Raw genomic sequence first — 142,932 nt, forward strand, 5'->3', positions numbered from 1 at the left:
TGGGCTGGCAAGGGGAGCCCTGCGCTGTGACTCCACCTCCTGGAGAGGCAATGATGGGGGTTCTCTGCCTGTGGGCATTGCTCATCTTCCAAGACTCCCAACCCTGGATGAGTACGTGGAGGCTCAGAGAGATGAAGCCAGAGCCCAAGGACACACTTGCATGTGGGGCTGGGACTTGAACCCTACCTGCCTGAGTCCAAATCTCCTCCTTGCTTCTTCACACCACATTCAGCAGCGAGATGCATCATCCTTCTTCAAAGAAACGGAGGTCCAGAGAGGGTGTGTGGTCAGCTCAAGGGCACAGAGCAAGGAGGGAGCAGAACCCCGTCTTTGATCCTGAGCCCACGGCTATCGAGCCCCAGAGCCTGCCAGGCAGCCCCCCAGAGAAGCTGAAGACCATACACCATCCCCCACATTTGTGTCTACACCAGTCACCACCCATCCTGCCTTCTCCCTTCCCAGCACACTCTCAGCTCCAGTACCTACGGGAAGGCCTCCCAGGGATTTTGCCATCGTCTGAATTTCTCAGGCATCTTTGACAGCCCTTCCTTAATGCCCTAAGGTCCATCTCCTGGATACCTGTCCTCACAGGTGAGGGTGGGCATCTTTAACATCGGCCCATTTTGCAGCTGGGGAAACTGAGGCTCGGAGATAGTGATGATCAGAGTCAGGATTTGGACCCAGGAATTCTGGCTCCAGGGACTTCACTCTAGGAACTAATGCCCAGGGGTACATCTCCTCATCAAATCCCTCCCCTGCTCTAATCCCTTCTGTGGCTCCACATCACTCAGGGTTCTAAAAAGGGCTGCACATCAGATGGCCCCTGGCGGCTGGTTAAGCACGCCAGTTCCTGGGTCCTCCACCCTGGGCCTATTGAGTCAGGGTTGCAGGGTGGGGCCTGGAGAAATGTACTTTCATTCATCCTTCCCATTGGCAGGCCCAATCCCTGACTCAGCCTCGGTGCATGAGGTGGCTTGTAGGTGCCTAGGGAGCTGGCGAGTAGGGGTCTCCTCTGGAGTGGGGTCTGGAAGGAATTGGCGAAGATAAGGCAGGCCAGAAATTAAGTAGCACTTTTCTCCTTTCTCGGGGGCTGGGCTGGGCAGGGCAGTGGTTAAGATGATGAGTGTCATTAGCACAACATTGTAAATCAAATATATTACAATAAAAAAAAGGTGGTGGGGGGAGATGAACAGTGTCAGAGTCAGATGGGCTGGCTGGACTCTCCTGGGACCTTGGGCCAATGGCTTCCCCTTGGAGAGAGAGACTTGGCTCCTTGAGGGTAAGACAGGGAGTTATGACAGAGCTGACCTTCCTGGTCATCGTGATGACTGTACGGATTCGTATACATCAGTGCCTTGCAAACAATAAGTGCTCAATAAATGGCAGGTGATAGCTTTCCCTCCTCCCCCCTCAACAAATGTCTTAAAAATACTGGTGGTACCCAGTGCTGGTGAGGATGCAGAGCAGCTGCGACTCTCAGACCGCTGGTGGGTGTGCCAGTGCAGAGGCACTGGGAGAGCCCCGGCGGCTCCTAGGAAAACTCTCCATGCGATGCGCTGCTGGGACCCAGCAATCCCAGTCTCCTGGCTGTCCACCCAAGGGAAGTGGACAATAAACACATGTCCACAAAAGCACTCAACACAAAGGTTCAGAGCAGCTTTATTCTAATAGCCAACAACTGGAAGGCCTGGGTGCCTCTAGACAAGAGAATGGATAAGCAAACTGGATGTGTTCACACAGTGGAGTAGCATAGAGCAAAGAACAAATCATTGCCTTGCACAACGTGAATGAATTGCAGGGACATGGGGTGTGAAGGGGCCATGCACAAAAGAGTGCACATGTGCAATTCCATTTACAGGACCCTCAAGAGCGGACCAAGCTCATCCATTGTGTTAGAGTCAGGACTGAGGGACAGAAGGGGGCTTCTGGAGTAAAAGAATTTTGTAAAAATTCATCAAGCTGTACACTTAGGATCTGGGCTTTATATTTCAATAAAAGGTTTATTTTTTTTAAAAAGTGGTGTGGTTGAGTAACCCGGCTCAGTGTCTAAAGTCATAGGCTAAACACTGTATGGTTAGGGGTTCAGAGGTTATGAGGTGAATCAGGCAAATACCATCCCTCCTTCCATCTCACCAGGCAGGGCCTCAGGGCCCCATGCAGGAGGCAGATCCACGAGTACCCAGAAACACGGTTACAGCCTTGCATGTCACAGATTCTGACAGAGGGGATCCCAGGAGGCTGTGGGATCACAGCCAGCTTGGGAGTCAGGAAGGCTTCCTGAAGGAGGGGATGCCTAGCTAGGACCTGCTGAAGAATTGTAGACAAAAGCCAAAGTCTCTAAGTCCATATGGTAACCTGCAGGGCCCCGTCACCTCCTCCGCTCCCTGGTCCCCACACCCCTTGAACCGCACAGGCCTCCTGGTGTTCCTGGAACATCACCTCAGGGCCTTTGAACTTGCCCTTCCCTCCATCTGGCAGGCTCTTCTTCAGGTAACCACCTGGCCCACTCCTTCTCCTCCTGCAGGTCAAAAGTCACACCTGCTCCAATGTAAGGCCTCCCCCCGACCACCATACTGAAAACTACACCCCCTCCCCTGCTTTATTTTTGTCATCAGCCCCTGACTTACTGCATCACATGCTTAGCTGGTCCCTCCAGAGATGCACTGGCCAACATGATGGCCAACAGTCATACAAAGAGTCTGAGCACTTGAAATGTGAGAGTCCAATTTTGGTGTCCAGATTTAGTATAAGAAAAAGAGTGTAGGGTACCTATTAAGAATTTTATATTGATTGAATGTTTGGATATATTGAGTTAAATAAACTATACTATTTTTAAAAGTTTTTTTCCATTTTAAAAATAAATTTGTTTATTTATTTATCTTTGGCTGCATTGGGTCTTCATTGCTGCATGCGGGTTTTCTCTAGGTGTGGAGAGCAGGGGCTACTCTTTGTTGTGGTGCGCGGGCTTCTCATTGCGGTGGCTTCTCTTGCTGCGGAGCACGGGCTTCAGTAGTTGTGGCATGCGGGCTCAGTAGTTGTGGCTCACAGGCTCTAGAGCGCAGACTCAGTAGTTGTGGCGCTCAGGCTTAGTTGCTCTATGGCATGTGGGATCTTCCCGGATCAGGGCTCGAACCCATGTCCCCTGCATTGGCAGGCGGATTCTTAACCACTGCGCCACCAGGGAAGTCCTTTTTCCATTATTTGTATTTGAAAATGTTCAAATCCACAGAGGAGTTGAAAGTATAGCAACAGTAAACAGCCATATACTCTTCACGTACAATTTAAACTATACTATTAAAATTAATTCATTTCACAGGGAGAACAGCTTGGTGTTTTGTGACCACCTAGAGGGGTGGGATAGGGAGGGTGGGAGGGAGACGCAAGTGGGAGAAGATATGGGGATATATGTATACATATAGCTGATTCACTTTGTTATAAAGCAGAAACTAACACACCATTGTAAAGCAATTATACTCCAATTAAGATGTTAAAAAAATTAATTCATTTGTTTCTTTTTCACCTTTTAAGAAATGTGGCTACTAGAAAACTTTTTAATTGCATTATATTTCTACTGGTCATCTCCTTCAGGGCAGGTGGTTTGTTTCTTTTGTTTACAGGTGTATCCCCAGCACCTAGCAAACAGTAGGTGCTCCACAAACGCCTGCTGAAGAACGAATGAATGAATGGATGGATGAATGAATGAATTTCTCTCTACCGTCATCTTCAGACTCAGGAAGGGAAAAAAGCAGCCTGCTCTGGAACCCTGGTGGGAGACACTGGGTCTTGGGAGGTGGGGGTGGAGTTGGTGCCCCTCCCCCATGCTGGCCCAGAGTTCCTCTCTCCAGGCCCCATGGGCATCTCCATGTCAGGCCTGTGATGGGGGGAGTGGCAGAGGGACAGAATACCCAGCAGCCTTAAGCTCCTTCCTTCTTTCCCTGGGCCTCAGTTGGGGTAGGTGGGGAAGCAGGGCGGATTCTGTGCCATCGGGGTGTGACCCTCGGAGAACCCTGGAGGGAGACCCCATATATGGGCTGAATGCCCTACCCCACCCCAAGTTCTGGGGGGGAGGTGGCTGCCTTTGCAGTCCCCGTGCTTTCATTCCCACCCTGGGGCACTGACCCCAGCCAGTCCCCCCTTTTACTCTCCCCCCAGAAGGAAGGCTTAGCCCAGACCCACAGGGAAAACCACAATTTGCTTCTGACAGGACACACTAACGGGTTTCTGGCGGCTTTATGTCCGCCAGAGCCATTGTGGGCATATAAGAGCTGCCCACAGGCCTGAGAGGGTGGAGGAACCGATAGGAGGCTGGCAACGCCCACCCACTCCTCGTGGAGCTGCAGGAGCGGGTAAGGCAGCCTGCGGGAGCCCTGGCTTTATCCAGATACTCAATCGTTGATCCTGCGACCATCCTGCTGTCCCATCTGAATGATGGGCACTGAAATAATTCTCCCTAGGAGAACACTGGGAGTACCTGGAGGGTGATGGGAGAAAAAGCCCATTTTGCAGATGGGAAAACTGGGGCTCAGAGAGGGTCAAAAGCAGGGATGTGTGGACTGAGGACAGAATTGTCCTAGGCTCAAGGCGGGGGGGGGGTTCCATTTTTCTCTAAGCCATGGATTCTGACTGGTTTCTCATTGTGGTAATATTTCCTTCTATAAGAGATTCAAGGTTACAGGGAACCCCTCTGGGACCAGTCCTGCTGAGATGGCTGCTAGTCCATACAGAGCCCATATGTACCTCTGTGCAAATGAGGAAAAGGTGTCCTCTTGGATAGACACAGCCTGCACCAGGGTAAACTATTGGCGAGTGAAGTAGGGCTGGATTTCCATCCACTCTTGCCCCCTTAGCAGGCCCCCCCTCCAGCACACAACAGTGCATGGAGGCCCTAGACACAGTCCCTGCCCTCACAGAGCTCACAGACATGGCTCATGAGGACACAAGCACAATGCATGATCACAAATTGCCTTAAAGTAAATATTCTGGATGATGTTTAGTGACAGATGGGCTTCTGTGGACAAAGTAAAGGATGGAGGGCTTTCCAAGCAGTTGACATTTATTCAGAACCTGAAAGATGAGGAGATAGTCATGCAAAGAACCAGAGGAAGAGCCTCCCTAACAGAAAGAACAGCATGTGCAAAGGCCCTGAGGTGGAAGGAGCTTGTCGTGGTAAAGACTAAGAAGGTCAAAGAGGCAGGCAGGGCCCTTGTGAGTAACAGTAAGGAGCCTGAGTTTTATCCCGAGGGCAGTGGGGGACTGCTGAAGGGTTTAAGCAGGGGTCACATGAGGGGATAGATGGGTATGTGACTGGGTTGGCAGATATGGAACTTCATACAGAAAAATCCCATTCTATGAAACTAGTAAGTTAGCCCTGCTCTTTTTTTTTTTTTTTTTTTTTTTTTTTTGATTTGATTTTTTTTTTTTTATTAGTTTCTGCTTTATAACAAAGTGAATCAGTCATACATATACATCTCTTGCCTCTTATCTCATTCCTTTCAACATCACTCCAGGATAGAGGCAGGGGAGGAGGAGAGAAACGGGACATGCTAAATCTAACTGCTGAATGTCTCCAATTAGCCACACCTTCTGGAATGGCCTCTTGAGCCAATGGGAAAGCAGTCCAGGAAACAGAGCTCCCATCCTGCTGTCCCAGAAAGGAAGGCCCCTCTGTGGCTCTCCCTCAGAGACAGGTCCAGGGCCACTGGGGCCGCAGAGGACTAAGACTTTTAAGTCAAATGTGTTAGCCGCTGCTTGAATTGGATGGAGAGGGCTTTCCAGGGAGTGAAGCTGGGCTTGAGTTGTGCCAGGTGGGCAGGAGGACCCCGGGTTGGTGAAGGGGCAGAGAGAGGATAACGTCTGGGCAAAAGGATGGCCTTAGGGCTCCTGCTTCCGCCCCCAGTAGGTGTGATGCCGACGACGTTGGGCGTGTGGTCTCTGCTTCTCCTCTGAGGTCTGGTGACTCTGTGCCAGGGGCTGCTTGAGACGGTGGGCATGCTTGCTCAATTGACAAGGATGAACTCGGCAAAGGTGAGCCCAAGGTGGGCAGGGTGTAAGGGGTCCAGCTGCAGAGTAAACCGCCCCAAAGATAGGCTCACGTGCTTATGCCTCAGGAACAGATGAGAACAGGTTTTGATTCCCAACTGCATAGGGAGTTCAGGGGGTTAAAGGTTTGCTTGCAGGTTCCAGTGGGCAATTAGTTCACTCTCTTCTGAGAGGTGAACCGGGTGGGAGGGGCATGCGGGGCCTGTGTCTCCCTCAGGGATGGGGGCGAGGGCGGTTGAGGAGGTCCAGGGGAGGGTGCTGGCTGAGCCAACGTCTCTGCCCCACGTTTCTGGGGTGGGGGAACTCCACTGGGCATTTGCTGCTCCAGGGCTCAACGGCCCAGGGTGACCATAGTTGTGAATAGCAAATGCTTCACGGAGGCTACCCTGGCCTGCTGCAACCTCCACGAGGCAGTCCCTTCCATCTTGCCCTTCTCACAATCCGCACAGAGTCAGACCAAGGGTGCCCAGGAGAAGCAGAGGTCGCCTCCTCCCTCTTGATCGCTCCCTGGTGGCTGCGTGCTCCCTCCTTTACTTCTGCCCCAACTTTCAGTGCTACCAGGTGACTCAGGGTCAGGAGCCCTAGTCATACTCTTGGTCCCAAACCCAACTTGCTGTGTGACTTTGGACAAATCTCTGCCCCTCTCTGGGCCCTAGCTTCCTCATCTGTAAAATGAACATTCCTCCCCACCACCCTGTTTGCAGCCATCCAGAACTCTCTGGTCAGGGGGCCCATTTTGCAGAACATGCTGGGGACTGTCACATCTGTGAACCAGGGCCTCCTGGGCTCAGGGGGCCTGCTTGGAGGAGGTGGTCTGCTGAGCTACAGAGGTGTTCTTGGCGTTGTCAAGGAGGTTTCTGGGTGAGTCCTTACCGTGTGGCCGCTTGACCACCTACCTACTGTGTGCCCTACAGGAAGTCTGATCTTTTCTTTGCTTCAGGGAATAGAGAAGATGTTGACTCTTTTTAATTTGTTGGCAGGCAGTGGGAATTTCATGGGGAGCCTGGACAGGGAGTCCCAAGAACCAGAGTCAGAAAATAAAGAGTCTACTGCATGCCGGGCAGCATGCCCCTGTGGTTGAGGGTTCCAGCTCTGGGGTCAATTTCAATTACTCACTGTGTGACCTGGGGCAAGTTGCTCAGTCTCTCTGGGCTAATCCAAGTTGCTCTCTCTGGGTTAATCCAGGTATCTGCATGGCTCCCTCCCTCCTCCTCTTCAGGTGTCTGCTCCAAAGACCCCTGCCCTGAGCAGCCTCTCCTTGTCCCCTTGCCTGCCTTCATGTTCTATAGGGAATGAATCACCCCCCGTACACCATATATTTCACTTTTTTTTTTCTTATCTCCCTTGCTAGATTATAAACCCCAGGAGGGCTAGGACCTTTGGCTGGCTTGTTCACTGCTGTGTCCCCAGTATCATAAATAGTGCTTGACATATAACAGATGCTCAAAAAATATTTTTGAATGAATGAATGAAATCACTTAGGAGCTAATATTTATAACTTAATGACCACTTAGACAGGTTTTCTGGGTGCCTGGCACTGTGCTAAGCATTGTGAGTAAATTATCCAATGAATCTAGAGGTAGGAATGTTATCAACTGCACTTAACAGGTGAGACGATCGACGTCCCCACAGGCAGTGAAGGGACTTGCCTGAACTCACCCAGCTAGGGAGTGCAGTAGCGGGGCAGGGCGGGGGCGGTGTCTGGGTGTTTGATCACCGCCATACTGCCTGCCCCAGGTAGACAGGAATGAGTCCACAGCTGGTGGTGGATCAGCGGATGGCCAAACAACAGGCCTCAAGAAAGACTGAAGGCCAGGAGAGGGGTATGGGGAAGTGTCACTCTACAGGAGGAAATGGAGTGCTGGGAGCAGGAGAATGGATGCCCACCACCCAAAACAGTAAACAGATGTATGGAAAGGGGGCTGGTAAGGACTGACTGCTCAAGGATCACTAAGTGCCCATCTGTGGTAGGTATTGTCATTATCCCTATTTTACACACAGGGAAACTGAGGCACGGAGCAGCAATGTGATTTGCCCAAGGTCACCCAGTCAATTAGTGGTAGAGCTGGGATTTGAACCATCTGGCTTTTACTGGCTGCACCATGTGCAACTACTCATGGGGTTGTTGCCAGGACAGTGAATCTGTATCAGGCTGAAACAGAGCCTGGCACATAATAAATGCTTCATAAATATTAACTATTATTATTATCATTATTAGTAGATCTAGTCCCCCTTCCACTGTAGAATCCCCTCTACTTGGTGAGGCTGGGGCTTCAGACCTGAACCACTGTCCTAGCTTCAGAGAGCCCCCAGTATGAGGTCGGACCCAGCAGTCATGATCCTGTAAGCTCAGGGCAGTGATAGAAGCAGTCCAGGCAGGGTGTGGGGGCTGCTCAGAGGAGCGTATTTGCCTGAGTCAGAGAAGCAGTAAGGAGGGCTTCCTGGAGGAGGAGGTACCCTAGCTGAAATCAGGAGAGCTGGAGGAGTCACCTAGCTGACAGTGGATGCAGAGTGGCAGGAAAATTAAGGAAAGGGTATTCCAGACTGAGGGAACAGCCTGGGCAAAGGCCCAGTGGACAGAGAAAATAATGAACCGTGGGGTGTTTGAGAACCCCCTTGGGTTGTGTGTGTGAGAGCCTAGGAGATGGGAGTGGAAGGACAACGACCCAGGACAGAGACTGAACCAGGGCTGAGGCCATTGGGATGGGGTGGAGGGAGCACTTTAGCTCATTGAGCCTCCAGTGAGGATGATGATATTACACTTCCAGAGCATATGCTTTACCAGCTGTGCACCTACATTATCTCATTTGTCTCTGCAACATCCCTATGAAGTGGGAACTTGTATAACTCCACTTTACAGATGCAGAAACTGAGGTCCAGAGAGGTGAAGTAACTGGCTCAAGGGCGCACAGTTGGGTTTATGGGTTAGAAGTGGGACAGGGGACACACCCAAGAGAGGCTCCAGGCTCTGCCCGGTCTGGGATGGTCCAGGCACTGAGGGACTGGCCCTGGGGCGGGGGGCGGGTGGGGGGTTGTCTGGTGGTCAGTGGCCCTCTCCTCCATGCAGGCTGAAGACTGAGGAAATCACACTGCCGAAGGTGTCTCTGAAGCTGCTGCCGGGGTTTGGAGTGCAGCTGAGCCTGCACACCAAGGTGGGCCTGCATGGCTCCGGGTGAGTGTGCCCCTGGGGACCCCCTACCTTATTGTCTCTACACACCCACCCCCTGCCCCCCTATTTCCTCCTTCCTTCCTTCCCAAGAGACTCCCACTTTCCTATTCCCTCCCTGGATCCCACCCCACTACCCCTCCCCAGGGATCTCCATCCCACTGACGTCCAGAGACTTCCATCTCTCTCTCTGGAGACCCCTACCCCACTGCCTGGAGCTCACTGGTGGGGGTGAGGGAGGGGGCGCAGGGACATGCAAATGGGCAGGGAGCCAGGAGGTTAGAGGAGGGAACGGGGCTAACCCACCCGCCGCTCGTCAGAGCCCTGGTCAGCGGCCCCGGGGTGGGCGCGGCTAAGGCGGCCCTGGTGGGTGGCGCCTGGCCGCCTGGCCACGCCCCCAGCATCTGGTCTCGCAGCCCCCTGGGGGGCCTCTTGCAGCTGGCAGCGGAGGTGAACGTGTTGTCGCGGGTGGCGCTGGGCGTGAGCGCGCGGGGTACGCCCATCCTCATCCTCAAGCGCTGCAGCACGCTCCTGGGCCACATCAGCCTGCTCTCAGGGTGAGTCCGCGGTCCTGAGCCGGTGCTGGGCGGCTCCCCGCGCCTGGACCTCCTCGGGCTCATCGCGCGTGCGCGCACCGGGCGGAAGTCTCCTGAGTCTCCAGGGGGCGGCCGGCTGGGCGGAGCCTGTCTCATCAGATCAAGCCTTGGCGCAGACCTGCAGACTGGCAGAGACAGGGACGCTGGCCTAAACCGCAGCTTGCAACGTCCACTCCTGAGCGTCCCCCTTCTCCAGCCCCTGAGATCCTGCCTCCCTTCTTCCAGGTAGAACAAGGGCCCTCTGTGGTCCCTTGACCTGTAGGCATTTCAGTCCCTGCTCTTGGCATATACGAGACCCAGCTCAGCCCCTGACTTGCTGTGTGACCCTCCAGGGGAACCCCTTCCCCTGTCTGGGCTTCAGCGTCCCCGTCTGTATAATGAGGACCTAAATTTAATGATCTGGAAGGCTCTGGCACTTTTATATCCATCTCTTCCCCCAACTGTCAGGACATAGTGATCCTTCTTCCATGGGACAGCTGAGGCCCACAGAGGGCAAGGGACTTGCCCAAGGTCACACACACAGCTTGAGGCAAGCACGGAGATGGGCTGGTCTCTGGACTCAGGTCCAAGGCTTTCTCACAGCACTCTGCATCCCCTCCGCCCCAGCGACACCTCCCGCCTCCCCTGCCTCACACGTTGAGTCAACCCCTGTTAGTTAGTCCCTCTGTTCCAGGCTAAATCCCACACCCACACCCCACCTTTGCTGGGTGGCCCTGACCAGTGGTGGGTTATTGGACAGCTCTGTGTTAGCTCCCAGGAACAGGGTGAACCGGGGTTGGCCCTGTCTGCAGAAGGGTCTTAGTAAGGGGTTTCCAGGCAGGGTCTTGGGCTCCTTAAACCCCAGTGGCTCCATCCTGTTCCTCTGGGCTAGAGGGGGCTTGGAGGGGGTGGAGCTCAGGAGTGCTGTCCTGTGGTTGTGGTTCTGTGATTGTCACCCCTCCCTCTGTACCCCCATACTCTCCAAACAGACCTAAGCCCATCTATCGATACATGCACATCCTCAGGCCACCCAGTCAGGCATTCATTCATTTGACAAATACTCATTTATTCAACAAATACTTATTGAACCCTCACTCTAAGCCAGGTGCTGTTTTAGGCCCAAATGTCACTCATCTACACATATTGGAGAAGACGAAGGGAACAGACATTTACTGAGCACCAGACATGTATACACTCCCATTTGATCTCAGCAGCAACAGCTCTCTCTAAGGCAGGCACTGTACGGATGGGAAAACTGAAATCCTCCTCTGAGTCCCATGGTGAGGCAAAGCCAAGATTTAAACCCAGCTGCCCAAAGCCCCAGCCGAGCCCACAAGGAGAGGAGATGGGTGATGTCCAGAACGGCCAGTGCCCACCCTGCTCCGTCATCTGGGTTGGCGCTGTCCCTGCGTGGTGGCCACACCTTCACGCATCTCACTCTGCCCAGGCGGCTGCCCGCACCGCTCTTTGGGGTCGTGGAACAGACACACTTCAAGGTGCTGCCAGAATTCGTGAGTGCAGGCCAGGTGCACCCTGGACTGTGCCCCTCCTCCCCTGGCTTTGAGTTAATCTGGGCGCCAGGCAGGATTAGGCTCTTCTTTCCTTCCACGCCCATCAGGTAATCCCATCCTGGCCTCCCCATGGCCCTCCCAGGTGCCGCCTGCGAGTCTGTAGGCGGGCTGGCACGATCTGTCCCCAGACCTCTGAATCCAGGTGACCTGAGTCCCCTGCTCCCAAACCAAGTAAGTCCCTTTCTTACCCCCTGCTCTGTCTTTACCTCCTGTATTATTATTATTGACTTTATACTTTTCTTTAAACTAGGTTTGAATTAAAAAATTGGATCACTCAGTGATTTTAAATGAAGCCCTGTGCTTGGCAAACATGTCTAGAAGATCATATACATGTACATGTTAAACACATTATGATTCAACTGCTCCAGGATGCTTGTCCATGGCCTGCCCCCGTCGTCCCTTGAACCACACTTAAGAAAAGCTGGTCTGGCCAAAGCCCCAATTCACTGAGAACAGAGAGGGGAGGGCTTGTTGGGGTCACACAGCCAGCAAAGAGCAGTCAGGCCTCCTGATCCGCAGTCCTGGCAGGACCTGTGCTGTGAGTCTTTGTTAAGAACACCCATGGAGATGGCAAGGCTGTGGGAGACTGAGGTTGGCAAAACTGCCCTGGGCTTGAAGAATCCAATCAGAAAAGAAGCTCAGGGGGCGAAGGAGAGCTCCCAGCAGCAGGAACCCCAGCCCAGGCCCATCTCAGGTAGATTTCAGCAAGGGGGTCTGGGTACATTTAAATTGTGGCCCATAACTGGGGTCTCTGGACCATTAGCTGCAAGACAGGATTCATGTGACTCAACGAGGTTTTAAAAATAAGAGTTAATTACCAGCGCTTAGAGATTGGAGATTTCTCTAAACAATCCCGTTTCTGGCTTCTCTTATGCAATCAGCCACCCCAGCTGCACGGACCTCCTTCCTGCAGGCCGCACGTGGCTGGCACCCAGGAGGCTCCTCCCCCCACCCATCACAGCCCCTCTGGTCTCCTCTCATTTCCGAGACGTGCCTGACCCCAGAAGCCCTGGAGTTTGGGGCTCCAAGTTTAAATGAAAAGGCAACCCTCTCTTGTCTCTCTGAGCACAGCTGTGACCTTGGACAGGTCACTTCTCTTCTCCGGCCCCGGCTGTAGAATGAAGGGACTGGGCTGGACCGCCTCTGGGACTCCTGCTCTGGCGGACTCAGATTCTGTGATTCCCAGACTTGGGATTCTGGAAGCCGAACCACTTGTTCCCTGATGTCACAGCCCAGGGGGTTTTTAGGAAACCCGGGGTGGTGTGCACAGTGGATGCCCCGGGCCAGCCCTGATTCCAGGTGGAGGGGAGGAGGCGCCCCTCTGTGGGATCTGGATTGTAGGTCTCCCAGTGGCCACGTGGATGGCAGGAGGGACCTGAGACCTTGTTTCCTTGGGGGAGGGCCTTGTCCCTACACCCAGCCAGCCTCTGGAATGTGTCTTCTTGTCCCCCCAGCATCCTCCAAGGTTTTCTGAAGGGACTCATGTAACTGGCCTTCTGCACCACCCACTCCACCCTCTGACGCTTCAAGCTCCAGCCCCACCCCTGCCTCCCATCTGTGTGTCTCACCATCCATCTCCATCGTCTGCCTTACCTCGGTCCCTGGGACCACATGGCAAATCACTTAAAGAAAATGAAGCTGTTCCCCGTGCCAGGCTGGGGCCCGCTGTTACTCTCCTGTGACTCCGGACACAGCTGTGTCCTGTGGTGGACAGCGTGCTGGGCGTGGTGAATGAGCTCCTGGGGGCTGTGCTGTGTAAGTTGGGGCCCACCCTCCTCCTCTCTGCACCTGCTCTTACGTCTCCCCCACCACTACCCCAGCGGGTGGGGTACCAGGGAAGAGGACGGGGCAGGATTCTGGGACCTCTCATGCCTTCCTCAGACTGACGAGGCCGCCACATTGAGGAGGTCTAATGGTGGTGTTCTGGGCTGAGGTCAGTTCCGCAGGGTAAGGAGACCTGGAGCCATCCAAGTCTCCATTTGCCGGGGGCTTCAGGCCACGTACTGAGCACCGGCGGTGTGTCTGGCACTGTCAGAAGCATGAGGCAGATACTGTTATTATCCGGACAGACAAGATGACTGAGGCCCAGAGCTTACGTAAGGAACCCAAGGCCCCGCGGCCACAGTGGCCCCCAGCCTCTCTGAGCCTTGTGGAGACATGGATGCCTTTTGTATTCAAAAAGGGCCTTGAATAGTATAAAAATGCATAACTAGGATAAGGATAAACAACTTGGGGGCGGATATGTCTCTGAATGTGGTATTATATGAGAGAGACAGGGCAACAACGTGGTTAGTGGCACCAGCTCTGGAAAACCGGAACCCTGGCTTTGCTACTCTGTGGCTTGTGTGGGCTGGGGCTGGTGACTTCCTCTGTTGGAGCCTCAGTTTCCATATCTGTAGAATGGGGATGACAGTAGTGCCCTGGTGAATGCTTAGTGGAGTTTTAGGCATTCAGCAGGCACTCAATAAATAGAAGTAGAGCCTGTTATTACTGGGGCCTGGGCTCATGGGGTCTTTCTCCTTCCTCCCCTCCTCATGCAGGCCTGGTGCCCCTTGGGGCTCTTGGGTCCGTGGAATTCACTCTGGCCACATTGCCTCTCATCTCCACCCAGTACATAGAGCTGGACATCAATGTGAGTGCCACCGAGGCCCCACCCACAGCTGGGGGTGGGTGGGGTACAAGTGGAGGCCAGGCAGGGGATGCTAAGTCAAAGCCAGGTGAGTGAGCTGCCCTGAGACCCTGCCACGCGTTGTCTCCTGCCCCTGCAGCCCATTGTGAAGAGCGTAGCAGGTGACATCATCGACTTCCCCAAGCCCCCCAACCCCATCAAGGTGCCACCCAAGGAGGACCACACATCCTGTGACTGTGCCTCTCTACCTCTTTAACACCGTGTTTGGGTTCCTGCAGACCACTGGTGCCCTTGACTTGGACATCACCCTTGAGCTGGTGAGTAGGGCACCCTGCCCTGCTGGACCTTGGCAATGCTAGCGGTGACCTAGTCACATCATCACTGATCAGCTTTGACGAGCCCTCTTCTTATAATAGGAGAGATTTGGACAGGTTTATAACGTGCACGTGCCCACTCTTGTCCTTCAGGCAGACATTGCTAATTGATAATGACCTCTACTTGGCTAAACCTGAATGGGATTTCCAAATCCTTCTCAACATGACACTCAGGATGTTACTTTGTATTGGTCAAAACTGGCATATGAAATGTAGCCAACTTCCCATCCCTGCACCAGATGAGCCCTTCTAGAGTCAAAGCCCAATTTTACACTAAACTGTGAATGGCTAACATACCCACTGCTTTCTCAAGAGCATATTTGAGTTGGAGAGAAGAAGTCTAGGGTTGGACTATACCAAAGGTCACTTGGACATTTGTTTTGAAGCTTCTGAGACCTCTCTGTTTCCGTTCTGGCCCCTCTCACACCCTCACAGATGTCTGGAAGCCCCAGCCCCCGGAAGCCTTAGCCAGAGACATTTTCTTGGTCTCAGCCCTGTCCAAAGGCAGGGAGCTCTGGGCTACCTGGGCTCCTACATGCAGCTCAGCCCAAGAGAGCAGGGATTGACTACTCACTTCCTGCAGGTGGGGTCCAGAGAGCACACTGAAGGCCTATGGGGTGGTTGGAACAGGGTCCTGAGCTGGGAGGCAGGTGTGACCAGATTTTCCAATTTTTTAGCTAGAAACTGCAAATTTATATGAAATGTCCTGATGTGTAAATAGTGGAAACAAATTTATAGTATTTGAAAATATTTTCGGGGTAAAAGGCAAAAATGCCTGGGGTCAGATCCCTGGGCCTTCAGATTATGTGCTCTGGCAGGGCAGTTTAGAAGTTCTAGAATTAGCCTGCCTGGGTCAAAGCCTGGTGCCACCATTTACCAGCTTATGACCCTGGACAGGAGCCTCAGGTTTCCCATCTGTAAAATGGGAATAATCGTAGCACCCACCTCCTCGAGCAGTTATAAAGATGAAATGAGCAAAGGCACACAAAACCCTTAGCATGTGTCTGGCATGTAGTAAGTACTCATCATTGGTCAATAGAAGGAACATGAGTGTCTGCAGAGAGGTATGTATAAAATTGGGTAGGGGGAAACTACTTTGTGTGTGCTGAGGGATCCCTATCTGGCTCTGTGTTTACCCCCCCGATCCCATTTGGTCTCGGGTCCAGGTTTCCAGCTATGTTCCACTGACAACTACAGAGCTGGCGGCTTTGGTCCCTGAGGTGAGTGACCCTTTTGTGGGCTTTGTTCACTGTAGCTCTTTCCTGATGACCCTGAGTGGACTCCAGAATATTTCTCAGTACAGCTCTCCAGACAGCTGCAATAGAATGTTGAGTCCAAATTCATACTGAAGTGTGATTGACTAACACCTTATCCTTTCCTGATAGCAGATTTTGCTTAGAGAAGAAAGGACCAGCGTCTAACTGCCCCAGAAGTCAACTGGGCATTTGTCCTGGGGCTGTTGCTCCTACGTCAAGCAGATTCTTTCCGAGTGATTGAGCCCCCTCCCTCCAACTGCCTTGCTTCATCTTTCTTGGCATTGGTGAGGGTCTATAGGTGGGGGTGGAAAGGAGGCAGGATGAGTCATAGGCCATGTGACTGAGCTGGCCCCAGTCTGGACTCTGCCCTAATAAGCCAGAGTGGGCAAACATCCAGGCAGGTGTGTGTGTGTTGGGTGGGGGAACGGTGCGGACATGCATATGCACGTATAATGTAGTCACTGTCTTAGGAAAGTGAATCTCATGATCTTCCGAAGTCTTGGAACCTCACAAAGTTGTAAATGTGTAGAACCTCACTAGGGTTCAGAATTCTGGAATTTCACACAGTAATAAGGTTCCTAAACTCAGAAAGTTCTAACATTTCAGAGGCCCACAGAGCCCTTAGTTTCCTGCTTCTCAGAGGCCTGATGTTCTAGAATTTCACGATGGTCTCAGGTTCTAGGTCATTTTAAGTGTTTCTAAACTCACAGGAATCTAAGATCAGACCACACAGAGTTACTGGCGCTGGGCACATTTCCTCCGTCTTTCTCAAGACACAGGCCCCACAGACCCTTCCTCCAGGAGAACAGCTTTTCCAAGCTCATGGGGCCCAGGGTGAACCCTGCCTAAATCACAGAATCCCCTTTGGGGTCACTGGTGGACAGCCCACCCCAGCGGGCCCTGTGCCCACCAGGAGCTATGTCCTCAGGCATGGGGGTGGGGAGGCTGGGGCAGTTGGACCTCTGGATTTTTCTCCCTGAGGAAGGGTTGCACAGCTCCCTGCAAAGCCACACCTCCCAGCCCTCTGTGTGCTCTGTTGCAGGCTTCCCGTTTAGAAGAATGGCTCAGTGATGTGGTCCGGGTAGCTTACATGCCAAAGCTCAATGGTAAGGGCAGCCTTCACTGTCTTCTTGGACACATGGAGTGTCTGAACTCAGGATTGCCAAATCCATTTCCTCTCTCCATTGTTATTTACAAAAAAAATTTTTTATTGAAGTACAGTTAATTTACAATGTTGTGTTAGTTTCAAGTGTATAGCAAAGTGATTCGGTTATTATCCATTGTTCTTAATAGAGACACTGAGGCTGGAGAGCGGTTGATCCCCATTTCTTTTTTTTTTTTTTTTTTTTGATCCCCATTTCTAAGATGCAGAAACCAAGATTGTTTCCATTCAGACAACATTGATTAGCTCCTACATCATGCCAGACTCTGGGCCTCAAGAGCTTGTGTTCAAGCTCACAATCCAGAGTGAAATAGTCATGTAAACAAATGAGTAGAATATAGATGACCCAGAGTGTGCAAGGGACTGACAGAACCTCAAGGAGGTTCTATTGAAGGGACCCCTTAAGACGATACAGAAAAGGGACATTTTCATTTGGGTTTAGTAGGATGAGTAGGAGTCTGCTAGTATGGGAACCTGAGTCTCCAAGAAGAGAACTGCCTAGCTCAAAGAAAGTTGTGGAATAGGGTCAGCAGGTCCCACCTTGGCTCCCCACATATCTTTGCTTTCAACCACACCCCTTCACAGTGAACCTGGATGTTGGAATCCCTCTGCCTAAGGTTCTCAATGTCAATTTTGCCATTGTGGCCCTCGTGATCATAGAGGTGAGTTTCCCATGCGGGTGTGACCTAGATGGGCCTTAAGCTTGTCTCTGGAGAGCCCTGCTTGAAACTCATGAGGGGACTGCTCTGCCTCATCAGCTGGTCTGTCCCTGCACCATCTTCTAAGTTGCTCAGGGATTATAAATTACCTAACTTGGGAAAGGCAAATATATGACTGTGTGCTATCCCTCCTTCCTTACTTGCCCGTGGCAGACATTGTCAAGCAGTCGCAGAGTTCCTTCCTGCTCAGTTCAGACACAGGACTGGCCGATAGGATGGAACCTTAGGTTTACTCACAGAATCACAGTTCCCCTGGTCCAAGGGTAGCAAGTACACATTCTGTCTCTCCCTTCTGCTGTGCCCACAGCAGGCATGGCTAATGGATCATGACATTTTTTCTTACTGAATATTGACGTGGCCTCACAATCCTTTTCAATCCAGCACAGCTTTGAGTCTCGGTACAGCTCTGGGAGGTGGGCAGATCAGGGAATTCTGCGCCCATTTCTCAGATGAGGACCAAGGCCGAAGGAGGCCAGATTTCTGGCCCAAGGTCACACAATAAATTAGCAGGAGAAATGGCACTTGAACTTATGTCTCTTAAGTCCTAAAGTCAGTGACCTCTCCCACACTGAATGTCATTTATTCATCATTCATTCACTTGTTCATTCATTCACTTAATAAGTGCCAGCTGTGTCCCAAGTGCAGTGCTAACCCCAGGGCATGGGGTGGGGGGCACACAGAGATGGCTGCAGGGATGGGGGTGTGTGGTGGCAGTGTTGGGCACGAGGACTCAGAGGGCCTAACCTTGAGCCACTGCCGCTTGCAGAATCCCGTTGTGCTGATCGTGGCATCCTGAGGCTGACAGATGGCCACCATCCCTCCCTGCTGACTGCCAGCGTCCTGTCCATCTGCCCGCTCTGCCTCAGTTTCCCTCCCAGGCTCCAGCCTGTGTCGGTGACAGTATAAGTGTCCTTTATCCACGCAGGCTCACCCAGGTGCTCTGGCCCTGCAGCTCTGCCCCCAGTCTGGGGTGGGGACTGCGGGGTTAGCCACAGCACTCTGCTTTGGAGAAAGCTCTGGGGCCTCCTTGGCAAGTCCTGAGCTCTCAGTAAATGACTCCTCTATCTCAGCACCTCCCGGCTGGTTTTTTCTCCAGTCACACAGGGGCTGCCTTGGCCTCTGCCTCTGGTGCCCTCCCCAGCTCCAGGCAGGGCTCGGGAGGCGAGGGGACTTGGGGCCTAGTCGTTGTAGCTTCACATGCCCAACTTTGCTGGTTGGCCCGGGCGGCCTCTGTGTCTCGTCCTGCCTTCCTCTGCCTCTGCCTCCAGCTCCCTGTGTCCCTCTCCCCTCCCCCCCTTTCCCTCTCCTCTCTCTATCTGTCTAAATACCTCCATCTTTCACTCTGTCTCTCTGAGTCTGAGTCTGTGTCTGTCTGTCTCTGTCTCTCTGACTTTGGGACATATCTCAGAAGTGATGTCTGAGCTGAATTTTGAAGGCTAAGAGTTTTACAGGGAGAAAAGGAGCCAGCATTCCAGGAAGCAAAGATGAGTGAGACTCAGTGTTGCCCGGGAGGGATCACTACGGGCTACACATCTGCTGTTGACACACCTCAGGATAGACCTCAGGACAAAGCTACACTGAAAAAAGCTACACTGTGCAGGCAGGGAAACTGACACCAGAGAGGAGCCTGGCTGGCCCAAGGCCTCACAGTAGCAGAGCTGGGATGGGAAACTGGGGGTCCTGCCTCTCTCTCCTGGGCTCCTCTCTGCTGCTCAGGATGGGCCTCCTTGGTTCTGGGGAATGGCCCCAAGTTGGTACTTATGAGTGGGCCTGAGTGAAAAGGTGCCAGTTAAGTTTTGGGAACTGGATCGGAGGATTTGAGGTGGGTGCAGAGGAGAGTTGGAACCCATCTAGAGGTTTACCCACCAGTAGGAATGACCATCCTCCCATCCATCCATCCATCCATCCATCCATTCACCCACCCACCCACCCATTCATCCTTCCATCTACCCATCCATCCACCCACCCACGCATCTACCCATCCATCCATTCACATACCCATTCATCCTTCCATCCATTCATCCATCCATCCATCCATCCATTCATCCTTCCATCCATCCATCCATCCACCCACCCACCCATTCATCTTTCCATCTACCCATCCATCCACCCACCCACCCATCTACCCATCCATCCATTCACATACCCATTCATCCTTCCATCCATTCATCCTTCCATCCATCCATCCATCCATCCACCTTCTACCCTTTCTTCCTACCCCTGTCCTTTCTTTCCTCCTTCCCTCGCATCCACCCACCTACAATTACTGGCATCTACGACATGCCAGGCCTAGTGCTCAGTGACATGTTGGGATTTATCTTTGACTCCTTTCTCATCTCTAGTGTCTCCTGACTCCCATCCAGAACAATGCAGTGATTAAATGAGTAGCTTGTGTTAGCTGCCTATGTTCAGATCCCATCCCAGCTGCCATGTGGCCTCAGGAAAGTCATTTAATCTCGCTGACTTTCGATTTCTTCATCAGTGACTTGGGGATGATAGTCATATGGTTTTGAGGGTTAACCAGCACTCAGGATGGTGACTCACCCATCAGAAGCCCTCAGTGCCTTTCGCTCGTGTTACTGCTGCATTATTCTCCCTCCTCATCCTGCCTTCACCTGTTCCTGCCTCTCCACCCAAACCCCAGCACACCCTCCTCCTCTCTCACGAGGACCACACCTGCCCTCCCTGTCCTCACACAATCCTCTCTTCCATCGTGTCCTCCTTCAGCTCATTCTTGACCTCATCTGACTATCTGTCAGCTCAGCCGACAGACCTTCCATGGCTGGATTCTCACGGCCAACAGGAAATCATCCAAACTCCCAGGTTTGGCATTCAAGGCTGTCTAGACGTGGCCTCAGCTGATCCTCTTGGAGCATGAAGAGGGAGCAGAGCTATCTCTGTGCCTCAGGCTCCTCATCTGAGAAATGGGAATCCCGCAGGACTCACTCATAGGTCGTTTGAGGGTGAAATGAGACAGTCCTTGTAGAGTACTGAGAAGAGTGCCTCCAGCCTCACGTGCCCTAGGCAGGGTCTATTATTGTGTTCACACTGGATTGTCACTGCCTCACCCTGTTTCCCACTTGACCAAGAGCACCTCAAGGTCAGGGAGGGTCTTTGTCGTGGCGAGTCTTGTGGCTGCACACAGTAGCAGTGAGAGCAGCTAACCTCTACTGAGCACTTACTGTATACCGGACATTGTGTTAGATGCTTAACATCCCTTTGCTCAGTTTATTTTCATAGTGACCATAAGCAGTGGGTATTATCACCCTATATTACGTATGAGGAAACAGGCTCAGAGAAATGGAATTGGACAGCTTCTAAGTGGCAGAACCAGGATTTGAACCAGGTCCTTCTTACCCTTACTCCAAAGCCTGGGCTTTTCACGGCTATGCTATAAAAGTAATACTTGCTGTGTTTATTTTATGCTTACTAAGAGCCAGAAACTGTTCTAAGGGCTTTAGATACATATGTCATCAACTCCTTGAATCAACCCTTCTTTCTAGGAACTGTTTTTACGTTCATTCTAGAGTTGAGGAAACCTGAGGCACAGAGAGGTTAAGAGACTTGCTCAAGGCCACACAGCTAGGAAGTAATGAGGTTAGAACCTGAACCCAGGCCCCTGACTCCAGAGCCCAGGCTCTGAACCTCCGCACTTAGGGTGGGCAGTGAAACCAGACGTGCAGGAAGCCCCCCGTTCGGCAGCCCCCCTGCAGGCCTGGCGAGCTGACGGTTCATGAGGGGGACCAGTGCTGAGAGGAGGGGTTGGTAGTGGGGCTGGTTCTGTTTCCTGGTCTCCACAGCCTCCTGCATGGATCCCCCACATGGCCCCCTGCAGGCTGAGTCACCTTCAGGGTGAGTTACCTCCCAGGGCCTGGTCCCACCAGCTCCAGACAAAGGTGCCTTTTGAACGCTAAGCCCAGGTGATCTCCCTGGTGCCGGAGCTACACTAATCCTCTTGGGGCCCGAGGGGGCAGGCTGGCCTCATGGCCACCAGGACCTGGCTGGTCTCAGGACTGAGGACAGACACAGAGCCTCTGATGACTGACCTTCATGTGTGCACCGCCCTCTACAGTTTACAGTGGGCGTTGATCCCTGCTCTCTGGTGGGAGGGATGAGGAGGTGGAGAAAGGCACAGTTGCCCTCTTCGCATTGTATTTCAATTTTATTTTATTTTATTTTTTAAAAATAGATTTTATTTATTTATTTATTTATTGGCTGTGTTGCGTCTTCCGTGGCTGTGCACGGGCTTTATCTAGTTGCCGAGGGCTTCTCATTGCGGTGGCTTCTCTTGTTGCAGAGCACAGGCTCCAGGCACGCAGGCTTCAGCAGTTGTGGCATGCGGGCTCAGTAGTTGTGGCGCACGGGCCCAGTTGCTCCACGGCATGCAGGATCCTCCCGGACCAGGGCTGGAACCCGTGTCCCCTGCATTGGCAGGTGGACGCTCAACCACTGCGCCACCAGGGAAGCCCCTGTATTTCAATTTTAAAAGGCAATATTTTTGTTTAACAAGCAGTTTTGTCACACTAAGTGCCAGGAATGGGGAGTCAAAACAGGGTTTACTGAGCCCCCATGAAGCTCCAGGCATATTCCAGACATTTCCTCTTTAATCCTCAAAACCCTGCTGGGAAAGTGTGATTATGCCCATTTCTCAGATGGCCAGACTGAGGCCCCAGAGAAGAAGTGATTGTCCAGAGCTGAGAAGTCATATGGGATATAAGAACACAGGCACATGTGGTTCTTAGGGTCCCTACCCTGGAGCCTGTCTAGCTCCTACAGATGATAAGATGGTCCAGGGCCCGGGCTCAAGCACCCCCCTCACACCCCTCATGGTTTTCACTGACTTGCTGCCTTGTGGTGCCAGCAGGGACCCGGAATGATGGGAATAAAAATGCCACCTACTGAGCACCTACTGTGTGCTGTGCCCTGTTCTCAGCACTTTGCATGATTAAGTCACCTGACCTTTACAACATCCTTTTGAGGCCAGGCCATTCTGGTCACCATCTCAACACCAAAGAAACAGGCTTGGAGAGAACTGGCAGCAGAATTTGAACCCAACATCTGGCTCCAAAGCCTGTCCCATTAATGCACCCACTGCAGATAGGGAAACTGAGTCCCAGAGAGGGGCTGGCCCAGGGGCCAGTGGTGACATTGGTGAGCTTGGCAGGACTTAACATCACCCATGCCTGCCTTCAGAGCCCCCACTGCCCCCAGGGAGTAGGGAGGAAGCATCTCCCTGCAGAGTTCGGCAGAACTCACATTTATTCTCAGCCTCGGTGGGGAGAGACAAATGCCCCCTCACCCTAGAGAGGTTCTCAGGTAGGCCTGGTGGGGGAGGGAGGAAGTGGCATCAATTAAACATGGAGGTAGGACCTAGGCTGGGACTGGGGGTAAGAGGCAAGGAGGACTCAGATTTCTCCCCAACTGGTATGGAGAGAGTAAGAGCATTCGTTCATTCGTTCATTCATTTCCTACACTGGTATCTGCACCTGTGTTGGGCTGAGAGTGGGGCACAGGCTTGGTTTCCCCAGAGCAACGCCATCTCAGTGGGTTGACATTGCAGAGGGCCTTGTGGGGGGGGCGTCCAGAGGAAGGGTCAGAGGTGGGGATTGTCACAGAAAGCTTTCTAGAGCAGCTGGCATTTCAGCAATAGTGTGACTAATGGAATCTGGAGAAGGGTATTCTATGGCAGAGATTGCACATGCAAAGGCCCGGAGGCAGGGAGGCTGGAGGTGGTGGTGGTGAAAGGAGTGAGCAGCACTGTGTGAGTGGAGGAGCAGCACTGGTGTGGAAGGCAGACCCTCCTGAATGCCAAGGAAGAGGTTGGGGCTGTGTCCCAGCAGGGTTTGGGGGGGGGCAGTGGCTGCCACTGAGGGGTGGGAGCAGGTACTGACTGGGAAAGAACAGGAGGAAATATTCCGGGGTGATGAAAATGCTCTATATTAAGATAAGGGTGCAGACTACATACTATATAACATGTCAATATTCAACAAATAAACATAACATTTGTGCATTTCACTGTATGTAAATTTTACATCGATAGAAAAGAATCATAATGGTATGCACGTTGCAATGTTTAGAGGGAAATATACTGCTAACTGCAACTTTCTTTGAAATGCATTTTTTAAAAAAAAGATGGATTAATGGATGAATAGATATGCAATAAAGCAAGTATAACAAAGTGTTAATGGTAGATGTAGCTGGTGGGTGTAAGATGACAAGCGTATGGGTGTTCGCTGTATACTTCTTTCAACTTCGCTCTATGTATAGACATTTCCTAATGAAATATTGGGAGAAAATCTTCTGCAGGTCAGCAGAAGCCTATCTGCTTATTCTCTTCGCACCTGCCCCAAGTTTGAAGAGCAGATCCACATCCATCTCCCTGAATCCTCAAATCAGTCCTGTGAGGCAGGTATTATAACTCACTTAGCAGATGGAAATATGTAATGAGAGGCACAGAGCAGGGAAGTGGCCGGCCCAAGGTCAACCAGTGAGTTCAGGGTTGAACGAGGTCTGAACCAAGGTCAGCCTGATGCTGAGTCTGGGCACAGCTGTCTGCCCAGGCCATCTGGAGTGGGCAGTGCCTGCTTTAGAGCTGGAAACTAGATGCGTCTGGGGGTGTTTCCACTTCCTCCATCTGGGGGCCTAGCTAGGGTCTCCAGGAATGTGCCCAGACCAGGGGCTGATAAACCCCAGCTCATGTGACACCATCTGGGGCTGAACAAATTCTCAGAATCAGCCACAAACCGCAAACCCTTGTGGTTTTGGGTCTCGATGCCCAATGTGCAGAGCAAATCTGGATTCCGGTCTCTCGTAATTATATGGTGTTTCCCTCCCTGGGTCCAGGATCAGATTCCAGCTGCTATATAAGACTGGCCTGTGATCAGGTTTAGCCAAAGCAGAAGGCCCAGTGAACGGGACCTCTCAAGGCTGAGCTGCAGGGACCTCCTGGGGGTAAGGAGGAGCCTCCTCCCTCTTCAGAGTCCGGGCAGGGGGAGGCTGAAGCCTGGGGAGGCAATGAGGCATGTCCCAGACGGGAGACCTGCCTGGGAGACCCTTTTCTGAACCTCAGTGATCTAGTCTGAAACATGGGCATAGTCAGGAGAACCTCTCAGGGATCAGCAAAAGGGCCTGAGTCCCTTTAATTACATGGGTGAACAGAGCTGCACTCATCTTTCCCAGGGATGCTGGGTACTTGGGACCTTTGCTACCTCCCTGAGACACTGCAGCTGCTTGCTGATGCCAGAAATTCCTCCTCTGATGCCCATCTTTTCTTTTTTTTTTTTTTTGCAGTACGCGGGCCTCTCACTGTTGTGGCCTCTCCCGTTGCGGAGCACAGGCTCCAGACGCACAGGCTCAGCGGCCATGGCTCACGGGCCCAGCCGCTCCACGGCATGTGGGATCTTCCTGGACCGGGGCATGAACCCGTGTCCCCTGCATCGGCAGGCGGACTCTCAACCACTGTGCCACCAGGGAAGCCCCCTGATGCCCATCTTTTTAAACTGAAGGTGGTGATTCCTCTTTGAACACAGAACTCTCTGGGCAGTGGGGTTAGGATGAGGTGAGGAAGCTGGGGGAAAAAAACCTCTTGAACATATTAGTCCTTAATATTCTAGTATAAATGAGTGCCTCTGATACTCTCCTGGGAGCAATTAGGAATGGGGAAAGAACTTGGGGGCTTTGTGAACTTCAAGGGACGTGGGGGCAGGGAAAAGGGAAGAGCGTGCATAAGTGGGACTGAAGCCAAAAATTTCACAGTCTGGCCCAGATGGGAGGCCATGTCCTGTTCTGATTCTCTGAGGCTGGAGAACGGTTAGACTGGGCTAGTGGAGTGAGAGAAGTGGACTAGACATGGAGGCAGCAAAATAAAGTTTCCTGGAGGTTGACCTGCTCATCCCCAAATGCATGCTTCACCCCTCCAATCTCAGAATACTTCACACCCACTTCTTAGGGGTCTGAAATAATAGTCCCCAAACAATAACTACTGTTTACTGAGTGTCTGCTATGTACCAGATATGATGTGCTGGTGACTAGGAAGCTGTAGTTCAAAAAGGTCAAGTCTCTTGCCTAAGGATTAGAACGCAGATAGCTCTGATCCAGAGCCCTTAATCTTAACTACATGGTGTAGAACTGTCTCCTCCAAAGAGGTAGGAAAAGGTATTTGCTGGCTGGCTGGATGCATGGAAGTGTGGCTAGATGAATGTTTGACAGCTGCATGGGCTGATGGAACGATATATGGATGATGGATGTATGGAAGGAAAGATGGAAGAAAAGAAAGATAAATGGATGGACATATGACTGGCTTGCTGGCTGGTTGGAACATGGATAAATGATGGATAGATGGGAAGGAGGATGGATAGATAGATGGTTGGATGGATGGATGGATGAATAAGAGGGGGAGAATGGATGGTTGATGAGTGGATGAATGGTTGGATGGATGGATGGATGGTTGGATCGATGGATGGATGGTTGGATGAATATATGAGTGAATTTCTCCAGAAATCTCTGGAGAGATTTCCCCAGAGTCTGTCTTCTACTAATTTGCTATTTTGGTTGGAATCCCGGTTACTCTTCTCTCTTCCTGAGGCTCCGTTTGTAAATTTTCATCTCAGGAGATAATAAAACATCTATGTTATGGGACAGTTTGGTTAATGGGTCTGCTTTGAGCCTCCAGATTCATTGCAATTTGAAAAACTCAGAAGGTGGTATCAGGAACTCTGGACCTGCCCCATTCTATGACCTGGGGTCGTTTACCCTGTCTCTGGGCCTCAGGGTCTTGATGTGACTCTTGGCGGGTTGGGGGGTGGTGGTGCTAACTCCACCTGCTGGCCAGTGCGGTGACACCCAGCCATGGCCATATGACCGACCCACTGTCTCCTTAGCAGAGAAGCAGTGCCAGAATGTGGACAGCGTGGTGTGTGGCTACTCTGTCCATGGTGGCTGTGTGTGGCATCCGCCAAGAGACAAACACTGTCCTCAGGGTTACCAAAGACGTGCTGAGCAATGGTGAGTCCAGCCCTGCAGTGGGTGGGGAGTGGCAGGGGGCAGGGAGGGAAGTCCAGCCAAGTCTGAAGTTCCCAAGGACTCTCTTCCTTACTGGCAGATTCTACATCAGATGGATGGGTGGCTTTTCTCTGGGCCTTAGTTTCCTCTTTTTCTTTTGGCTCCCATCTCCTGAGCACCTGCTATGTGCCAGACACCATGTTGGGGACTTTATGCTTGAGGCAGTAGAAAGCAGTGATTAAGAGCTTGGGTCCTAGAGTCAGCCTTCCTGGTGTTCAGATACTGACTGTGTGACCTTAAGCCCATGACTTGAGTTCTCTGAGCCTCAGTTTTCTCTTCTGCAAAGAAGGTGTAATTATGGTCCCCTTCTCAGAGAATTGATTCAAGAATTAAATGAGATGAACTTTGGAAAACTCTGCACAGTTCCTGGTTCATAGAAAGCCCTCAAAAGTGGGAGCTGATATTGATTCTGCCTTCAATTCTTGGGGCCTCACTTTTGTCATCTGGCAAATGAGGACACATTCCCTGCCCTAATTCCTATCCAAGGCTATCATAAGAATAAAAAAATGAGGTCATTTCCTAAGTGTCACAGGCCTCAATTTCTTTATCCATCAAATGGGGACAATAATTCTGGTCTTGACTATTTCCCAGGAATCAGATTGAATAATGCACAAGGAAGTAGGTTTTTTTAAGCTGTAAAGTGTGGAGCACTGGAAGGGAGGATCATGAAGAAAATCTATCCAGGTTTGGCTGAATGCTGTCGAAATCCAGTTAAAGTGTGAGAGGTCAAAGCCAGCAGCTAATGAGTTCCCGGGGGTGTCAGGGCTGGGTTGGTCTGGAGGAGTCTTTCCATTCGACCTCAGTGTTTTACCAGTGGGAAAAGTGGGGCCCAGAGAGCCGAGCAATGCTGGGAGGCAGTGCCTGGGGGCTGGAGGGGGAAGAGCCCCTAACTGAGACCTTTGCTTCTCTGCAGCCATCTCAGGCACCTTGCAGCAAAGTGATGCTCTCCGCTCAGCCCTGAGAGAAGTGCCCATGGATAAAGCTGGTGGTGATGGTGGTGGGCCTCTCCTGGGGGCCTTGCTTGGTGGAGGTGGAGGTGGCCGGGGTGGTGACCTGTTGGGTGGAGTTGGTGGAAGCTTACTGGGTGTCAGTAGCAGCAGTGATGGAGGCCTCCTGGGTGGTAACGGTGGGGGGCTTTTGGGTGGAGGGAGTAGCAGTGGTGGGGGGCTGCTGGGTGACAGTGGTGGTCTCTTGGGTGGTGGTGGTGGTCTTTTGGGTGGTGGCCGACACCATTACGATGACTACGGAGGCGCTGAATTCCCCCGAGGTGTCGGTGGTGTTCCCTACAATGAGTTTCACATCCAAGAACCACCCCCAGAGTATACCAGTGGCAACCAGCTTGGTAGTAATTACAAGTACGGTCACGTTGAGGCCAATGACAACACCGCTCAGCTGGGGGACAAATACCGTTACGGTGAGATCCTTGAGTCTGATGGAAGCATCAGGGACCTCCGGAAGGGCAACTACCGCAACGCTGAGAATGCATATGGCAGCCAGAGGGGCCACAGGCGGTACAGGTCAGCGGAAGTGGCGGCGACCATGGGCAGACTTCACCGGCAAAAGCTGCAGCCTGGAGAGATCCCACCTGGTGTAGCCACTGGGGCGCTGGGCCCAGGTGGTTTGCTGGGCACTGGAGGCATACTGGCAGCCAACGGCATCCTAGCGGGCCAAGGTGGCCTGCTCGGTGGAGGTGGTCTCCTTGGTGATGGAGGACTTCTCGGAGGAGGGGGCGTCCTGGGCGCACTCGGCGAGGGTGGCGTCCTCAGCACCGTGCAGGGCATCACAGGGTAAGGAGGGGCCAGGCTCTCCCTATCAAGCTCCCTGATGAACCTCCAAACAGGAATGATCACCCCCAGAGCCCTGGAGTTGGAAAAGGGATGGTCTTCAGTGCCCTGTACACTTTAGGGCTTGGCCCCAGGACTGGACATCTCAAGTCCCAAGTTGTATGATTTGGGGTCTTGTCATTAGACAGCCCTGAGTTTGAGTCCCAGTTCAACCTTTTATATTAGTGTGTGACTCTGGGCCATTCTTTTCCTCTTTCTGAGTCTCAGTTCCCTCATCTGTAGAATCGTCATAGTAATATAGTCTAGGTGTAACAAACCCAAGGCTCATACATACATATTATAATTTCAACTATACCAGCCTCCTCCTCACATTCACTATTTAATTCAACCAATATTTAGAGGGCCTACTATGTGTGGGGCACTATATTGGTACTAGGGACACAACCTCATGTTGAGCCAAGACAAGACACATCTGTTGTCCTCACAGAGCTTGCAGCTTGGTGGGGTATATGGCATCAATAAAGAAGCCTGGAAACAATCATACAATTACAACAGTGCTAAGAAGTTCATGGAGAAGTGAGGATGTGTATAGTGGAGAGGTCAGGGGAGGCTTCCTGGAGGAAGAGGACCTGGAGCTGAAATCTAAAGAATGTGTAGGAGGGAACCAGGCAAAGAGGGGCAGGGACAGGCAGAAGGAATAGCATCTTTACATGAAAAAAAATTCAAAGGAAATACATGGAAATATAAACGGTGGGTCTCCAGTGGGAGTATGGGTCGTGGTGTTTTTTTGCCTTTAACTTCTCTGTGTTTTCCAAGTTCTATCCACAAACCACAGGTCTTTCTGGAGTCTGGAGGAATGAATGGGGCTCAGAGGAGGAGGGTGTAGGGAGGGCGGTCCCGGGTGAGCAGCGTGGCAGGCAGTGGGGCTGGCCGCCCTCTCACCGCTCTCGGTCCTGTTCAGGCTGCGCATCGTGGAGCTGACTCTCCCTCGGGTGTCTGTGCGGCTCCTGCCGGGTGTGGGCGTCTACCTGAACTTGTACACCCGCGTGGCCATCGACGGGAAAAGGTGTGTGCCCTTGGTCCCGGAGGGGTCCCTGCCCCACTACATCCTAGCTGGGAGATCTTGGGCAGGTCATCTCCCATCTTTGTCCATAATGTGGGGACTAAAAGACCTGAGGTGTCACCAGCACACGCATGGCTTATACCTTTGGGCTCAGGTCATCTCCTGAGCGGCGAGCAGTAAAGGCAGTCTGTGTGGTGGTTAAGATCTGCAAGGCTGGAGTCTGGGGACTGCCTGGGTTTGAATCCTGACTCTCTCTTTTAATCTGTGACCTTAGGCCAGTCCCCCTAATTTCACTGAGCTGTAGTGTCTTCACCTGCTATGGGCATGATAAGACATATCCTTTTCCAGGTGGCTGCAGCCACAGCGAGGGACAGCAAGCAAAAGCCTTGCTGAACAGTGCCTGCCACGTAGGTGGTGTTCATTAGAGAACCTCAGACAGTGGACTTTTGCATCGATTTATCCCCATGGGATGAGGTCATGCCTACAAAGCTGGATGATTGGGTGGTCACCTTGGAAACCAGAATTTACACATAGAGTTCATTTATGGACCTCTATTCCTAGCCTTTGGAGCTCTCATAGGCTAAGGGGAGATAGAATTGTTCACAGATGACTTGAGGGACCAGAGAAGCCTGGTTTGGGACCCCTAGACATGAGCCAGCAGCATAGTAGATGGCGGGGCCAGCCAGAGCAAAAGCCGAGGTGTGAGGTGGTGGTTGGGAGTCGACTCGTTGTCTCCCTGGCCCCATGGTCTCCTCCAGTCTTATTGGCTTCTTGGACATCGCAGTGGAGGTGAACATCACGGCCAAGGTCCAGCTGACCATGGACCGCACGGGTTACCCATGGCTGGTCATGGAGCAATGTGACACCCTCCTGGGGGGTATCAAAGTCAAGCTGCTGCGAGGGTGAGTACCAGCGGGCTGTGGAGTGCCTTGGCAGATGCTGGAGTGGTCTGTCTTTGGCAAACCATATTTAAGAGCAGAGGCTCTGGAAGCAGCCTGGGGTTCACACCTCTTCAGCTTCATTTTCGCTTGCTGTGTAACTTTTGGGCAACTCTGTTGCCCCTCTCTGAGCTCCACTTTCTTTATCTGTGAAATGGGGGTGATTCTTTTCCCCTTTGGAATGAAGATAATGAATGTAAAAAGCTTAGTGAAGAATCTGGCACATTTTAAGAGTTTATGAATATGTCTAACAGAGGTTTTGCATCCATTGGTGCTCCAACTCACAGGGAAATTTCCCAGTTGATTCTGTTCAATGTGACCTTGGTCAGGTGGTGAGTATTTTCTATTACACACTCCCCACAAAGTGGCCAAGTCAGTACCTTCTGTGCAGAGTGGTTTCAAGTGTCTGTGTATTGACCGGTACGCTGCCCCCAGGTGATGGTCTTAGATGAGGGCACATGAGGGCAGCTCAGAGCTGAGTCCCTTTCTCTTCACTCCCCAGCCCTCCTCCTGGGAGATGCTTGTTCTGCTTCTCTCTTTGAGGCCCCCTACTCCTTCCCCTCCTGTCTTATCAATTTCTTGGCCCAATCCCCCCAGCCCTCATCTTATCTAGACTGTGGGATCAGAGAAAATCATTGTGTAACTTGAGCCCTACATTTCCCATTCATGTGGGCTTCTCTGAGTCTTTGTTTCTGCTCCAGAGTAGGTGGAGGCAGAGAAAATCAGCCCCAGGGGTGTTCTGGTGAGAAGAGGAAGGGGAGGGAAACACAAAAACCTCACAGATTTTTAATTCACGTTTTCACGAGGAAATATACCTGGTAGTACATGGTTCAAAATATAAAATGATAAGAAGGCACAGCCCCCTCCCTCCCTGTCTCCCATCTGCCCCCTTCCCATTGACCTCACCATGGTTATTTGTTTCTTGATTCTCCATCCAATTTCTTTGAACAAGTGAAGCAAACGTGAATGTAAATTCTCATTCCCCGCCCTCATTTTAATACAAATGAGCACATACTGTAAACACTGTTTTGCACTTTTCTCTCACCATTTATCTATTGGGAGAATTTTCTGTACGGAACATGATTTCCTTTTGTTTACCTTTTTACAGCTGCGTAATATTCCACTGTCTTGATGAACCATCATTGATTTGCCCTGTCCCCTGGTGTTGAACATTGCAGTTTGTCTAATCTGCTCTGACAAATGAGGTTATAATGAATAGTCTTTTACATACATCTTTTCACACATGGGCCAATGTGTCTGTTGGATAACTTCCCAGGAGAAAGCAGTCTGTGCCCTGAATATACATAGATTAACTTCAAATTATCCCCCCAACACACATGGGCGGGCACACACACACGGATAAACATGCATGTGCATTCTCACAGCCCTTATCATCCAAGGAGAAGTAGAACCAAGACAAGATCCCTTAAGGTGAATTCGCTTCAAAAGGAGACCATAACACATAGTAACCTTGGGGGAAATGATGGAATTAGGACTTTATCTGAAGAAATTCTTTGCTTTGCATAGCATTGGACAATCAGCTACAACCTGGCGGTGGGGAAGGGGCACAGCAGGGCAGAGGGGGACCGACCTAAGGGGTCAGGCTGTCAGTGATACTTCTGTGTTAGGATAGCCATGTTTCCCTCATTTTCTCATCACTGCAGGGCCTCGGGAAACAAATACATTAGAAAGAAACAAACATATTACAAGTCTGTCTGTCCGTCCATCTATGTGTTTTGTCTATGTATCAGTAATCTCTTTCCTCCCTTCACTAACTGGTTAGGAGAGTTAGTTTAGAGCTGGGTGATGCACTTAGAACTTGCTCTGGCTCAATTCTCTGGGCCTTAGTTTCCTTGCCTGTAGAATGGACCATATTTCCCAATCTTTTCAGCACCAAGAACTCATTTTCTCTGGTGGACCAGTATTTCTCCTTCCCTCTCCTCCACAAACATTTATTGAGCACCTACTATGCACCAGATACAGTGCTAGGTGCTTGGGTAAAATAATACACTCATCTTCCCTTTGGGAAGATTATGCAAAGCTGCAGCAAACAGCCCGTTAGAGGGGCAGATGAACAGGAGGGAATGCCATTTGCAGTTAAAAAACAGGAATGTGCCAGCCTAGGCTAGGCCCATAGTAGAGCTCAAGGAACATTTGTTTGTTTCTTGAATGAATGAATAGATGAGTGAATGAATGATGAAAAACCAAACCATTTGCTTGAGCAGCCTGTCCAGCCAGGTCTAGGGTGAGTATACACTGACCTTCTAGCCTTCAGAACAATTTTCCAGCACTCAAGGGCTCTGCTGCTCAGACAGCACCGGGACAGGGGCCCCGAGTGTGGACAGCTTGGTGAGTCTCTCCTCGCCCCACTCCTCTCTCCTCAGGCTTCTTCCCAACCTTGTGGACAACTTAGTAAACCAAGTCCTGGCCAATGTCCTCCCGGACTTGGTAAGAACCCATCCTGGGATGGGGAACGGGGGGCACAGACTTTCTTCAGACCGAGGGGCCACAGTCGTCCAGCCTCCATCCCTGGAGGCCTGCAGGTGACCCAGAGGGATGGAGGGAGCCAGGGGGCTGGGATGTGTCCTTGGGGGTCTGGGAAGGGCCCTGAGGAATGTGGAGGGACAGTTTAGTGGAGGGATAAAGAGGTGAAGCTCGAGACTCACACAGTTCTGGGTTTGAATCACCTCTCTGAGTCTCAGTTTTCCCATCTGTAAAATGGGGATCATGAGAAAGCCTTCCCCACAGGGCTGCGGGGAAGACAGTGCCCCTGCATAGTGCACAGAGAGGCAGTCAGTACACAGTAGCTATTGCCGTTGTTACTGTTCGTGCACCCCCTCCTCCACCCCCTGCGCTGTCACCAGAGCTCCGTGCCCTCTCTACCCTACAGCTCTGCCCCATCGTGGACGTGGTGCTGGGTCTTGTCAACGACCAGCTGGGTCTCGTGGACTGTAAGTCCTTCCTGCTTTGCTTCATTCAACCAACATCCACTAGCGCCTGATCTGGGCCAGCCCTCGGAAGGCCCTGGGGACACAGCAATGTCTGGGAGGAAGGCCCAGTGGGGTGGGGTGCTATGCGGCTGACGCCAGGGGCGAGGGGCTGCCTGGCCTTTCCTCTTGTCCCCAAACATCCCCCCAAGTCCCAGAGGGAGGAGGTTCCCGCTTGGACCCAAGGGTGCTACAGCTCTGGACTGGCTGGGTTCGAGCCCTGGCTCAGCCCGGGCATCGTGTGGATTTGGAGAGACTCTTCCCAATTTCCTCATCTCTAAAATGGGGGAGTTGGCTTCAGCCCCCAGAGAGAGAGACTGGAGTGAATAGCAATAGATTAGAGAGTGACAGACACTGTGGAGACTGTCCAGGTCCTCAGACTCAGGCTCCAGCACTAGCCCTTGATCCAGGATTTCTTTTTTTTTTTTTTTTTTTTTTTTTGGCGGTACACGGGCCTCTCACCGTTGTGGCCTCTCCCGTTGCGGAGCACAGGCCCCGTACGCGCAGGCCCAGCGGCCATGGCTCAGGGGCCCAGCTGCTCCGCGGCATGTGGGATCTTCCCGGACCGGGACATGAACCCGTGTCCCCTGCATCGGCAGGCGGACTCTCAACCACTGCGCCACCAGGGAAGCCCTGATCCAGGATTTCTGAGTGAACATTCGTGAAGGCAAGCCTGCCCCATGTGGTTGTCCAGGTCGTTCACTCCATGATTCCAGGGACCTCCTTCCAGATAGACCACAACATAATGGTAGCATCAGTTATGCAGTGCACAGTCTCTACAGCCGTACAGGGCCAGAAGAGCCCAGAAGGTCGGGCTGTCCATCACAAGCAGTCAGGGAAATGCCAGATTCAATTAAGCACCACGTTGTGGAGCCCTAAAACTTCTTCCCTCGTGTACAGCACTTCACAGCTTACAAAGCTTATCAATATGCAGAATCTCATTGGCTCCTCAATATAGTCCAAGGAATTCTATTAAGCCTATTTTACGGAGGAGGAAATGGAGATTCAGAGAGGTGCAGTGTCTTGACGGAGATCACACAGCAAGGAAGAGGCAGAGCTGGGATTTTTACCCAGAATGCTTGCTCTTTCCGTGGTGTCTGGAGCTGGAACCTCGCTGCCCCGCTCCACTCAGGGCACAAGGAGGGTGTCTGGGTGGGTGAGGGGGACCTTCCTGTGACCCCCACCTTTGTCTGCAGCTCTGATTCCTCTGGGAATATTGGGAAGCATCCAGTACACTTTCTCCAGCCTCCCGCTCGTGACTGGGGAATTCCTGGAGCTGGACCTCAATGTGAGTGCCTGGGCTCGGGCAGGTGAGGTGGCCCTCCCTCTCCCCATAGGCAGAGGTGAGAGTGAGAGCCCCCCAGGGCTGCTGCTGAATGTCTGGGAAGCAGCACTTGAACAGAACCCTTTTCTGCTTAGATGAAGACTTTCTAGGAGCCGTGCTGGGAAACACAATCATAGAGAACACTTACCGAGTGCTTACTGTGTGCCAGGCACATTCCTAGTGTTTTATGTAGATTAACCATATGAGGTAGGCACTCTTATTGAGGAAACTGAGGCACAGAGAGGTTAAGCCACTTGCCAAAGGTCACACAGCTAGTAAATGTGAACCTGGGTTCTGAACCAGGCAATCTGGCTTCTAGCTATGAGAGCTGCTGCTATGGGCTTGGGTTTGCTGGAGGAGTGGATCTGGCTAATCGTGTGCTGGTAAGCATTAACCACTCTTCATGATTTTTTTTTAAAGTCCCTAATTTGCAGTGTTTGATGATTTCCACGGTATAAGTACTCCCTCCCTGGCCTAAACATGGTGTTGGGAAGAGGTGCCTGGAATTGGCTCTCATGAGCTGGTGTGAGCTGGCTCAAGCACACTACTGAATCTGGCCCATAACTTCACAGGCGCACGCGCAGATGTACTTCCCCTGGCCTGCGCAAACCTGAGTGCCTCCCCACTTCGTCCATCAGACGCAGAGCTAGAGCACACACCGTGCCCTCACAGACACAGCACACCTGTGCACACCGAGTATATCCATGAACACATAGTTATTCAAGAGACGTTTATCAGTTACCTGCTGTGTGCCAGGCTCTGGGCTGGGGCTAGAGGTTCAGTGATGAGCACAACAAGATCTCTGACTTGATGGAGCTGACCATCTACTGGAGCGGATAGGCCATCCAAGAATCTCTCAAACAATTAGAGACCATGAAGTCTGTGAAGGAGGGCCCCAGGCTATCAGAGCCTAAAGCAGGGGGTATGATTCACCCAGGGAGGTCACAGAGGGCTTCCTGGAGGACGTGACACTTGAGCTGAGACCAGCCAGATGAGCGGGATGTAACAAAAGAAGAGTGTGGGGGAGGGAACAGCAGGTGGGAAGCGCCATGGTGGAGGTGCTGAGGTGGCGGCAGGGATGGACAAGACCCTGGTGGCTGCCCTGCAGAAGGGTGGGTGAGGGGCAGAGTGGCTCCAGATGGGGCAAACCGCACAATGCCTTGTAGGCTATGGAAAGTAGTCTAGTCTTTAGAGTAGATACTCCAGTGTATATTGTGCAGGTGCATTAACTTGTACCTTGTTAGAGCAAGGCTGGGAGGGTGGGGTGGGGCAGAATCTATGGCATATTTCAAATATATGGCGCTGTACCACGGCTTAATTATAAGTGGTCATAAAGCTGGAACTGCAAGAGATGCTATTCCATCACAAATTGAATTTGTGAGGGTCATAAATGAAAAAGTCACTCCCACCCAGTGGGTTTAACCAAGGAAGGCTTCCTGGACTCAGGTGCAGGGCCTCCCCCCACCCTTCAGCCCGCTTCCTCCACTCTTCTCCCTGCACCTCTCCCTGCTGTGACCCCTTTCCTCTCTGCTTCCCCAGACTCTGGTTGGGGAGGTTGGAGGAGAGCTCATTGACTATCCACTGGGGCGGCCAGCCATGTCTCCCAGGCAGAAGATGCCAGAATTGCCCCCCATGGGTGACAACACCAACTGCCAACTGGCCATTTCTGCCAACTTTCTGGGCTCAGTGCTGACTCTCCTGCAGAAGCAAGGGGCGCTGGATATTGACATCACCGACGGCATGGTGAGTCACAGCCCCCAGGGTGAGGTGGGCTGGGCAGCAAACAGCCCACTGTTGATCCTCTCTAGTCCCCAGGGCCTTGGGGAAATGGCTTTAAAGCAAAAACTGTAGACAGTCCACCCCTTGACTTATCTCCAGTTCAGAATGTGTATCGATTATGTCAATGTTTACCAAAGTGTGGTGCCTGGGAGGGTTTTAGGTGATTCACAGACATGACACTAAACAACATCAAAAAGTTGCTCCCTATCCAATTCTATTTTATTCCCATTCTTTTTTTGAAAAAGCCTGATTTAAATCCATATATCTGTATCTCAATATAAATATTTAGAATCCTTTTACTTGGTAAACATTGATACTATGTAACTAAAAGATACGTAAGAATAAAATACCACCTTTAGGTATGTTCCAGAGTCATTTTCTCTGCAAATCTTTTCTTTCAAAAAAATTCAAGCCTTCATAAAAGCTGCAAAATAGTACAATTAATGCCATAATATCCTTCACCTAGATTCACCAGTTAATATTTTGTCACATTTGCTTCATTTCCAACTATCCATCCATCTGCCCACCCACCTATCTACTCATCCATCCATCCATCCATCTATCTGCTGTTGAACAACTTGAGTGTTTGGAGACATCATGACATGTCACTCCATAAACTTCAGTGTGTATCTCATAAGAACAAGATGTTCTCAAAAAAAAAATCATATACATATGTCAACCTCGATTCTATCAAGAGAAAAGTCTCCATTTGGTGCCAGTATAATGTAACCCTCTCTTAAACTTTAAGTTGTCCTCTTTTAATTGAGAGAGAACAGTATTCCCACCCAAAGTCCCCCAAAGACAACGGTATCCATGCAGAATGTAATGTCATTGTCTTGTTTTTATTGCATTTAGTTTTACACCTGCCATCTCCTTCTGTCAAGTGGTACTGGCTTTCCATTTTTTAGTATTTGATATTTTTAAAAGTAAACTCGTTTAAAGAAGATATTAAGTAAATAATAGTACAGGTAGTTCAGGGATATGGCAGAATCATGCACTTAGTGGACCCTGGGTTTTGCACATGGACATGCTGATGCTCACCTTGTTTTAATAAAGGATCACATTTTTAGAGGAGAAGATTCAGGTCTTGCCTCCTGCCCTGAAAAGTCCTCTCTGTGGTAAGCTTCAGTGGCTCCCCCCATCCACTTAACCACAAAACAGCTACCATGGTCTGCATGGTGGCCACTGTTGGACAGGCAGAGCCTCCCAAGAGGTCTTTAAGGGGGAGGAGATGCCCCCACTGGTTGTCTGAGAGGGTGCACGAGTTTAACACAGTGTGTTAGCAACTCCTATCTGTCCCTTTAGCTTCAGGGACTCCCATAACCCTTCTTCTTTCCCTGAAGTTTGAAGAGCTTCCTCCACTCACCACGTCTACACTGGGAGCCCTGATTCCCAAGGTACGTAAGGCTGGTGCCTACCCTTGTCTCAGCCTCACGCCCCCTCTAGCTGTCCCAGGAGCTGGGTGCGAAGGGAAGACACTCAGTACTAGGGTGAGGTGCTCCACCCCCCCGCCCCCCGGGAGTGCAGTGACAAAAGCTTGGAGGCCAGACCCCTGTGAGGGGGCGCAGCACAGAGGGCTGAGATGGGAAGAACCTGAGCTCTAGCGGTAGACTGGCTTGCCCGGGTCTAATCCCAGCCTGGTCACTTCCTCGCTGTGTGACTTTGGGCAAGAGTCTTAACATCTCTGAGCCTAAGTTTCCTTATCTGTCAAAAAAGGATGCTAATACCTTTTGCACAGTTTCATCCAGGAGGATAAAGGAGGTGAAGGAGATAATGCACATAAAGATGCTGACATGGGGCACATGTAGGTGCACGGAGGCCTAGAGGGAAAGGACCAGATCTTTGGAGCAGATAGACATGAATTTGAATTCCAACTCAGCACTCCCTTAGGCAAGTGACTTCTCTCTGAGCCTCAGTTTCCTCATCTGGAAAACAGGAGCAACAAAGCCCACCTCACAGCGTGGCTGCAGACCTGGGATTTGAACCTAGGCCCAGAGTAGGCGTTTGATAAATGTTATCTATGATCGTTCTTGTTAATAATAACAATATCTTTTTTTAAAAAAAGAGCAAACGGGGCTTCCCTAGTGGCGCAGTGGTTGAGAGTCCGCCTGCTGATTCAGGGGACACGGGTTCGTGCCCCAGTCCGGGAGGATCCCACATGCCGCGGAGCAGCTGGGCCCGTGAGCCATGGCTGCTGAGCCTGTGCGTCCGGAGCCTGTGCTCCGCAACGGGAGAGGCCACAGCAGTGAGAGGCCCGCGTACCGCAAAAAAAAAAAAAAAAAAAAAAAAAGAGCAAATGTACTCTTGTTGGATCAGCCACCGTACACAGTTGGAACAAAGGCCTTTCTGATCCCAGTTCTCATCCCAGCTCTGGTCCCAGGCCTGCTATCCTGCACCTGGCACAAAAGAACTTCTTATGTAGTGTTCTACAGATGCACAGGATTGCGGTACTTTACAGCCATTTTAGACATTTTTCATCTCCTTTCTACCTGTCCCATCTGGTTCTGGGTGGAATTCAAAGGAGGCAGGGAAGGAGATCAAATTCCACAAATGGTCACTATCACCCTCATGTGGTTGAAAGACGAATGGCAGGGCACCATTACTAATGCCATAAATAGTGGCCTCTCCAGGAGGCAAGTGGACCCCTCAGTCAACTGGATCTTATATTGGACCACTTCTTATGTGCACTGCACTTTACGCTTCATGAAAGTTTTTAAGAATCCACTGTTTCATTTGGTTTTAATCATCCCCCCATCCACGGGGCTAGTTTACAGATGGGGAAATAGGCTCAGAGCGGTCACACAATGTGGTCAAAGCAGGGACGCAGGGCTTCATGTGGAGCTGGGTCTGCAGCAGGGAGGCTCAGGCTAGACACAGAGGAATGGAGTCACCTGGAGACGCCTGACCAGAGCTACGAGGGCATCCTTGGTCCCTTACTGCTGCGGGGAGAGAGTTCAAGGTAACCTTTCAGGGTCCCTGTGAAGGCAGTGCTGCTAATTCTTAGAGATTCTGCATGTTGGGGCAGAGGTGGTTGAGACACCAGGCCCCTTTGAGGAAGTATCCTGAAAATCCTTTTGTGAAAAACCAATGCACCAAATCACTGATTTGCTGGAAGCCGATTTGTCAAAAGGTGAGTCCACTGAGTGGTCAATTGGCTGAATTTGATAGATTTGCCATTAGACCAAGAGCTTGTCCAGAAGAGTTTCACCTTGAATGTGTTCAAGAAAATGAATGTCTTCTTAGGACGAGGACCCACACTGCTGCACTGCAAATATAAAAGTTTATGTTTAAATTAGTTTCTTTTTAAAGTAACTTTGTGGTTTTTCCCATATACTTATGCTCATTTAAAATATTCAAGAAAAGTGTTCCTTAAAATAAACTTTTTGGTAAATCAGTTATTTAGCAAATATGGGAAGCTGGTCATTTGATGAATTGTCCCTTTAGCCAATTAGCTTTGGAGGAATCAATGTTGCAGCCAATGGACTCAGATCCCTCCCGCCGTGGGTCTCCGGAGACCCCAGCAAATCCAGGCAGGTGGGGCAGGCTGTGCCTTGCTCTGGGAATTTCATGGTGAGGCACCCCGAATTGTGGACTTTCTCGTTCCAGGTGGGGCGAGAGAGTCAGTGAGAGGGGAGAGAGGTCCTGGGTTTCTGAGTCACACGGACCTGGCCTGGAATCTCAACTCTCCTGTTGGCCTTGGATAATTCGCTTGATGTTTCCCTCTGAGTCTCAGTTTTCTCATCTGTAACATGGAGAAAAAATTCCCCTATGGAGTTGTGAAAGATCAATGAAATCATGAATGCCCAGCACTGGCCTCAGTGCCCATCCCCCCGCCCCATCACCCTAAGGACCAGGTTTTGAACATTTCCGAGGGTCAGGCATTGAGTTCAAAGCTTTGCTGGCATGATCACATTGAACTCTCATGATAACTCTGTGTGAGAGGCTCGGAGAAGTCAGCCCCTGTCCAAACCGCACAGTGGTTGGAGGCTTTGCATGTGGTTTGTAGGACTCGAGCAATATTGTTGGGTCTGAAACTATCCAGTGTGGAACCCTGTGCTGTGTGTTTAGAGGTTGACTGACGACCCCCGAGCCTGCCCATCCCCAAGGGCCCCGCTCACCTCACCCAGTGTCCGCCCACAGGTGTTCCAGCAGTACCCCGAGTCCCGCTCCCTCACCATCAGGATCCAGGTGCCCAACCCACCTTCAGTGATGCTGCAGAAGGACCAGGCACTGGTGAAGGTGTTTGCCACCTCCATGGTCATGGTCTCCCAGCCCAATGATGTCGAGACCAACATCTGCCTCATCGATGTGGTGAGTGGGTCTGAGTGGTCACGTGGTCTCAGGGAGTCTGCAGACACCTACAAATCCCCATGGTCCCCACCACAGTGACTATGAGTCCAGTTTGGGGACCAGATGACCTGGAGGGCAGGGAAGTAAATAGGGATCTTCTTACAACAAGGCTTCTACTTGGAAAGGCGGATGAGTTTGGACCTTTTATGCCCTCTCCTTGGAAGGGCGGGGCAGTTATGATTGACAGTGACAATGCCCAATCCCATCTGCAATGGCTGATCTGAAGCAGGCCTCCTAGGCTGCAGGCCATCCCCACCTCCTCTGAGACAGCTCAGAGAAAGTTGATAAACACCTCGCGTGCCAATCGTCATCTTCCTGTGACAGCTGTCATTCTGAGGAATGTTCCCCAGGCCTTGCCGTGACTTACTTGTGAACAACAGTTAATGCAGGCAATTGATGATTCCCATCTCCTTCCCTCCGGAGGTGGGGAAAATCCATCATATGGTCTGCGTTACTGGGGGTCTCCCAGTGAGCCTCCGGCAAGCAATGACCAGCATGTAACAGCAGTGATGTTCCACTCACCTTCCCTTTCCTCCAGGACACAGAACTCTTGGCCATGTTTTCCGTGGAGAATGACAAGCTCATGATTGACACCAAGCTGGACAAGTAAGGGGGTTTGCTGCCGCGGTCTCCTGCTCCTCAGAAAGGCCTCTTTGGTGCTCTTGTGTCTGGTGCCAATTCACTGAGGGACCAGGGAGGGCTTAGAGGTCTCCGGGCACGGCTGCCAGGGTAAATCCAAGGGGCCACACAGGGGAAAATGGGCCGTGATTGCCAAGATCACTGGCATGAGCCGGGTAGGGTGGGTGGAGCTGTGAGCTTCACGGAAGAACCTACTGCTGACAACAGCATGGACAATAATGATGCTGCTGGTGGTGACGATGTGCTAAGCTCTGCACTGGGTACTTCGATGTCTTATCTGGTTTAGCCCTGCAGAGTCAGGGCTGTTATTCTCCCATTTTAAAGAGGAGAAAACTAGGGCTCAGAGAGGTGGATTTACTTACTCAAGGCTGCACCATGAGAACAGAGAGGGGCAGTGAACCAACCCGGGTCTGTCTGACCTGGAGCTGTGTCAAATGGTTACAAGCACAGGCTGTGGAGCCAGTGGTATGGGTTCAAATCCTCATGTGACCACCGACTGGCTGTGTGATGTAAGGCAAGTGACCTTGCCTCTCTGAAACTCAGTTTTCTCATCTGAAAATGGGCATCTTTGTCTCTATACCTCATAGGACTCATAATAAGAAGAACTATTATTTATTAGATGCTTTCTAAGTGCCAGACATTGAGCTAAGCCTTCAATGTATTCATTTAATTCTTTTTTTTGACCATACCATGCGGCTTGTGGGATCTTAGTTCCCCAACCAGGGACTGAATGCAGGCCCCCAGCAGTGGAAGCGCAGAATCCTAACCACTGGACTGCCAGGGAATTCCCATTCATTTAATTCTTGACATCAGCCTATGGCAGCAAGGGCTATTATTAGTCCCACTTCAAGATAAATGAGAGAGTATGTAGCATTTTCAGCATGTGCCTAGTTCATTGTAAGGTTTTCGTCTTACAACAAATATTTATGAAGCCCAACGGTGAGAGCTACTCATAAGATGATGCTAATCAGAGCCATTCAGGAGTTTCGAAGGAGATCTGAGACTGAGGCCTGGGTGGGGAGAAGTGGGCAGCCAGGTGAAGAGCTGGGGTTTCAGGCAGCATGAGCAGTGCAGGCAAACTCCCGGGGGCAGGAAAGAGCTTGGGCGTCGTGGATGGAGTGGTCGAGGGAGAAGGAGGGATGGGAGTGGAAGTCGGGAAGGAATCCAACATTCCAAAGCAGAGTCTTCTCCCCTGAGAAGCCTCATTTGTTTCTCTCGCTCTGGACGCCAGTGGCTCCAATGTCTCTCTGCCCCGTGGGCGGGTCTGGTCTGGCCTCTTGGGTGGGACTGTCGGTTTGCAGGTGAGATTCAGGTGCAGCGAGACTGAGGCCCTCACGGTGCAGAGAAAAGACCTCAAACCCAGGCCTTGGGCCTCCCTGCTCAGGACAGCACAGCAGCGATGAGTGCAGCTCAGGGTGCGAGACTGGAGCGCCCTCTCCCCAGCTCTGTGGCCCTGGCCAGTTCCCTGGGAGCCTCTGGTTCCTCCTCCACGGGGTTCCTGAAGGATCACATGAGGTAGTAGCGATGCTCACGTGCACGGCACTCACTGGGTACCAGGTGTGATTCTAAAGGCTTTACTTGAATTATCTCATTTAGTCGTTGCAGCCATCCACTCTGCAGAGGAGGAAACTGAGGCACAGGGAAGTTAGGTACTTTGCCAAGGACACACAGCTGTGATGTGAGCCTTATGCATATGGCATCATGTCTGGCACATAGTTAGTGCTCCCCACGTGGAGACCAGCCTTGTTCTTATTACCTCCCCCAGACTGAAAGAGGTCTCTGTGAGGATGTTGGTGGAAGGGCTTCTGGCAGTTTATTGAAATGTGAGCCCCTTATGATTCTCAGGCAATCTCTACTTCTAATGAGCTGTTTTCTTTATCTGCAGGACCAGGCTCAACCTCAGAACCTCAAATGTGGGCAATTTTGATGTAAGTACCAAGCTCAGGCCCCAGAGTGAGATCTAGGAATAGCATCCCTGTGAGGCTGGCTGGGCTTCCCTCGGCCCCTGCCTCACCATAAGCCTTGGACCAGCACTTGCCCCATTCTGGGCCTCCGCTTTCCAACTGTACAGGGAGCAGGCTGACCAGGTGCGCTTCGGGGCTGCCAGCTTGGGGGTTCTGGAATCACAGGGGCTCTGACTGCCCCCTCCCAGGTTGTCCCGGGGCAGCTCTGTGGCTTCCCTTCCGGCCACAGGGAGGCCTCAAGTATCCCTTCGGATCTGAGCGAACCACTGCCCTTTTGTTCTTCCTCTGCAGGTTGGCCTCTTGGAGGTGCCGGTCGGGAAGATTTTTGACCTGGCATTCATGCCGGCGATGAATGGTGAGAGCAGGTGCCTGGGCCTCCCTGGGGGCGTGTGACTTGGGGACTGGGTGGCTACTGGTTTGTTGGGCATATTTGATGCACAGCTGTTCCACCTCAATAGTATTTCTGAGAACTTCACTCTAAGCTTATTTATTTCAGCCTCTGAATGCAAATGTTGCCCCAAGAGTCCATCAACTTCTTTATTTGCCGCTTTTGCTGTATTCTTCCCTCCGCCCTTATTTGGCTGATTTTTCTGATTATCTATGTAAACTTCTGAATATATATGAAAATTATATGCGTATACATTTTAGAGAGTCCAGAAGAGTCTAGGAAAGAAAATCTCACCTCCCAGGGACAATTAATCCCAACATCTGGGTATATTTCCTTCTAAACTGTTCTTTCTCTGTTTTTTAGCATACAGTTCAAGATGTTTCCAGATTTATTTTTTTAAGTGTTTATTTTTCGTTGTAAAATACACATAACATAAAATTTACCTTCTTAGCCATTTTTAAGTTAAGTATATTCACATGGTTGTGTTCCTGACTTATTTTTAATTGTGTATTTATTTTTTCTTTCATAGGGACCACGTGCATACATTATTATTGTAAAAAGTTCAATCAGTACAAAGCTAAAGTTGCTCTTGCGGGGATCCCTAACCTCCTAACCCAGAATCTGCCCCCTAGGCAGTCACATTGTCAGTTAGAGAGTTTTCTTACCCAGATTTATAAATAGAACAGACTGAGCATGGTGCCTCCTCTCTGCGGCTCCTTGTTGGACTCTGGGGCCGCTGGAGGCTGGGACAGCTGCCCCATCAGTAAGCTCAGTCCCCAACCCTCATGCTACTGCACCCCAACCTCTCTCTCCCCACTTCCGCTTCCTGGAAGAGAAGATGAAGAGGGGCTGCATCAGCTGTACCAGCCGGGTTCTTTTGGAGAGCTCTGGATGTCAAACAGACCCTTATTCTGGGAACTGTCACCAGAGGAGGCTGAATCTGAATCACAGGGAAGTGCTGGTCACCAGGCACATGCTCGTTCCCTGGCAGGAGAGGATGCTCTCAGGAGCTGGCCGGGCTGGGCTGACCTGGAAGCCAAGAGATGGAGACACTCGTCCTGGCAGAGGCACTGTGAACCTGGCAGCAAGTCCCTCAATCTCGCTATAATGCGATTTACCATTCTCGAAAGTGAGAGAGTGGGTTAGATTCATGATTCCCAAAGAGGGTTCCATAGAAAACTAGTCCCACAAGATACTCTGCAAAAAGGGTTCCGTGGTCAAGCAAGTTTGGGAAATACTGAATAGGTTCCTCTGGGTAGATTCACAATGTTCTTAGCTCCCTGAAAAATCCTGCTGGAGTCAGGAAGTCTGTTCAACCTCACTCCATCCTATTTCCCCCACCTGCCCTTTCCTGCTCCCTTCCTCATTTCCTTTCTTCCTTCCTTCTTGGAATGTTAATCAGTGGGTCAGCTTAGGCTCTGATGATCTAAACCAAACAGTACCTCCCATGGCGGTCACTTGTTGGGGTCCCATGTGCATCCTTCCACACCTCCATTCAGCAAATATCTGTCTCCTCCTCTGTGCCCGGCCCAGGGCTGGGTGATGCTGGGGACACAGTCCTTGCCTGAAGAAACTCACGATCTGGTGGAGGTGACAGATGTGGAGACAGGGGATTAATATTTTGTGATTTCTGGAATGGAGTTGTCCGGGAAGAGTGGCAGGGGCCCAGAGTTGCTTGGTCTGGGGTGGAGGAAGGGTCACAGAGGTGACATCCAAACAGAGTCTCGGGGAAGGCTCAGAACTCAGCAGGAAGGCAAGGGTGAGGCAGTGTGCTCCTGGCACGAGGACCTGCAAGGACAAAGGCCTAGAGGCATGAAAGACATGGTTAGTCTTCTTGAAAACACTGGTGCCTTCTGAAAGGCTACCGCCATGCTGACTATGCCTGATCATGCTTTTTTCCCTGCAGCCGTGCTGGGCTCTGGCATCCCTCTCCCCAAAATCCTCAACATTGACTTCAGCAATGCAGACATCGACATCCTGGAGGTAAGGGGAGATAGAGCTCTGTTCTGCTTTCCCCTCCACACCTAGGAACTGGGAGGAGAAAGAGGAGGGAAGGGAAGGGCGGGATAACAGGGGCCTCTTCCTTCAAAGAATGGGGCTGAGCGAACAAGAAACAAAGCTGCCAAAGAGCCTTAAATGAAGCTTCTCACATCCATGCTTTCATTTAGTCCTCAAGATAGATGTCATTGCCCCCATCTCACAGATAGGAATACTGAGGCTCAGAGCAGTAAGGGGCTTGTCCAAAGTGGAAGTGTGACATAGTTCATCAGAAAAACTTTTATTGAGCACCTACTGTGTGCCAGACAACTCCCAAGGGGCTGGGGATACAGCAGTGAACAAAAAAACATGCACAATCCTGGCCCTTATAAAGCTTTCCCAACCAGTGGGGAGATGGGCCTTTGGGTAAATATTCCTGAAATAGTCACTAATTATAATCATGGCTGGTGCCATGAAGGGGGTCTACTACCACTACAAAAAACACAAGTGCTCAGTATCTGAAATTTGGAAAATACAGAAAAGATTAATCAAACACGTGTTTACCCTCCTTGATGTATTTGCAACCCAGAAATTACCACTTAGAACATTTTGCCGTTTTTCATTCCAGTCTTTCTGGAGTCTTATTTTTAAACATTACTTGATCAGGGGGTCAGTCAGTAGAGCATAGGAGTTAAAGAATAAGGGTGCTGGTGCCCAATGGCCTGGGTTCAAATCCTGACTCTGTCAGTTTCCAGCTGAGTAACCCTGGGCCTCAGTTTTCTCCTCTATAGAAAGGGGCTAATCATAGTACCTACCTATAGGACTGCATTTAGGTTAAAAGGAGATTCTGCATATAGGTGCCTTATACAGCCCCTGGCACATAGTAAGCATTCTAGAAGTGTCCATCGTTATCAGTGTCATCATTGTAACAAAGAAGGCTCCAGTGTCAATCCTGGTGGACAGAACTGTTTCTGGCCTCGGGATTTACTTCTTTAGAACATACTCCCGGAAGCGGAGTGAATGGGCCTTTGCCCCAGATTGACAATTTCCTTTCCAAAAGGTGGCACCTATTTGCATAGCCACCAACCGTGTGCAGAGAGCCCAGCTCCTCACACTCATGCCAGGCTTGGGCCTTAGCCCAGGGGCAGCCCCCCACCACCTTAGGGGAGCAGTCAAGGGAAGTGGCAGAGACCTTGGGTGGGCAGTGTGGGCAGCGGTCAGATGCAGGCTGTGGGACAGTCCTCGGGTGCCGGTCCTTGTCCCTTCTCTTGAGCTCCTGCATGACCTCAGCACCTCTCTGAGCCTCAGTTTCCTCATCTGAAAATGGGGCAACACTACCCACCTCATGGAATTTATGGTGACAGATTAAATGAGATACAGCATTTTAGTGTTAACTGTTACCATTCACTTTGAAAAATAGGTTAGGAAATATGAACAGGATTGGCACAAATTTATCATCATCAGCAGCAGCACCATCATCATTACTACCATTTACTGAGCATGTGCAGTGCCCCCTGCCCTGTTTTGTATGCATTTGGGCCTTACCAGGGCTCCGGTTGATGTTTGCCCTAACATCATAGGTGAAGGTCCTGAGTATCAGAGAGGGTAGGCCATTTGCCCAAGGTCACTCAGCCAGTGAGAGGTAGGATTTGCACTGAAATAATAGAGGCAGCTCAAACCAGTGGTTCTCAACCAGGGCTGTACTGCAACCCACCTCCCAACCTGAGGGAATTTTTGAAATTAGTGGGGATGAGTCTTTCTCTCCTGAATAATCATGTTTCAATATTTCACATTAAAATACATATTATTTTATTATAAATTACTTACCTCTTATTTCTTCTTTACATTCTGGTGAGTGAATTTATACTAGTTTTTTAAAGAAATGTGTAAGTAGACTGTATAATCTATGAATTTTGTTTCAGAATAATAAAGGAAATAATATGGAGACCTATAATAAAATGTAAAATGGGTGTTAAGTCTGAAAGGTGAAGAACCACTGGTTCAAAGAAACACTGAGAAAAACAAAAGAAAGACTCAGAGGATCTTGAAGGCCCTCTGTAAATGGTAGCTATTCTTCTTATTATTGTAACTATTATATGGGTCTAGCTATTTATTTTAACTTTTTATTTTGAAATAACTTTAGACTTACAGAAAAATTGCAAAAATAGTACAGAGAGTTCCAGAACACTCTTCACCCAGCTTCCTCTAATGTTAGCATCTGCTATAACCTGAGTACCATGATCAAAATCAGGAAATTAACATTGATACAAAGCTATTAACTAATCTACAGGCCTCACCCACCAGGTTTCCCACTAACGTCCTTTGTCTGCTTCAGGGTCCAGGGTACCACTTTGCCTCCAGTCACGTGAGCCTCCTTAGTGTCCTCCAATCTGTGACAGTTCCTCAATTTTCCTTGTGTTTTATGACCTTCACATTTCTGATGAGTCGGGCCCGTTTTTTGTTTGTTTGTTTGTTTCTTTTGGGTTTTTTTTTTGCGGTACGCGGGCCTCTTACTGTTGTGGCCTCTCCCGTTGCGGAGCACAGGCTCCGGACGCGCAGGCTCAGCGGCCATGGCTCACGGGCCTAGCCGCTCCGCGGCATGTGGGATCTTCCCGGACCGGGACACGAACCCGGGTCCCCTGCATCGGCAGGTGGACTCTCAACCACTGTGCCACCAGGGAAGCCCAGTCGGGCCCGTTTTGTGGGATGTCTTTCGATTTGGATTTGACCGATATTTTCTCATGATTAGATTGAGGTTATGTATTTTGGACAAGAACTCCACCAAATGATGCTGTGCACTGTGTCAGGGCACATGATGTCAGCCTCTTATTCCTAGAGATGTTCACTTTGATCTTGTGGTTAAGATGGTTCCTGCTAGGTTTCTCCACTAAGTTACTATGTTTTCCCTTTGCAACTAATAAATATCTCATGGGACTTAAACTTCTTTGACACTACACAAATATCCTGTTTCTCACTATACTTTTCCCACTGATTTGGACATTCCTTAATGGTCCTTGCCTACAACAGTTATTACCGTGCTGTTTGCCCGACTGTGATTTTCTATTTCTGTAATTCCTTTTACACTTATTAATGGAGTTCTGCTGTAAAGAAAAGCCATCCCTTCTCCCCCATTTATTTATTTACTCAATGATTTATATCAGTATGGACGCATGGGTATTCATTTGTTCTATGGATTCTGTCTATTACTTTTATTATTTATTATTGTGTTTTAATTACGAAAACTGGATTTTGGAAGAGTGTGGAAGGGGCTCAGTCCTACTTCTCTTATTTTGGAAAAGAAGGAAATGAGAAACAGGGAGGGGAGGGTCTTGCCCAGGATGCCCTGTACACAGCAAGCTGATGACACGGCCAGGGTGATTCTCAGGACCCTTTGACCCCAGCTGTCTCCTCTGTTCAGAGTTACTGCTGCCGAGAAATGCGACTAGCTCGATCCATAGGCAGGTGACTGTCTGTGGAGGCTGCAGCCAGAAGCTACCTCACCCACTAACTGGGTTCTCTGTTCTGCCCTCCAAGGACCTTCTGGTGCTGAGCACCTGAGTGACAGAGGCAGAGATGCTGCCGCAGCCCCGAAAGAAGCCAGAACCAGCCCAGGAAAGGCTCGTGCTGACACGGTCCCCGGCTCCAAGTCCCTTCAGCCCTTCGACAGTCCCCTCCCCAGCCCTCCAACCCTCTTCTCACCTGCCCCCACCCTGAGAAAGGGCCCAGCCATTGCCCCTATTGACAAACAATCTCATCCATGGTCAGTCCTGCTCCCCACCCCCGCGGGGGGATGGCGGTCGCCTGGAGGACTGAGGCCTCTCGGACTCCAGGCCGCCCCCAGACCCCAAGCCGAGAACTTTACGTTTTCAATAAAAGATTCCACTTTCCCTGCAGTTGGGGTGAGTCTCCACAAAGGACCCTCCCTCAGGGTCTGGGTGTTTCTTTCCTTCAAGTCTTCGCGGGAGGCACCTGGCAGATGTAGCTACAGCCGCACGAAGGGTGGTTCAGTTCATGACTGAAAACTGACAGATGCCTCTGAGGATGCTGCGGATGGGCCGGAGGAGACCTTAATTCAGTTCTCACGGCTTTCTTCAGCCTTCACTTGGCTTATCCCTCATGCCTCAGTCCCCCAACCCCGCAACTCCGCAGCACACGGGGAGGGCCAGGACTCAGAAGCAGCAAGTTCAAAGTCACCAGACTGACTGCACACTGCCAGAGAGACCGCCCTCTAGCCTAACTGCCATGCACCAAGATGACAAGGGTCTCCTCTCCTTTCTCAGCTTTCAGTTGCCCTCTCGCCACCCCCTCCCCTCTATGTTCCCAGCATGTGATTTGCCCAGGTCCAGAAGGGTGGATGGGCACATCTCAGGTCCCAGGGGCAAGATGAAAGAGGCAAAAATAAGATACCCTCCTGCCTCATCTTCCTGAGAGACGTTTATTGACTGCTTGCTACCTGCTGAGCCTAGCACTGAGGCTTTGGGACTTGATCTCATTTAATGTCATAAGAGCACCATAAGAGACCACCAGGATGGTCCCTATTTTGCAGGTGGGGAAACCGAGGCACCAAGAAATGCAGTGACTTGCCCAAGGTCACACAGTTGCAAAGTGACAGAGCTGGGCTTTAAACCTGATGATTTAGCTGCAGGGCCCATGTCCTCTCCACATCACACGTCCTCTGTTGGTAAGCAGCAAGAAGAAGCCCTGGGCTGAATTTGGCCCCAAAGCTGCACAGTCCCCGGAACAAAGAAAGCATAGGGAGTCAAGCATCAGCACTTCCAGGCTTCCACCAGGAAGAGAAGCACGTCACTTCCGCTGACACTTCATTGGCCGAAGCAGGTCACATGATCTTGCCTGACCTCAAGGGGTAGGGAAGTGTGATCAGGAGGAAAGGGAAAACAGGTATATCGCTGAGCACAGTAATGTCTCCCACACTCTCCCGTGTCCTCCTGTGTAGGTGAGGCTGGAGATGTGGCTGAGGGGCAGTGAGGCTCCTGCTGCCATAGAGATTTTGCAGAAATACTAGGCACCTCATGCCTTCAGGTCCAAGCTGGGGAGGCGCGGATGCAGCCCACAAAGTGAGCAAGGAAGCTCCCAAATCAGTTCTTTACAGACAAGCCCTTGGTTTCTAGAAATAAAGCCCAGTGACTATACATCCAGTGAAACCTAGATCTTGGCCGTGTATTGTCTGCTCAAAGCAACTGCTCCCCAAGCCCCACCCCATGGCTCCTGGAAACCCTATCTGCCAGACAGTGAGGGAAACAGCCAATGTCTCCATATTCTATAGAGAGGTTCCCCTGCCACAGGACAGTTTATACATCACCAACCTCAACTCTGGCATCAGGAGGTCATTAAAAAGCAAGAATTTTGGAGTCAGGAGAATGGGGCTCACATTCCATCACTGTCACTTGGTTGACTTGGTGAACCCCTTAGCCTTCTGATGCTCAGTTTTCCCGTCTATAAAATGGATAATAATAATACTCTAAACTGAGTGTGAGGCTATTTAAATGAGATCATTTTTTTTTCTGAGGTGCTTAGCACTGAGGCTGGCCCACAGTAAGTGCTTAATTTGTGCTTGCTGTGGTTAGAGCTAATTTCTAGAGTGTGAGCCTATGGGACCTCTTGCCTCTGTTGACCTAGAACAAATAGACTTGCCAGTTATTTCTTCAGCAAAGATGGGCTTATTCAGGCACAGCAGAAAATTGCAATCTGGGGTCTGCCACCACGGTGAGCCATGTGCAAGTCCCCCTGCAGCAGGGGAAGGAGAACCCTTTTTTTTTTTTTTTTTTTGCGGTACACGGGCCTCACTGTTGTGGCCCCTCCCGTGGCGGAGCACAGGCTCCAGACGCGCAGGCTCAGCGGCCATGGCTCACGGGCCCAGCCGCTCCGTGGCACGTGGGATCTTCCCGGACCGGGGCACGAACCCATGTTCCCTGCATCGGCAGGCAGGCTCTCAACCACTGCGCCACCAGGGAAGCCCAAGGAGAATCCTTTTATAGAGGGGGGAAAGGAAGTTGCTGGGGCTGTAGTGAACAAAGAGTCTGTGGCTTTTCATGGGCCGAGTCCTTATCAGGGAAGAGGAGTCTTTCTTCTTCCTGTTGGGCTCTGCTATTGTTGTGGGATGTGACAGCTCCCCTTTCTGGTCTCCCAACTCTAATTAATTGAGGTTTCTGTTTATTAACTTTTACACCTCTGATCAGAGCTAAACTGAGAACAAGGAGGGGCACTTGGCATGCTGGCAAGAGAATGCCCAAGGGATCTTTCCTAGAGCAAGGCAGGGGCAGATGTCCCAAACAGCCCCATGTCTATGTTTAGAGCCACACAGCACACTTAGAGCAGTTTTAACAGACTTATTTGATCCCAGCTTCTAGCCTTGAAGGGACATATAAATACTGAAGTCCCCTTTACACAAGTAAGATATTTCTTCCAGTGATTTTTAAAAAACCTTTCCCCCCATGTCTTGTTTTTTCTTTCACTTAAATGTTGGGGAGCTAAACTATTTAGTTTATTTGCAACAGTTTATTGTAACCGAATATATTGTGTTTATTCCTGGCTGCATCATTCATTCATTCACTAAGTGGCTACCAACTGTGCCCTCCTGGAGCTTAGATCCTAGTCCACAAGACAGACCTATAATAATAAGGTCTAAGGAAACAAAAACAAGTAAATTAGTAAAAAAAAAAAAAAAAAAGGCTATTTTGAGATCGTCTTGAGGGTTATAAGGGGGATAAACGGGAACACGTATCAGGGAGGGAAGCAGGAGGGGGAGGCACCACTGGGTGGTCAGCGAAGGTCTCTCTGAGGAGGAAGCATCATCAGAGACCCCTCTAGGGGACTTCACAGTCTATCACCCTTCCTTTCCCCAGGATCCAGGGTCTCTTTCTCTCCTGGTCTCCTTGGTAACACCCAAATCCTAGCTCCTGGGAAGGGGGCTCAAAGAGAAGTAGGTCAGGACTTCCTGTCCAGTCTGCCCTGGGAAAGGCTAGATGGGAGGAGGTCCTGCCTCAAGAGGGCGACAGGAACTTGCTTTCCAGGACAGTGGCTAAGGCTGTTCCTACTTCCAATGTTAGAACCCCTCCTCCAAAATCCTTATGAACTCACCCATTTGTTTCTGTTCCTACCTCCACCTTTCTACCCCCTCCCATCATCTTTCCTCTGAACCACTGCTCCGGCCTCCTCACTGGTCTCCCTTCTTCCAGTCTTGCACCTACTATCCTTTCTCCACTCAGCGGCCAGAAGGTTGGGTTTTTATTTTTTATTTTATTTTATTTTTGCAGTATGCGGGCCTCTCACTGTTGTGGCCTCTCCCGTTGCGGAGCACAGGCTCCGGACGCGCAGGCTCAGCGGCCATGGCTCACGGGCCCAGCCGCTCCGCGGCATGTGGGATCTTCCCGGACCGGGGCACGAACCCGTGTCCCCTGGGTCGGCAGGCGGACTCTCAACCACTGTGCCACCAAGGAAGCCCTAGGTTGGGTTTTTAAAACTGCACATCCAGTCATCTCCCTTCTCTGCTTCAAGCTCTTCTATGGACTTTTCATGTCACCCAGAGCAAAATGCAGACCCCTCACCACTGCTCACAGGGCCCTGCAAACCCTGCCCCCACCCCCTTCCTCAGCCCCATCTGTCCGCTGGTCCTGTGCTGGAGGAGGGATGGTGAAGCCCTCCATACGGCCCTCATACCCCTTCCTCAGACATTAAAACACACCCACAGCCTTCAACAAGTTTAAGTTTTTCTGCTGTTGAATTTTTGAAAGAATTGAAACTTTGGGGGGGGTGTACATTTTGGGGTTATAAATAACTCATTTCATTTCCCATCGGCTATGATTTCTCAAAAGTCAAAGGGTATGCTCAGGCTTTCTTTCAAAGTGAGAAAGTGGATTTGGAAGACTAGGGAAGGAGAAAGAGTCGCGGATCAGATTAGAATCTGGGCAGAGTAGCTTGGGGTGGACGATCCAAGTGATAAAGAGTGGTCTGGCACGCTGGGACTTCTGGGGCAGTGCCGGGTATAACCGAGGAGTGAGGCTCGATGAGATGAGTGCCTCTGACTCAAGAGAGTCTTCAACACCTGGCCTGATTGTTCAGGCCTCAGACCACACTGCCCCCTCCTCCTTCGGCTCACGGTGAAATGGACCAAACCATCACTCCATCTTGAGTTGACAATGACAAAACCAAATGAACTGTTAATTTAAATTTAAAAGTGAGAAGAGGCTCTATTAAGCATCTCCACCAGCTTTGGATGATACTGAGTTTCCACGAATAAACCAAGGATGCTCCTCAAAGTTGCAGGGATTCCAGTTCTCTGCATGTGAGCAAGGCTGCTCCTTGAAGCACAGCAGCGCAGCAGATTTCATGGCGGGACATGCAATGAGACTTCTTAGGTAGCTCCACTGATGTCCTATTTCAGTTGTAGCTGATGAATAACAAATGCTAGAAGCCCTCCAAAGAGCTCACTTAGTAAGTGTTTCTGCTACTAATCTTGCATAACAAACCATCTGAAAGCTTAATGGCATAAAGCACAGTTTTAGCTTTTGCACAGATTCTGTGGGTCAGGACGGCTTACCTCTGCTCCAAGACGTCAGGCCTCAGCTGGGAAGAATGGCTGGGGTGACTTGCTGTCTGGGGGATGGAGTCACCTGGGGGGTTCCTCACTCAGCTGGCTGGTGGTTGATGGTGGCTGTCGTCAGAACACCTACACGTGGCCTGTCCATGTGCTGGGTTCAAAGGCTGAGCATCCCAAAGGCACAGCATCCCAAAGGCACAGAATGGAAGCTGAATGGCATTTTTATGATCCATTTTGGAAGTCATGTGGTGTCACATCTGTTATACTCATTTAGTCAAATCATTCGCAAAGGTCCTTCCAGATTCATTGAAACGGCTACTTCATCAGAGTCTTGTCACAATGTCACAAAGTCCTGCGAGTGACCCTACTGCCTCTGAAATTGCTTTCTTTCCTTCCTAACTTCACCACCCTGGCCTTCAATCCCACATCTAAGATGTCAGTTGTAGGTTCACTAGGAGAAAGAGTACTCTTCTAGTCCAATCCTTCCATTTTTCAGATGAATCCAGTGAGGTTGAGAAAGGGCAAGGGCATCCCACAGATTGAAGTAACAGGCACAACGTGGGATGCTGGCATATGTGATAAAATTGCCTTTGAGGCTGCTGATTCCTAGGAAATACTCTGTTTCAGTTATTTATCACTGATCACTAACCCCTCCAAAACCTAGTGGCTTAAAAAGCCCGACAACTTATTATTTATCATGCTTCTGTGGGTTAACTGAGCAGCTCTTCTGTCACATGTGGTGTTGGCTGGGGCACTGGGATGGCTGGAATGTCCAGTGTTGGGCCTAAGGACTTCCCTTCGGTCCGAACAATTGTTTGGCGTCTGTCAAGCATTCAGAGAGAAGGTTGGGTCCTGCCAGTGTCCTTCTGTAGAGCCTGCTTGTCCCAGGCCCTAGGTGGGCCATTCGCATTGGCCTTTGATGCCCCGGCAAGTCCTGCCAGTCCCTGCTTGTGCCCAGGTCCCACCTTGGGGTTGGGCACGAAGACCCTACCACCAACCCCAGAAGCACCTAGAAGCAGCGTGGAGTGGACTGTAGTCCCTACGGGCACCAGACCAGCCCTGGACTCCCAGGCTGAGCCCTTCTAGTTTGTACTGTGGAGCCTTGACCTCTCTCTGACAACTCAAGGAGCTAAGTCCTGGGCTTCCCTGGTGGCACAGTGATTGAGAGTCCGCCTGCTGATGCAGGGGACACGGGTTCGTGCCCTGGTCCGGGAAGATCCCACATGCCGCGGAGTGGCTGGGCCCGTGAGCCATGGCTGCTGAGCCTGCGCGTCCGGAGCCTGTGCTCCACAACAGGAGAGACCACAGCAGTGAGAGGCCCACGTACCGCAAAAAAAAAAAAACAACACTGACTCTGAACCTCAGTTTCTTCTTCTGCAAAATGGGAGTGAGAATAGTGGCTATTTTATAGGATAATCCTGACACAATGCATGAGGAAAGCCTAGATGCAGAGCCTGGGACACTGTCATAAACTGCCTCCACCGGTGGGTGGTCCAAAAACTGCGAGGCAGAGGGAAGAACTGGTGCAAAGATGTGAAGGGAAAATGCAAAGGGCTGTGAGAACACACTGTCAACCCCCCTCCCCGCTTCACTCCTGCTCCCCATAGATGAGCTCCCACAATCACAGGGGCTGGAGACTCCATGAGCTTCAGTCACCCTCCTCTCCACTCCCCCTCTACCCCCCTACCGCCTACCCTCCTGGCCCCGTGAGGAAGGAGTAAGAAGAATCCATGGGGTTGGCCCAGGTTGGGTAATAGGTTGCAGTTCCCATATGATACCACAAGGTGGAGCCATGACCCTGCAAACTCATGTTTCTTACACTGAAGATAATTTGTATAAAGCAGCTTTTTTTTTTTTTTTTTTTTAGTGCCGGGTACTGTGCTGAGCACTTGGCTTTCATGATCTCGTTTAATTTTCAAATCCATCTCTCAAGGTCAGTGTAATTAGCTTCATCTTTTTTTTTTTTTTTTTTTTTTTTTTTTGTGGTACGCGGGCCTCTCACTGTTGTGGCCTCTCCCGCTGCGGAGCACAGGCTCCGGACGTGCAGGCCCAGCAGCCATGGCTCACGGGCCCAGCCGCTCCGCGGCATATGGGATCCTCCCAGACCGGGGCACGAACCCATATCCCCTGCATCGGCAGGCGGACTCTCAACCACTGCGCCACCAGGGAGGCCCTAGCTTCATCTTAAAGATGGGAAACTGAGGCTCAGAGAAGTGATGCTACTAAACGTGTGGGTTGAGAGTCAGAACTCTTGGGCTCAGATCCCAATTCTTCAGTCTACGGAGACGCTTAACCTCAGTCTCCCCATCTGAAAAATAGGGATAATAATAGCAATACCATTACGATAGGTAATAGACCTTAGCTGTTTGTTTATTCTTAGTCTCTGCCCAGCCCTGTGCTGTGCTCCTTACATGGGCCATTCCATGTGGTCCTCACAACCATCCTAGGAAGTAACCCTAACCCTGTTTTACAGATGAGGAAATTGAGGCTCAGAGAGGCTCGCTGCCTAGCTGGAAGGAGGTAGAGTGAATTAGGACCCAGGCCTTCTGGCAGAGCAGGAGGCTGGAAGAGGGAGGGTGTCCAGGGCCTCAGGGAGGAGGGATGCCCTAGGTTCTCGTTCTGGCCCAGCACTACCCTGCCACATCCTTGCTGAGTCCCCCGTGTTGCTCTGGCCTCAGTTTCCCCACTGGTACCACAGGGAATTGGGATTCATGAAGCTGGGCCTCTTCACCACTGCCTGGTCCTACAACTCTATCCTGGGGGTGGGGGGACTCATGGGGTGGCAGCCAAGAGACCACAGGTCGGGCCATTGGGAACCTGCAGTGACGGGAGGGTCCCAAGCCCCCAGGTCTCTCCCCACACCCCACACAAAGCGACCCCAGAGCCCAGTCCTCTCTAGGCCTCCCTCGTGCCCCTTGGGCCCCGGCCAGAAGACACCCTGACTGTGGTGGCTCATGTGCCCTTCTGGCCCAGTGACACATGTGACAGCATTTGTTTTGTCAACCTCCTTTTGCCAGCACCATCTCTGTGAACACCCTGAGGGTTTCCACGGGCCTGGAATGGAGTCACATGGAGCCAGATGCGGGGACAAAGAAGGGAGAGAAGAGGGAATTGGAGTGGCCTTTTGTTCTTTCCCAAGTCTCTGCGGGGCCAGGTGTCCCTGGTCCAGAATCAATGATCCTGGGGCGGGGGGGCGCCTCCAGGCACCAAAGGACCTGCCGTGGGAGACTCTCAGGATACACCACCACCACGACGTTCCTTCCTTCAGGCAGCAAATACATTCAGGTCACATCTATGTGAATCTGATTTATGCAAATCTGAAACAGGGTCTTGCAAAATACAAATGAAGTTTCATGCTGGGAACAGAAAGTTAATTTTCTCATTGTTAAGAATGCACAGCTGGGCTTCCCTGGTGGCGCAGTGGTTGAGAATCTGCCTGCCAATGCAGGGGACACGGGTTCGAGCCCTGGTCTGGGGGGATCCCACATGCTGCAGAGCAACTGGGCCCGTGAGCCACAACTACTGAGCCTGCGCGTCTGGAGCCTGTGCTACGCAACAAGAGAGGCCGCGATAGTGAGAGGCCCGCGCACCGCGATGAAGAGTGGCCCCCGCTCGCCGCAACTAGAGATAGCCCTCACACAGGAACGAAGACCCAACACAGCAAAAATAAATTAATTAATTAATAAACTCCTACCCCCAACATCTGCTTTTTAAAAAAAAAAAAGAATGCACAGCTGAACACGTCTCAGGCTCTCCCTCCTAAGGAAGAATCAAGGTTCCTCTCTTAATGCCACATTCCCTCCAGCTCCCTCCTCCCCTCCTTCACAGCCAGGTTTCGCCAGAGCTGGGCTTCTCAGCCTGGAACAAGTGCAAAACGCCTGGGGCTCTTGTTAAAATGCAGGTTCTGGTGGGTTGGTCTGGGCCAGGGCCTGAGATTCTGCATTTCCTCAAAGCTCCCTGGAGACGCTGATGCTACTGATCCACAGGTCACCCCTTGAGCAGCACACTTGTTTGGGACACGTTTACCCCTCTGCCCACCCAGTTTCACTGGTCACCCTACCAGCTCAGTGCTCACCAGGACGTCAACAATCTCCATGTGGAAGAAACCAGCAGGCCCTTTTCAGCCTCATCTTACTTGATGGCAGCACAGACATCACTTCCTCCTCCTTGAAACCAGTTCTTCCTTGGCCATCCTCCCCTGCCTGTCCTCCTGCCCTGCCCACCATTCCATCTCTGCCGCCTTTGCAGGCATAATGTTTTCATAGTGGCCAATCAGTGTATTCCTTCACCCCAGCCACTGTGATTTGCTCAGAGCTCGGCATGTAACCCCAGACGGACCAATGCAGATCAGCCCTAGACTTTGGAAGAGGTATTAGGAGAGAGATAATGCTCTTTCTGCTAGGGTTGGGGCTTCCCTGGTGGCGCAGTGGTTGAGAGTCCGCCTGCCGATGCAGGGCACATGGGTTCGTGCCCTGGTCTGGGAAGATCCCACATGCCGCGGAGTGCCTAGGCCCGTGAGCCGTGGCCGCTGAGCCTGCGTGTCCGGAGCCTGTGCTCTGCAACGGGAGAGGCCACAACAGTGAGAGGCCCGCATACCGCAAAAAAAAAAAAAAAGAGAGAGAGAGAATGTGAGCCTGGTGTCATCTCTGCTACCCCCTGGGGAGAGTCGGTTTGAAAATGAAGCCAATGAAGAAGGCGGAGCCAAGTCACAGACAGAAACTGTCCTGAAACTTTCCTTTGAGCACTTGGCTTCAGCCATGCCTGAAATCCATTGACCTTTGAGTTAAGGGGAGCCAATGACTCCCTTTTACACTTAAGTCAGTTTGGGTAGTGTTTTCCATTACAAATAACACAAATAATCCTGACAGATGCAATTGACAAACACATTTCAGCTCATTCTGTGTAAACCATCCTGGGAAACAAGAGATGAATCTCAGACAGACCTTGGCCTCTCAGAGTTGACAATCGTGTGTGTGTGTGTGTGTGTGTGTGTGCGCGTGTGTGTGTGTGTGCGCGTGTGTGTGTGTGTGTGTGCGTGTGTGTGTGTGTGTGGAAAAGGAAGAGACCTATTCCAAAACCACAAGGTAGAAAAGTAAGAAGGGCCAGCGGGGTGGATCATGGAGGGTCTCATAGGGGATGTTCCCTGAAGGGTGGGGGAGATTTTTTTTTTAACATCTTTATGGGAGTATAATTGCTTTACAATGTTCTGTTAGTTTCTGCTGTATAATAAAGTGAATCAGCTATATGTATACATATATATCCTCATATCCCCTCCCTCTGGCATCTCCCTCCCTCCCACCCTCCCTGTCCCACCCTTCTAGGTGGTCACAAAGCACAGAGCTGATCTCCCTGTGCTATGCGGCTGTTTCCCACTAGCTATCTATTTTACATTTGGTGGTGTATATATGTCCATGCCTCTCTATCACTTCATCCCAGCATACCCTTCCCTATCCCCGTGTCCTCAAGTGCATTCTCTACGTCTGGGCCTTTATTCCTGTCCTGCCAGATGGGAGAGATTTGCAGGGTGTGACATCGTCAGACCTGGCTCTGGGCAAAGCAGGTCCAGGAAGCCAGAGAGGAGGCCCTGGGGACCGTCCAGAGAGACAAGAAGCCTGAGAATGATAGTGAGAGATACCCCACAAGACATGTGTCCAGTGAGGAAAGGCAAAGAGTTCTGCTATTTTCTCTGCATTTCCTCCCCTTTAATTCAATGGCCACCACGTAAGGCTCCAGGATGTTTTATTCTCCTTTTTATTCAGTGCATCCCCAGTGCCTCCCAGCCAGGATCCGCATCTGATTTTAGAGAGGAGGTTCAGAGAGCTGACTTGCCTAAAATCACCACCTGTAAGAAGTAGGGTCAGGAAAGAGACCCTGTCCTTTTTCTCACCCTTAATCCTTCCCCTGGGCAGAGTTAGCTTTTCTGAGTACTCACCATGTGCCAGACACTGGGCTAACTGCTTCCAGGCTTAAATCTCACCTAATCCTCACACCAACTTTATCAAATGCACTATCGTGAGCTCTACTTTGCAAGTGAGGAATGGAGGCTCAGAGAGCCTATGTAACTTGCCCAAGGTCACACAGCTGGTCAACAGCAGGGTTAGGGTTCCAGCTGAAGTCTGGCTAATTATCGAAAGCCCTGTGAGACAAACACACTCAGAGCTACCCCAAGTTTGGGGATTCTGCCAACATCGGTCTTTTGTATTATCTGTATTATCTCCAGCTACACCATAATGTCATATTGTTTCTTCTTTCACGTCCCAAAGTGCTCAATTCAACCCAATTCAGTGTTTATGAAAGGCCTTCCTCAGGACGAGGCTCTGTGCCAGGGACAGCAGCCAAAGCAGGAAGAGGGAAATTTCTGACCATTTGCATGAAGTTTTCAATGTACAGAACATTTTCAAGAACATTACCTGCTTTGGGGAAAATAGTTGTCAGTATGTATGTTTGCCTCCACCCACTGCTGGTGGGCGCTGAAGGTGGGCACACACGAGTGCTCTTTGGGACCCCAGAGCCTGGCATGGGGCAGGGCCAGAATAGAAGTTCCAAACAAATGTGATGAATGAATGGATGATGGGATGAGTGGATGGATGGAAGGATGGGATGATGGATGGAATTCTGGATTCTTCTTGCTAGATTCTGGGTCTCATCCCCTACATTCATCTATTCAGCCAGTTGGTCAAACTTGATTAAGTTGCTCTTTTCACTTTAATTCAATGTAGTGCTTACTGGGACCTACCACAAGCCAGGCCTTAGCTGGCTCCTGGGGACACAAAGATGGCAGAGCCGTGGTCCCTGACCTGAAGGAGACCCAGTCCAGCAGAGGGGAAAGGGCTAACACACATTCCTTCAACCAAAAAACTTTTATGGAGTGCCCCCTCTGACACAGAGTGATGCTAGGGAAACGGAGATGAATCAGAGTGCTTCCTACCCTTGAAGGGCTCAGACAGTCCAAGAGGGATGTCAGTTATTAAGATGTAAATGACAGTGTGATGTAAGTGGCTCAGAGCACGGACTCTGGGATCGGGTTACCTAGGTTTTAATCCCAGCTCAGCCACTAACTAGGTGAGTGACCCTGAACAATTCACTTTCCCTCTCTGTGCCTCAGTTTCCTTGTCTATAAAATGGGGATAAATATATTAGCTGCCTCTGGTTGTTTGGAGGAGTAAACAATGGGATTACACTTTCCTTCAGTAGTCATGAGCTGATCTCAGTGGCTCATCTACTGCCCTGGAGGGTGGCCCATCTCTGGGACAAGGACCAAGATTCATTCATCTTTGACATAGGACTTGGCCCTCAGGAAGTGCCCAATAAACAGTTATCAAATGGATGAGTGGTCCCAGCACAAAACTATTAACATTTGTTAAATGAATGAATGAAGGGATAGATAGATGGATGAGGGGCCCAGTTCACTTTAGCAGGAAGGATCTGGAAGATGACACAGGGTGAAGACAGACAAGAGGTCAAATTCTGGGAGGTCAGCTAAGACTAGGGAGGGATTCAGAGCTCACTCATGTCAATAGGCTGCTGACCTCATTCTTTTGCCCATTCATTCATTCAGACAGTCAGCCCATGTCAGTTAGCCAAGCTAGGTCCTGTGCTGGTCACTGGGACCTCGGAGATGATGCAATCCCTCACCTCAGAGATCTGATCTGATAGGACATAGCTGACCTCCCTTTCCCAACCCTTCTCTTTCTTCTTCCCTCCTTCCTTTCCTCCCTTCCCCTCTCTTTCCATCCTCTCTCCCTTCTTCCCTCCCACAAACATCATTTGATTCCTACTCTAATCAGATCTTGCTCTGAGGGACCCAAGGTGAAAAAAGACAAGGTGTCTGGACTTCAAGGGACTCGGGGAAGGAGCCAGACCTGCCGAACATTCCCTTCAACTGTGTGCTGAATCTTCTCTGGGAGATTTGGGCAAAGTGTTCAGGGGACATTTCATGGGGCAGGAGGAAGAAGACCTGAACCTGGGAGGGGTGTGGGACGAGCCCGCCTGTCCATCGGTCAGTCCAGGAGAAGTAGTTCTTCATTTTCTAGGGGCCGGCACCTGGGGGAGCTGTTTAACCCAATAGGTGTTCCAGACACAGAGCCCAGGGCTTGGGAAAATGTTTGCAAGCTGAAAAAAACAAAATGTGTCCCCTTCAAAATCAGAAAAATGTCAAAATCTTGAAGTTTAAATTAAAGGTCTTCAGACTGTAACATTATAACAACTTTGTTCATTGTTATATTTAGCAGTCATGAAAATGACAATATGTTTGAAAACAGTTGTTACTTTGATCTTTCCTATTTGGCAAGAATTCCCGAGGAAGCAATTCAAGTCTGAGAAATGCGAGCCTATTATAAGTTGGATGAATTATTCCTGCCTGCCTGATTTCTAAAGCAAAATGACAATTCTTTCAGCTTTTTTTTTTTTTTTTGAAGATGTTGGGGGTAGGAGTTTATTAATTAATTTATTTTTGCTGTGTTGCGTCTTCGTTTCTGTGCGAGGGCTTTCTCTAGTTGCTTTCTCTAGTTGCTGCGAGCGGGGGCCACTCTTCATCGTGGTGCGCGGGCCTCTCACTGTCGCGGTCTCTCTTGTCGCAGAGCACAGGCTCCAGACGCGCAGGCTCAGTAGTTGTGGCTCACGGGCCTAGTTGCTCCGTGACATGTGGGATCCTCCCAGACCAGGGCTCGAACCCATGTCCCCTGAATTAGCAGGCAGATTCTCAACCACTGTGCCACCAGGGAAGCCCCTCTTTCAGCTTTTTTTATAGCAACATGAAGAAATTACATTTGGTGGATGGGACGTGGGTGCCCTTCCACATGTCTGCCATTGTGAGGGAAGTGGTGGGGGAGGGGAGCCTGTGGACGGACCCTGGGAGCTGAGTGGGAGCGCGGAGACTCAGCCAGCCCTGCCCCTGCCTCTGTGCAACCTCAGCCACACCCACGTCCTCTCTGATCTCAGTAGCCTGGATGACCTCCTAGGACCTTTCTCGACTCGGGGCTGAGCTGTGTTTGGAAAGAAATACCAGCTCGGAACTTAAGGGCTGAGTCAGTGGGACCAGGAAGCTGCCGTGGCTGAGGATTAGCAGTCACGCGGTGAGTAGGATGTCCTAGTCCTGGGACGGCTAACCCTTAATGCCTCGCTGAAGATTTTCAATAAGAAATTCATCTCACGACCCTCGTGGCTGGGACCTTTGTCCCTGAAAGACAAATACCTTCGGTGCAAGGAGCTGTCATCACTTCTCTTTCCGGGGTGACCTGGACCAGCCTGTCTGGACCTCAGATGTCCTCAGAGGGGACCAACCTCCCTACCCACCGCCAGCGCCCTTTGTGTGCCCCCCCCATACCCAGGCCCTGCAGGGTTTGGAGAGGGTTTGGGTGGGAAGGGGCACTCATGCACCCCGAATTGTGCCCACCCGACTGTCATCCTCTTGTTGCACGTCACAGACGCCTGGAGAAGCATTCAGCCTGGCATTAGCGGCCAGAGCAGAGAAACAACAGGCTCAGAGGGGCCCACAGCTGAGGGGAGAAGCCCCCGGCCAGCCAAGCCCATGCTCTCAGCCACTACACAGACCTGGGGTCACCATAACATGGAGGGGCCTGAGAGAAAGGAGCAATAGGTAGTAATGCAGCAAACGTGCCAAGTGTTTGGGGAGAGGCAGATGTGCAAGCAAAGAACTTGAAAACAGAGCAACCATGGCTCTCCCTCAGGAAGTCACCCGTGGACAAGGTCCCTGATCTGTGTATTATAATAATAACAACAACAACAATGACAAGTCAGGGAACATGTATTCAACAGCTACTATTACAGGACATTGTTATGGCACTGGGGACACATCAGGAAACAAAACAGACAAAATCCCTGCCTCATGGGGCCCCTTCTCCAGTGGAAGAGCAAGAGGAGCACATCTTTAGAGATTGTGTCCAGGTTTATACATGTTAACTTGTGTACCCTTCAGACTGGTTCAGTGAGGTAGGTAGACCCATTGTGCCCACTTTACAGGTGAGTAAGCTGAGTCTCTGAGAGGGAAAGGTCACAAAGCTAGTAAGTGGCAGAGTCAGGATTTGAACCCAGGCCTAGCATGCTTTTGAGAACTGCACACACTGCCCATTGTCACCCTCCTATTTTCCTGGGCTCCTAAATGCTGTGATAGGTCACCACTCAGTACTATTTATCGTAGTAATAGTAATGATGATGATCGCAATTATTCATGGAGCACTTTCTGCAGCCAGGGCTGGGCTGGGCTCTCTACTGACATTTCCTCATTTAGTTCCCCCAGCAGCTCTTCTAAGGTAGAGGACATTCTAGTTCTCATTTTATGGTTAAAAACCCCAGACCTCAGAGAGGTTAGGGTACTTGCCTGCTGTCACACAGCCAACAAGGGAAAAGTCCGGGATGCACAGGCAAGGCTAACACTAAGAGCAAGCTTATTGTGCTGTTATAAATAAAATGCATGAATGTTTAAATGTGTATATTTTAATTGATCAGCAATAAAGAAAAATGTTTCTGCAGACTGTAATAAATATTTATTGAACATCTACTGTGTGTCAGGCCCTGGGGATGATGCCCTGTGGTCCTGGTCCTCATGGCCTCAGAGCAGGGACGATTATCACTGTGCCCTAGGAGCTGGTGGGATTCCTGCTCAGAGCAAGAGTGTGAAGTGCTCCAGCTGGTGGGAATGTAGCAAGTAGCCCCCAGATGTTCCTGATCACCTCTCAGAGTCCTGAGAGCTCAGCTGTCTAGCAGGGAACCTCTGCTCATTTTGTAGTAGAGGAAACGGAGACCCTAGGAGGAAATGAGTGTCTTGCTCCAGGTCACAAAGCAGGTTATTAACAGAGCCAAGACTGGAACCCAGATCGGGGTCTCCTCCTCCATACCCCAGCACCAGGCAGGTCCCAGAGTCCCACCCTCCATGAACATGTGGTGTCAATGTGCCCATCACCAGCTGGAGAGACGTTTAGAGATGACCTGGTCCCGCACTGCCAAATGTTCGGTTGCTCCACTCTCCCCTCCTGAACTGGTGGCAGACATTACTAATCAATGATGCCCTCTCAGCCCAGAAGCTGCCTGGGAGGGCTTCTCAGCAGAACGCTCCATCCAGTCCCTACAATCAATCAAACTTGTAATTGAGAACATAGTTCTTAGAGTTCCCTTACTTGGCCCCGGAAGGGAAACTGAGGCTCAGTGAGGAATGACACCTGCCAAGGGCTATACACCAGCACCTAAGGGACTCAGAATTTCCAGACACAGGTATACTGGAGGCCTGAGACCATTTTAGCTCATCTGGTCTTTACTGCACACAAAAAGAAGAAATGCTGTTGCTGTTGATTAAGCATTAAGCATACTGGATGCTTAATCTTCTCCATAACCCTGTGGGGCGGGGCCACATACAGATGGGAGAGCTGAGTTGGAGGGGAGTGAAGTGACCAGAAACCAGCAATAATTATAATCATCATCATCATTGTTGTCACCATGTATCGGGGGCCTACCACACATTATCCCACCGCATCCTCACAATATGCCTGGGAGAAAGGCCCATCATTAGTCCCATTTCACAGGTAGGGGAACCTGAGGCTCAGGGTGATGAAGCCCCTTGTCCAGGCAGCACAGCCAGCAACAGGCAACGAGAGAGGATTCGATCCCAGCCTGCCCAGCTCCAGAGCCGGGATCTGAATACCGCCCCCTCGGTACCCTTTTAATTTCCATTTTGCAACCTGGATCCAGGCACGGGGGTTGTTTACCCATTTTACGATGACACAGCTAAGGCCTGGGGTGAACACCAGGTCTGAGGTCACTACATCACACTTGGCCCCCTGGGTTGCGTTCCTGAGGCGGGAAAAACTCTCTTCACAAGATTTCAGCACAGCCCTCAGCTCTGTGCCTACAACCAGGGCAAGAGGGATCTCATGTGTTTGCAGAAGTGGGCACAGACAGCCAGGGAGGGGCATCTGCTGATCGGCCCAAGGCTCTGCTGGACGGCATCTTCCACGTCCCAGGCCCAGGCTTGGGCACCTGGGCTACCACCTTCTCCCTGCTCTGTGCTCTGATGGTGGGACCACAGTCAGCGTGAGAAAAACTAGCTCCTGAAGCCTCCAGCCCTACCCCTACTTTGCTCTGGACGTGTTCATGTGGAGGACGGGCTTACAGGTCCCTACGGAGCTGCAGGTGAGCGACTGGAGGAGATGGACACTGGGTGACCTGGAGCTCTCTGCTAGTGCTCCCAGCCTGATGCTGGGCATCTCATGGTTTTGGGCTTTCTCATTCTGTGATTTCAGGGTCAGGATGAAGGTTCTCTGGTGCCTAAAGCCACTTTTCCAAGGAATAAGACTTGTCTTCTCTGAAAATAGCTGAGTATATATAGTCTGAATGCCCTCAGGAGAGAGGAAACCAGAATTCACAATACATAGGTGGCTCCACACATGAAGTTCTGGAGTCCAGCAGTTCTGGGTTCAAATTCTGACTGTATATAAAAGAGAATGAAATAATGCCACTTGCAGCAACATGGATGGACCTAGAGATGAACATACTAAGTGAAGTAAGTCAGAGAAAGGCAAATGTCATATGATATCACTTATATGTGGAATCTAAAATATGACAGAAATGAACTTATTTACAAAACAGAAACAGACTCACCGACATCGAAAACAAACTTATGGTTACCAAAGGGGAAAGCACTGTGGGGGGATAAATTAGGAGTTTGGGATTAACATATACACACTACTATATATAAAATAAATAACCCACAAGGACCTACTGCATAGCATAGGGAACTATACTCAATATTTTGTAATTACCTATAAGGGGAAAGAATCTGAAATAAAATATATATCTCTATCTACCTCTATCTCTATATCTATATCTGAATCACTTTGTGGTACACCTGAAACTAAGACAACATTGTAAAGCAACTATACTTCAATTAAAAAAAACAACAACAACAAATTCTGGCTCTGACACATATTTACCCTTTGTGTCTTGGGGGAAACCACATTTGTCTGAATCTCAGTATGCCACGCCATCCAATGGAGAGATTCAAACCTCTGAACGGGGCTTTCATGAAGACCAAAGCAGGCAAGGTCAGTGAGGCTCATATGCGCATCACGATGCTGGCATAGAGAAGTGCCCAGCAATGGCTGTCATGAGGAGTGACAAGGGTGAACTGTGGTTTTGGCACAGGTTGAAAATCAGTAAAGTCCACAACCTGGATACCAAATTCGAAGTGACTCCTGATGGCAAAGGCGCTAGCCTGAGTATCCCCATCACCACTAACATCACCCTGACCCTATGAGTAGGCATTAGAATCTGAGGTTTGGGAGAGGCAGTGCAGCATGGCTGATGGATCTCCAATCTGGAATCAGATACAGAGACAGGAAAATGAGGATGTGTAGAAGAGTCTTTATAAATTAACTGCACTATGATTTCATCATTCATTACCTATGAGGTCTTGGGATAGTTACTTAACTTCTCTATACGAGTACCAGTACCAATAATAGTACTTTTCCCTCATGGTATTGGTGTAATGATTCAATGGATCAATCCATGTAAAATAGTTTTTTTGAAACACCTAACACAGAATTTGTGCTCAATAAATGTTAACTATTACTTTTATTTTAATTATCAGTGCGATACTGTATAGAAATATCACATGAACCAAACACATGTGGCCAGGTGAATAAACTCCTAATGTAAAAAAGTAGATTCCATAAAGAAAATAGACCATATTGACATTATCCATAGACATCCCATATAATGTCCACACAGATGGATGAGCTCAAGTGGACAATGTGAATGGACTTCTAGACCTCTGTTCACTGTGAATCTTATTTCCTGCAGGCCTCTGTTGGGTGAGCTTGTCGACCTGGGTCTCAACTTGGACCTCCAGACTAGTGTCAGCATTGAAACTGATGCCAAGACTGGTGTCTCCACAGTGATCGTGGAATAATGCACCAACGACCCAGCCAACATCTCACTCACATTACTGGACAGGTCAGGCCCACCCATCTCAGCAGAGCAGGGCTCCCAGAGGAGTTGGGACCCCTAATTTCAACCCTATTCCTGTACATGGGAGGGAGCATAGTATGGTGAAAAGGAGTTCAGACTCTTGTGTCAAGTTTGCTTTGCTACTAACTTGTGACTTTGTAACCAATTTAGCCTCTCTAAGCTTCAGTTTTCACATCTGTAAACTGAGGATGATAATAATACCTAATTTATAGGTACTGTGCTGACCAAATGAGAAAATGCAAGTGTTTAGCATTCAGCCTGGTACATACTAAGCTCTCAGTAATAATAATATCCATGTTGACTTTCTGTCTCTTTGTTCTTCCCATTACTGAGACACGAGTGTTGACCTCTCCAAACATAACTGTGAATTTGCCTATTTCACCTTTCAGCTTTATCCGTTTTTGCTTTATGCTTTTTGAAGCTCTGTTGTTAGGTGCATGCACATTTAGCATTGCTATATCTTCTTGAAAAACTGACCCTTTTGTTATTATATAATGTCCCTTAATAATAATAATAATAATAATAATAACAATAATAATAATAAACTGTGTTTACCTTCTTGTCTCCAGTTAGGAGGGAGAAAGAGGAGTAAATACCTACCATGGGCTCTAATCTCAGATTTCCCCAAATCTTTTAGGTCATCCAGTTTGTTAACATATAGTTGTTCATAGCAGCCTCTTATGATTCTTTGAATTTCCATGGAATCAGTTGTAATATTTCCTTTTTTGTTTATAATTTTGTTCATTTGGTTCCCTTCTCTTTTTTCCTTGGTTAGTCTAGCTAAAAGTTTGTCAATTTCATTTACCTTTTCAAAGAACCAACTATTACTTTGGTTAATAATTTCTATTATTTTTCTGTTCTCTATTTCATTTACTCCTGCTCTAATCTTTATTATGTTCTTTCTTCTGCTAACTCTGGGCTTAGTTTGTTCTTCTTTCCTTAGTTCCTTAAGGTATAGAGATAGGTTGTTTATTTGGGATTTTTCTTGCTTCTTAATGTAGGCATTTATTGCTATGAACTTCCCTCTTAGAACTGATTTTGCTGCATCCCCCAAATTCTGATACATAGTGTTTCCATGTTCATTTGTCTCAAGAAACTTTATTTCCCCCTTAAATTATTCTTTTTATTGGTTGTTCAGGACAGTATTGTTTAATTTCCATGTGTTTGTGAATTTTCCAGTTTTCCTCTTGTTGATTTCTAGTTTCATGCTATTGTGGTCGGAGATTGTAGTCGGTATGATTGCAGTCTTCTTGAGTTTGCTCTGACTTGTTTTGCAGTCTTCCTAGAAAATATTCCATGTGTGCTTGAGAAGAACGTATATTTTGCTGTTGTTGGATAGAATGTTCTGTACATGTATGCTAGGTCCATTTTGTCTATAGTGTTGTTGAAATCCTCTGTTCCCTTATTGATTCTCTGTCTGAATGACCTATCCATTGTTGCGAGTGGGGTATTAAACTCCCCAACTATTATTGTATTGCTGTTTATTTCTCCTTCTGGCTCTGTTTATTCTTTCTTTGTATATTTAGGTGCTCTAATATTAAGCATATAAATATTAGTAAATGTTTTATCTTCCTGATGTATTGACCCTCTTTATATATTGACCCTCTTTGTCCCTTTTTCCAATTTTATTTAAAGTCTATTTTGTCTGTTGTAAGTATAGTTACCCCTGCTTTTTGTTTGTTCATTTGTTACCATTTTCTTGAAATGTCTTTTTCCATCCCTTCACTCTCAGTCTATGTGTGTCCTTATGACTAAAGTGAATCTCTTGTAGACAGCATATTTTTTTGTTGTTTTTTTAAATTTAATTTTATTTTTTTGACATATAGTTGATTTACAATGTTCTGCTAATTTCTGCTGTACAGTAAAATGACTCAGCCACACACATACATGCATTCTTTTTTATGTTCTTTTCCATTATGGTTTATCCCAGGAGGCTGGATACAGTTCCCTATGCTATACAGTAGGACCTCCTTGTTGTTCATCCATTCTAAATGTAATAGTTTGCATTTACTAACCCCAAACCCCCAGTGCAACCCCATTCCTTCCAACCTCCCCCATACCAAACAGAAGTCTGTTCTCTATGTCTGTGAGTCTGTTTCTACTTTGTAGATAGGTACATTTGAGCCATATTTTAGATTCCACATATAAGTGGTATCACATGGTTTTTGTCTTTCTCTTCCTGACTTACTTCACTTAGTATGATAATCTCTAGTTGCATCCATGTTGCTGCAAATGGGATTATTTCATTCTTTTTTATAAGAATAAAAAGCCTGAGTAATATTCCGTTGTATATATGTACCACATTTCTTTATCCATTCATCTGGTGATGGACATTTAGGTTGTTTCCATGTCTTGGCTATCGTGAATGGTGTTGCTATGAATATTGGTGTGCATGTATCTTTTTGAATTATAGTTTTGTCTGGGTATATGCCTAGGAGTGGGATTGCTGGATCATATGGTAATTCTATTTTTAGTTTTCTGAGGAACCCCCATACTGTTTTCCATAGTGGCTGCACCACAAGACTGCCCCCATTTCAGATGCCCATTTCAAGTCCAGGTTGTTACCTGTGCTTCTAACAGACTGGCTATAAATCAGGTTCCCATGACTCCCCTCCTTGGGTCCAATTAATTTGCTAGAGTGACTCATAGAACTCAGAGAAACATTTTACTTACTAGACTAGCAGTTTATTATAAAAGTATATAACCCAGGAATGGTCAGATGGAAGAGATGCATAGGTCAAGGTATGTGGGAAGGGGTGCAAAGCTTCCATGCTCTCTCTGGGTACATCAATCACCCAGATTCACCTCCCTGTGTCTCCATGTGATGACCAACCCAGAAGCTCTGTGAACCCATCTTTTGGGGGTTTTATGGAGACTTCCTAACATAGGTGTGATTGATTAAATCATTAGTCATTGGTGATTGAACTCAACCTCCAGCCCTCCTCCCTTCCCTGAGGGGGATGTTGGGGGGTGGGACTGAAAGTTCCAACTCTCTATCACCTGGTTGGTTTCCCTGGCAACCAGCCCCCATCCTTAAGTGCTTTCCAAAAGTTGCCTCATTAACATAACAAAAGACACTTTAACTGCTCTCTTCACTTAGGAAATTCCAAGGGTTTTAGGAGCTCTGTGCCACAAACAGGGACAAAAACCAAAAATACATTTCTTATTATAAATCACAGTATCACAAGTCTCACACTGCAAAAGTGAGCTTAAGAGTAGTCCAGTGAGTTGAGGGAAAGCTGTATACCAATTTCGAGGTTTCCTCCCAGTAGTACCTTCCTCTGAAGCCAGTGCACATCACTGCCAACTCCTCCCTGTAAAGGGAGGATAATATGTCCTGCACACAGTGTCATGTGATGAAGCAACTTGTCCTACATCCCACAGTCCCACACCTGGTAAGAGGTGGAGGGCTTCAGTGCGGCTCCACTGAGGAAGGCTGTGTTCCTGCATGAAAATCTGTATATCCAGATCTTTTGGGCATAAATATGGGTTGTGTGGCCTTGGGCTGGACCTTCCATCTCTTGCTCTATACTATGAGGAAAAGTGTATCTCCTCTCTGAGCCTCAGTGGTCCCATCTGTAAAATGGTTCCACATGAGTTCTGTGGCCATCCTGGACCCAAGCTCTGGGGAGATTCTCTCAGAGAATGATCCACAACCAACCCTCTCTGCCCTGCTTCCCCACAGGTACCTGACCCAAGGAGCTGAAGGTCTCTGGCCTCTTCATTCTCCTCTGTGGGCTGCTTGCTTTATCCTCTGCTCAAGAAGTCCTGTCTGTAGTTTCTTCCTGGATCACCGATGGTGAGGCTGTCCAGCCTTGGGTCATGCCTGGTCTGGTCAGACCCATACACAGGTGTGTGTCCTTGGGAAAGTGACCCCATCTCTCTGTGTCTCAGGCTTTGCATCTGTGAAATGGGGCAGTAACAATGTAAGCCTCGAGGGTTATTGGGAGGATCGATTAATTAATTTAATTAACCTACAAAGAATGCTTAGAGCAGAGGCCGGCCCACAGTCAGGCTCGATGAGTCTGCTCTCCTTGCAACGCCTGTGGGGGCTGGGGGCTGGTGCTGGGGGGCAGAGTGGGGTGTGGGATGGGGAGGTTGATGGGGAATGAGTCACAGCTCCTCTGATGTTCCTCCTGGGGGCCTGGCTGCCTGGCTGCTGCCCCAGCCCCACCTCACCCAGCTGGGTGACTTTAGGGAATTTACTCAACCTCTCTGTGCCTCTGCAAAGGGAGGCCAATAATAACGGTACCTAGCTCAGAGGGCTGTGGAGGATTAAATAAGCGATTACAAGCAAAGCGCTTAGACTGCCCCTCAAGCACAGTTAACGCTCAACAGATGTTTACTAGTATCATCACTCTTATTCCAGCTAAGGGGGCCTCGTGCTCCATGTACAGCGGGATTGCCCAGAAGCTTATTCCCAGGTCCCACTTCCAGGAAGACTCTGACTCCATTGCTCAGGGGTGGCCTAGGAATCTGCATTTTACAAGCATCACCCATTCCCCCCAAAAGTACTACGATGCTCCCAGAAACCAAAGCTCTTCCACTTTCCTGTCCCCCTCTCCAGGCCACCCCAGAACCCAGAAGAGCCACCATCATCATCTTTTATCAAACCTAATATTCCACTCAGAAAGAGCCCTACCCCCACTTTTAGGGAAATTTGACTTTGGGTTAAAGTTCCAGTGTCCAGTCTTCCATGACTGTAAAATGCGTACATTTCTACCAAGAATGGGATACATGAATAATAGATCCTGTTCCTTAGATGAGTGATTCTCAGTGAATGGACTAAGCCAGGCTGTCCCAGACCCTACTGATTCGGGTGCAGGAATCTGCATGTTACTCACCCACTCTACTGCCCCCTGGAGTGTGAGGACCTCTGCTTTGGGGAACCTAGAGCTGCCTTAGAGCCCAAGGAGAGGAGGAAGTGGCCACTCCCAATGGCCATGGGAGGACGCTCATGAACAAAAGCCTGTACAGCCCTCGTTCTGCTAGGGGAGACGGCTGTCTCCTTACATCCCTGGGTGTCCCTCCCTGGAGCCATGGACGTGAGCCAGGGCCTCTTCGGGGCACATGGCCGCTGACTTCTCACCCCAGGTCCCATCCACACCTAGTTCCTTTGTTCCTCCAACCTGCTGAGCCTTTCCCCACCCCAGGGACTTTCCCTGTGGTTCCACCTGCCAGGTGTGCCCTCCTACACCTGCACCCAAGGCCAGCTCCGTCTCCTCCTCCTGGGCCCAGCTCAGATGTCACCTGTCTGGAGACCTTCCCTAACCCTTTTCTAAAGTGGCCTCCCTGCAATTCCCAATTTCACCTTGCTTTTCCCCCCTCAATACAATTGGTAATTATTTCACGTATTGTTCATCTTTTGTTCTCATTGTCTCCAGACTATAAGCTGCTGCTGAAGCAGGGATTCTGTTGTTGCCCAGAGCCAAGCACAGTGCCTGGCACATCGTGGGCCCACAGGGGATATTGGTTGACTGGACAAGTGAATGGTCCTCCAAGTCAAACTCCTGGAAAGCCAATTACCCAGAGGAGCAGGGGTTTTGGCCAGTGTGAGTGGGCACACCTTAAGAGGACCACAAAAATCCTGCTACTGTGAGCAACATTTTTAAACCAGGTACATATATGTTTATCATCACAAACCCAAGTTTTCATCACATTTTCAAAATGCCTCCCAAAAATGTAAAGAAGCTTGTTCTAAGGTAAGTTCTTTGAAATAGTACAGGAGATTGCTAATGGGTAAGGTTTGGGGGTGTCTAGCATCTCCCTCTCCCAAAGGAAATAGCATCTCACCGCTCTGGGGTGTCAGCCCCTCAGGCTCATGTCCCCTCATGTGTGGCTGGAGGGTGCAATGTGATCCCACACGGAGCAGGCTTAGCAAAGTGAATGAGGCCACCAGGTAAATATCGGCATCACCAACCTGAGAAGTAGCTTCTTACGCAGGGGCAGAGCATCCCTCCAGGGGCCTCCTCCCTGGGAGCACCCGCGGGGGACTGGGCCAGGAAAACACCCAGCTGACTTACAGGCTTTCTTTTAAATAGCTGCTCAAGCTCTACCTCCTCAGGGACGTCTTTTCTCTGCTTACCCCGCTCCTCAACTATCAGGTCTCCCCTCACTGCGCCCTTGCTGACCTCCCCCCGCCCCCCACCTCCGCTCCGCAGCAGAGCCGTGCTTCATAACCACATGCTCCTGGCGGGGAGAGATGCAGACTGTCAGTCTCCCCAGCACGTGTGAGCTCCAGGAGGACGAGGAACCTGCCTGGCTGCTCAGAGCCCATGGTGCCTGACACTTAGCACTCACTGCCTTTAGCTGCTTTATTTGTTTTTTGGGGTTTTTTTTGGTTTTGGCTGCATTGGGTCTTCGTTGCGGTGCGCGGGCTTCTCATTGCAGTGGCTTCTCTTGTTGTGGAGCACGGGGCTCTAGGCGCGCGGGCTTCAGTAGTTGTGGCACGCGGGCTCAGTAGCTGTGGCTCGTGAGCTCTAGAGAGCAGGCTCAGTAGTTGTGGCGCACGGGCTTAGCTGCTCCACGACATGTAGGATCTTCCCAGACCAGGGCTCGAACCCGTGTCCCCTGCCTTGGCAGGCGGATTCTTCACCACTGGGCCACCAGGGAAGTCCCACCCTATTTGTTTGTTGAATGAACAAGAGCAAAGCCCACCATCTGATCGGACGTCTGCAGGCTCCCTCCTGCAAGTGCCTCCAGGCACTAAACCATCACAGCACCCCCAGTTGTAATTCCTGCTAGAATTGCCAAACAGTTGTACACTCATTTGCGGACGTGCTCAGGAGAGGTGGCTCCTTGACAGGTTGTGCACTTTCAGTGTCCTGGGCACCATCTCTAGGCTAATCATAGTTGGTGTCGTTCACTCCACCAGCTTCCCTGGTTTACAGGTAATGAAGCTGAGGCTCAGAGAGGTGAGAGTGACAATGACAGCAATCATAGCAACAAGGTATTTGAGCATTGCTGTGCATGATTCTCTTTAAGTCTCACTACAGCCCCACACTATTATCCAGACTCAGGGTGCAAATCCTGGCTTTCCCTCCTGAGTCTGCCAGGAGGGAAAGCCAGGATTTGCACCCTGGTCTGTGTGACTCAGAAACCCATGCTCTTAACCGCGTGTGATTATGCATTAAGCTGGCTTCAAATCCGGGGCTCACCCCTGAGCAGTGCTTCCTGCTCCCTTGTCATGCACCAGACCCAGAACTCTACACCCTACACGTCATCATTTCTTTGCACTCAGTGGCCCTGAGAACCACAGCCTGTGATGGGGGGGCTGACAACCCCCCCACCCCCAGTTCAGCTCTCCAAAGAGCCAAGGACAACAGTGACCACTCTTCTCTAATTTTCTTGACAAAAAAAATAACAAAATCCCAACTGGTTACACAAGACCAGGAAGACTAGAAAAGTACATTTAAAGTAATTGATATTCTACAAACATCCCCAAGGGGGGCATGAACACTGAGAGAGGACCTCAGATCGGGAAAGCCATCACCCTGAACTAATGCTTTTGATTTACGAGACCAGAAGTGAAGTGTCCAAGGATGGCCCGGGGCTTCTGGGAAATTCGCACAGGACCCTGCATACCCCCTGCATCTTGGGGGGAGAGGACAAGAAGGGGAAAGAGCCTTTGTCTCAGAGCTCAAGGCAGCTGAACTGTCGGTCCCAGACTTCCAAGGCCTGTGCAGCTGCAGGAGAGCAGAGGAGGGACAGAGTGGTAGGAGGTGAGGTCAGAGAGGACACCAGAGACCCTGCAGGCTCTGAGAGGCATTGCACAGATTTCAGCTTTCGCTCTGTGTGCAATGGGAAATTTTGGAGGGTTTTGAGCAGAGGAGTGCCATGGTCTGATTTATGTCTTAAAATGATTTCTCAGGCAGCTGTATGCAAAAGAGATTGTAGTTGGGCCAGGGAAGGAGCTGGGACACCAGGTAGGACATCCCTGCAATAACTCAGGCCAAGATGATGGCAGCTGAGGAGGAGTGGTTAGATGTGGTCAGATCCTGGAAGTGTTGACAGGACTTCCTGGCAGATGGGTCATGGGAGATGAGGAAAGAGGAGTGAGTCAAGGGGGACTCCAAGGGCTGTGGCTGGAGCAACTGGATGGATTGGGATGCCATGTCTTGAGATGGTGAGGAGAAGGGATTTGAACTGAATTCTTAATGACCCTCCAACCCAGAGCAACAAGATAAACCTAACGCTTTGGCTTCAAGGCTCTCTGTCCCCTCCTTGTAAATCTTATCCACAAAACATCCATCCATCCAATTATTCATTCATTCATTTGTATCACTTAATAAACATCACTGGTAACTGCCATGTGGTAAACATGGGAGGCACTGGACACAGGAGGATTAATTAAATTCACACCCTGCGCTCCAGAAACATATAATTTAGTGGGGGGATTCAGAGGCCATCCATCCTCACTATTTTATGTATTCAGTCATCTGGTCCCTCAACAATCATCAGCACTTAATTTCTCACAAGCAAGCATTGCGATAGGCATTGCAGATGATCCTGCCCTTAAGAAAGTTCTAGGCCAATTGGAAAGCCTGAGATTAACCATCCTTGCCCATTCATTCATTCATTCATTCACTGAAGAGTCACCAACATCCACCCTGTGCTGGTCTGGGAGAGGTTTCCCACTGGATGACCCAACAGTGGGGTCTACTGGGTGTCTCTAAGCAACAAGGCTTCCATCTGGATCCCTGGCCTCCCCACAGGGTTCCACCTGCTGCCCTCACCATGTGATGAAACCCCAGTGGCAGCTGCCAGAGCCCATCACGACACCTCCCCACAGCATGCTGGGGGCTAACCCTCGTGTCATCTTCTTACAAAAAACCATAAGTCCATCCATCCGGGTGGCCACCCTTGCAGCCATCCACGTGGGTACCATCTGACCTTTCTTAATACCCACAGGTCCAAGAACCCAAGATGCATTCACTCTGGAGGCTCCTGGTCCTCCTCAGCTTGCTGGCCTTGCCCTTGGCACTACAGAAGCAGCACTGGCCTGGCCTGGCCAAGACCCACACAGACAGCAAATCGGGTCTGGCGAGAAGTAAGTTAAGCCCATGCTCTGCCCGCTGTCACAGGGAGGGTAGGGAAAGCATTAACTTGACCCCACCACTGACTTGCTAGATGACCTGGAATTGGTCACTTACCCTCTTCTCTTCCTTTTTTCTTAAACCTGAAGTACACAGAATTGAGTTTGAGTTGATCATATGCCTATTCCTAGCACATCATCATTATCATGAACCATGGCAAGACCCCTCTTGTGCTTTATTTTACGTTATTTTCCTCTCGACCTCTTATTCTCACTCCCATTCCCCTCTTCCTTGGCAGGCACTGCAGCTTGTTTAATATAGGTGTTGGCTTTTTTGGGGTGGTGTTGCACAGCTTGTGGGATCTTAGTTCCCTGACCAAGGATTGAAGTCGGGCCCCCGCAGTGGAAGCACAGAGTCCTAACCACTGGAAAGCCAGGAAATTCCCTAATATATGTGTTTTTAAATGCCCATATCCTTGTAAAACATACAGTGTTTTGATTTACTTAAATGGTAATGCCATATAGATTTCTTTTTTTTTTCTTTTTTACTGCTTTCACTGGACACCGTGCTGTTGACATCTGTTGCTTCAGACTTGTGCAGAAAAGTCCATGAAATACATCCACTTCATCATCACTTGGCCATTTCCTTAGGGATGAACACTTGAGTTGTCTCTAACTCCCCACTATTATAAACTACACGGCGATGAACATTCTCACGTGTCCTTCTTAGAACCTATGGGAGAATTTCCCTGGGTTATACCCTGAAGGGAGATGGCTGGGCTCTAAGGCAGGTGCAAACTGAATTTAACTGAAGACTGCCAGATTGCTTTCTAGGATGGCTGTGCAGGTCTACGCCCATTCCAGTAACAAACAAGCATACCTGTATCCCTTGTTTCCCAACACTGGAGAGAATCCACTGGTTTTACCCTCCTTGGGCTGCCACAGCAAGATACCACAGACCAGGTGGCTTGAACAACAGACATTTATTTTCTCACAGCTCTGGAGGCTGGAAGTTCAAGATCAAGTTGCCCACAGGGTTGGTTTCTTGTGAAACCTCTCTTCCTGGCTTGTAGATGGCCACCTTCTCACTGTGTCCTTCTGTGTGTGTACAGAGGGTGAGTGAGCACGTTCTGGTGTCTCTTCCTCTTCTTATAAGGACGCCAGTCCCATCGGATTAAGGCCCCACCCTTATGACCTGATTCAATGTTAACTCCTCCTTCAAGGCCCCATCTCCAAATACAGTCACATTGGAGATTAAGGCTTCACTATATTGATTTGGGGTGGGGGGAGCACAATTCAGTACATAACAGCATCTTTCTAATTGTTTGCCAGTCTGATGTGTGTTTGAGTGATATCTAATTGTTTTAGTTTGACTATCTGATTAGTGAGAAGTTTGAGCAACACGTCTTAATTCTGTTAGCAATTTTGACTTCTTTGAATTCCCTGTTCTTATCTTTTGCCCATTTTTCTATTTGCTTTCCAATTTTTTTAATCCTCTTTGATTTGAGAAGATGTTCATTTATTCTTGACATTTGTCCCTTGTCAGGTCTAAACATTGCTAACATTTCTCCCAAACTGTCACCTATTAACTTTGTTTGTAGACACTTCATTGAACAGGAATATTTTCAAACTCATCAACATTTCATCTTATGGTTTATATTTGATGAGTCTTAAGCCCTTGTCTCTACCCTGTTTTTTCTAACAGCTTTACACTTTCACATTTCACATATAGGATTTTAATCCATTTGGAGGCCATCTTTATGTATGTTTACATCTGTAAATTAGAGATTCAGCTTCACTTCTCTCCTTATGAGTCCATTCAACCCACCTACTAAATGGTCAAGTTTCCAAACACATGGATTCCCTTTTGAGTTCTGTGTTCTGTGTCTGTGTCTGTGTAACTGTTTCTGTACCCAAAACATAACATTTTAAATACTACATCTTTGTAAAATGCCATTTTATCTGATAGAACTTTCTTCTTCCAAATGAATCTTAGACTGTGTTGAGTTCCTTAAAAAAGAGAAAAAATCTTCTGGAAATTTAATTAAGGTTTCACTGAATTTGTTTATTAACTTAATGACAATTGACATTTTTGCAGTATTATGTTAGGCAATTACAAAAGTAGTATATCTTTCAATTTATTCAGGTTATATTTTAGATCCCTTAATAGAATTTTAAATTTATATAAATGACTTAAGTATGTTTTGTTAAATTGATTCCTAGAGAATTTATGGGTTTTGTTGCCACAGTAAATATTGCCTAATTTTCTATTATATTTTCTAGTTGGTATTGCTGGTACAGATGAGAGGAAAGCTGTTGATTTTTAAAAATTAATCTGCTATCCAAAAGTCTTACTGACCGCTTATTAGTTCTATTTATTAGTCTTATTTATTCTGTTCAATTTTCTATCTAGAGGATTATATCATCTGCAAATAGTGACAGTCTTATCTTTTCTCTTCTAAACCTTATACTTCTCGTGCCTTTTTCTTATCTTGCACTATAGCCAAGGCCTCCTATAGGAATGGGAATATATCTAGAATTATCCACTTAGTATATTTCTGTAGGTTTTTGGGGTATAGATTTTATCATGTTAAGAAAGTCCCCTTATATTTCTAGTTTCCTAAATTTTTCTTAATCATAAATCAGTATTGGTCCTTAACAAATGTTTTTCTGCATCTAAAAATTCATCCATCTTTTTCTTCTACTCTGTTAATGTGATAAACTGTATTAATAGATTTTCTTATGTTGAACTCATCCTAGCATTTCTGGAATAAATATGATATTTTTATAACATACTATAATTATCTGTTTATAATCTGCTATTATTGTATTATTTTTATAATGTACTTTTTTATTTTTATAATGTATTATTTTTATAATATACATTAATGTATTTATAATGTATCAAACTAAAATTTATATTTTATAATGCAATATGACATTTTTATAACGTACTATTAGCTATTAGATTTGTTAGCTAGTAATTTATTTAGGATCTGAGCAAATTTTTCATACATAAAATTGATGTGTAATATCTTTTCCTTGTACTGTTCTTGAAGCAAGTTGTACTAGCCTCATAAAATGAATTTTGCATCTTCTTCTTCTATTTTCTTTCACAATTACCTTTTCATAAAGTTGGGTAAAAGTCTTCCATAAAACCATCTAGATCAAAACTTTTGGGGAATGAGATCACCTGTTTCTATTTCTTAATGGTTTTAAGTTATCAGTGTTTCCCATTTCCCCTCATCATGACTTGGCATTTTATGGTTTGCCTTAAAGGTATGCATTGCATTTAGGTTATCAAATATATTCACATGTGGTTGTGGCTCCAGGTATCCTCATTTGTACGATAGGTGCGGTTAGAATGCTGTTTCATGGGGCTGCTTTTGAGACTTAAATGAAGGCATGTATGTGCAAAGTGTTTTTCAACTGTGAAAATGTTTATCTCTACAACCACTTCTCACGTATCTGTTACGGTGTTACAGAAAACCCAAGTCAATCTGGTTTAAACAATAAAAAAAAGTATTTCACACAACTGAAAGTCATAGGTAGGGCAAGCTCCGGGTTTGGTTCAATCAGCAGCTCAAAGCTGCCAACCAGAACTGAATTTCATCCTTTTTTAGCTCTGTCATCGTCATGGTTTCATCCGCAGGCTGCTGGTTCACAGTGTGATAGGAAAATGGTGGCCAGTGGCCATTGGAGCTATAGGCTGTCTTGTTCCTTTCCAGTAGGAGAAAGAGAAAGAAATCTTCCCCTCAAACATGAAGCATAGGGTCTTCTGTTTAGTCTGATAGAACCAACTTGGATCATATGCAAACTTTGTACCTGTAAGAGTCACCATGCAATGATAATCAACAACCCCATCTGGACCAGGAATTGAAAAGAGTGTCTGAATCAAAACAGGGGTCAGATGGGAAGAATAGGATGAATGGGTGGATGGGAGAGTGGGTGGATAAGAGGATGGATGGGAGGATGTATGGATGAGTGGATGGATGGATGGGAGGGTGGATGGGTAGACGGATGGATTGATGGATGGATATTGGATAAACAGATAGACGGAGAATAGATGGGAGGATGGATGGATGGATGGATATTGGATAAACAGATAGATGGAGAATAGATGGGAGGATGGATGGATGGATGGATATTGGATAGACAGATAGATGGAGAATAGATGGGAGGATGGATGGATGGACGGATGGATGGATGGATGGATACTGGACTGACAACTACTAGTGTCTGCTGCTCACAAATTCCCAAGTGCTACTATCATCATTAACCGAGAACTACTAAGAGTTCTAGGCATACCTATAGTTTCACTCCATCCTTGAAACTATTTCTTTACTGTATGTTCTCCTACTAGATAGAAAAATGGTTTGTGTGTTTAGTGCCCAGTACTGGGCCTGATACCCAGTAGATGCTCAGTAAATATCCTTTGGCTAAATGTCTCAATATTCCTAGTAAGTATCCTATGAGATGGGTATTATTACTGCCCTATTACACAGATGAGGAAATCAAGACTCAGGGAGTTGGCAGAGCTAGGATTTGAACCCAGATCTATGACTCCAGAGACACTTTTTTTTTTTTTAATTTTTTTTTTTTGGCTGCATTGGGTCTTTGTTGCTGTGCGCAGGCTTTCTCTAGTTGCGGTGAGCCGGGACTACTCTTTGCCCCGGTGCACGGGCTTCTCATTGTGGTGGCTTCCCCTGTTGCGGAGCATGGGCTCTGGGTGCACGGGCTTCAGTAGTTGTGGTGCACAGGCCTAGCTGCTCGGCGGCATGTGGGATCTTCCTGGACCGGGGCTCGAACCCGTGTCCCCTGCATTGGTGGGCGGACTTCCAACCACTGAGCCACCAGGGAAGCCCCAGAGACACTTTCTTGTTTGTAGGCAGCAGAAACATGGGGTGCTGAAAGGGGGTCTGGGGGCTGGCCCTGGAGGATACTGGTGAGGTGTGACAATGGCTTCTGTGGCTCTGCAGTAATACATAGTTCTCAGTGTGGGGCCTGAACACCTAGAGGGTTTAGTCAGTGCAATAAATGTGTCCTGAGGTGAGCTCTGAGGTTTGTCAGAACTGGGCCCCCAACCTGGGCAGCTGGGGTCTAGGGCCCAGAGAGTTAGGACTTCACGCAAGTCAATAGCTTTTCAAATTTCCCTCCTTTTTGAAATTCATTCTTTTCCGCTGGTAGCTCCACCCAGCCCTGCAGTTTATTCCGAGCATGGTGGGGGAGGATTTTCATTTATTCTCTCCTTATTTGCCCACCTTTTTTTCTCTTGAACCAACATTTACTGTGATCTAGATCCTGTACGTTAGGCTCTGTGTTCCAGATTCAGAGATACAGCACTGGGCAAATTTTCAACCATAATATCTCTCTTGAGCAGCTATTGCCTGCCAGACCCTCTGGAGGTGTGTCACACCAGCACTGCAAAGCATCATTTCACGGATGAAGAATGTGGATCTCAGTGTTGGGGGCAGGGGGATGACACACCAATCACTCAGCAAGAAGCCGGTGTGCCAGCCTGCAACCTGGGCCTCCTGGCTCCAAGCCCCCCACCTTTGCCAGGACATTGTGCAATGCCACTGGTCCCATATCCATTTCCAGTTATTGCCCAGGGCCTCATGAAGCGCAATACAGAGCACCGAATCCAGAACATCCGCTTCCTGGACAGTCTGAATGCCTCCAGGCAGATGGCCTCGGGGATGGTGGGAAGGCTAATTGACAGCATGAGTCTTCAGCAGCATCAAGAAGGCAGGTGAGATCCTGAGCCCCATCACTGGCCCTGAGACTCCTGAGAAAGCTCTGAGTAAGAGGGCAGAGCTTGAGGGCATGGCAGTACAAGGCCTGTGAAGAGGAAAGGAGGGAGGATTGGAAGGAGATGTCAGACCCAACACAAGGATGAGTAGGGGGCCCAGTACAAAGGGTCTCTGGGAGAGGCAGCACAGCAGAATCATTAAAGGTGAAGGTTTGGGAGCAAAAGTTTCTGCATTTAAATCCTGACTCTGCCACCAACTTTGGGGAAATTGCTGGGCCACTCTGGTCTCATCTATAAAATGGGTACCCAGAGCACAGCCTGGTTAAACATCTGGGGTGCCAAAGGAACCCAGGACTAGAGTCAGACATTTGAACCCCACTCTTGCTTGAAAGCTGTGTGACTCTGGGCAAGGCATTTGAGCTCCCTGAGCTTCAGCCTTGAGTCCTCCTCAATGAAATGGGTGTAATGATCCCTGCATCCTGGAGCTGTTAGGAGCTTTCCCTGTGGCACATAGTGGATGCATAGCCATTGGTATAATTAGCCTCGCCGAACTGGGCCTGTCCTCCACCTCCATTTTCCCCCCTTCCTCTCAATGGATGCAGGCCTCCCCAGCTGCCTGGTCTCAAAGTTGCTCAAATGTAACACCATGATCCCAGCCTGCTGTGCCCTTGACCCACCTTCTCTCTGATTTGAATCCCTCATTCCCTCCATTTTAATGAGCGCCAGTACTCACCAGCAGGGTTTCCCTTGCTGTGTGCAGCCACAATCACTTGCCTTCATTCATTCCTTTAACAATTGTTACAGTTATTCATTGAGCGCCCACTGTGTACCAGCACCTGGGCTGGGTACTGGGAATACAGCTCTACATAGAGCTACAGTCCCTGCCCTTTTGGATCTTACATCCTAGTTAGTGAGATAGGCCACAAAAGTAAATAACTAATTTCAGATGGAGGAATATAACATGAAGACAAATTTAGCCAGGTCAGGGGTGAGAGTGAGAGGGCTGATTGGGGGACCTTCCTAACCCTTAAGTAGAAATATGAATGAAGAGAAGGAGGTAAGTGACATGAGGTCATGGGGGCACAGTGAGTGCAAAGGCCCTGAGGTAGGAAGGAGATTGATGCATTTGAGGAAGAGGAAAAGTCCTGTGTGGCTGGGTGAGCAAGGGGAGGGTGGTAGGAGACGGGGCTGCAGAGGCAGGTGAGGCCAGACCCTGCAGATCTGAGGGGCTGTGATGTGGAGTTCAGATTTTATTGCAAGAGCAGTGAGAAACCAGTGGAGAACACTGAGTGACAGGGGAGTGTTAAGGCCCCTCTGGCTGCCACATGGAGATGGTTTGTGGAGAGTCCAAGATCGTGGCCTGGAGCCCAGAGAGAAACTAGAGCATCTCCAGGCAAGAAGTGATGGTGACCTGGACCAGACGAAAGCAACAGAGTAATGGGAAGTGGTGCATTTCAGGATATATTTTGCAAGCAGAGCCAACATGATTTGCTAATGAGTGGAATGTGGCGGTGAGGGATGGTGAGAAGTTGAAGACAGCTCCCACGGTTTGGGTCTGGGCCCCTGGGCAGGTGGTGGGGCTATCCACTGAGAGCGGGAGGCTGGCTCTGAGAACGGGCCCAGGGGCTGGGTCTGCAGCTGGCTGTGGGTTTCACAAGTCAGTTGTGTGGAGCTGTTCAGGGGCGCTCGGGGACAGCTTGTAACCCCAGGGCTCCTGCAGGGAGCTCTTGCCCTCAGAGCATCTGTAAAAGGATCTGACTCCAAATCCGACTGCTAGGAGACAGGCCAGCCTTGTCTGTAACGCCCAAAGCCTTGAGGTCTGAGGCCCTTCACCCTTGTGGGGGTCTTTGCTCTTTCCTTGTGCAGCGCCAACATCACCAACATTCAGCTGGACTATGGCGGGATCCGGATGTCTTTCCATAAGGAGTGGTTCTTGGCAAACATCTCACTTGAATTTGACATTGACTCGAGACTGTAAGTCATACAGAAGCGGGGCCTGAAGGGCACTGTTCCTCTTCACTGGGAACCTGGGAGTGGAGGGAGGAGGGGCGGATTTTGGCAATTTGGGGAACCCAGATCTTTCTGCTGCAAACTGGTTTCAATTCCTGGTTTCCGAACTCACTTGCTGTGTGACCTTGGGCAAGTCACTTCACTTCTCTGAGCCTTGGTTTCTTCAGCTGAAATGTGGATGGCGATCACTGGTCAGTGGAGGCAGGTTGCTCATTTAAACCTATGTGAGTTCCCTACAATGATTTTTAAAAAGAGAAACAGTTTAATGATCGCATCACCCTTCCCTCCTCCGGTTTAGGCTACCCTTTAACATCTACTGCCTCTGGGAGGGCTCCACTAAATGGTAAAGATTTTTAGAATAAGATTAACTCTCAATTTCTGAATTTCCGAAGGCCCCCTAATCTGGTCCATTTCAAGGATTTTCAGAAGGCACTCTGGCTAGTAATGTTTTTCTCCTTAATCGCTGACCACAGAATTTAACATCCAGGCAAGGTGGAGCCCCACTGTGCTGGTGTGTTGAAAGAGCCACTCTCCAGTGTTGGCTGCTTCCTCCTCCTTCTATTCTTTCTCTGTCTCCTGCCCCTCCCCCCTCCTCCTCTCTCTCGTCCCCAGGCCCTTCAATAACCAGATCATAAAGGCACACGCACGCATGAACCTCGCTGTGGAGTTCCGGCTGGAGAAAGATGAGTTTGGCCGGAGGGATCTGGTGATAGGCAACAGCCGCGTGGAGCCCAGCAGCGTCCGCATGACTGTCCTCACTGAGTAAGATCCCAGCCGCCCCTCCCCAGGGCTGGGCCCCTTCCTGACTGGCCCTGGCTGCAGCCGCAGGTCTCCACCACCTCCTGGGTGAGCCCCAAACAGATCTCACCCAGGACCTTCCCCAGGATCTGTTCCTCCTCCTGCATCCCCATCCCAGAGATGGCCCTGCCACCCTCCCAGAAGCCAGACTCCTCCTCTGCCTCACTCCCCACAGCCCATCTTCCACAGGTCCCATCAATGACCTCCTGGCAACCCTCCGCTGCTCCCTTTCTCTCCATCCCCACCGCCACTGACTGGGCTCATAGTCCACTTCCTGGACCATTGTGGGAACCTCCTCCAACTCTCCCTGACTCAGACCTCACCGCTTTCACTCTCTTCTACCCCTGCAGCAGAAATCACTTTCTAGCCCAGAAATCTAACCATGTCACCCAGCCCCTGCTCCAGACACTCCAATGGTTCTCCAGTGCCCTCTGGATGAAGAGCAAACTCCTGGATGTCACTCAAGGCCCTACTTGTCCTGTCCCCTACTCCACTCTGCAGGCTTTTGCCCTCAAGTCTCTCTGAAGAACCCCCCCCATCAATATACCGTACATTTTCATACCACCGTGCCTTTGCACATGCTGATCCTTATGCTTGGATGCCCCTCCTTCCTTCTTTAAAGCTCTTCCTCATCACTCATTCATTCAACAAATATTTGCTGAGAACCTACTATGTGCTAGGCACAACATGCTTGATGCTAAGGATACAGTAGTGAACAAGATAGAAAAAAATAGACTTAAATAAAGATCTGTAGACTAGCTGACCAAGTGTGTCAACCCCAACAGACTGAGTCCCTCAAGGGCAAGATTTGTGTCTGATCTCTCTGTGTAATTCCAGAATGCTGAAAGCAACTAGGTCATCAGTGGATATCCATTCATTTATTCATCAGACATTCACTGAATGCTTAGATCATGCCAGACATCCACGAAGAAGACTGTGGACTGTAGTTACTGACCTGGTTCTAATCTAATCAGCACTTAACTACCTTGGGCAAGGCACATCACCTCTCTGAGCTGCGCCTTTGACTATTGCTTACAATGATGCCTCTCATGTAGGGCTCCCTGAGGATTAAATGGCTGTGTGAGATGTTCTCCACACACAGCACCTGACATTAGTATTGTCTGTATTTATCTGTTCTGTTCTGTATATCTATCTCTCTTTCTAGAGATATCCCACCAAAGATGAAACATTTTTTCCACAACCTCAGAGACAACCTGGAAAAAGTTATCCCACACCTGATAGAAAGTCAGGCAAGTTTCAGAAAAGTAGTTTCACCTTGGGCATCCTTGAGTCCAAGGGTCAGGGCATATATATTGGCATTTCAGCAAAGAATTGGGCTTTAGAACCTGAGAAATCTCAAATTAAGATGTTCAATTTTGCCATCTACTGACAGTGTGTCCTTAGGCAAGTGGCTTAGCCTCCCTGAGCCTCAGTTTCCCCATCTGTAACATGGGAACCGTCACAGTCCCCATTTCACAGAGAGCCACAAGGATTCAGGGGGGCAAAGCACAGAAGTACTGTGTATAGCACCAGGTGGGTAGTTGGCGTTCAGTACAAGGGAGCCACACTTGCCATGATTCCTTGTGGAAATCCCGTGGATTCCAGCCACAGCCCCTCCAGTTTTCTTTTCCCACTCCCTGGTCTGACCCTTCTCTCTGTGTTGGTGGCTCAGGAATGTCCTCTGACTGATGAAATCCTCAGGCAGCTGGATGTGAAACAGTTGAAAAGCCTCATGGGTGAGTGAGCACCTGTGTCCCTCCGGGGGGAGGACTCAGGACGGGCGAATGGCCAGAAGAGGTGCCCCCACTGCAGCTCTCACTGAGGCCTGCTGAGGGGTGTCTGCATGTGCTCCGAGGACACTCAGAGGTGACCATATGACCATGACCTTCACTATCCCCCAAGAGAGCCGGGACAGCAGAGGGCACCCCTACCAAGCAGGCTGTGCCCCGCCAATTCACCCAAACCTCCAGGTTACCAGAGCTTCTCCCAAGATCTCCACTTAATCCTTTAGGGAGCACTGCCCTCCCACACACCCAAGCCCACCCCCATCCCAGTTGCAGATAAACAGATATAGTCCCTGCCTTCAGGGAGCTCACAGTGAGTGGAAAACACAAGAACTGAATAATTAGATATCATTTGAAGAGTTTTAATGTGAATGTTCCCGGCACCAGGCCTTGGTCAGCATGGATGGATGAGCGACCCCTTCGGTGTGGACCTGGGGGTCAGAGGGCAGACACCTGGTGACTGATTCTGCCTCTTCTCCTTACAGAGCAGGCCATTGCTCATGAACTCAACCAGCTTTGAGTCCAGCCAGCCTTTCACGAGCCAGACTTGAGCACCCCCTAGCTGCCCACTGATAATCAGAAGGAGATTCCAGATTTGGAGACCACAAGTCTCCCTCACAGTGGGGCTTCCGATGTCCCACTTTTACCACAGGCCCTGGGGACATCCTGTCCTCTTCCACAATAAACTCTAGCTCTGAAGGGTACAATGGTTCTTCTGCTTGGGCCCTGAGGTTTGAGTTCCAAAAGTCAGACCTGATGAAGGTCCATCCTGAGACTTGACTGATGGCTGATAAGGTCCATCCCAAACCCAGGATATGCCTGGGTTTGCTCATCAGCCGAGAAATGCCAGAGAAAACGCTTTTTCTTTTCCTGTAATTTGCAGCCGATAGCCCATCCATGGATGTGCTCATCAATGTGGGGAGGGCCCTGTTGAGAGTTCCCATCCCCTTGTTCATTCAACCCATGTTTATTGAGCACCTGATATGTGCCCAGAACCTTGCTGGGCTCCAAGGGGGTGAAGAAGAGCGGTGACAGAGTGGTAAAGTATAAACACTGGCACCAAACAGATCTGAGTTCAAATTTGATTCAGCCCAACGAGAAGTTCCAGGAGGGTATAAACATGTGCATCATGGTGACCAATGACCCTCCAGCCCCCAGCACAGGCCTGACACCAAGTGTGTGCTCAGCAAATACCCAGGGTTAAATAATGGGTGAGTCCTCGTCTTATGATTCCCTAACTGTATCAGGGACAAGGCATTTTACCTTTTGGTCTCCCTCCCCTGCAAAGTGGGAATAGAAATCTTACATGTTGTGGAGCAGCAGGGGCCTCACACTGCTGGAGGGAGATAAGTCGCATCTCTACTTTGTAAAACTCATGGCAACATCTCCTGAAGGGCAATATGTTCCTCCCTCTGACCCACAGTCCCGATCCTAGGTACAGAAATACATGCACATGGGCACCGCAAGACGTGTCCAAGATTGCTCATAGACCCATAGTCATAATAACCCCAGAGTGAAAACTCCCTAAATGCCCATGAAAAGAATGGGTAAATAGAGTTGGTAAATACCTTGTGGGATAGTCACCAGCGGAATGCTCTACAGTAATGAAAATAACCTACACCCACACAGCCACGTGGATGGATCTCAGACACCTAACAAAGCCAGGCCCCGAAACACACATCTCCCATCTATATGAGGCTCAAACACAGCAAACCTAATCCGTGCTGTCAGAGGTCAGGATGGTGGTTACCCTCAGGGAGAGGGTTAGTGACTGGAAGTATTAGGAGGGCCTTCTGGAGGGCTGGTAACACTCTGTTTCTTGATCTGGGTGCTGGTTATGGGGAGGGTGTTCAGTTTGTGAAAATTCATTGAGCTATTCACTTATGTGCATTTTTCTTGTGTATGTTATACTTTAACAAAAAAATTTTTTTTGAAAATAAAAACTATTTACCATGCAGAATGTTTGTAGGAGTACATGAAAAGACATTTGCAATATGTTTAGCATCTGCTAGGTCCATGGGAAATACTTATTAAAAGTCATTTAATTCATTGTTAATTATTTGATTAATGACTACTCACTTCTTAAATATAGATTCCTGCCCTCCTCCGCCCAAGGAAAGGGACAACATCCTGAGAAATCAAGGGGAAATACACACACACACACACACACACACACAATAATAGTAGCACATACATCTAAGCACTCTGCATGTGCCAAGCTTGGTGTTAGGAGCTTGCATCCAGCATCTCATCAAATCCTCACAGAAACCCCATGAAGTCCAAAACTGGTATCCTATTCATGCATGAGGACACTGAGGCTCAGAGAGGGAAAGCCACTTGCCCAAGGTCACAGAGCCAGGAAATGACCAAGTCGACTGCACTCAAGCAGCCAGACTCCAGAGCCCACAGCCTTGACCACCCTGAATCCCCACTTCAGTCTTCCATCCCTTCCTTCTAACACCCCTATCCCACCCACAACCCCACACTGAGAGAAAAATGTTGAAATCTGCGTTCCGCTAGATTGACAAGCTCAAACAAGGAAGTGTCAACAGCTCAGAGATGAGAATAGGGCAAGAGATACTCATGTCTCCATCTTTCAATTCAGACTCCCTAATCCGAAATGCTTCACTGGGGATCTGCAACCCTAAACACCCATGTTCACACGAATGATCCCCCTTGACAGCCTTGAGTTTACAGGGGTTTTCCGGTTCATGATTCAAAGAACAAACATGAGAGGGCTGGGCCCCATCCTCCAGCGAGGTTGCCTGGTACCTTGTGAAGGCAGCTTTTGTCTGCCTTCTTCCTGACCCTTCCAGGGGTGCCTTTCTCAAGGGGCCTCCTTGGGTGTCTCGCATTCTGTTTTCTTTTCATTTTGAGATTCACAGAGCTGTGGACTCATTGTGTTTTCTCCTGGAGGAGCTTGTTTCACAATGGACCTCTATTATGATACTGGGGTCCTGGATGGGGGGGTAATTGAAGCAAAAATTCAGCCCCAAATACTCAGAAGCTTGCTCCAGGCTTTGCCCACCTGTGCTTGTAACTTCCAGGCCCTTCTGTACAGAGTTCTGACTCCCAGGGAAGAGAACCAGCATCCCACCCCCAAGTTCTGGAGAACAGACCTTGCATAGTTCAGAGTCCCTTGAAAAATAAAATGAACTCTGCCCTTTAGAAATGGATCTCATTTTTTTTTTACCGGACTGGACGATATTTATTAAAATAAAAAGGGAAGTGGCAGGACTCTAGATGTTAATTTTTCCTTTTAGTTTATCTGTATTTTCCAGATTTTTCACCAGTGAACACATGTTCATTAGCAATAATATAAAGTGGATATACAGAGAACCACAAACACTGGATATCCAGAGAAGAGGTAGCTTCCTTACTTGATCTGTAACTAACCCATTCTTCTTTACAATAACCACTTATTGGAGGGGAAATATTACTTTTTCAGTCTATTTTAAACCATAGTTCAATTTAGTACATAAAAATGGATCCCTTGATTCACAAAATGACACCAGTAAAGGCTCCCAAACACAGTCACAATCTGATATGTAGGAAGAAAAGGGCATGACCTCTAGTTTCTGACAAACACATTGGGGAGGCATTGACATCGCCAATGCGGAAAACACTGTCTTGAAATGTTAGCTGGGTGTCCGTCCATGCTTCCTGATGCCCCGTGACCCTTGCCCTGCTCAGGGCACTGGAACAAGCAGTACCTGTGTTTCAAGGAAGGGCAACTTAAGCAGAGCAGAGAGAAGGCTTTTGAGTGTACAAAGCCTGGGTCTCTGACAAAACAGCAGTGACAGAGAATAGATCAGTGGTTGCTAGTTGCAGGGGAAGAGGGAGGGGGTAGCTATGAAAAGGCAGCATGAGCGTATTTTGGGGGTGATGGAACTGTTCTGTATTATTGTATTATTGTGGCTACATAAAACTATTCATGTGTTAAACTCATTGAATTATACACCCCAAAAAAGTCAATTTTACTGTAGGTTAAATTGTTTTAAAGACTGAGTTGTTTTGTTTGTTTGGGGGTTTGTTTGTTTGTTTGTTTTAGTTATAAGATACTATTTCTCTTTTCACTCTCTCTCCCTTTTTTTTTGGCCGTACCCTGCGGCTTACAGTATCTTAGTTCCCCCACCAGGGATTGAACCCAGGCCACGGCAGTGAAAGCACCAAATCCTAACCACTGAACTGTCAGGGAACTCCCAAAGCCTGGGTTTTTCATTTCAAAATTTGAGGCATAGGAGACATTAAGAATAGCATATACATGATGAACTGAAGCAAGGTTTCCTGCCCCCAGGACTAGAAAATTTCCCATGTTGGGTTGGTGGAGTGTGAGGGTACAAGATAAATTGAAGAGAAAATAGTTCTAGTGGGTTCTGAGAAGTGTCTCATGGCCTTGCTTCTCCCCAGGCAAACCTTGACGTGGGAGGAGGACAACAGGAACCCCAAGTTGATGTGCGGGATTCCAGAACAGAGGGGTTCTGTGCCCACATTCCCTTCCAGAACCAGGAGAGGTGGCAGGACCCCAGGGAGAGAAAGTTAACTGGAAGGTCTCAGTAGTTCCAGGCAGATGGGCTGCGGCAGTCCCCCGGGGTCCTGCCTGAGACCCAAGGAATCGAGACACAGAACAATTTTGGGTGTCCAGCAAGTGTGTCCAGTAAAAAGTAAAGGCTAAATTCGAAGGGGCCTTTTGGACAGGAGGGAAGCACAGCATCTTGGCATCAAGGGGTCAGATGGCATATGGCTGTTTCTATATTTCCAGTCAAAACAGGACAGGACAGCCTTCTTCAGATGCCTTGGCACAAATAAATCCCCTGGAACAGAAATAAAATCCCAGGGGGAAATGGGGAAGTTTTTGTTACTCAGCAAAATGGCTGAATTTTGAAATGCTTAACTATACATACATTAGAAAAAAAATATGTAGGGGAGTTCGCTTGTGGCCTAGTGGTTAGGATTCAGAGCTTTCACTGCGGAGGCCCGGGTTAGATCCCTGGTCAGGGAACCATCCCACATGCCGCATGGCATGGTGCCCCCAAAATACAAAAAAAATAAATAAGCAAATAAATAAATTAATTAAGGGATTATGTATTTAAAAAAAAAATGTAGAGACCTCCCTGGCAGTCCAATGGTTAAAAGACTTTGCCTTTCAATGAAGGGGGTGCGGGTTCGATCCCTGGTTGGGGAGCTAAGATCCCAGGGGCCTCGTGGCCAAAAAAGCAAAACATAAAACAGAAGCAATATTGTAACAAATTCAATAAAGACTTTAGAAAATGGTCCACATCAAAAAAAATCTTCAAAAAATAATGTAGACACATGAGTTTATGAACTGAAGTTCATACCCCGTCCCCAGACATTATCTCCCGCAGCCCTGTGAGGTAGATATTATCCTCCCATTTTACAGATGAGGAAACTGAAGTTCAAAGGTTTGGAGGGACTTGCCCAGGGTCACAGGATTTGAACCAGGGCAATATGCGCCCATATCCATCCCCTTTCTGCCGTAACACAAATGCAGCCTCCTAGCTTCAAACCAGCAGCTGTTAGCTGTCCAGTAACAAACTTGAATCCATTCTTTGGCTTATCTGCTTCCGTTTCCCCAAAAAATAGTAGCAACCTGACCCAAACCACAAGAGTTGTACCAAGATAACATAAAAGGGGACCCCTTTGAGGATGACTGACAACATACAAGCTGTGGGAAGAGTCTGGTGAGCGTTTGAATGGATGATTGAGTTCAAGACCATGGCCCAGCCCCTTGGAGGCATCGGCCAGACTCTCACAGGAAGTGGGAGCATCTCCAGTGAAGGTCTGACATGAGGGGAAGGCAGCATGGCTCACTGATTACAGAGGCATCAGACACAGGGGAGAATTCTGACTCCACTCACTCGCTGTGTATCCCTGGGAAGTAATCACCTTCTCTGAACCTGTCTCCTTATCTGACATTTGAGGTTCAAACAATATCAACCACTCATGACAAAGATGAAGTTCAAGTATGGAAAGCACCTGGCACATAGTAGGTAGCCCAGAAATGTGCATTTCGCCCTTGTCTCTCCGTTTTTTTTTTTTTTTTTAACTTTTATTTTTTTTATTTTTTAATTTTTTTAGAAGATGTTGGGGGTAGGAGTTTGGGGGTAGGAGTTTATTAATTTATTTATTTATTTTGGCTGTGTTGGGTCTTCGTTTCTGTGCGAGGGCTTTCTCTAGTTGTGGCAAGTGGGGGCCACTCCTCATTGCAGTACGTGGGCCTCTCACTATCGTGGCCTCTCGTTGCGGAGCACAGGCTCCAGACGTGCAGGCTCAGTAGTTGTGGCTCACGGGCCTAGCCGCTCCGCGGCATGTGGGATCCTCCCAGACCAGGGCTCGAACCCGTGTCCCCTGCACTGGCAGGCAGATTCTCAACCACTGCGCCACCAGGGAAGCCCCTCTCTGCTTTTGCTTATAATGTGTTTGGTTCTGCAAGACAAGTGCTGCTCTCACTGGACTAGGGCCTGGACCTCCCCGTGCCTCGTTTTTTCATCTGTAAAATAGACTCCAAAGGCCCAAGGGGTGGTAACAAATGCCTCATTACTTCACTTGGGGAAGGGAAGAAGAAAGGGTAAGGGTAGAGACCAGGATGTCACACAATCCCTCAGGCCTGGGAAACTGGAAAGCATTTTCCAGGTTATAAAAGTGGGAGGCATGACATTCACAGACAGGGGGATGCAAAACGGTCAGAGCGTGCCCAAGGCATCCTCATCTCTCAGCCCAGTGATTAAGAGAAAGGACTAGGGCTTCCCTGGTGGCGCAGTGGTTGAGAGTCTGCCTGCCGATGCAGGGGACACGGGTTCGTGCCCCGGTCCGGGAGGATCCCACATGTCGCGGAGCGGCTGGGCCCGTGAGCCATGGCCGCTGAGCCTGCGCGTCCGGAGCCTGTGCTCCGCAACGGCAGAGGCCACAGCAGTGAGAGTCCCGCGTACCGCAAAAAAAAAAAAAAAAAAAAAAAAAAGAGAGAAAGGACTAGAGCGTGAATGCCTGGGCCCCATGCCCACTATGAGACTCTGGACGTGTCACCTCACACTCCAAGCCTCAGTTTCCCCCTTGTAGAATGGACGTACTCATTCCCATGCCACACAGGGTTGTGAGGATTTGTGAGGGGCTGGAGGTGAAAAACGATGCCGCGCCTGGCATTCAGCAAGAGCTTGGCAAGTATTAGCTGTTGACACTGTTTTTATTGTTATTATTATCCAATGGGTTGAGTCCTAATGATACTGACCAGGGTTTTTGGCCTTCCTTAATCAATAGAAATTGACTAGAGGCCAGACAAGAAATTCAGGCAAGGCTTTATGGGCGCCCCTGCTGCAGCACGGGGGAGTGAAAACTAGTAACAGGTTCCCTTGCTCACCCCCCAAGGCAGGGCAAGCTGGTTCCTTCTATGGGGTGAGGGTAGGGGTGCGTCCAGGGGTCAGGCTAGAGGGGTGGCTTACGCAGTTTGCCCACCCCTCTGGTGGTGTTGAGTTCAGGGGGCTTGCGCAGTACTCTGTTTTTGCTCCTGGCTCTTCAGAAGTGGCAGATGGGTTTTAGGTCCTTTTGTATCTTGTTGTCCATAATTTGCCCCAACTGCCCATGCACGCGGTTATGTTTAGTCCCTTAGAGTTCTTTGTATTTTGTTGCTTGAGGAGACATTTGTCCAGGTGTAAGCAGTGCAGCAAAGAGTCCCAGGTCCCAGGCCCCAGCCTGTCTCACTAACTCTGCCCCATCCTCTCTGTGCCTTGGGCACCTGACCCCGCTGGGCCTCAGTTTTCTCCTCTGCAAAGGAGGAACAGCAACCCCTCCCTCCAGGGTTCTGTGAGGATGTGTAGCCCCCAGCATGTGACTGTCATGCAATTAGGATTCAGAAGTCAGGATTCCCCTGCGCTGGAACTGAGGGGTGCCCCAGATGTAGGGAAATCAGAGACAGTTTGACTCTTTTTTGACATTTTGGGAGCAAGAGCCCTCCAACTGGAAAAGAATAATTGGACCAGGAATGGAAAAGGTCTGGATACGAGATTGAGGTCCCTTCCTGGGCTCCACCGGCTGCCTCTCCCAGGGTTTCCAAGTGTGATCATCAGGCCCTCAGAGCGTGGGTCCCCAGCCTCAGGCCCACACGTGAAACCATGAAGTCTTGAGTAACATCCCCATCTCAAGTTTTCCTCTGTTTAACTTGTCAATCAAACGGCTTAACTGTCCCACCTACTACTGTAACTGGCAATTATTTACTTTGGAGAGCAATTATTACTTTGGTATCTTATTTTGAAAGACACCACCAGATTGCAGAATTCTGAGTTATCTAGAAGCCCATCATTCAACTGCTCGTTTCCGGATTCCCACACTATAAAAGAGGCTGCCTCCTCAGCAGTAGCCAGCAGGGAAGAGGAGACCAAGACATCTGCTGGGACGTCTGAGAAGCCAGGTGAGATCGGCCCATTCCGTCCCCGCCCCTCCACTGCCTGAGTGTGGAGGACTCAGCCCAAAGCCTGGCTCGGAGGAAACGTGTTAGTTAGTGCTATTCACTCCCTGGTGTGCAGGGGCAGGCGGTGGATGGGTTCCTCTCTTGTATTCGTGCCACAGTGGACCTGTCATTCTTTCCACAGATACTGAATGAGAAGATGTTTCAAACTGGGGGCCTTGTTGTCTTCTGTGGGCTGCTGGCTCAGACCTTGGTCCTGCTGGAAGCCGTGACCTTGCCCCTGGACCAGACACTGCCCTTGCCTATGATTCCGACCCTGCCCTTGAGTTCCACAGATCTTGCTGGAAGCTTGACAGGTGGTAAGTGAGAGTCTGTGACAACCTCCTTCAGGGGTGTGTGTGTATGTCTGTGTTTGTGTGTGTGTGTGTGTGTGTGTGTGTGTGTGTGTGTGTGGTTGCTTGGGAAGAGAGATAAAAGGGGGTAAGGACTGAGGACCCATAATTGTCAGATCTGACCCCCAAGGACCCCATACCCATTTCCAGCTCTCAGCAATGGCCTGCTCTCCGAGGATCTATTGGGCAGTCTCGAAAACCTTCCGCTCTTGGACATCCTGAAGACTGCAGGGAACCCTCCCAGTGCCCTGCTGCGGGGCCCACTTGGGAAAGTGACCTCACTGACTCCTCTCGTGGACAACATCGTTGAGTGAGTAGCCCTAAAATAGGGCCTTGGACCCCACCAGAGAACCCCCGTTGGAGATCTGACAGCCCCAGGCAGTGGCCCTGAAGGGGGGTGGGGAGTGGTCTGAACATGAGGCCAGGACTCAGGCTGAGACCTTCCTCACAGTCTGGCAGGCAACACCAGCCCTCTTGAACTAGCAATTGCCCCCAATCCTAAACCGCGTCCTGAGTCCCCAGCATCATCTATAATCCTCACCATAGTCCTCTGAGGTCAATTTAATAATCCCTAGTTTACAGATGGGAAAAACCGAGGCACAGAAAGGTGCCTGTGATCACACCACAGGAGTGATGCAGAGTGAGGGTTCTAACTCTAATCGACTTAAGTCCAAAGCCAAGGTCTTTTCCACTATATTACAGTAATTTTGTTCTCCTCACCTGTGAAATCCCTTAGAACACTGTGGCCTTTCATGTAAGCAAGAAAGTGTAAGCTACTCTCTTCAGTGACATCATCATGTGATGTCAATCCAAGATGAACAATCCAGGAGCCACCTGAGAGGTCTCTAAGCAAGGAACAATAGTAGAAAGCTTGATGCCAGTGAGCTGGCAAAGCCTAGATCCTTCATAGGACTGGGTCAAAGCTATTCCCATGATTCCTGCCCACCCAAGTGCTTGCCCCTGACTAGAAGACAGATAGATAGGCTTGAGGTTGATTTTTATATTCACCATGTACTTGCTGGGTGACCTGGGGCAAGGCACTCAGTCTCTCTGGGCTTAGTTTCTTCATCTGTAAAATGAAGATTATGGTGCCCACAGAGAAAAACTGTTGGGAGGACTGGAAAGATGTAGATGACCTGGCTCAGTGGCTGGCTCAGAGAAGAGACTTACTTCCACGCTCTCTCCATTCTCCCTGACTTCCTGCCTCTCCATCTCCGTGATAAACATTGTTGATTGACCTGCCATTGAAGAACTTGGCAGGATGAGTGATTCCTAGCATAAATGTTTGTGAAGGACTTACTCCAATTGCCCAGACATCATCCACTTAGCCACTTATCCATCCATCCATCTATTTGTCCATCCTCCCTCCATCTAACCACTTACTCTTCCATGCATCCACCCACATATCCATCTACCCCCCTGCTCATCAGTCTACAAAGTCAACTAATATAAAGTAGGCCCTTTCATTGTAAGGCTCTGAGCTGGTATACAGGATGAAAATATAACCCAGACACAGTCTCTATCCTGGAATACCTTATAGACTTGAGATGAGGAGAGGGCCATGTGTGTGTCCGGATCTGACCCAAGGCAGAGTTTGGGAAAAACTGATGTGAGACTCGAAACCCATGTGGCTTTTGCTGCAAGACTCCCGTCCTATCTCCTCCATCCCACCTCATGGGTAGCTCCCACTCTGGGATGGATAAGGTGAAGTTAGGTGTGGTTTCTAGATTTAGAACTAGAGGAGTTAATGTTTCTCCCTCCAATGTTGCTCCCTGGGCAGTTTGAAGATCACTAATCCCCAACTGCTGGAACCTGTCCTCCTGCAGAACCCTGATGGCCATCGTCTCTATGTCACCATCCCTCTGGGCATGGTCCTCAAAGTGAAACTGTGAGTGGGTCCCAAGGGGGAGTGGGAGGATGGCTCACCAGAGGAGGCCCTGATGATCTTGGGTAGTCAAAAAGAAAAAAAGGTGTTAGAGTCTGTCTAACAGACCTGAGCCTCCAACTTCAGCTCATTTGCTGCCATGCTGAGTGACCTTGAGTCACTTGGGAAACTCATTTAACCTCTGTGAGCCTTGGTTTCCCCTACTGGGAAATGAGATGAGTACAGCTGTGGGCAAGATGGCTGGCATTTCTGTCAAGGAGAAAAGCCTCCTCTGCCTTGGGATGTGGTGGGACCAGCTGCAACAGACTGTCTTCTCTGCAGGCCCTTGGTCAGACGTCCATTGATGCTGGCTGTGAAGCTAAACGACACTGCAGAACTCTTAGCTGTGACAGATGAACAGGAGAAGTTCCACCTCGTCTCTTGCAACTGCACTTTCTCCCCTGGAAGCCTGCAAATCTCCCTGCTTGATGGGTGAGGCCAGAGGGGTGGCTACTCCTGTCCAGAAACAATAGGATGGGATGATGGATGGATGGTTGGGAAGATAGAACAATGGGAGAATGGATGAGTGGGAGGGTGGGAGAGTGAGAAGATGGATAGGTGGATGGATGGATGGATGGATGGATGGATGGATGGACAGATGAATAGGTAAATGGTCACTTATCCCTTCTTAGGCCAGGCTGACCAATTCTGTGCTGGCTTAGGCAAGAAGAAATCTGAGCTCAAGCCCCATCTACCTGGGGGGTGTGGCAAGAGATGCAGGGCTTCCTGTGTGAACTTAAACAGTGCTTCCCCAACTTGAGTCTCAGCTTTCTCAGATAATTTCAATATGGAGCTACTTTGGCATTATTGACAGAATCCTCTAAAATAATAGATGTGGACATGCTTTGTGCCAGTAAAGGGTAAACTAGCTATGGAGCCTACCTGGGTTACTATTTCATTTACTGCTGCAAGGGAGATGGAAGCAGGTATAATATACAGGAATAGTCCCCATCATGGCTCACGTTTACTGAACACGTGTTGTGCATCACACATATCATCTCATTGAGTCCTCACGACAACTACATACTAAGCACTGTTCGTTCATTTATGGATTCTACAAAGCTTTATTGAACACCTACTGTGTCCTGGAACTATGGGTTTATTCTACACGTACCTGGTATGTGTGCTGCTGTGCAGTGTCTCACTCCTTTTGGATGTGCCCCTTGTTGTGGATCATGTGGGTGTGGATGCACGAGGCCAGGTTCCATTACTCAGTGCTGAGACTGCAGTGGGCACATACAAGTGCTTATCCATACCAGCCTCAGGCCCCTGCACTGCCTGTGGCTTTTCTGTTTCAGATTGGGCGCCCTCCCCAGTGAAAGCCTTATTGACAGCATCACTGGGACCTTGAATAATACCCTTCCTGGGCTGGTGCAGGGCAAGGTAAGTGAGTACAAGAGGGGGCTCCTGATCTTTGGCTCTTAGAGCTTCTCAGGCTAAAAGAAGCCCCTGGGGTGAGCTTTTCTGAGCCTCTCAGTTTGATAAGTAAATTCCATCCATCAGTCTATCTGTCCATTGATCCATCTGTCCATATTTCTTCTTTTCATCCTTCAAAATGTATTGATTGGTTTCTGCTCTGGGCCAGGCCCCGTGTGTGTCCACACTACAGCTGAAACAGATGGGCTCCTGCCCCAAGAAGCTCCCAGGCCACCCCCACTATGGCTGCAGACCAGGCCTACCCAGCCTATGCTTTGGTGGCTCCTATAACCAGAAACTCACCCCTCCCAGGGTAGTCCACCCTATTCAGAAACAGGTGCCAGATCACAGAGTGAACAGCAGTTCACTACGTGATTGGGCACCTCACCCATGCCTTCAGTTTCTCCTTCCACCCAGTGCGGATGTGTGAACATTCATCTGTGGGACTGCTTCGAATCAGACACTCTCAGATACAGAAAAATGATGGAATATCTCCCCAGAGAATGCATACTGGGGATGCTGTTGCTGCCAGGGTCTCCCTAAGGTACCACTTCGCCTAACTCTCCTCTCTGCCCCTGGGTCAGGTGTGCCCTCTGGTCAGTGAGGCTCTCGGTCACTTGGACGACACTCTAGTACATTCCACCGTCAGTAAGTACCTGCTTCCGAGCCCTCTCTCCCCACTGCAGGAGCAGGGATTTCCCCCAGGGAGCTCTGTCCCTGCACACGTGGGACAGCTAGGTCCCTCCAGCCTCAACTCTCCCCATTTCAGATTTCTTCTTTGCCTTGAATTATCCAGATCACGTTGAGGCATAGACTCTATCTCCCCCCATCAGCCCTGACACTGAGAACAGCTGGGCTGGTTGGTGGAGGCGGTACGGTCCCCTCCAAGCCCTGCCTGAGCGTGGTTGGATCTCAGAGTTCCCATTCCCTAGTCCCAGGCCTCCAAGGGACTGTGGAGGTCCCTGGGCTCCTTCACTCTGGTCTGTGGTTACAGTTTCTTCATTTTCCAGACGCACTGATGTACGGGCTGGAATCAAACTCTAAGCCTTCCGGGAAGGGACCTGGCCTCTGCTGAGCTGAGTGAGTATTGCAACCCACTCTGCAGGATTTGGGAGCTGGCTGTTCTTCTCCTGCTGGGGGCAGCAGGGGGCTTGGGACAGTGATATCTAAAGAGAGAGACAAACAGCCACATAGACATACACCAAGATGCACAGAGAAGTCCACAGAAATGCTGACAGAGGTGGAGAGACACAGGCGGCACTGCAACACAGCTACAAAGAGAAACACACACGGTCGTGGATACGTGCACACACACACACACACAAATGCCCGGACACACACATGGTCACTCAGACAGACACACAGAGGCACACACTCTCATGTCAGCACACTCACACATGTACACACACATGCAAATGTGCCACGCACAAATGGACACACAGACACACACTCACTCAAGCACATGCACAAGGAGCCCCCTGACCCCGGGCTTCAGGGTCAAGATCACCCCAGCCTTAGGGTCTCAGCCTCCTCCCCACCCTCTGGAGGGGGGGTTTGATGATGGGCCAATACCAGCAAGACTCAGAGACTTCAAGTCTCCATTCCGGCTGGGGTCTTGTCCCAACAGAACCATTTCCTGCCGGTCGATCCACGCCCTGCCCAGCACCCGAGGGCTCACAGAAGGCTGGCCCATGTCCTGGACCGTGACACGGCCATGTCTGGAAACAGGAGCAGCCTTCTCTCCAAGGAAACTGCTCCCTCTTCTCTCCCACCAGGCATGTGTCACATTCCATTTTCGTCACCAAATAAAACTGTCCTTTCTCTGCACAAGGTGCCTTGTCATTCTTCATCATCATGGAGGGCTCATAGTTGGGAAAGTGCCCTGGCCTGAGTGGTTGGAGCTGTAGAACGGAGTTTGGACCTTACATTGGAAATCTTAATGGTCTTAGGCAGGACGGGAAGATGTTCAGATGGGTGTGGGTTTCAGAGAGACTGCTCTGGGGTTCCTAGGATGGGTGGACAGGGTGTTGGGTAGATGTAACACTCCAGGTGTTGATGTGATGATACACAAGATACCACGCAAGAAGTGAAAATGGCAGATTAGAGAGATGTTCAGGAAGTGGACCTGGAAGGGTGGAGGTGAGGGAGCAGGTGAGGCTCCCGTCCGTGTCTCAGGTGGGGAATCCCAAAGGTAAATGGAAATATGGGGGGACGAGTTGATTTCAGCAGGAATATTATGCCTTTAGCTGTGGCCCTGCTATGTGAAAGTGCCTGGGGGACCTCGAGGGAGACGTCCAGGAGGCTGATAGATACACGTCCTCTACCACCTCTCTTTTGCCTACTTGCATCCAGTCATACTGGCCTCTTCTCTGCTCTCTCAGCAAGAGGGTAATGAAGAAGACAAGGAGGAAGTATAGGAGGAAGGACAAACTGTCCAAAATGTTCATTGCTGAAAGGCTTGGGAAAGATAAGCACAGAGAAGGGTCATGGGAGTTGCATATGAAAAGATTACTGATGCCCTGGGTGAGAGTCATATTTTTAGAGGAAGAAACCTGATTTTAAGGAACTGAGAAGAGAATGGGATGTAAGGAAGTTGAGACTGTGAATACAGGTAAGATTTATGAAAAATTGGATGCAAGAAGGAAGAAGAAGGGCTCTCCAGGCCGGGGGACGTTGTCCCCTCAAATAAAAGATAAATACGCTTTCACTGTTTGAGGTCCTTAGAGGATCAGCCCCACCCTTTCACTCCACAGCTGGGGCCTTGAGTTGTATGTGAATGACTCGCACAAGGTCACAGAGTAACAAAAAGGCAAATCAAGGACGGAACCATCATAGACATTGAGAGACCCCACTGACCCTGTGAGAATGAACAGATTCAGGCTGGTGTTTCTCACAGCCTGCCAAACACCTGCCATCCTGTCCGGACCTACCACTAAATCCACCTGCTATTGCCACCAACCAACATGGCGTCAGGGGAGGACAGTCCCGTGGTCCAGAACTGCAAGAAGGCTTATTGTAGGAAACCAGCATGCATCTTCTGGTGAGGATTTAAGAGGGGAAACATCTTCCGCACTCACAGAAATAGAATATCTTTGAGCTCAGGATGAGTAGTTAAATTCTGTAAGCAGCTGAATGATTGTTATGACTGTGAAAGACCTGAAATACAGAAAGGACCTTCCAGACTGGAAACGAGCAATCAGGACCTGACTTGGAGAGAACCCAGGCATTAACTACCTTCATGTCCTCTCTGGGCAAGCATTAGGTCAGGACTGAGAGTCCCCCAGGGCTGAGGCCCCAAGAATCAAGGTGGATAAAGACGGACACATACACACACCTGGGACTATCAGCACTGGTCCTGCTGCCCTCTGACCATGGCACCAAACTGCATTCCTGCCTGGACACACACCCACCGTCCATCTCTGGATACTATTTTCTTCCTACTGCTCCCTGGATTTCTTCCTATAGCCCACGGATGGGTCCTTCCCTCCTCTAACAATTTCAATTCCTAATTAACCAGTCTAAGATTCCCCTGGATACAAGTGACCTGGTTAATCAGAACACATTTATGACATAACAGGACATTTTCACATTTGAAAAGCTCTTCAGAAGGATGTCAGTGGCAATGGCAGATTAAAGACCTCCAAAAATTCTCTCCTACATAGAAGCAATCAGAAAACCGGCAAAAATTGTCTGAACCAATTTTTTCAGAACTCTGGAAATTAACCAAAGACTTGCAGCAATCCCGGGCCGGGGTTGGGGAGGGTGTTTATTCAATAAAACATGGCTGAATCTTGGGCAGAACAGCAAGCTTTGTGACATTTTAGCTTACGCATCTCCCACTTTCCAGCTCCACAGTAGACTTGAAAACCAAAAGCCCATAATCTTGGTGAAAACCAGTAGCCTGGCAGCCACAGAAGGCCGGCAGAAGGGAATTGATTAGAACAACTTCAAAGCCTCATTCCCGGAGAAGTGTCATTATTTGAGCGGTCTGTTTGTTCCCTGGAGGACCCCATTCTCAAGGCTGTCTTTACTTGACTTGACTCAGAGTTCAGCCAGTCGGTATGAATCATCTTTTCCCCAAGGACATTTGTCAAAATGGTAGACAGGCCCCCAGTGTCCCCCATACTGCCATGCTGAAAGTGAGACTTCTTTGGAAGTTGTTAACCATTATTTCTTCAAATTTATTTTCTGCAACCACTCCTTTTCTCCTCTCATTCTGGGACTCTGATGACATGAATGAAGCCTTTTTGTTATAGTCCCTCTGGTCACTGAGGCTCTCTTCATTTCTTTCGACCTTTTTTTCTTCCTCTGATTCAGATTGGATAACTTCTATTGATTTGCCTTCAAGTTAATTGACTATTTCCTCTTTCATCTCCACTGTGCTGCTGAGCCTATCCACTGAACTTTTTCAGTTACTTTTATTTTTACACTCTAAGATTTCCACTTAGTTCTTTTTTGTAGATTCCATTTCTCTTTTGAGACCTTTATCTTTCCATTCATTTCAAAAGTGTTAGTCCTTAATTCTTGGAGCATGTTTATAATATCTTCTTTAATGCCATTGTTTGTTAATTTTAATGTCTGGATCATCTCAGAGTTGAAGTCTATGAGTTGTCTGTTCACTTGACAATTTGTCAGACTTTCCTAGTTAATTGTATTTCAAATAATTTTGGGCTGCATACTTTTTAATACTATGTTATGAGACTCTGGGTCTTATTTAAATCCTATGGAGAATATTGGGGGGGGTGCATTTTAGCATGCAATTGACCCAATTAGAATCTAACCCAGTTAAATTCAGTTTCCAACCTACCTTCTGTGGGCTGTGTTTTTAAACAAGGGATTTCCTCCAATGTCTTTCTCACATAAGGGCCCCTCTTCCTAGTCCTTGGATCAGAAAGAGAGGACTTCCCTTGGAGCTCTTTCTGCTCACACCCGTACATAGTTCCATGATTCAGACTGTCTTTGGGTCCAGGCTGAAAGATATAAGTGGGATAAAAACCCAGGAAGCTCAACTATGGATCATTCATTCTTTAAGTTATGACTTCCTTCCCCAGTCCACCATTTATGTTTCAGAATTCTCAGAGAGCCACTTCGTTCACTATGTCCAGGGGGTTCATTTCATTCAATAGGAAGGACAGTGTGGAGTATGCTTATCCCATCTGTTTCAACTCTCCAATCTGCAAAACCAAATGGCTTATGACACATGATGGTGGACTACCAGAAATTTAACCAGACACTCTCATAGTTGTAGTATCTTTATTAGAACAGTTGAATGCAGCCTCTGGTACTTGGTATGTAGCTATTTATCTGGAAAATGTGTTCTTTTCGATACTCGTCAGATAACTACTCCAGAAGCAGTTTGCATCCACTTGGGATGGACAATGGCACACATTCAGCCTTGTCCCTGCTCTGAGTCACAAAATAGTCAGAGGGGTCCTCTCATGTTCATGTTCTAGTTACTGTTGCTGTATAACATTTCACCCCCAAATTGAGGAGCTTAAACAACAATACCCATTTAGTGATGTTCCCTGATTTCTGTGGGTCAGAAATTCAGGAAGGCTCAGGGGGAAGTTCTGGTTCATAGCCTCTCATGTGATTGCCGCTTTGCTTGTAATCGCTTATTTAATCCTCCACACAGCCCTCTGAGCTAGGTACCGTTATTATTGGCCTCCCTTTGCAGAGGCACAGAGAGGTTGAGTAAATTCCCTAAAGTCACCCAGCTGGGTGAGGTGGGGCTGGGGCAGCAGCCAGGCAGCCAGGCCCACAGGAGGAACATCAGAGGAGCTGTGACTCATTCCCCATCAACCTCCCCATCCCACACCCCACTCTGCCCCCCAACACCAGCCCCCAGCCCCCACAGGCGTTGCAAGGAGAGCAGACTCATCGAGCCTGACTGTGGGCCAGCCTCTGCTCTAAGCATTCTTTGTAGGTTAATTAAATTAATTAATCGATCCTCCCAATAACCCTCAGGCTTGCATTGTTACTGCCCCATTTCACAGATGCAAAGCCTGAGACACAGAGAGATGGGGTCACTTGCCCAAGGACACACACCTGTAAGTGTGGAGTTGTCTGGCTCTAGTAGGCTCTATCTTGTCTCTGGATAAATTCACTCACAGTCCTCATCCTTTGTCCCAGGCCCTGTGAGCCAGCCTTGCCTAGTGGCATTTCCTCTTGTAATTCTACAGAGGCCGCTAAAGACTCCATAGGACACGCATGGCAAATATCAAAAGATTTTCAGTGAGCTGGAGTTGATGCTCCAGGGGAGTGAAGACTGCAGGTCTCACCACAACCGTGAACACTCTGGACCACAAGGGGGCAGAAGCTGGCTCCATCCAGCCCAGGGTCCTGCCTAGCAGAGGTGTTCTCAGGAGGAAAGGGGGAAGGCAGGTCATCCACAAGGACCAGCCATTCAGGGCCACAATGTCAGCCTTAAATGTCAGCCAGTGGAAAGGAGAGAATGTGCTTGAGTTCTTGCCCTTGCACCATGCATCATGTCTCTGATCATTAATTTCCAGCTTCAACAACTTGACTCGTTTTATCTCTCCCCGTCCTCCCCCACTGCCTAACTCACAAGGGCCTGGGTCCACTGTCTCTCAGACTCTTTCTTCTCTCCCAAATCTCCATCATAAAACTTCAGCAATTTCTCTGCCACCTGCTTGTATTCTCTTTTCTATTCCCAACTCTCCATTTCATTCTTTTACTAATTACACTCAATGGTAACATCTCAGAACGTGCTCACTTTTTAAAAATTAGAATCTCAATTTTTATGGTATTAGTTAGGACAGAGCAAGGCTGCGCTACAGTAACAAAGGAGCCCTGAAACCTCAGTGGAATAACACTCTAAAGTTTGAATTTTCACTCACACATTCACTCCACACGCCATTTTGGAGTGATACTGTCTGGAGTGCACAACCTCCTCTGTCACCAAGACAGGGCAATGAGGGCTGGCAGATGGGCAGGACATCATTAAAAGCTGGGCCAGGGCTTCCCTGGTGGTGCAGTGGTTGAGAGTCCGCCTGCCGATGCAGGGGACACGGGTTCGTGCCCCGGTCCGGGAAGATCCCACATGCCATGGAGCGGCTGGGCCCGTGAACCATGGCCGCTGAGCCTGTGCGTCCGGAGCCTGTGCTCCACAACGGGAGAGGCCACAGCAGTGAGAGGCCCGCGTACCGCAAAAAAAAAAAATAAAAAAAACTGGGCCAAAAAGCAGCATGCTTCACTTCTTTCACATTCCACTGGCTAGCCATCCTCTTCCCCTGAGCCCCAGTCTCCTCATCTGAAAAGGGGGGATAATCACAGAACCCGTCTGAGAGGGGTTTTGTGGGGATTAAGTCAGGTGATACGTATAAAACACAAGAGTCAGGCTCAAGAAACAAGCTATTATTATCATTCATGCCAACTATTTCCTGGAAGAGCATTTCAAGCAAATTATTTGAGCCTCATTTTATCATTGAAAAAAAAAATGGGGAGGCATGATAGTACTACATTCGGCATTACTGGAAACACAAAATAATGTGTACAAGACCTGGCACATAGTAAGTGTTTAAGAAATGCTGCTGCCCTGAGTTAGCTTCAAAATCTTTCTAGAAGGAATCATTGGTTCCAGGGCGGAGCAACCAGGATCTAGGAATTGGACACACAGGAGAGAATCAGCATCAAGGTCAGTCAGGGTTCGATCAGCATAGAACCACTAGGAGTGATGTGTATAATAAGGGATTTATTGTAGGGCTCCCTTATCCCTGCAACTCATGGAACTGTAGGAGCAAGTTGAATGGGCTCTGTTAAGTTGTTGTCTTTGCATCTGATGCTGGAGCCTGAAGTCAGCAGGGCAGGCAGACAGGAAGGGAAGATGGATGTGGAGTGGGGGAAGATCAAAGACAAACTGGAAGCTGCTTCTGTGTCTCCCCACCTCCAAGGCTCCAAGTTCAAAGATGCAGGGATGCTGGGGAGAGTTCCTGCTCCTCTGGTGGATGACTTTGAGAGCCCAAGCACTTGGTAAGGCAGTGGAGCAGAGCCAGAGACTGAGTGCTGGTCCAGACCCTGCCCCTACTTGCATGTGACCCTTAATGCAAAGCAACCAAGACCAGTCACAATCCTACAGCCCTCTTGAGAATTAACCGTGATGCAGCAGAGCAGAACTCACTGCAGGGCATCCTCCTCTTTGGGACTCAGTCTTCTAAGCTGTGAAGTGGGAGACTTTCAGCATTTGAGTCCTTGTTTCAGAAGAAAACTCTCTGCCCTGGAAGGGCACCATTTTATTTATGCTGCAGCTAAATACTTCTCCCCCTGTATTAGTTATCTACTGCTGTGTAACAAGTTACCCCAAAACTCTGTGGCTCAAAACCATAAACATGTATTCTATCACAGTTTCTGTAGGTCACAAATATAGAAAGAGCTGGGTGATTCTGGCTCAGGGTCTCCCACGTGGTTTCAGTTAAAATGCTTTCCAGGGCTGCACCTTCCGAAGGCTTGACCAGGGCTGGAGAATCTATTTCCAAGATGATTCACGCACGTGGCTTTTGGCTGGAGGCCTCAGTTCCTTGCCACCCAGACCTCTCCATTGGGCTGCTTGAATGTCCTCTCAACATGGCAGCTGGCCTCCCCCAAAGCAAGTGATCCAAGAGAAGGAAAGAGGGAAGCTGCAGAACCTTTTATCACCTTGTCTTAAAAGTCACACATCTGGGCTTCCCTGGTGGCGCAGTGGTTGAGGGTCTGCCTGCCGATGCAGGGGACACGGGTTCGTGCCCCGGTCCGGGAGGATCCCACATGCTGCAGAGTGGCTGGGCCCGTGAGCCGTGGCCACTGGGCCTGCGCATCCGGAGCCTGTGCTCCGCAACGGGAGAGACCGCGGCAGTGAGAGGCCTGCGTACCGCAAAAAAAAAAAAAAAAAAAAGTCACACATCATCACCTTCTGCCATATTCTCTTCACTAGAAGCGAGTCACTAAATCCACTCTACACCCAAGGGGAGAAGAATTAGCCCTGTCTCTTGAAGGGAGCATCAAAGAATTTGGACGTGTTTTAAAACCACTATCCCCCTCTCCATTCCAGATATTCCCATGAACATTGCCCTCAATGACCAAAGGCTCAGGAGCATATTTTCCTAAGCAAACAAGCCTTTTCTCCTTAGATAAAATCTTTAGCCTCCCTAGAAGGTGGAAGTGGCTGCAATCCAGTGTTTGGATTTTATATTATTGTTGTTTCAACTGTTTGGTTAATAGCAGTTTTTCCTTCCTACCACATTCAAATCAGACAAAAGTAGAAATACTCTGATTGAAGTGGAGATAAAGGGCACAGTTTCAACATTTCTGCCCTTTGTCAGTGTCTTTGCCAGCGGTGATGGTACTTTCCCTGGTATGTGAGATGACTTGAGACAGCATGAAATCCCAAAGGAGAAACATTTTTGTTCTCTTTTTTATTCTTTTTCCTTTCCTCTGACCACAGGAAGAAGAAAGTCTCAGTTGGGAGCTAGTCTGTCTTTACTACTTTGGATGCTGCTGCTACAATCCCTCTTGAGAGAGAGAGATCCTCCAATTGTTCTCACCACATTATCCCATAAAACTTAACATTTTTCTTTTTTGCTTCTATCTACTTTGTGGTTATCTTCTATTTCTGAAAGCTGATGCTGGGGCTTTTAACTGAAAATTGTGAAGTTTCCTATTACAATAGATTTTCTTTAAAAATAGGGAGACAATTGAAAGGAGAATATTAAGTAAATAAAAGTAATGGTGGCTGGTTTGGGGCAGAAATCGTGGAGGTGATATGTGAATGATTGGAATCTGGGGACCATGGGGGCCTGTCCTCTAGTGGGGGACCCGTTGTCTGATGCCTAGCCAGCCTGGCCGCTGGATACCCTGAAGCCACGTAAACCTCCAGGGCCCTAGCTTTGCTCCAGCACTCTCACATAGACTTGTGACCACTAGAGAGAGCTGCTGCATGGCAACCCAGCAGTCATCTTGAAGATTAATACTTATTTGGCAGTAATGGTGGGCCTAACACCTTGCTAAACCCTTTAAATGCAGGATCTTATTTAATCCTCACAGAGATAAGGACTCTAAGACTCAAGGTCATACAGCCTGTGAACAGTGGATTCAGGATTCAAATCCCAGAAGTCAAACTCTAGAGCCCAAGCTCTTTGCCAGGGGCTGCAAACTTACCATCCTCCAGCCAAATCTGGCACATTGTTTTTCCTTTATACTTTAAATTACTTTAAGTGCTGATTATTCTCCAATCGTGGACTGACTGTAAATGCATTCACCTATTCCCACACCTCCATCATACCAAATTGTCTTATGCTATTAAATGCTTGGCCCCAAAAGTAGGGTTGCCTGATCTACCAATAAAAATACAGGAAACTTAGCTGAGGTTGAATTTCAGATAAACAATGAATATTTTTTGTGTACGTATGTCCCAAATATTGCATGAAACAAACTTAAAGTTATTCATCTTTTATCTGAAATCCAAATTTAACTGGGCTTCCTACATTTTTTTCTGGCAACTTTACCCTACTGGCATTCGTATTTATAACTCCTGCCCTGTACTCCATTCCCCCAGAGAGGGGAAAATTTATTGAGCATTTACTCTGTGCCAGTTTTGAGTGGAGCCCAGAGCAATCAAGGGCTCTGCAGCAGCTCCAGGCAGCAGTTCAAGCAACACTGTTGCTTGAGCTACATGATCAGGCAGACCCCATGGTACTAGAAGTATCTATGATGCCATGTAGAGTGTTCGACAAACCCCAGTAAGGGAGTCACAGAGAAGACCCCTAGAGTTCTGGAGCAAGGTCATACCATCCTTAGCAGAGAACTGTACACTGCTAGAAAAAACAGCTCCTGACCTGTTACTGGGCCATCAAGTGACCATGAGGCCAGAACTTCTCATCATGCCCTAGGCACTGTTATCCACCAACCTGTAAGGTCAGGCAGGACCAAGAGCCATCCATCATCAGGTAGAAGTAGTACATCTAGCTTGGCTCAAGGTCCAGCACAAGTAAGCTGCATGAATAGGTGGTGCAGACACCCACCTCCCTTGTCACCTATGTCACCTGTTAGTGTTCCCCTACACTTCTCCCTTGGGTCACACCTATGGTCATGTGACCAGCTGATGGAGGAGAAAAAAACCTGAGCTTGGTCCATGAAGGGGCTGGTGTTAGCTGAAAATGGATGCTGTTCAGGGGTGACACTGAAAGACGGGAATGAGAGGGAATCCTCCCAGTAGGCAAAGCTTCAGGCAGCACACCTGGTCATCCACTTTGAGAAAAGGAAGAAATGGCCAGATATTTATAGTCTCGTGGGCTGAGGCAAACAGCTTAATAGTTTAAGCAAGGGCCTGGAAGAAATACAAATTTTTTAAATATTTATTTATTTTCTTTATTATTATTATTATTTTTTGGCTGCATCCGGTCTTAGTTGCGGCACGCAGGATCTTCGTTGAGGCATGCGGGATCTTTCGTTGTGGCACAGGCACTTCATTGTGGCCTGCGGGTTTTCTTTCTCTAGTTGTGGCACATGGGCTCCAGAGCGCATGGGCTCTGTAGTTTGCAGCTCGCAGGCTCTCTGCGCGAGCTCAGTAGTTGTGGTGCGCAGGCTTAGTTGCCCCACGGCATGTGGGATCTTAGTTCCCCAACCAGAGATCGAACCCGCGTCCCCTGCATTTGAAGGCAGATTCTTTACCACTGGACCACCAGGGAAGTCCCAAGAACAAGATTTAGAGATTGGGTATGCCAAAGCAGATTTAGTAACTGCCACTGAAAGTATGTATGACCTGCCACCAACGGGGACTACCACTGACTGCCTGATACAGTACCATCCACTCAGGTGATCAACCAGCCTCTTGGGCCAGCAGAAGGGCTGAGGATTAGTGAAATTGAAATGGACAGTATTCTGAGTATCGGTTAAGGCCTCATGATCAACTGCAACACCAGGGACTCTAGTTAGTTTCGGAAATTTCCCATGAATTATGACTGCATCAGTTTGCTAGGGCAGCCATAACAAAATACTATAGACTGGGTGGCTTAAACAACAGATATTTATTTTTTCACAGTTCTGGGGGCTGGACGTCCAAGATCAACGTGCCGGCAGGACTGGTTTTCTCTGAGGCTCTCTCCTTGGCTCGCAGGTGGCCGCCCTCTTGCTGCCTCTTCACATGGTGGCCCCTCCATACACCCTCGTTCCTGGTACAATCTCCACTTCTTTTAAGGATACCAGCCAGTTGGATTAAGGCCCATCCTAATTGCCTCTTTAACTTGATCACCTTTTTGGAGGCCCTGTCTCCAAATACAGCCGTATTCTGAGGTATGAGGGGTTAGAGCTTCAACATATGAATTTGGGCGGACACAATTCAGTCCATAACAATGGTCACCCAGCATTCCAGAGTAGCTGAGCCTGTATAGGGTGAACTTAATATGAAAAGCAAGTTGACCCAAGCAGTGTAAGCAGTGGACTACAGATACTGGCACTGCCCTGCCCAGACCCCCATAACTGGGCACTAAGCCTCACAGCTCCCCCTTCTCTAGAGAACTGCTTTCAGCTGACAGGAGCCATCCCACCTCCATGGGGGACAACCACCACAGATGATGGATTAATATGAACAGGGACAAAGCCAGTCCCTGTGCCTGAAAGTGGAACAATGCTGAGGTGTGCTTTTCTGCTCTCTTTCATAGCAGATGATCAGAGGTGCAGGAGGAATAGCTCAAGGTACCATCCAGCACTGAGAAGGGCATGAATTCATGTGCACAAGATGTTCATTATTGGAGACAAGGGGGGAAGTTATGGTACAATACAGCCTATGAAATGTAACACTAGTTATATGTGCTGATGTGGGAAAAATCTCCAAGACACGTTAGTGGAGGAACAAGGTGCAAAATACAATGTAGTTTGATCCTTCTATGACTGTTGTAAAGGATAAGTGCTTTCTGGAAGGACAGACAGGAAGTGTCTACAGTGATTAAAACTCCAGAGAGTAGAGTGGGCTGGGATGAGGAAGTTGTACGTCTGTGCGTCACTCAATATCCTTTTGTACTTGTGAAATTTTTGTCCTATACGTGTATGACTTCCCCCAACATTTTACTATAAACATATTCATACATACAGGAAATTTGAAATAATTACATAGTAAGCACCCATATACCTACACCGAGATTCTATAATGAACAGTTTGCTATGCTTACCCTATCACATATCTGCCAATCTATCCATCCTTCCATCCATCCACCTTATAGTTTTATGCATTTCAAAATACATTGCAGATAGCAGTTCATTTTATCTTTAAACACTGCAAGATACCTTTCATTAACTAATGTTCAGTAGTTGTTTATGTTTTTAAAGTTTAAGGTAAAATTTATATAGAATGAAATGCACAAATCTTTAAGGGTATCTATGTGTCATTTTTATACCCGATTTTCTTAAGCTTTTTTTTAAGAGTGCCGGCACTGGCATCCATTGTTCCACTTTCAGCCAGCACTGACTGAGCCCCTACTTGTGTGCCACGAAGTGTGGCGATGTGCTGGGGCAACACAGTGGACAGGACCAAGTTGCAGTTTTCATGAGCTCCCCCTCCGGTGGTGGGGGGAGGGGAGCAGACAATACGCACGTAAATGAATAAGTAAATAAATCATTGCGTGCTGAGTGAAAGAAGCCAGATGCAGCAGGGTACATATTGCATGTTCCATTTACATGCAGACCAAGAACAGACAAAACCAATTTATGGTGGGAAAAAAATCAGAAACCACCCCCCATGGGAGCACAGGGCTAGGAATTGGCTGGAAATGGGCATAAGGGAACTTTTTGAGGGGTTTGGGTTACACAGGTGTATGTATTTGTCAAATCTCAGCTAATGGACACTTAAGATCTGTGCTTTTCATTGTATATTGAAAGTTTTTCCATTGCAGCCCACAGACTGGGCAGCCCCCAGGATCACTTTAACGGTTCTAGAGAGTTCTCTGGCTAAAAACCAGTGCCACATCTGCCAGACAATGTTGACAGTCTTATCAAAAGTGATATTCCCATGGTGCTTAATGTTTTTCTGCTTCTTTCTGTCTCTGCATGGTTCCTTGAGGGCTGTGATGTTCAGGCCTGTGTGTTCTGAATGCTCAGTTCCGCTATCATCCTCAGACCCTTCCGGTCCCCAGTTGCCTTGCAAAGGTCATCACTAACCTTTTTGTGGAGAGAGACCCAGGGAGCCGATCTTGGGAGCCAGGGCAGACGTGGCACCCACTTTCTCATGGGCACATGGCTTTGATCTCGTTGGGTTGAACTTGGGTGTCATGGAGGAGGCAGCTGGTGTTGGAAGAACCCAGACGCCAGCCGACAAGAGACGGATGCACCTTGGCCTCCTCCAAGCCGGAAGCCCAACTGCAAGCAAGTGCTGAACTCTAGGTCACCACACATGTGCTGAGGACTTAGTGGGAAGGGTACTGACGTCTGCAACTTAGTTTGAAATGCATCAAACAAATATGACGGATGGGCAGGATTTAGGTGGTAAAATGTAGTGTTATCTGTAAAACTAACTGCTCTGTGTTTGAAAACTTTCTTAAGAAAATATGAGGTTTCTGGCTATATTGCAGAGAGGAAATGTGAGGGGGCCAGACAAGAGGAGCCTCCAATGAGGAGGCTGCTTCAATTGCCCCAGGGAAGAAATGATGAGGCCTGAGGTGAGGCTATGCAGTGGGGGTGGAGAGGAAGGAGGCCAAAGACACCGTATGGGGGAGACTCCGGAGGTGAGGGGGGGGAGGGGAGAAATGAGTGGAAACAGCCAGAAGTCAGGCCCCCTGTGAAAGCCTGGAATGGCCTCTCCCAGGAGCAGGAGACACTGAAAGTGCAGAGATGGGGGTGGGAGGACATCTTTTTTTTTTTTTTTTTTTGCGGTACGCGGGCTTCTCACTGCTGTGGCCTCTCCCGTTGCGGAGCACAGGCTCCGGACGCGCAGGCTCAGCGGCCATGGCTCACGGGCCCAGCCACTCCGCGGCATGTGGGATCTTCCCGGACCGGGGCACGAACCCGTGTCCCCTGCATCGGCAGGTGGACTCTCAACCACTGCGCCACCAGGGAAGCCCGGGAGGGCATCTTGAACGTCCCTTCCCAACACAGAGGGGAACATTGAAAAGAGTTCCTGCGATGCGCCCACCTCCAGAAGGGTCTCCTGGTTTGTCCACAGGTTACCTCTTTCTCCTCTCCTGGAGGACGGGGTGACTACGTAAGCACAGGAACTTCCGTGGGGTGACTTCGAAGGTGCCAGATGGGTCCCTGTGCTACCCTCCTAGCCTCCAGGAAGTCGAGATAAGCATAGAGCAAGACATTCACAGTCCACAGGGATCTCCAGTCCAGAAAAGGTGCAAAGAAGTTTGAGAGCTTGCTCGGTTTGGGTTTCGGAGCCTCCGCTGGTGCCAGTGGACACAGCCGCCCACACGGTAAGAGATTTGTGATCCAGCTCGCACACATTCAGCAAGAGCTCCAAGCCTCTCTGGGTGCGTGATAGATAGCTTGGTGCAGCATCTTCCAGCAGCAGAGCTGCCTCCCACACCCTCGCTGGGAGTGAGAAAGTGATTCCCCTCCTACTCTCTCTCAGTCCTCAGAGGAATTTGGGTACGTCTGCAACCCCTTTCCAACCACTGCCAGTTCTCCCCCGGGAGCCTTGAACAGGCGACATCCCCAACCAGAGCTCCACAATGTGTTGTTTGTTTTCACCGTGACTTTAGAAAAAGTATGTCACCTCTCTGAAGGGGACTCACCTAGACCTCATCTGCAGAACACAGACCTACTAGAGAATGGACTTGAAGATATGGGGAGGGGGAAGGGGAAGCTGTGACAAAGCGAGAGAGAGGCATGGACATATATACACTACCAAACGTAAGGTAGATAGATAGTGGGAAGCAGCCGCATAGCACAGGGAGATCAGCTCGGTGCTTTGTGACCACCTAGAGGGGTGGGATAGGGAGGGTGGGAGGGAGGGAGACGCAAGAAGGAAGAGATATGGGAACATATGTATATGTATAACTGATTCACTGTGTTATGAAGCAGAAACTAACAAACCATTGTAAAGCAATTACACTCCAATAAAGATGTTAAAAAAACAAAAACAAAAACAGTGCCCAGCTCCAGGCATCGGCGTGGGGTTAAATGGGTTAATACCAACAAGGGTGCATAAGAACTCGGTAAGCTTAATTATAGCCATTATCTTCATCACTGTAATCCCGTTGTCACCTCCTATTTCTGGGAAACGCTGTTGCTCTTTCATTTTGGTGGTGTTATACAATTTCCTGTTAGAAGTAGAAAATCAAATGTATTTCCGTTTCAAACATGATCCATTTACCAAAATGTGTGTTGAGTAAACAGTAATCTTAGGAGCTGGCAGATATTGCAAAATGTAAATGCAGACGTGGCAGGTAGGGGAAGGCGGTACACAAACAACAGGTGTTTGGGAGATGATGGCTGAAAGATTAAGAGCACAAGCTTTGGAGTCAGATGGACCAGAGTTCAAATCCCGACATCTTGTCCCGGTAGCTGTGTGACCTGGAGCCAGTCTCCCCACCTTTGTGTACCTCATTTCCTCATGTGTACAATGAGGGAAGGGGGAGAATAGCAGCGAACTTGCAGGCTGGAGGCTCAGTCTGGCGGGTAGTGAGCCCTCAGAGACGGTAGGGCTGTTCCTATCCTGTACTTCAGGCAACCTCTCCTTTCTTACATAATTAGCCCCCAGGATTATGTTCTGAAGTCAAACTTGGGAAATGTGAAAGTCGAACGAGGGAGATTTACACAAGGCAGGTGTGTGCCTGTTTGCAGGGTGGGGTGGGGGGGTGCGGAGGGGGTTGGGGGGGGTGTTGACGGCTATCCAGTTCCCAGAGGGCTAAAACCACTTAGACCCTCATGATGCTCTGATGGTACAGTTCCAGCATCCCATATTTGTCCTGTATTTTTGGTCTCTGTCCTCACGACTGAGACGATTGAGCACTGTGTTTTTATATTCCTTTGTCCATTTCTCGCTCGCTCTCTGTCTCCCCAGGAGAATGTAAGACCCAGAAGGGCAGGGGGCAATCTGTTTGCTCCCTGCTATGTCCGAAGCCCCCAGAACTGTGTCCACACTCAGGCAGTGTATAATACAATTAGCTGACTGACCCAGTGGCCTGCTGGCTGACTGGGTCTGTCTGTCCCACAGTCCTGAGTTACTAAATAGAATGAGAGAGATGGGGAGAAATATTGAGCACAGATCTAAAACTGCACAAGCCCCCACGTGCAGCCAGGTGTAGGCATCTTCCTAGCCCTGCCCTGGGCTACTGGGTAGGCTTTCCTCACCCTCATGACCAAGAGAGAATGGGATGGGGGCTGCCCCTAAGAGTCTGTCTCTGAGGATGGCCATTTGAGGGGATATAAAGCTGAAACTCTGAGTCCCCCAAACTAAGACTCCCCATTTGTGATCTCAGAAGCTCCCAGGGGCCTAATCCAGGGACCTCCACCTCCCAGGGGATCCCCCCAATTTTCCACCCCACATGCCTGCCACAGCCAGACCCCATTTCTAAGGGCAGGCAGAACTCCTAAAGGACGGTTCTCCTAACGTCCCCCAACTCGTAAAACCACTCAGTTTCTCCTTTATCCAGTTATAGCCACACAATATCAGTAATAACAACTGCAACAATCTTAATAGAAATCCCAATACTAAGAGCTCCCTTACTGGGTTCCAGGCTCTGCCCTAAGTAAGCACTTTTCTTCGAGCCTCTCAGCTCATCTTTCCAGCAGCACTACTGTTTTTGTTGTAGGAAGGGGGACCCCTTCCAGGGTCTGAGAGTGGACTCTTGTCTAACACTCAGAAATGAATTGTCTGAGGAGACACGTGCTAACAAAGCAAGAGAATTTATTGGGAAGGGGTGCCTGGGCAGAGAACAGCAGGGCAAGGGAACCCAGGAGAACTTCTCTGCCACGTGGCTCACAGTCTCGGGTTTTATGGTAATGGGCTTAGTTTCCAGGTTTTCTCTGGCCCGTCACTCTGACTCAGGGCCCTTCCTGGTGGCACGCACATCACTCAGCCAAGATGGATTCCAGCGAGAAGGATTCTGGGAGGTTGGTAGGACATATGGACTGGCATCTCCTCTCTCCTTTTGACCTTCCCCGAATTATTCCAGTTGGTGGTTACTTGTTAGTTCTGCTTTCCTTACCAGGACCTCCTGTTGTAAGATAACTCAGGCAAGTGGTTACTATGGTGCCTGGACAGGGCAGGAGGTTTTGGTCAGTGAATCCCCTAACAACTCCCCCTTGAGAGACTTCATACTCAAGATACTTCTTGGGAATTGGGGCAGAGGTCTCTTTCTTCTGTAACTACTTCCTGCTGAGAGTGGGCATATTCCTGCCTAGTAGAGTAGAAGTTTCTCTCCACCTGATCTAAATCGAGGTATTCTGTGCCCCAAACCAGCATTCACCCGCATAGTAACAACAATTTAGCCTGAAACTGTCAGACCCTGTCAGAGATGAACCTTGTAAGCAGTTGAAACAGACAGGGGCCAAATAGGAGGCTTAACAGGATGGTCATCGCCAGGCCCAGAAAAGGAAGGCAAAATTTGGGGTGAGGGCTGCAGGGTGTGTGACTTTCTTCTGATTGGTTGGTGGTGAGGTAACAGGGTGGTGCTCCAGGAATCTTGCACTCAGCCTGAAATTACCATCCTCCACCTGGGTGGGGGCCCCAGTTCTGCAGAAGAACTCAAAGATATTGTTATGCTTACTCCTTGAGGAGGAACCAGGACTCTGCCCCAAGGCTGCACTACCATTTGACTGCTCCTCCCCTATTTCTGCATCCCGTCCCTTCCCTGATTAACAACTGTTTGAATCTGCCCTTTGGAACTCAGGAAAAGTCAAGGAGGTTGAATAAAGCCTAATCCTACAAACAAGAAACAGGGGACACAGAAAGAATTTGTATTCCAGAGTCCCAGAGAGTCCTGCTCAGTTTCAATTCAGGGAACTGGGCAACAACAGCTCTGGCCACTTCCTGCTAAAACAGACATAGTCCTGCCTCAATTTGGGGAATAGACACTGAACTGGAAATACTTCTGAGTTCAAAGTCCTGTATCTGTGTCTTGTATGATTAAAATCTCAATCCCTTGGTCCTCCATCTTGGTGTAACAGACCCAGTTAGAAGTAGCTGGAGGAGTGACAACAGGAATTTTAATAGACAAAATTAAATCTCATCCCCTGAGGAATTCAGAAGAGTAAGCCTGAAACCCAGTCTGGACCTCGCACCCTGGGGAGACTTGTAGCCAAAAGTTGTTTACTTTTATCTGTCGGTTTTTACTCCCAATGTGGTATTAACATATACATAACAGGAGCCATTGGCCACTATACATCTTTTTCTACTAATATCTGATCTAAAACAATTTCATTTTCTAAACATTTAATAGTTACAAGAGGATACCTTGAAACCATAACGTTGCAGCTAACAGCTGCCAGCAGCAGACATTGTTTTGAGAATGGCTGCTGGCATCCCAAGTCTGACACAGCTCAGAAAACTCAAGTTCTTAGCAATACAAGGACTTGTCTGAAATCATGTCCATAATGCCACCTAGTGTTACTTTGGATGTCTGAACCACAGCTACTCCATTTTGACTTTCAATTGCATTTCTCTCCTTAATGGGCAAAGCAGATGTCACCATTAATGATTTTAGTGCTTTTCTAGATATGAGAAGATGCAAGAATTTGGGCTCATAAAATCTTTTCCTGAAAGTGTCTAACTATCTGAAGGCCTGTTCTGCTAGTTTTTCCAGAGCACAGAGCACCTCATTCCTAACCTCCACCCTGAACTCCTTTCAGAGTGTGTTGAAGGTCAGTGGCTGCAATGGCCATTGACCTAATCCTTGCAGAGGCAAGGAAAATATTCCCTCTTGTTGCTTCTTCTCATATCTAGTGTTACACTGTTACAATCATTGATCTCATATGGGACTATATCATCATTTTATCAGAGACTCAGTCATACATTTGGTAATGAAACAAACAACAATTCTGTAAAACAGGCAATATAAAAATAATATAGGGTTTCCCTGGTGGCGCAGTGGTTGAGAGTCCGCGGGCCGATGCAGGGGACACGGGTTCGTGCCCCGGTCTGGGAGGATCCCATATGCCGCGGAGCGGCCGGGCCCATGAACCATGGCCACTGAGCCTGCACGTCCGGAGCCTGTGCTCCGCAACGGGAGAGGCCACAACAGTGAGAGGCCTGTGTACCGCAAAATAAATAAATAAATAAATAAAATAATATAGCTAGCAGTATTAGTAAGGTCATAAGTTAGCACTTAAGAACTTCCATTAGGTGCAGCCCAGTATATCCCAGGTCATCTGACTTAACCTGTTCTGTACCAATCCTTATCTTTAAGGGAAATTATATATTGGCACTGTCCATAAGGCACCTAGCCCAGTTTCCTAGTGTTACTAGACTGATTATCCTTAGTATGATTTAATTGTTCCCAACACAGAGGAGCCTTTAAACTTAAATTACCATAGCCTGGTGTTAACTACGTAAATCCAACCCATAATTGTGGGAGATTTTATTCCTTGGCTGAAATGTTGCTTGTTGCTTTGATTGAGCTTGAGTAATAGAGGAAAATTCATATTTATGGCCAGGGTCAGAGCAAGCATTATTAATTGGCCAGGTGAGGGGATTCCATCTAGTAATATCAATATCAGTGGCTTGAACAGGACTAAAAGTTTTTCTTTTAAAATAAATTTCTAAGAGTCAACCAGTTAGACCCTTGGAGTGGAGAAATCCACCAAGGTAACCCAGAAGTGCTAGACACAGGTAACTGGCCACAAACCCAACAACTGGACTGATTTTTAAGACTAGCATAAGATGGTGCCCATGGTAGAAAAACATTTGATTCATATGCAAAGTTCCAAGAAGTCAAGAAAACATTATAATATGAGTCAGGTCGAGGATCTTGGGCTAGCTGTCTACTTCTGATGTTGTCTTCTTCTTGTTCTAGTAGGAGTGTAGTTTCTCCTCTGTTGGAGCATTGTTTTAAGGTGAGCCTTAGTAAATACAGACCTCCATTAACAAAACTGGAATTTAATGTTCGCTGAAACATAATCTTTTTTTCTCTCTAAAATTACCCTCATTTTTATCAAATATAACGAAATTAAGACCAATTTTTTGCAAAATAAGTCTGGTCTCAATAAACTTGATCTGATGATTTATATAAACTATGATTGATCATATAGGCCTTTTCTTTTTTGCTTTGCTGAAACTTTTATAAGAAGTCTCAGACTGAGCCTTTAAAAGACCTCTCAGGGCTAGGAAAGTCATGCCAAGGTCTTGTCACAGATTTCTCCTGACAGATCTAGGTGAATTTCTCCCTTTTCAAGGTCCCCAAAATACCTTAAGATTTCTGTACATGTTAGTGAGGTAGCCTTCCTAATTTATCTGTTAAAGCTGCTGGGAACCTAAGAGTTTCCAATCTCTGGAGGGAACAGATAGACAGAAAAGATAAATGTTTCAATTCTGCTTACAAAGGTACAATTTACCAAATTACTGTAAGTCATAGTGAGTTTGAGGGGAAGGTTTTCCTTATACTTGGAAAACACAGATTCAAACCAGTAATTTTTCAGATAGAAACTATAAAAATTATAACCATATTCACCAACTCACTCAGTCCTATGTAGATAATCCTTTTTGTTAACAGTTTTATAAAGCCATCAGGTTTCCCATTTGAATTCTTCAATTTCTTACCCAGTTCAGCATTATGGTCTGAAAGTCAGAAACTTGTATTTATCCAAAAGTCCTTTCTATAAATCTTCTTGAAGATGAGGCATTTTTGCTAAGGCATTAGAGTGAAACCATAAGTGTCTACGAATGACAAAAAGACTTAAGAAGGCAGAGAAAAAAAAAAACCTGATTACAATTCAATCAACAAAGAAACTTGGTTACTGCTGTGACATACAACACTTGCAGATAATAACTAGAATTATGATTGATAACATTTTACCAGGACATATCAAAACATATTTAGGAACTCCACATAATTTCTAGAATATCTATATTAGTAATATTTACCAAACAATATAACCTAAGAGGATTTATTACTTATCTGACAATACTTCCCATGTAATTTAACATACCAAATGAACTTAATTAGTTTAATATCCTCTTTGGGATGTTTCAGGAGCCCTTTGAAGCATCCCAAAGTTAGCTAGAGGTCAAAAGGACTTCATTAGAATTTAATTTTGGAAGTTTTGTCAAAAAAAATATCAAAAGGATTTAGAATACTCAGTCAGATAGGATCATAGATCACTGTGAAACAATAGTTACTCAGTTAAAGTAACAATAAAAGATTTCAAAGACAAATACAGAACAGATCACTTAAAAGGTCACAACACTAGAATTTCGAGTTACCAAAATCTGGAGAGACTATTTTTAGATAGACATTCTTAAACATAATTCTTCCTATAGAGTTTACCTAAAAGCTCTTCCCTCATTTGCATTTAATTCACTTATAAAATTTCATCATACCAAGTTATTTTTCTTGCTGACAAATTTGCAACAGATATAATAAGATCTTATTTAACTTTTATTAAACCTAGGTACAATAAGGGTATTACACTTAATGTTGATGACTCTGAAGACATGTCTATATTAATTAGATCAACAAGCTTATACATTAACACCAGATATTAATTTAATACCGAATATTTCCCAGTTCATGTGAACCTGAAATTAATTCTGGCCAGTTACCTTCTGTATTTTTCAGAATTTATATAAGCGCTTAATTTTCTTTGAGCCAATTAAGTAGAGCTCATTGACAAATTAATTTTGATAATACCATCAAAGGTAAAGATAATGCACACATAAACACATAGACAGACACTACAAGAGATCTCATAGCTTCATTTTCTAAACTTAGTCATGAATCAGATATTACAATATAAAACTCACTAGTTTATAAATAACTGCTGGAATAAGTAAAATGTTAAAAGGCTTCTTCCCCATTTTTTTCCTCATCTCAGAGATGGTCTAGATAAGATAAGTGTTCCTGAGAGACCTGGTGTCAAGGTACAGGGAGAGAAAATTAAGTTCTCCTAGTAGGACTTGTTCCTCAGGGTCAGAATTCTGAAAAGATGTTTTTATCAAGCTTGCCTCTGTGTATGCAAAAAGAACCATTTGGGGAATTTTCAAGAGTTTTACCTAAACCAATTTCCTCTGGAGTCTAAACAATATGGTGGCCACACAATGTTATAATAAAATATCATCTCTTTCTTAGTCATAGGCTCATAACTAAAATCTTTGCAGTCAGACAGAATTCACCCAAGAGGGCTCTGCAGCGGAACAGAACCAGAATTTCCCATTTCACAAGACAGAATGGCCATCACAAATCACAACACAGAACACAAAGTATAAAACACAAACAGGCAAGGCTGTCCTAATCAGACACTCCCTTAAATACAGATCGCAGTCTCTCAGAAAACCTCCTACAGAGACACAGAACTTCAGATCTGAGTACTGACAGAGTAAATGGAAATATCTCAGGTCTTCAAAGATTTCAAAGGGAGGAAAGGAGGCCACGTTGAAAGAAGTGGGGAAGCGAGAGGGACAAAATGGGTGGCCTTAGGTCTCCTGCCACCTGTGGATGCCCAGGTGTTATGAGACTTTTCCCTGGGCTTCCAAGAAGGGAGAACAGGAACTCAGCCCTACCAGAAACCAGAAACCAGATACAAGATATACCAGACCAGAATTTGAGCCCTCTGTCCACCAAAGGTGATCAGGCTCTGACCCTCAGATCAGGCTGAGGCCATTCAGCCAGACTCCTGCATCCAGGACCAGTTCAGAAGAAAGAGGTGTAGGATAGGAGGGGTTGAAAACAGGAAAGGGAAAGGGAAGGGGAAAGAGGTCAACAAAGTCTCTTGTTCCTTACCCATTCGGGGCACTCTGGCCAGTCGTGTGCATCAGGAGGAGACCAGGGACAAAAGGGTCCTGGTAGCGGCCACTGGGTCTGGTCCGTCAGCAGGTGAGCTGGTCCCTGACTACCCCAAGTGGTCAGGATGTCAGTCCTAGCAAAGAAAAAATCCCGCCAGAGTTGCCATTTGTTGCAGGAAGGGGGCCCCTTCCAGGGCCCAAGAGTGGGCTCCTGTCTAACACTCAGAAATGAATTGTCCGAGGAGACACACGTGCTGACAAAGCAAGACACTTTATAGGGTAGGGGCGCCCGGGTGGAGAGCAGGAGGGTAAGGGAACCCAGGAGGACTGCTCTGCCACGTGGCTCACAGTCTCAGGTTTTATGATAATGGGCTTCGTTTCCGGGTTATCTCTGGCCAATCATTCTGACTCAGGGTCCTTCCTGGTGGTGCACATCGCTCAGCCAAGATGGATTCCAGCGAGGAGGATTCTGGGAGGTTGGTAGGCCATATGGACTGGAGTCTCCTCTCCTTTCGAACTTTCCCTAATTCTTCTTGTTGGTGGTAGCTTGTTAGTTCCACCTTCCTTACCAGGACCTCCTGTTGTAAGATAACTCATGCAAGTGGTTACTATGCTGCCTGGCCAGGGCAGGCAGTTTTGGTCAGTGGTTCCCCTAACATTTTGAGAGTTAAATGAGTTAATAGGTGCTTAGAACAGGGCCTGGGAAGGGAGTGAGTGCTTGTGTGGCTGTGAGGTTCCCTTCCCATGTCCGCAGCTGAACCAAAGTCAGCCGCTGCTCAGTGACCTCGGTGACGAGGGCAGGGCCAGAGCCCCTTCTGAGAGCAGGGAGTCTCACCTCTGCTCTCCACAGGGCTCCCCCAGCTCCCTCTTGGGCCTCTGATGTGGCCCCCAAGAGATGGACAGAGACAGAGAGAGAGAGAGGGGGAAGGGGACAGAAAGAGATAAAGACGTAGAGAAACCAGTCTGTGTGAGAGACACAGACAGAGGCCCCAGGAGAACTGGTGTCAGAGTGGTTCAGACAAGTAGGGTCCTGGAGGCCCGGTTTAGGGGGTCAGACCAGACTCTCCCTCTGCCTGAGGGAGCCTCCACTGCAGCCTGTGGCGTTCTGGGGTGAGCCAAGGGGCTAGCAGGACCCCAGCCCTGCTAGTGCTCAGTTCCCATCCCCCACCTCCACCTCACCTCCAACCCTGGGTCTGGTTTCTGGTGGAAATGGATCCAGCCCACTTCCCTGCCATCCACTCTGTTCCATCACAAGGCTCAGATATTACCTGAAAAACTGGGTTTGCCTCTTGGTGGCTGTGAAGCCAAAAGACACAGCCAAGGCAGAGATCGGGAGAAGGAAGGACTTACTACTTGCAGCCAGTAAGGAGGACACCGGGGATCTTTCCCAAAGCAGTGTCTCCCTGAGCAGCACAACCGGGGAAGTTTTAAGCTCAGGGTACATGCATGAAGGGGCTTGAGCAGAGGAGAACTCAGCACAGGATCAGGGCCAAGGTCGACAGACCTTGAAATCAATGATTACTGAGACTTGTTCAAGAGCAAGCATTGCGGCCAACATTAGACCACAAAATGGCTTAGGCCAAAATGGCTTCTCTTATGTCAAGAAAGCCTTCCTTGTTCTCTTTCTCCAGAGAAAGAGACAGACAAGCCCTCAGACTCACTCTTTCCAAAACCCACCTTGTTTCTTTGTCCCTCCACCTGGAAGGCCCTCTTCTTCTGACCTTGCATGTCAGCGTCTTATCATCAGCCCAGATGAAAAGTTCCCTCTTCCAGGAAGCCTTCTCTGAACTATCCCCCTCCCCAATCAGGCAGGGCACCGCCTCCAGGCTGCTGGCAACTGTCACACTCAAGACAGGTGTGGACCAATCTACCTGCTCTATCATCTAACACCTTTTGCCTGAGTCCCACACTCTGGCCTTTGTACTGCTTGCCTGGCCCTAGCACTCCCCGACCTCCATCACAGCACTTCCGGGAGAGCCTGGGCTTTCTGCAGTTACAGCACTATAGCTCTGTCTGGGTCTCCCTTCCTTAGAGCACTTGCTTACCAAGGCCAAGCTGACCTCCACCTAATCACATGCCACCTCATTGATAGGAAATCACAGTGCTTAGCCCTCTGCTTGCATTGACCCTCATATGACCCAATGCCTGTCCTTTCTGTCTCTGTAGGACCCATCCCCCCCCTTGAGCCCTACAAGGGCAGGGCGTACCTGATCTTTGTCCCCCTCCACTCCCCTCCTAGAGCTAGAAGTCTGGTTTCGCCAAGTTCATTTGCATTGAATCTAAAATCTATTCCTGTCCCATAAAAGACGGATTATGCCTACAAGCTTCCAACACGGATTTCTTTTTTCCCTTTCCTGCTGGTTCCGGGACTAGCATGACAGGGCTTTTGTTTCCTCCATCAACCTTGCCCCTGGCAGTGTTTCCCAAGAATCTTGAGCTGGTGAGGGCTGTGGGCCAGCTCTGGGAAAAGAATGAGCTTTCCTCCACTCCTTTGTTCTCAGCCCAACCTATTTACTCATTTTCAAGCCATTTCATGGGACTGATTGTTTGCTGATCCAAAAAAATGCATTCAGTGTAAAAATTTTTTTAATTCTGAAAACACAAAGACAATGGTAAAGGTCACCTGTGATGACACAACTAAGAAATAAACATTGTTACCATTTTGGTGCCTTTCCTTCCAGTATTTTTTCTAGATGGAAAAAAATAATTTTTTTAATACAAAATAGAAGAAACTGTTTCCTTTTTTACTTGCTGAGACACTTAAATTAGTTTCTCTGTATTGTTTTGTGACAGCTGCCTGGTGGCCCACAATTTATTTAATAAATCCCTGTCGATGGACATTTAAGCTGGTGTCACTTTATATGTAATGCTGCAGTGCACATCCTAACAGTTCATTTGTCAACCTCATCAACCTCCTAGTTCCCACCCGTCTGAGGTCTACGTGCTTGTGGGCAGCGTACAGTTAACTTCTTCCACCTGGTAAGGGTTTCTGCAAAACAGCTCAAATGATATGGCTCAGAATATTACCTATAGCTCTTGAAGAGGAGCTGCTAAAGGTCCTTGACTTTGTGTAATGGCTAAACTATTATTAGTTTGTCTCGCTTCACCGTTTCCCTTTACTTCTGCATTTTCTTACTATTCTGATTAATTATATTCTTTGGAACTCAGGGAAAGGGCTAAAGTTTTCCTATAGACAAGAGGCAGGCAGAGGACGTTGGGCGGGGGAGGGGGAATCTGTCCCTGGAAGGACCCATAACATGCTGCTAGGTTACACTAATACTTCATTTTGCTCACATCACTGGGCAATTCCCTCAGACAGAACCTACACACACCCTGGGTCATGGATATGAGGCTTCCTAAGAACAAATTTGCCCTCGAGAAAAGGCCATTCCTCACTGTGTATTTACCAAGCTCCCTCTGCTATAAGCAAAGGTTATCAGAGTCAGCCTGGCCCACAGCATCCAGGAGCCCAACATCCTTATCTAACAGTTGGGGAGACTGAGGCCCAGAGATAAGGGATTAGCAAACTCTAATATAGTATAGAGATTTTCTCCCCTCTGTAATCTCTCTGACATTTTGCAAGGGAATGCAAAATCTTCAAGGATGCAGGTGGGATGGAGAAAGGATATAGCCCTATATCACTCATGGCAAATATTGCTAACAAGCATCACAAATTCTTCTGCTAGTCCAGACACTTGAGAACATCTCCAACAGCCATTATCATGCAACAGGACTTGACAAAACAAGTGAAGTGTTTCTGCCATTCTGGTGGCATCTTTGGTGCCAACAAAGAGCCTTTTTAAATTGAAGACTTGAGCCCATTCAAGTGAGTTTCTCAAGGTGGCTTCCTTTTTGCCTTCTGAGATAGGAAGTGTCCACAAGTCCTCCTGATTTCCGTCTGTCTAACCCTGCCATGTCCTCAGAGACCCTTTCTGGTTTTCCACAAGACCACAGATTTCTAGGAAGAGGATGCCCCTCATCCCAGCTGGAGGTGACGGGGTGGGCTGGGACAGAGGGGTAGAACGTGGGCTCCAAAGTCAGACAGAAATGGGTCCAAATCCTGGCTCCACATTTTACAGCTGTGAGACCTTGGGCAAGTCACTGTCCTCCCCCAAGAACCTTCTTTATCTGGAAAATAGAGGTGATAACACCTCTATTTTCTCCCTTCTGGGCCTTACTTTGCTGATCTGTAAACTAGAGATGGTCTTTTTCCTCTCTGCCACTTTGCTGTGTCAGAGTGTTTATCTTTGATTCAACAGCAAACTCTCTCCCCACCCCTAACTGAGGTTTCTACGTACCTGTTTGGCAGGGGAGAGGAGATATCTCTCTCTCTCTCTCTCTCTCTCTCTCTCTCTCTCTCTCACACACACACACACACACACACACACACACACACACACCATTCCCCCTCTCTGGCTCCATGCAGGAATAGAGCACAGGCTGGAAGGAGAGGAAAGGGGGCAGGAGAGGGTTACCTTGACTGATACTATTGCAACATGGTCCCCTACTTTCTGGGGAGACAAAAACTGTTTACAGCTGAGTCTCATGGGCACCTTCATGGGGGTGTTTCAAACCTCCGTGTCGGGCTTCCCAAGCTGCAGCTCCAGACGAGGGTAGAGCTTCTCCAATGGCTGACCTCCCTACATGCCACCCCCAGCCCCTGGCTCTCTGGCAGCCTTTCCCCACTGCCCAGGGATGATAATGGGAAGGACTGAAACCAGCCCCATTCCAGATCCTTCTCCTGCAGGGTCCACACCAGGCCCTTGGAAACACACACACACACACGCACACACACACACACGCTTTGACCCTGTCCAGAAGGAGCAGAGAGCAATAATTTCTCCCTCCTGGAAGGCATCCCAGGAAGGGGACACAGCACAAGCAAAGGCCTGGGAGCTGGAAAGAGGGGAGGCCAGGACAAAGAGGCCCTGAGCAGTCTGGGGGTTGGTGGGGGCTGAGTGGCACTGAGGGCAAGGGTGTGGTTTCCAAGGACACAGGCACGCTGTCCATGGGGGGGCAGCATAGCCAGCTGGAGAGCCTGGGAGGAGGCATCTGCCTCTGGAGATGCACCCAAGGGAATGGCAGGCTCCCTCTGGGAGGCCGCTCTGACTCCAGAAGCATCTCATCGTTAGGTGTTTGGGGCCGTTGGCGTGTTGCAGACATGGCAGGATGGCAAATGCTCTTGCCTTCTTCCTCTTGACAGCTCCAGGGAGGGGAGACCAGCCAGGGCCTGGCCATGCACTGTGTGACGCCACGGCCCTCGCTGCCCCTCTCTTGTCCGCCTGCACATGGAGACAGGATTCAGTACCGGCTCTCCCAGCTCTGAACCACATCCCAGCTTCTAGACTGAAGTCAGGCAGCAAGGCTGAGTCCCCAGATTGTGCCAAAAGGCCCTGTTTGGGTCCAACTCCCCGACACTAAGCTAGAGTCACTGGGGAAGGACAGCATAGTAGTGAAGAGTGTGTGGTCTGGACTATTCAATACACTCAAGTCCCAGCTCTGGAAGCCCTGGGCATGGACCTGGAACAAGGCACTCACCTCTCAGGGCCTCAGATACCCTGGGTAAACTCAGGGCTGCTGACACCCACCTCTGGGTGAAGTGAGCCAAGGCACCCAGGCAGTGGGTGAGAGGGGTCCCGCGGCGCTGTTCCTTTGTCCCCTTGGTTCACAGCCATGACTCACTCACTCACCCCGTGAATACTCACTGAGACTTCTGAAGGCACAGGCAGGGCAAAGTTGGTGCAATTGCTGCAGAACGAACGAATAAGAGCACAGGCTAAGTGCTGGGTGAGCACGCACCTCAGTTCGTGCTCTCAGCAGCCTGTGAGGGAGGTACTAGCATAATCCCCATTTTACAGATGAGGACATTGAGGCCCAGAGAGGTGAACTACCTTGCCAACAGTTACACAGCAAAGAAGTGGCAAAAGTGGGATTCAAACCTATTCTCTTGAGTGAATTAATTCATGGAGATGTGTATTCCTAAATCCCAGGACATATTTAGGAATAAGGGATGGGCAAGGTTATTCTTTCCATCCCCCAAGTTAATTATTTGGCTACACTATGATCGTAGCCTCTCTGCAAAGGCTCATCCTATTCTAAGCAATAATAACAACAGCAACAAGCACTCACATTTATTGAGCACTTACTCTGTGCCAGGACTTCCAGTCCCTGTCCTCTCAGCACTTGAGGAGGCACGTGCTACCATTATTCCCATTTCACAGATGAGAAACTGAGACTCAGAGAGGTTAGGGAACGTGCCCTGAGTCACAAGGCATGGAAACAGTGGTGCCAGGACTGAAACTCAATCTGTCTCAGGACGCCCTGTGTCCGCCAAGATATCCCTAGATAGGTTATGAGGTCAGAGTTTCGGTTTGAGTGCTGGCTCTGCTGTTTGCTGGCTAGTGAAGCCGGTACCTCTGTGGCAAAGTCAAGGTAACAATGCTGACCCTGGTGGGAATGAGACTCCGTTGATATGACTGATGTAAAGCCTGGGGTGGCACCTCCACGTTATAGGTGCTTAATATGTCATCACTGCTCCTGTTTTCATCATTGTCCCCATGGGAGTGGCCGCCCAGGAAGCAGGGAGCCCCTTGCAGAGGCCACGCTGTGCCCGGTCCACCTCCTCTGCCACGTGCCCCCAGTGCCCGCCCCACCCACCCCTCGCGTCAGCCAGATCCTCCTTTCTCCAAACCTCAGGAAGCTGGAGTTCGAGGTGGGGCTGTGGTTCACCAGATGCCACAAATATTTACCCTGGAGACCTCAGCCCAGATGCAGAGGGTGTACAGGATATAAGGCTGGACTTCCAGACCCACTGCCCAGGTGAGGAGAGCAGCAGGCCGAGGCCTCCACGTGTGCAGGTAAAAGGGTAGGGAAGGGGCTAAGGGCCTACATCACCAGGAAGGGACTGAGCTGGAGACATCTGTTGGGGTCAGGTCAAGAGCAGGAGTGAGGCTTGGCCCCGGTATAAGATCCCTCAGTCCACTAGGACCTCTGACAGTGAGGGCCAGGGGATAGAGAGGTGCCCAGAAGACCAAAGAGTAGTGATGAGGGACTGGACTGGCCCAGTCTTTCCCTGACATCATCCCCACGACATTAATCCACTCTGCACACACCAGCTGCTCTGTGGCCAGCCCTATGCTGGGATAATTCTGGGGATAAGAACTACCAGACAGTCCTGGCCATCAAGAAACTCCCAATATGGGCCAACATGGTACATGCTGTGCTCAAGGAAAGCCCAGGGACATGGTGGTGGAGGACAGTCAGGGAAGGCTTCCTGAAAGAGGTGATACGTTGGTGGAGAAGCTCAGTAGAAGTTGGCTGGGCAAAGGAAGAGAGAAAGGTATCTCATGCAAAAGGAACAGCATAGGCAAAGGCCAAGAGGTGAGGTGCAACGTGGTGGGTGTGTGTATGGTGCTTAGATTTGTAGAGGAGACAATTTTCCACAGGAGGGGAGGCTACCATCCTCTTGCTTCCCTGAGCACCTCTGATCAGAGGACAGAGGGGTGTGAATTGATAATGAAGGCAAAAGAGAATCAAGGTATTTGAAAGAAAAAGACAGTGGGGTGGGGCCAGGGGGCTTCCCGGGTAAAAGACCAGGGTGTAGGCAGGACGTCACCACTGTCTTCTGACTTTGACCGCAAGGTGGCTCCTTCTGACCCTAGTATTAGCATAATAACTGTCATCATCGGAATAACAGCTAACACTCATTGAGTGCTTGCGGCATGCCAGGCCACAAAGGGATGGTCCTATTTAATCCTCCCAAAAACCCTGTGATGTAAGTATTATTATTACCCCTTACTTTATAGATGAGAAAACTAAGACAGAGAAGGTAAGTCACTTGCTTGAGATCACACAGCAAGTAGTAGAGGCAGGCCTCCAATTCAGGTCTGTCTGACTACCAGGCCCACGATATTTCTCCTCCACCCTCAGGTCTCCTGAGGCTCAGGGATGAGGGTCCTATGACTTGACAGGGGTTCTCGTGGCCCAGACCTTCCCAGATCAGCAGGCTCACATTCTCCCACTATTCCAGGGCTCCCAGGGGCCATTCATTCATTCAGCAACCATTTACTTACTAAACACCCACTGTGTGCCAGGCACTATGCTGGCTGCTGGGGACACAGTGGGGTGCAGGTAGACCCAACCCTTCCTCCCGGAGCTCTTGGCCTGGTCAGGAAGGCAGATATTGAATCGTTATTGCAAGTGCGTCAGAGAACTCACACTGCGCCAGCTCAAAGAAGACACTCGTCGTCCAGATGCCACGTCTGTCTTAGGCAACAAGAAACCCAGGTGCTGAGCCAAGCAAGAGCCCAGGTCTCTGGGTCAGGATCCTCCCTCCCTCCAAGCAAGACTGTCCATAGGAGGCAGAAGCTGCTATAGGGTGCTTGGGCGCAGAGCCAGGGTGCAGTCAGGGGAGCTCAGGATGAGGTTATAGCTGCTGATGCTCCACACCCTGCAGGGGACAGAGGAGCCCAGGAGCCAGAACACCCCAAGCTCCTCTCCCAGGAGGCACCCACAGGCCTCTCCTCTCTCTTTCTGCCTTTCTCTTCCCGGCTCCAAACAGCCACCTACTCCCTCCTCAAACCACTGAGTTTTATGAATTAAGCCAAGAGCTTTCCTACCACTTTGCATCTTACCTGAATTCTCATCTCCCTCCGGCCTCCAAACTTCCTGTCCCGGGCACACACCAGTCCCCAGGGTGACATTCCTCCAAGTGTGGTCCAGGCTCCCTGGTTGCAGGAGAGGGAAAGCTTTACAGAGAAAGGGAAACGTAAGCAGTTTTCAAGCATGAACAGGAGTTCAGCAGGCAGATAAGGAAGCAGGAAGAGCAGGGCAAAGGCACACACAGGAGAGAACGAGGTATGCTCTGGGAACTTCAAGCAGCTTGGAATGACTGGAAATTTGTAAAGCAAGAGGGGAACCCCAGGAAGTGAAGTTGGCTGAGGAACTGAAGAAGCAGAAGTGTTTTTTTGTCCTGAGCACTGTTTTGTTCTGTAAGAAAATAGCTAATATTTTCCAAGTGCTTGCCATGCGAAAGGCACTGTGCTAAATGCTTTCTAGATATTAACTCATTTAATCCCGACTCCATGAAGTAATGGTTATGATGCCCATTTTCCAGATGAGAAAACTGAGGCACAGAGAGGTTAAGTTGATTGTCTAAGGACACAGAGACCCAGTAGGGCTCCAGAGCCCACTCTATTGACCATCTCACTAAACAGCCTCTCCTGGACTCCATGCCCCAAGTCACCAGGTGTGGTGGGCCTGGCCTGAGTCTCTCTGCCCAGCTAACAGGGCCCTCTGTGCTCACCCCAGATTGTGCCATGTGCCACCTGCCAACCCCCAAGAAGATGACCAGCCCACGGACCTTCACCTTCCTCTGTGGTTTGCTGGTAGCCAATCTGGTGGGAGCCACCCTCAGCCCTCCTGCGGTTCTCAGCCTCGGCCCAGAAGTCATCAAACAAAGTAAGTCTTGGCCGCCCAGGCCTCACCACCATAAGGCAAGGGGGCAGGTAAAGCAGCCCTCCAAAGGAGGGAGAGAGTTCCCCATCACTGGGGGTATGCAAGGCATTGTTGGGATCCCAGGCCTTGGGTGAGACTTGATTGGGTGAGTTACAAAATTTGGGAGTGTCTACGATCTCAAGAGTCCATGATTCCAAGATCCCCTTCTTCTTAAATTCCACGATTCCAAAACACACTACTCTGAGGTTCCACGGCCTGCAGAAGGGGTGTGCGGCCACTGCATGCGATGATGCAACTGCCACTCCGGCTGCTCTCACTTAAACCCCTTTGCCAGAGCACCTCTTCTGAGTTAGACCCAGGGTGCAACTAGTCTCCAGAGCAAAGACACTCAGCTGGGAGTCTGGCCGCCTGGGCCACGGGCACAGCTTTATCACGCTCCAGCTCTGTGGCCCTGGTAACTCCCTGAGCCTCGGTTTCCTCCTCTGGAAGAAGGTCCACCTCCCTAGGTTGTTGGGAAGTAACAACAACCTTCTTGTTACAGGAAGTAACAAGAGCTTAATGACCTCTACAGCTCAGCTTCTCAACCTCAGCACTGCTGACCTCGGGGGCCGAATACCTCTGTTGTGGGTGGCTGTCCTGTGCACTCTAGCTGTTTAGCAGCATCCTCGGCCCAGCTGTGACACCAAAAATGTCTCCAGACATTGTCAAGTGTCTCCCAGGGGACATTGACCCAGTTGAGAACCACTGCTCCAGTGTTGTCCCCTGAGAGGGAGAAAATCAGTGGGCTCTGGAGGTCCAACTGGAGCAAGTAGAGACCAATCCTCTGTATGCAGTGGGCCTGGGCTGCATCTGGATGGGCAGGGATGGGCCAGGTCCTGCAGGGCCAGACAGGCATTGTAACCAGAGGAGGGAACCCCTAGGAGGCATGGCGAGCAGAGAGCTCTTGACACTCTTTGGGGAGGCACATGTGCCTTGGGCCCAGGCTGAATTGCAAGCACATGGAATTTCAGCCAGAAGGAGCTTGGAGAAGAGCAGCCATTTAGGTTCCCCAGCAGCAGAGTCTGAGTGCAGGAGCTGTGTGCAAGTGGGTTGTTCTGGAGGTGATCCCAGGAAATACCTGCAAGAGAGCAAGTCAGGTAAGGGGAAGCCAGTTACCACCGGGACCTGCAGCTCAGTCCTACTGGGCATCTGTGTTAGTCAGGACCAGTCAGAAGACAGAAACCACACAGTAAGCCCAGCAGATGGGTTTGTATAAAGAATTATCAGCAGGAATTGGAATACTGGGAAATGGGCTAAAAGGAAAAAAAGTGAGAACGCCAAATGAGACCCTAAGGATCGGAATGCAGCAGGGAGCTCAAATCCAAGTACAGAAGAAACTTGGAGGAGAGAATCCTCTCCAGAATTCATGGGAGGAGTGTGTCGAAGCCCCTTGAATGGTGGGGAAAGTCCCTGAGCTGTCCAGGGTGAGAGCTGGTCCACGGTTGGCAGGCTGAGGCCACCTGGCAGAGAACTGCCTGCGAGGAGCAAATGGATTTCTTTGGGAAGCAGCCCCTGGACAAAGGGATTGCTGTTGACTCACTGGGAAGTTGTCCCTGGGTAACTGCCTGGAAGGGAGCTGGGCTGCCCCCAGCACTGGCTGCCCACGGGAGTCCACTCAACTCACAGCCTGAAACTCTGGGAGGTGATGCCACTGGAGTCTGGCAAGAGGAGCACCAGGGCCAGGAGGGGAAGCTCCTTCCTCCCCCACGTCCCTCCAGAGCCTCTACTGACAGTGCTGAAGAGTGCGCCAGCTGGCAGAGGAGGAATATTTACAGGGACCAGCTCCATTGTCACAGGGCAGGCAAAAAGGCCCACTTTGTCTCTGAGAGGCACCGACACACAGGGACTCTGGGACACAGTGTCCCCATGGGGTGGGGGAGGGGCGACACACCTAAGTCATCCTGCCCAAGGGTGGAGGGAGCTGGGGTATTTATACACCAATTCCCGTCAGTCATTGGCTGAGGTTTTCTTCTGGAGCATCAGCTCTCCAGCGCTCTGACCTGCTCGGCACACAAGCCAAATGGGCTCCAGCTGTCAGGAAAAAAGTCCAACAGTGACCAGAACCCAGGGATCCTGGCTCTTCCTTTCTCTACGCAGCACCTGGGGCTCTTTGGACAACAGGCCCATAGGATGTGGATGTCAGGGAATCATTAGCAAGTGAGTTTCAGCAGCAAAACAGCCCCAAACAAGACCTTATGAGTTCCCTGCCTCTTGGCTCCAGAGTGTTTGCCCCTGGCTAGGGAGAGTGCCAGAGTCCAGCTCCAGCGAGTCCAGGGATACCCGAGGGATGGATAGCGTCAGCGAAGGAAATAATTCTATTACACTTCTTAAAGTATCAGCATTGCATGTTTCTTTCTCTCATGCCTTTATTCTTGATTCTTCCTCTATTGTTTACAATCACAGGTTTATATATTGTAGTTGATTACATTACCAGGTACGTGGCCAAACAATCTTAGCACAATCAAACCTCAAAATATTCTATAAAGATTTTTTAAAACAAATATCCCCTAGTTTCTAGATGTCCTATTAAAATATTTCCCCAAGTTCCCATTAATCACAGGTTGTTTTTTAGTAACCAAGTCAAGCAGTTATATGATTATTTCAATTGTAAAAGTTGGAGCTACTTGTTCCTATTTTTCTTCTTGCATGGGCAACCTTTTACAATGGTTCCATGAAAATATTTACAATGTACCTGCATGCTCTTTATCGTTGTTTCCTTCAACTGAGACAGTGTTTTCTCCCTATCCTGGCAACGAATTCTGCTCTAGTCATTTGTTTTTCTATAATTAATCTTCCTTTATAATAGAACCATAAATTTCCTATGTCGTCGTCAGGAACTCCGGCCCATGGCCATAACTCCATACTAGAGGGTGTTTTTCATAATAACATCCCCTTAGTTCCAGGCTCTTAATTCTTTACCTATTTCCCCAGGGCTTTAGTGGGTGCTTCCCATTCTGTGGTAGTTTCAGGAAGGGGAGTCCTAGAGGAATTTTTCTTTCACGTGGAGCAACATCCCCCCAAAATTGCCCCTGTATGTAAATTTATTTTCATAAAACATAACAACGGAGCTGTAGTCCACCCTCCTGGCACGGCGCTGCCTTGCAGTTTCTCCTTCCGTTGCTCATGACTTTGTCATGGTGCAATGGCTCCAGGATGGCTTCCGACAGGAGAGAGTTGCAGGTCCGTGTGCCGGGTGTCCTGGCCGACACTCCCGGCAGAGGCTGGCAATGTTCAAGGGTGTGAATGGTCCCACCTGTGCCCAGCCACAGTCTTCATGTGAAAGTGACCCATCTGGACCATCGTCCTCCAGGCCACATTTACACAGTGGAGATGATCAGAATGGAGCCATGCATACCCTCACCTTATATCCCAGTCCACGTAGCCCTGAGCGATGTCCCCTCCCAGCCTGGAGCCCTCACCAAGCCATCCTTCTCGCCCCTCCTGCTGGACCCTAATCCCTGGGCTCTGTCTCCAGGGCTGACACAGAAACTGAAGGATCACGATGCTATCAACACCCTGCGGCAGCTGCCTCTGCTCAGCGCCATGAAGGAGTCGGTCGGGGTCACATTCAGCAGCCTGGTGAGGTCCATCCTGAAGCATATCATCTGGTAAGCGGAGCAGAACCAAGTTGGGAGCTAGCTCTTTGCCCACACATCTTCCCGGGACACGCTTTGCATGCTCAGTCAATCGGTCAACAAGCATTGGTTGGTATCAGCTCTGTGCCTGACCGTGAAGGATGGATCAAACAAAGCCTCTCCCTCAGAGGCTCCCAGAGGAGTCACAATAACCATAAGAGAGTGACCCAGGAACCCTAAGGGGGGTGACCTCAGAGGAAGGTCACCTGGGGTGGGAGGGTGAAGGGATAAGGCGATGCTTCTCAGTAGAGGGGACAGGCGAGCCAATGACTCCATGCTCACCAGGAGACGAGAAGAAATGGCATTCCAGGCAGAGGGACTGGCCTGAGCAAAGGCATGGGCGGGGGGAGGTGAGAGTCAGAGTGGCTGGTGCTCAGACCCCAAGGCCAAGAGGGAGAGATCAGCAGGACCAGGGCACAGAGGGTCTTACAAGTCAGCCCCAGGAGCTTGGATTCATCTCCTAAGTGATGGGGGAGCCATGGAAGTGTTGCGGGCAGGGGAGAGGAGAAGGACGGGGGCAAGACCGTGCTGAGGAGGAGTCAGCACACAGGGCTTGGGTCCAGCTGCTGGCTGGGCACTGGGGGGCTGGAGACAGGAAAGATGGAGGGAAGCCGGTCTGGGGACAATGCTCAGTGAACGTGAGGCATGAATCTCATCTCTCCCATGTCCCATCCAGGCTGAAAGTCACCTCAGCCAGCATCCTCCAGCTGCAGGTGCAACCCCTAGATGATGGCCGGGAGCTGATGATCAGTGTTCCCCTGGACATGGTAGCTGGATTCAACACGTGAGTGTCCCCTCAGTCAGGCACAGCTGGCCTGACAGTTTCCTCCACCCATTCTCCCCACCCCCATCCTCCATGCAGGTGTCTGGAAAAGAGAGTTCCAAGCAGAGGAAGGAGCAAGTGCAAAGGCCCTCAGGCAAGAGTGCACTTGCCTTGTTCACAGAACAGGATGAGAGCGGGGAAAGGGGGCAGTGAGGTGGTGTCCCAGTAGGCAGCTGGGGCCAGATCGTACAGGGCCTTGTGGGTCAAGGTGAGGACTTGGTTTTACCAAGCGAGATGGGAGCGGTGCAGGGCTCTAAGCAGAGGAGGGACATGACATGATTTCACATTCTTCAAGAAGCCCTCTGGCTGCTGTGTATGGAGGCAAGAGCGGAGACAGGGAGGCTATCCAGAAGCTACTGCAATAATTCAGGAGGAGACAATAATAGCATGGACCAGGGTTTAGGAACAGGAAGGTGGTGAGAAGTAGACAGATTCCAAATATGTCTCGGAGGACACAACAGGATTTCCTGACTGATTGAATGGGGGCTCGGGGTGGGGTGGGGGGAGAGGGGAGATTGAGGGGTCAAGGCAGCATGGAGTGGCCAGCAAACAAAACAGGGAAGATCATGAGAGGAGAGGATTTGGGGAAGGATCCATAGTTCAGTTTGTACATGTTAAACCTGAGATGCCTGTAAGACATTTGAGAAGTGAGTTAGGTATAAGTTTGGAAGCTACTGACATATGCAGAGGATTTAAACCAGGAGAGGAATCCAGAAACTGAGCCTGGGACACAATGAAGTCAACAGTTGAGGAGATGAGGAGAACCCAGCAAGGAGCCTGAGAAGGGAGGAGTGAAGAGCCAGGAGACAGAGGTGGAAAGCAGGCTTGGCTTGATCCAGCCTGAAGCTGGGATGGAGCTCACAGCATGGGGCTCCTCCACTCCCAGGCCCCTGGTCAAGACCATTGCGGAGCTGCACATAGAGGTGGAGGCCCAAGCCGTCATCCACGTGGAGACTAGCGAGAGAAACCACACCCGCCTGGTCCTCAGCAACTGCTCCAACACCCAGGGGAGGCTGCGCATCAGCCTGCTACATAAGTGAGTGTGACCTCCTCCCACTGGGCTCCTGACATGCCTGGGAGGGAAGCCAGGTGGTGTCCTGGCCCCATTTTACAGATGGAGAACATTGAAGCCCACAGAAAGAAAAGGACTTCTCTCTCCTGAGTCCTGATCTGGAGCTCCCTCCAGGAAACCTGTGATGCCAAAGAGAGTTCAAGATATCAAGGGTGAAGCGATAATGATGGGATTTCAGGCATCATGCCAGAAATTGGGGCAAACTTTTGAAGGTGGAGAGGAGGCTCTTTCCTAGGCCCCTCAAACCACACAGGTAGACTAGGGTGGAGCCGTGGGTATAAACTGTGGAGTCAGGCAAACGTGTCTCCTTCATTTACTGTCCAGGTGACGCTGGGCAAGTCACCTCCCCATGCCTCACCTTCCAGGCCACAGTGAGAGGATTAACAGGGCAGCAGCGCTAAGCACTCAGCTGAGGGCAGGGCACACAAAAGGTGCTCAAAGACATGGTGCTTCCCTCCATCTCTCCTTAGCAGGAGAATGGGGCGGGGGCGGATGCCAACTGCCCTCATCCCAGTGTCCAGCACAAATTCCTAAAGACAACCCCCAGGCCCTGTCCCTGAGAACTGTCTGCCACTGTCTACACCAGGCTCAGGGTCTACACCCAGCCTTGTTTCTCACAGGCCCTGTGCCTTGGGCAAGTTCCTTCCTCCCCTGGACTCAGTCTCCCCTTCTGTAAAACCGGGGAGGGGTGATCATCTCTGACCCGGCCTCGTCTCTCTCCTCTTCTCCTCTTGGGAAGGCTCTCCTTCATGCTCAACTCCTTAGCTGACAAGGTCATAAGCCTCCTGGTGCCAGCCCTGCCCAAACTGGTGAAAAGCGAGGTAAGTGGAATCGGGGTCTCTGTGGCCTGTGAAGCTTGCTCCCCCTTTGGTTGGGGATGGAACTGCACGCTGGTGCTAAGGGACCTGTGTTTCCTTGAGTGGGAAGCTTCTGGGCTTGGGTCACTCTTTCAGCAGTGGATCCTTGAGATCAAGGTAATGAAACTCCCAAAAGTCAGCCAGCGGACCTCGAACAGTGATGTGCTGATAGATTGCTCACAGTTGACTCAGGAGGGGTTGGTTGAAGGAAGGGAGCTCTGATTTGTAACATTTACTGATTTCCTTGATGTAAACACCCCTTCCATTGCCAATTTCAAGCTGCTAGTGTGATGTCACTGAGCAGAGTCAGGAAGAGATGCCTGGTAGCCCACTCTTGTATGGCATTTCCACCATGCAGATACAATAGATGTAAATAAGCTAAGAACAATAGATAACAGTAAAATAAAACAAAATAATTAGGAAGTAATGAGTTTTGAGTTTTCATTGACTTTGATCTTAGCATAACTTATTTAATTGTAAGTTTATACAACTTAATTTTTAATAACGTCAGGTTTAGCACCAAGCTCAGATATTCCTGAAAATTTAACAGTTGGCCCTCGTAAATTGGTCCAAGCTGGCTCGAGCGCACCAGGGCCTCACACCATCCTGGTTGTGTCGTCAGGGGTTTGTCACCCACCAGGTCTTGTTGCACTTATTTTTCTTATGTTTCTTGTTTGTAAACACGAATCAATCTCATTTTATATGTCCCTTCAATGTCACAGGTAAACTAAAACTCTATAAGTTGGATTCATCCACTGTGACCATTGATTTTCACTGTAAATTCCAAGGTGTGTTCACAACAGTGATTCTCCTGGGGTTAAAAACACCCTGTCAGGGACTTCCCTGGCAGCCCAGTGGTTAAGACTCCATGCTTCAACTGCAGGGAGCACAGGTTTGATCCCTGGTCATGGGACTAAGATCCTGCATGCCGCACTGCACTGCGTGGCCAAAATGAAATAAATAAATAATAAAAACACCTTGTCGGATAATTAATATATTTTTAATAAAAAAACTTTTTTGAATGGAAAACACACTATTATAACCAAAACTTTTGGGAAAAAAATACCCATAATCCTTCAACCTTAACTTGGTGGTTATTTTTTCTTTTGCATGTTGTTTTCCAAGTCTCCATCCACATGCACTCAGATTTTTATGTGGCTGCACTCGACATCAATATTATTTGATATCCTTTACGGTATGTCTATTTCCTATGCCGTTGTATGATATTCATAACTATTTTAATAGCTGCACCGTATTTAATACTTCTTAAAACCATTCCAGAGAGCCTTCTGAAAGGACTTTGAAAGTGAATAATTCTGTAAAACTTAGCTTTACTTATGTGAGGTACTTTTTCTCTTAAGAAGTTTTTTTTTCTATTTAAAGGTGGTAGTTTCTTTTTTTTTTAATTACATAACTGGCTTTTTAAATATAAATTTTATTTATTTAGTTATTTTTGGCTGCGTTGCGTCTTCGTTGCTGTGCGCGGGCTTTCTCTAGTTGCGGCGAGCGGGAGCCACTCTTCGTTGTGGTGCGAGGGCTTCTCATTGTGGTGGCTTCTCTTCTTGCAGAGCATGGGCTCCAGGCGCACGGGCTTCAGTAGTTGTGGCACACGGGCTCAGTAGTTGTGGCTCACGGGCTCTAGAGCACAGGCTCAGCAGTTGTGGCACACGGGCTCAGTTGCTCCGCGGCATGCGGGATCTTCCCGGGCCAGGGCTCGAACCCATGTCCCCTGCATTGGCAGGCGGATTCTTAACCACTGTGCCACCAGGGAAGCCCGGCAGTTTCTTAAAGTAGAGCTCAGCTGGAAATTTTTCCCCAGCCTCCGGCAAAATCATATTTTATCTGGCATTATACTTTAATAGCTAAAAATGTGTCTTCCACTGGAAAAGATGGCAAGAACTTGGGATTATAAAATGTTCTTTGCATGAAATCTGTTTTTAAGGGTGAAAAGCCAAATAAAGTGAACAATTTGAGAAAACTGGCATTCCATTAATCATCATGGTTTCCCACCATGAATCACTGGATTTGAAACTGCAGTCCTATGAATATTTTACTTGGCATGAAGGGAAAAAGGCGCAGCATGTTTAAATCTGGCAGGGGCCCATGTAGAAAATGCTGATGCCCCTTTCAGTGTAAATATGTGGGTCCCAATCCCAACTGCACATCAGAACCTCTTGGGAAGGCTTTTTAAAATACTGATATCAGGGCTCGACCTGGGAGATTCAGATTTAATTGGCCTGGTGGGGCCCTGGTATCCCAGAGGATTCTAGCTGCCCCAGAGGAGGATTCTAATATGTAGCCAGGGTTGAGACCCAGGGGTGGAACTGAAGGAAGGGGAATTGTGGGAGAAGATGCAGAGGGTGCCAGTGACACCCTTCCCATGCGGAACAGGCAGTGAATGCTGGGAGTCTCTGAGCTCAACTCCTCCATCTTCCCTGGGTTCAGGGTTGGCAAAGCAGCTGGAGCAGGGAACAGGTTTTTCATAGGAAAAATTAACATTTGTCAAAGTGCATTGTCATTTCTCGAGAGTAGCAATGGGTGGTCAACCAGAAGGTTCTTCACTGGGGAAATTGTACCTAAGACAAAACGACAAAATCTCAGAGCACTGCCCTGGAAAACAGGCTGCCTAGAGCAGAGAACAAGGCCTTTGGGCCCCATGGTCAAGTAAGTCAATTGTTTAACTTCCTCCCCAAGAAGAACAGCTCAGGTCAGAGGTTGTCACTATGGACGTTTGGGCCCCCTAATTCTTTGTTGTGGCGGCCGTCCTGTGCATTGAGCCATGTTTAGGAGCATCCCTGGCCTCCACCTACTAGATGCCAGTAACACTCCCCCTAAACTGTGACAACTGAAAATGCCTTCAGAAATTTCCAAATGTCTCTTGGGAGACAAAATCCTCCCCTGCTGAGAACTGCTGCAATTTTGAGGGGAGAAGAGTTCGGGGGGCAAAGAGATGTGTTGGAGCTAGAAACCCACAGAGATTGTTCACAAGTCTGGTTGGGTCTGTCTTGCTGGCCTGTATTCTAACCTGACACGTGGAAGGAAGTCAGTACCAAGTGTTGACTCAAGAAGTGAATGAAGGAACGCATTCTCCATTTCCCTCCTATGGAAACGTGGGCTCTTGTGAACACGATGAGTCTGAGGGGAGGACAGCTGACAGGCCAGGCACACCCTGGACACAGGGCAAGGGACAAACCATTGCAAAAGATGCCAAGTGACACCAGAGGCTGTGACGGGCTCTGAGCAGCGGTGATGGCTGGGGACGTAGATGCACCACTGAGTCCTCAAGCCCATGGGTGAAAATCTGGCTGGCCGTGGGCACAGGGATGGGACTCAGCCCAGGAGAGCTGGGCATGGGTCACTGTGGGGCTATGTGC

The 142,932-nt window shown here is 49.1% G+C and overlaps 5 protein-coding genes across 5 annotated transcripts in view; all 5 read left to right on the top strand.

Moving 5' to 3' along the window:
• Positions 1 to 5,904: 5,904 nt before the first annotated feature.
• BPIFB3 (BPI fold containing family B member 3) lies at positions 5,905 to 18,287 on the top strand (the record flags this gene model as incomplete). Its single annotated transcript, XM_079719085.1, is given in 15 exon segments — positions 5,905 to 5,943; positions 5,947 to 5,995; positions 5,998 to 6,024; positions 6,744 to 6,900; positions 9,107 to 9,211; positions 9,622 to 9,762; positions 11,228 to 11,291; positions 13,046 to 13,106; positions 13,892 to 13,983; positions 14,120 to 14,208; positions 14,210 to 14,297; positions 15,521 to 15,574; positions 16,653 to 16,716; positions 17,358 to 17,434; positions 18,258 to 18,287. Coding segments are annotated over 15 exon segments (1,137 nt in total).
• An 8,101-nt stretch (positions 18,288 to 26,388) lies between these two features.
• Positions 26,389 to 49,302, top strand: BPIFB4 (BPI fold containing family B member 4; the record flags this gene model as incomplete). The annotated part of the gene is made up of 16 exons (XM_079719553.1): positions 26,389 to 26,494; positions 27,465 to 27,536; positions 27,819 to 28,338; positions 29,297 to 29,401; positions 30,157 to 30,300; positions 32,721 to 32,784; positions 33,227 to 33,287; positions 34,520 to 34,611; positions 36,187 to 36,390; positions 37,770 to 37,823; positions 40,567 to 40,737; positions 41,315 to 41,382; positions 43,301 to 43,343; positions 43,671 to 43,734; positions 45,674 to 45,750; positions 49,279 to 49,302. 16 exons carry the CDS (start codon positions 26,389 to 26,391, stop codon positions 49,300 to 49,302), a joined length of 1,869 nt encoding a protein of 622 aa, XP_079575679.1.
• Positions 49,303 to 77,206: 27,904 nt separating this feature from the next.
• Positions 77,207 to 88,179, top strand: BPIFA3 (BPI fold containing family A member 3; the record flags this gene model as incomplete). Its single annotated transcript, XM_079719086.1, has 7 exons — positions 77,207 to 77,330; positions 82,917 to 83,067; positions 84,934 to 85,041; positions 85,690 to 85,839; positions 87,041 to 87,125; positions 87,548 to 87,611; positions 88,145 to 88,179. The coding sequence occupies 7 exons, from the start codon at positions 77,207 to 77,209 to the stop codon at positions 88,177 to 88,179; spliced, it is 717 nt and encodes a 238-aa protein (XP_079575212.1).
• An 8,098-nt stretch (positions 88,180 to 96,277) lies between these two features.
• Positions 96,278 to 131,614, top strand: BPIFA1 (BPI fold containing family A member 1; the record flags this gene model as incomplete). Its single annotated transcript, XM_079719087.1, has 8 exons — positions 96,278 to 96,437; positions 96,621 to 96,780; positions 98,251 to 98,358; positions 98,677 to 98,826; positions 99,693 to 99,777; positions 100,395 to 100,458; positions 130,318 to 130,388; positions 131,606 to 131,614. The coding sequence occupies 8 exons, from the start codon at positions 96,278 to 96,280 to the stop codon at positions 131,612 to 131,614; spliced, it is 807 nt and encodes a 268-aa protein (XP_079575213.1).
• Positions 131,615 to 133,020: 1,406 nt separating this feature from the next.
• The window catches only part of LOC307063107 (BPI fold-containing family B member 1-like), a gene marked incomplete at both ends in the record, with an annotated part of 22,159 nt that continues 12,247 nt past the window's right edge, over positions 133,021 to 142,932 (top strand). The window contains 5 exons of the mRNA XM_079719088.1: positions 133,021 to 133,135; positions 136,647 to 136,779; positions 137,483 to 137,590; positions 138,516 to 138,665; positions 139,441 to 139,522. Of these exons, the coding sequence (XP_079575214.1) occupies positions 133,021 to 133,135; positions 136,647 to 136,779; positions 137,483 to 137,590; positions 138,516 to 138,665; positions 139,441 to 139,522 (588 nt within the window). The remainder of the gene's footprint in view (positions 133,136 to 136,646; positions 136,780 to 137,482; positions 137,591 to 138,515; positions 138,666 to 139,440; positions 139,523 to 142,932) is intronic.

The sequence above is a fragment of the Hyperoodon ampullatus genome, assembly GCF_949752795.1.
Source record: "Hyperoodon ampullatus genome assembly, chromosome: 14".
In the NCBI taxonomy this organism is placed as follows: Eukaryota; Metazoa; Chordata; class Mammalia; order Artiodactyla; family Ziphiidae; genus Hyperoodon; species Hyperoodon ampullatus.